Source organism: Sardina pilchardus, chromosome 16, assembly GCF_963854185.1.
Source record: "Sardina pilchardus chromosome 16, fSarPil1.1, whole genome shotgun sequence".
In the NCBI taxonomy this organism is placed as follows: domain Eukaryota; kingdom Metazoa; phylum Chordata; class Actinopteri; order Clupeiformes; family Clupeidae; genus Sardina; species Sardina pilchardus.
In genome coordinates this window covers 17110117-17211454 of record NC_085009.1, presented here as the reverse complement: position 1 = coordinate 17211454, position 101338 = coordinate 17110117, and the positions used below count along the sequence as shown (strand labels likewise).

The 101338-nt window shown below is 39.7% G+C and overlaps 5 protein-coding genes and 1 long non-coding RNA gene across 8 annotated transcripts in view; 2 read left to right on the top strand and 4 right to left on the bottom strand.

The window, feature by feature from the left end:
- Window positions 1-3644: 3644 nt before the first annotated feature.
- LOC134060137 (low affinity immunoglobulin gamma Fc region receptor II-like) lies at window positions 3645-53080 on the bottom strand. The gene is made up of 11 exons (XM_062516749.1): window positions 52950-53080; window positions 52322-52357; window positions 51896-52159; window positions 50720-50983; window positions 5750-6016; window positions 5174-5290; window positions 5014-5044; window positions 4585-4652; window positions 4401-4451; window positions 4281-4322; window positions 3645-4086 (listed from the first exon to the last, which is right to left on the bottom strand). The coding sequence occupies exons 1-11, from the start codon at window positions 52969-52971 to the stop codon at window positions 4043-4045; spliced, it is 1206 nt and encodes a 401-aa protein (XP_062372733.1). The 5' UTR covers window positions 52972-53080; the 3' UTR covers window positions 3645-4042.
- LOC134060407 (ATP-dependent DNA helicase PIF1-like) lies at window positions 25182-34386 on the top strand. Of its 3 annotated transcripts, none has more exons than XR_009935182.1 (6): window positions 25182-25320; window positions 32498-32993; window positions 33177-33270; window positions 33506-33588; window positions 33814-33981; window positions 34088-34386. XR_009935182.1 is itself a non-coding variant. In XM_062517108.1 (6 exons), exon 1 carries the CDS (start codon window positions 30151-30153, stop codon window positions 32338-32340), a length of 2190 nt encoding a protein of 729 aa, XP_062373092.1. In that variant the 5' UTR covers window positions 30054-30150; the 3' UTR covers window positions 32341-32721; window positions 32898-32993; window positions 33177-33270; window positions 33506-33588; window positions 33814-33981; window positions 34088-34386. The 3 variants fall into 3 exon arrangements, 2 of the variants coding, with proteins under 2 accessions (XP_062373092.1, XP_062373091.1); XM_062517108.1 differs by lacking the exon at window positions 25182-25320 and having other exon boundaries at window positions 30054-32721; window positions 32898-32993; XM_062517107.1 differs by lacking the exon at window positions 25182-25320 and having other exon boundaries at window positions 30054-32993.
- A 6934-nt stretch (window positions 53081-60014) lies between the features above and the next one.
- Window positions 60015-64932, bottom strand: LOC134060136 (uncharacterized). Its single transcript, XM_062516748.1, has 8 exons — window positions 64907-64932; window positions 64474-64731; window positions 62959-63069; window positions 62843-62873; window positions 61227-61294; window positions 61012-61062; window positions 60892-60933; window positions 60015-60687 (listed from the first exon to the last, which is right to left on the bottom strand). Exons 1-8 carry the CDS (start codon window positions 64917-64919, stop codon window positions 60644-60646), a joined length of 618 nt encoding a protein of 205 aa, XP_062372732.1. The 5' UTR covers window positions 64920-64932; the 3' UTR covers window positions 60015-60643.
- A 10692-nt stretch (window positions 64933-75624) lies between these two features.
- LOC134059556 (sialoadhesin-like) lies at window positions 75625-86076 on the bottom strand. The gene is made up of 7 exons (XM_062515998.1): window positions 86073-86076; window positions 85652-85918; window positions 85074-85340; window positions 84502-84618; window positions 76735-77037; window positions 75961-76266; window positions 75625-75716 (listed from the first exon to the last, which is right to left on the bottom strand). Exons 1-7 carry the CDS (start codon window positions 86074-86076, stop codon window positions 75625-75627), a joined length of 1356 nt encoding a protein of 451 aa, XP_062371982.1.
- Window positions 86077-86881: 805 nt separating this feature from the next.
- LOC134060230 (uncharacterized) lies at window positions 86882-88182 on the top strand. The gene is made up of 3 exons (XR_009935146.1): window positions 86882-87228; window positions 87744-87901; window positions 88046-88182. It is a non-coding gene; the product is annotated as an uncharacterized LOC134060230 (long non-coding RNA).
- Window positions 88183-99503: 11321 nt separating this feature from the next.
- Window positions 99504-101338, bottom strand: part of LOC134060134 (uncharacterized) — a 5907-nt gene continuing 4072 nt past the window's right edge. The window contains exons 5-10 of the mRNA XM_062516747.1: window positions 101300-101338; window positions 101174-101204; window positions 100799-100866; window positions 100584-100634; window positions 100464-100505; window positions 99504-100267 (exon numbers count right to left, since the gene is read on the bottom strand). The exon at window positions 101300-101338 is cut by the window's right edge and continues 72 nt beyond it. Coding sequence (XP_062372731.1) covers window positions 100224-100267; window positions 100464-100505; window positions 100584-100634; window positions 100799-100866; window positions 101174-101204; window positions 101300-101338 — 275 coding nt within the window. The 3' untranslated portion in view covers window positions 99504-100223. The remainder of the gene's footprint in view (window positions 100268-100463; window positions 100506-100583; window positions 100635-100798; window positions 100867-101173; window positions 101205-101299) is intronic.

Below are 101338 nucleotides of genomic sequence, written 5' to 3'. Positions count from 1 at the left end.
TTCGTACTCTCAGGTGAATAATGTCCATTTGGTTTAACTTGCTCTGCAGAGGGAAGATAAGCGAGTGTGTTGAAGCGTGAGGCGAAGTGAAAGGCCACCCACCCACTCACCCAGCCGTCTCAGAGGAAGTGAGGTTGCGGACAGCGTTTGCTCATTGGCTGCATATAGCTCTTTGCAGCTTCATTTCCAGGCAGCTGATGGCCAGAGAGCCGCAATGGCCTCAGTGCGTATGCATGCATGTGGCGTGTGTATGTGCATGTGTGTGTGGAGGGTTGTCTTCAGTTAGTGTGAAATGAGAGGTGTGAGATCTCATGTGGGCTTTTTTAATGATGGCAGAGGGTATACTCTCACGTAAACAAACCCAGACATGCATAGAGAGAGAGGTGCAGATACACATACTCGCATACACACAGATGCACAATTCACCACTAAAACACAACACAAGACACACCACAAGTAGCAAGTACTACATACTGTACCACGCTTCACACGAAATGTTGAGTCCTGCCATTTGTGTGTGTGTGTGTGTGTGTTTGCGCGCACGTTGTGAGTGTGTGTATGCACGCAGGGCCGGTCTGGAGCAGGGCCCAGAAAATAATAATAATAATAATAGTAATAATAATAGGCTAAAAATGCTTTCTGCTGATTCTGCATTTGCTGCATTCTATGCTTTTTTTTCACTTAGCGACGCAAAGAGGCCCTGTAGGCCTACTATCTTTTAGATCATTTACATATCAGCCAATAGTTTTCCGATTGGCTGATAATGATATGTAGTAGGCCTGCTGTTAGCCTGTGTCAAAACATGAGATCAAGAGATTCTGTTCTTGGGAGGCTAAAAGAATATAAACGGAAGATAGAAAATGTAAAAAAGGTATGTCTTGGCCTAGCATTCAGACAACAGACAAGTTTGAGGAAACTGAGGGTTAAAGTTTTAAGGCAGGACAATGAGGATGTTAATAGTAGCCCCATGTGGCATTATTGCTTGCAATTGTATGATTGATGCAAATTATTTTAATTAATTGTTCTGAATTGGTTGTTTCTGCTGGTAGCATACACAGCTGTTCACACACACAGCTACACAGTTGTGTGTGCGCACATGCATAGGCCCTACTCTATATGGGTGTTGGCGGTTGTCATGGTCTCGGTGAATCGTGTTTGTGTGTGTGGGTGAGAGTTGATGCGTGATGTTGCTCCCCGCCACAGAATAGGGTTCTACCTGCACTGTGTGTGTGTGTGTGTGTGTGTGTGTGTGTGTGTGTGTGTGTGTGTGTGTGTGTGTGTGTGAGTGAGCATACACATGTAAGTGTCTGGAAGTGTCTGGAAATGAAAGGTTTAAATGGGTTGCCGTATGATCTGACGTGTTGAATGCCATGCCACAGTTGCCACAGAAACAACAGGTTTACTCACTGATACACGTCATTTCTCGTCCAGTGCAAGCAGCCTAAGAGGAACCAAAAGAAAAGTTGATGGCCAACAAGCTTCTAATTGTGCTTTTTATAATAGGGCTGTCATCATTTCGCCTTACTCACCCACTGGGAGTGACCCGTAGTTTCAAGAAAAGCAGAACAGACATAATTTATTTCTTATCTGATGTGTTTCTTGCAAAAAAATGAGAAGGGAAGTGGATCAGTCAACATAACAGATGATCTATTGATAATTTTTTTCAGTGTAGGAATTCCCCTTTCTGGCAGCATATCAGGGTACCCATCCAGTATTTCAGGGGTGCCCAATTTGTCTAAAACTGACAAGGTCATGCTTCTTTCCAGGGATGGGCAGTATTTATGATACATTTTAAATACATCAACGTATTTTGAATCAAACTACTTTATGGGTGTGTATTTTTGTCGTTTAAAAAAAAATATTTTTTTATTTTTTGTGATTTGATGACATCACACAAGTGCAAAACAATGAATATTGCCTCTGACAGGTACTGACTATTCTAAAACGGATAGTTCCGGTCCTTGATTGTGATTGGCTGAATTGCGTTCGATGCCGTTGTAAATATCACAATAAACTCACACCTTGACCGCATTTCGTTCTATAGTAATGCGCTACCACAAAAGTTAGAGTGGCTGCGTCTTGTTGTTGCATGGCAACCATTCATATGGGGGGAATATATTTCTTGGCGGAAGAAAGATTATCTATGAATACATCCTTACATTGTCGTTGCTGTGCCGTAGTTTCATAAATCTTGCTAGATCGACGTAGTAACCGTTTTAGAAAATCAATAAGCCACTCGAGTCCATGGTTTATAGCCTACTGTATAATCGACGCTTCGCGTCGTGCCTAACAACGCCCCTTAGCTGTTCGATTATACAGTATAACCCACGGCCTCTCGGGGCTTATTGCTTAAGTAATGTGGCTAGAGTTGTTGTGATGATCCAGTGCGAGATGAATGACGAGTAGGTTGCCCACTCTTACACCAACCCCAAGTTTCCCAAGAGATCTTCATCAGTTCATCAGTTTCTTCTTCCAATTTCAATCATCCAATCGGAACACATTGAACCCGTTATGTGGTTGCCTAGCAACATTGCTCAAAAAGTTGCCCCATGTATCATTTAAAGCAATATGATGAAATCATACCCTGCTGAAAAAAACATCCTGAGCAGCTTAAATCTTGTCCTTCTCCTCATCTCATATTTGTTTCCACAGCCCTCCCTGCTCCCCTAACATTAGACCCCCAGAGTTCTGTGTTCCCTGGAGAGAACGTCACCTTGGGGTTCCCAGTGGAGTTGGCATGGCATGCCTACAGCTAAGCTAACAGCAGAACCACAGAGTCCTGTGTCTACTGGGATGATGGTCACTAGGGTGGCCAGACGTCCGGCTTTAGGCCGGAACGTCCGGTTTTTCAATGCCCTGCCTTGCATCAAGCCGGACGCGTATTTGTCCTACTTTTTGAGACGTTAGAGTTCTATAGGGCACCAATGACATCCCTCTAATCTGATTGTTGCCCTCTTTATCAGATGTTGACTGAATATTTTTAAGGCTCTGAGTCCAGTCCATTTTTAATGTGTGTGGCAGTGGCTGGGGGCGTGGCCGGGGGAGTGGTCCTCACCAAAGATTCTAGAACAGAGAATGAATTTAATCAAGCCAGTACCTTTCCGGAAATGTTGCTGCTGCAGCTGAGAAACATTTTAGCAACACCTCAGCAACATTTCCGGAAAGGTACTGACTCGATTAAATTCATTCTGGACTCTCAATCCGACCACATAAAGACCTGGGGATACTTCGTTTTGGCTTTAGGGACCCTCTACTCACTACCACGTAAGTGTAATGTTGTTTGGAACAGTAGAAGAGGTATAAAAATAGCGTTTTGTAGCGGCGAAAGGACGTGCCCCGTTCACTTCCAGGCTAACGAGTTTTGGCTAAAAACGGTAAAATCAAACTTTCTCAATGACATGATTTGATGTCAACTCAACGTATGTACTCCCAATCATCCGTAAATTGATCTAAAGTGCATTTTACTCCGGACAATCCCTTTAAGGTTGTTGTTTCCCAATAACATGTATTGGTGAATACAGAATAATGCATTTGACAAGAGAAGGATTTAAAATAGCTGTAAGCAGCAGATAGGGATAAGAGGGATAAGAATGAAAAATTGGAAACAAAATGTATTACATTGATTTCATTGTGCAGGCCACATTAGCATAACAGAACAGGGTTTAATATAAGTAATAATATCATAAAGGGGCTTGCACCATCTTTAGTTCTCCCCAAAGGCTTTCCTCCTTGTCCAAACGTCTCACTCTCTCTTCTCTGTAAGCGGAGGGTACTATAATTCTCACTAAATGAAGAAATGAGTCAGCATTAGACTTGCACATGATGATGGCTAGATTCACTGTAGTGCAAGTGGGGTGGAGGGCCAGGAAGTCACTGTGAGATCACCTACACCCTCTACTGGTGAAGACACGGTATCAACAGAGAAGTTTTAAACACAGGACGTGTGCACACAGATCACTTTCACCACAGGCAGCATTACAGTGTAGGTAACAGGGCTTCATGGTTGTAAAGGTTGTGAGTTCAATCCCATGCTGATGCTGCTTCACTTCACAAGCTGATATGGATTACATGGTGACGAAAGGTTTCCTAGACACAAAGCACAGATACAGAAGTGCAACTGTTGTATGATAGATATGTTAAGTTATCGTCACATATACACACACGTTTATAAATTAAGAGTACATCTTTCATATATCTAAATGTGATTTAAGTGGTCGATTTAAGATTAATATACCACATGCTATCAATAGCTTTGTCCATCTTGAGTGATAGATACATACCCATTTTGCTGAGCGACAGTTTGTCATACACTGTATCCAGCACTGTCAATAAATAAACCTCAGTGAGAACTGGCATTGTTATAAATGATAAAGTAATCTGGTTGTCCCATGAAACCTCACCTGGTCTGCTCTGGTCTGTGAGTGGAATTGTTTCATAAACAGGAAGCCCTCCTAATAGACAGAGCATTATTATTAGTCATTAAAGTCACTCTTTCTATGCAGTTTTCAATAAATGGTATTTCATTACATACAGTAGGATTTAAACAATAACACTTGATATGCACGAGTGGGAGGCCTTGCTCACCTCCATCAGACTGATGCTGGTGCTCATCAGCATGTCTCTCAGCCAGACCAGTAGGGGGCGATAGAGATCTAAATGGCACATCAACATGCACATCACAGCAACATGTCACCGTACTGAACTGTAAATTAAACCTGAATAATTGTGATTTTCTCTATTTTTCTCTTGAGGTCAAAGTCAAGAATATATTGGTTGGAACAACACAGCCAAGCAACTAAATGTCCTAATCACATTTAACTCTGTCAGCTGCTGTCAGTGATGCCATGGCAACACCTGATAACACTTGGGTATCATACAGTAGCTGTATCACTACATTAAAATATAGCATCAGCATAATACTGTATGCCATATTGAACACTAAATGTATGTGTCATACATTATAAAGGAGTGATAGAACTTATAGAATTGATAGAACTTATAGAATGTACTTACGGCCCTGCACTGGAGGAGATGGAAATGGGACCTGCAGGCACACAATCAAGTTAAGAAAAACAACTCCTCTAAATAGCAAAATAAAATATTAAATAAATATAAATATAAAACAATACAAAATAAAAATAATATTAATTCATATTCAAAGGGATCAGTTCACCTTTCTGTCTTCTGTAGTAATATGAAATAACTTTTAAAATGATGACAGTGAGGACCACTCCTCCGACCACACCCCCAGCCACTGCAACACCCGTTATAAAAGGACTGGACTCAGAACCTGAAAACGAATCGGTATATCTAAACCTTAGGAGTATACTATTAAGTTACACATACTGAGGAGTTCTTTCTGTGCGCTGGCTCCACAAACCCTGAACTAGCGATGAAGTAGTTTGAGGTAATTTGTACTATGATAATGGTTACGATCCTGACTGTCGCTGCAACTTACTGTAGCTCGCTAACTAACCCACTTATTTTGCTTCATAGTATACCGTCCTTGTATCACACAATTAGTTTTGAGACATACATATTTCTAGACATACAATAATATACATTTAACATATACAAAGGAGGGGCACTGTGGCACAACAGAATACAACACCATACCATGCACGCACCCAAGTGCCCACCCCATCTCTCTCTCTCTTTCTCCCACTCGCTTCCTGTCAATCTTCACTGTCCTATCCAAATAAAGGCAAAAAACAAGACATACAACATATGTACTTGGAGAAAAACTCACCCTTCTTGCCAACAGAAACTGCATTACTGAGCTGTGTTGATGTGGGTCTCTCTCCTCTCACTCCCTGACACCAGTATGTCCCCTCATCAGACTCAGTAGCTCTGGTGATGGTGAAGTTGTTCCCCTCAATCTCAAGATTATTTTTTCTGTCCTTGTACCACTTATATGTCCAGTTACTGTGTGATTCTATCACACACTTCAGAGTGACCGTCGTCCCAGTGGACACAGGACTCTGTGGCTCCGCTGTTAGCTTAGCTTCAGGTAGAGCTGCAGAAACAAACATGGACACCTAGAGGAGTTACATTTGAGGTGCATGGCGTGGCTATGACATTTAGTCCAACGATCAGGATGCATGACCTGTTCTACTTCATTGAATTACTGAAGGGTCTATTCATGTTTTTTTCTGGTTTAATTAGAGGGGATGCATCCCCTCTATTGAAATCCGGTCGCTTCTTATTATTAGAGGGGATGCATCCCCTCTATTGAAATCCGGTCGCTTCTTATTATTACAGTGCATGGAAATGCACTGTATTGATATTCCTTCGTTTTTTCTTTTTATTACAGTGCATGAAAATGCACTGTACTGTTCTTCCAAGGCTTCTTCTTCTTATTATTATTCCGCTGATCAAATTCATTTTTTCTATTCAGCTTGAACCGTTTAACTTAGAAACTTCATTCAAACGTCGCAACGTAGGTCTTAAATAGGGGAAGGCTGCTAAGTATTTTTCAACTTTGTAACTTTTATACTTTTTAAACTATAAATTAAAAACTATTACAAATTTCCCCATAGACTTAACATTGGCCTCTATGACATCACAATCGGATCATTAAGCAATTAGAATCTTATGCCAGGTGGCCAGCCCCACCTGCAGCAGCCCTCTCTCTCTCAGGCTTTAAGCATACAATCTCTCTGTGAAGACTACATATCCTGTTAACTGTTTCCTCTTTCCACAACTGTTTCAAAATAAAAGTCCTCACTGCAATAATACACTATTAAATCATTTAACCATTGAAACTACTCAACTATTTAACTGTTCAACCATTCCAACTGTCAGTTATCATCAACTATGCCTCCAGTCAACTACATGAGACCTCCATGCACCTAGCAACCAACATAGCAACCATCAAAATTAAGCGTTTATGACCGTTTCCATAGCAACCAACATGATTTTACTACAGTAACTTCTTTATTCCTGATAGTGGCAGCCATGGATACCCCATCAACAAATGTTTCAAAATAAAAGTCCTCAGTACCAAGTTAGCTAGTTAGCATGGTTAGCATAGTTAACATTGTTAGCATAGTTAGCATTTTTAACATAACTGCTAAAAATGATTAGCTAAGTTAGCTAATCAACCTGGTTAGCATTGTTAGCATAGTTAACATTGTTAGCATTGTTAACATTGTTAGCATTGTTAGCATTTTTAGCATAACTGCTAAAAATGATTAGCTAAGTTAGCTAATCAACGTGGTTAGCATTGTTAGCGTAGTTAGCATTGTTAGCATAGTTAACATTTTTAGCATTACTGCTAGAAATCATTAGCCAAGTAAAACAATCAACCTGGTTATCATTGTTAGCATAGTTAACATTTTAGAATACCTTTTAGAAATCATTAGTTAAGTTAGAACAGGAATGTTTAAGCTTTAAAATGTCTACCTAAACACTATCAACTCTCTTTAAACTATGCAACCACCATGTTTACCCTAGCTATACCTTAGTAGCCATATCTACATTATCTATCTATATTTTTTTTTGCATTTTCATGCACTGGTAATTCCTTGGAATTGCATTTCTAGTTATTATTTTTATTTTTATTATTCTTCCAGGCCCTAATTTGACTTGAACCACTTATCGTAGGAACTTGGTTCAAACTTGGTCACGTAGCTCTTGCATCAAATTTTCAGTCTATTACTTTTCATATTTCTACGACTTTTACTTTTTGAGATATTAAATAAAAACTAAACTTAATTTTGCCATAGACTTAACATTGGCTTTGTGACATCATAATTAGCTTTCAAAGAAATAGAATGGAATCAACTTTGCCAGTGTTCTCTCACTGACTTCAGCAACTTCAATGGACCTTCTTCTCTGTGTGTCTCTCCATTGAACTGGATAGCTCACTTGTCATCCCCACTTTCTTTCACTTCTTTTTCTTCACTTCCTCTGACTTTCTCTATCACTCTCTCTATTTCTCCCAATTTCAATAACTTTTCAAAACTATATTTAAAATAACACTTTTTATAGCAAAGCAACCACTATAATTACTTAGTAACAACCTAGCAACCACTTCCATAATGACACCCTGGCAACCACCTTAGCAACCAATGTGATTTCCCTAGCAACCAACATGATTTCCCTAGCAACCAACCTAGTAACCACTTTTTATAGAATAGTAACCATTTTAATTAGCCTAGCAACACCTTAGTAATCACTTTCAGTACCCTAGCATAATCCTTGCAATGACTTTCCATGCACTGGTATTTCCTTCAGGAAATGCTTTTCTAGTTATTATAGTGCATGAAAATGCACTATATTGTTCTTCCTAGGTTTCTTATTATTACAGTGCATGAAAATGCACTGTACTGTTCTTCCTAGGCTTCTTATTACAGTGCATGAAAATGCACTGTACTGTTCTTCCTAGGCTTCTTCTTCTTCTTCTTATTATTCCGCTTACCAAATTCATTTTTTCTATTCAGCTTGAACCGTTTAACCTAGAAACTTCATTCAAACGTTGTAACGTAGGTCTTCAATAGGGGCATGCTGCTAAGTATTTTTCAACTTTGTAACTTTTATACTTTTTAAACTATAAATTAAAAACTATTAAAAATTTCCCCATAGACTTAACATTGGCCTCTATGACATCACAGTCGGGTCGTTAAGCAATTAGAATCTTATGCCAGGTGGCCAGCCCCACCTGCAGCAGCCCTCTCTCTCTCAGGCTTTAAGCATACAACTCTCTGTGAAGACTACATATCCTGTTAACCTGTTTCGTCTTTCCACAACTGTTTCAAAATAAAAGTCCTCACTGCAATAATACACTATTAAATCATTTAACCATTGAAACTACAACTATTTAACTGTTCAACCATTCCAACTGTCAGTTATCATCAACTATGCCTCCAGTCAACTACATGAGACCTCCATGTACCTGGCAACCAACATAGCAACCATCAAAATTAAGCGTTTATGACCGTTTCCATAGCAACCAACATGATTTTACTACAGTAACTTCTTTATTCCTGATAGTGGCAGCCATGGATACCCTATCAACAAATGTTTCAAAATAAAAGTCCTCAGTAGCAAGTTAGCTAGTTAGCATGGTTAGCATAGTTACCATCGTTAGCAATTTTAGCATAGCTGCTAGAAATGATCAGCTAAGTTAGCTAATTAACCTAGTTAGCATTGCTAACATAGTTAGCATTGTTAGCATAGTTAGCATTTTTAGCATAACTGCTAGAAATTATTAGCTAAGTTAGCTAATCAACCTGGTTGGCATTGTTAGCATAGTTGACATTGTTAACGTAGTTAGCATTTTTAACATAACTGCTAGAAATGATTAGCTAAGTTAGCTAATCAACCTGGTTAGCATAGTTAGCATTGTTAGCATAGTTAGCATTTTTAGCATAACTGATAGAAATCATTAGCTAGGTTAGCTAATCAACCTGGTTAACATTGCTAGCATAGTTAGCATTGTTAGCATAGTTAACATTTTTAACATTTTTGTTAGAAATCATTAGTTAAGTTAGCTGATCAACCTGGTTAGCATTGTTAACATAGTTAGCATTGTTAACATTTTTACCATAACTGTTAGAAATCATTAGCTTAGTAAACCAATCAACCTGGTTATCATTGTTAACATTTTAACATACCTTTTAGAAATCATTAGTTAAGTTACAACTGGAATGTTTAACCTTTAAACTGTCTACCTTCACACATTAACTCTCTTTAAACTATGCAACCACCATGTTTACCCTAGCTACACCTTAGTAACCATATCTACATTATCTATCTATATATTTTTGCATTTTCATGCACTGGTAATTCCTTGGAATTGCATTTCTAGTTATTATTATTCCGCTTACCAAATTCATTTTTTCTATTCAGCTTGAACCGTTTAACCTAGAAACTTCATTCAAACGTTGTAACGTAGGTCTTCAATAGGGGCATGCTGCTAAGTATTTTTCAACTTTGTAACTTTTATACTTTTTAAACTATAAATTAAAAACTATTAAAAATTTCCCCATAGACTTAACATTGGCCTCTATGACATCACAGTCGGGTCGTTAAGCAATTAGAATCTTATGCCAGGTGGCCAGCCCCACCTGCAGCAGCTCTCTCTCTCTCTCAGGCTTTAAGCATACAACTCTCTGTGAAGACTACATATCCTGTTAACCTGTTTCGTCTTTCCACAACCGTTTCAAAATAAAAGTCCTCACTGCAATAATACACTATTAAATCATTTAACCATTGAAACTACTCAACTATTTAACTGTTCAACCATTCCAACTGTCAGTTATCATCAACTATGCCTCCAGTCAACTACATGAGACCTCCATGTACCTGGCAACCAACATAGCAACCATTAAAATTAAGCGTTTATGACCGTTTCCATAGCAACCAACATGATTTTACTACAGTAACTTCTTTATTCCTGATAGTGGCAGCCATGGATACCCTATCAACAAATGTTTCAAAATAAAAGTCCTCAGTAGCAAGTTAACTAGTTAGCATGGTTAGCATAGTTAGCATCGTTAGCATTTTTAGCATAGCTGCTAGAAATGATTAGCTAAGTTAGCTAATCAACCTAGTTAGCATTGCTAACATAGTTAGCATTGTTAGCATAGTTAGCATTTTTAGCATAACTGCTAGAAATGATTAGCTAAGTTAGCTAATCAACCTGGTTGGCATTGTTAGCATAGTTGACATTGTTAACGTAGTTAGCATTTTTAACATAACTGCTAGAAATGATTAGCTAAGTTAGCTAATCAACCTGGTTAGCATAGTTAGCATTGTTAGCATAGTTAGCATTTTTAGCATTACTGATAGAAATCATTAGCTAGGTTAGCTAATCAACCTGGTTAACATTGGTAGCATAGTTAGCATTGTTAGCATAGTTAACATTTTTAACATTTTTGTTAGAAATCATTAGTTAAGTTAGCTGATCAACCTGGTTAGCATTGTTAACATAGTTAGCATTGTTAACATTTTTACCATAACTGTTAGAAATCATTAGCTTAGTAAACCAATCAACCTGGTTATCATTGTTAACATTTTAACATACCTTTTAGAAATCATTAGTTAAGTTACAACTGGAATGTTTAACCTTTAAACTGTCTACCTTCACACATTAACTCTCTTTAAACTATGCAACCACCATGTTTACCCTAGCTACACCTTAGTAACCATATCTACATTATCTATCTATATATTTTTGCATTTTCATGCACTGGTAATTCCTTGGAATTGCATTTCTAGTTCCACTTCTTCTTCTAACGCTCGCAATTCAGCTTGAACCGTTTAACGTAGAAACTTGATTAAAACTTTGCTACGTAGGTCTTACTAAGGAGACCTGTGCAATTTATTTTTCAACTTTGTAACTTTTATACTTTTTAAACTGTAAATTAAAAACTATTAAACATTTCCCCATAGACTTAACATTGCTCATTATGACATCACGGCAGCAATTAGAATGTTACGCCAGGTGGCCAGTCCAGGTGCAGCAGCTCTCTCTCTCTCTCTCAGGCTTTAAACTGGATCTCTTGAGACTACATTTTCTGTTCCCCCGTATCAACGGTATCAACATAAGTCTTCCTAATTCCATCCAACTTTCTATCCATTCATCTTCTTCAAACCATTCACTCATCCACCCATTCTAAACAGTCTGCCTATCAACATCAATTAGACGATCTACATTCAACTTTGAAACAATCTACTCTGTCTCAGGCCTGGCTCTCTTAAGACTAGCCAGTTAAATTGATTACACCTGTATCTGTATCCACTACTCTCTCAGTAGAGAGCTGTGTCTCTCCATTCTACAAGAATATAAGGCACATTCCATCCAACTTTCTATCCATTCATCTTCTTCAGACCATTCACTCATCCACCCATTAAACTGTTTATCAACATCCATTAAACTCTCTGTCTATCAACATTAATTAGACGATCTACATTCAACTTTTAAACAATCTACTCTGTCTCAGAGCCACCTGGGCACCAACTGTCAGTTTCTCTGGCTTTAAGCATACAGTCTCTCAGAAGACTACATATCCTGTTAACTGTTTCCTCTGTCCACAACTGTTTCAAAATAAAAGTCCTCACTGCAATAATACACTATTAAATCATTTAACCATTGAAACTACTCAACTATTGAACTGTTCAACCATTCCAACTGTCAGTTATCATCCACTATGCCTCCAGTCAACTACATGAAACCTCCATGTACCTAGCAACCAATATAGCAACCATTAAAATTAAGTGTTTATGACCGTTTCCATAGCAACCAACATGATTATACTGCAGTAACTTCTTGTTTCTTGATAGTGGCCACCATGGATACCCTAGCAACAAATGTTTCAAAATAAAAGTCCTCACTAGCAAGTTAGCTAGTTAGCATGGTTAGCATAGTTAGCATTTTTAGCATAACTGCTAGAAATCATCGGTTAAGTTAGCTAATCAACCTGGTTATCATTGTTAGTAAAGTTATCATTGCTAGCATAATTAGCATTTTTAGCGTAACTGCTAGAAATCATTACCTAAGTTAGCTAATCAACATTTTAACATGAATAGAAATCATTAGTTAAGTTAGAGCTGGAATGTTTCATCTTTAAACTGTCTACCTTCACACTCAACTCTCTGTAAACTATGCAACCACCATGTTTACCCTAGCTACACCTTAGCAACCATATCTACATTATCTATCTATTTTTGCATTTTCAGGCACTGGTAATTCCTTGGAATTGCATTTCTAGTTATTATTATTCTTTTTACCTTTTTGTGCGCGCTATTCAGCCCGAACCGCTTAACGTACAAACTTGGTTGAAACACCGTTCTGTAGATCTTCCAAATATCTACTAGACAATCTATTTGACATTTTTGAGAAGTTTATACTTTTTGAGATATTTGTAATTAAAAGTGTATTTTTCCTCCATAGACTTTAATGGAGAATGTGATGTCATAATGAGCCAGAACTCTCAGTTCCCAGTCTAGTTAGAACACTGCCCTGTGAATCCAACTGTCACTTTTAATCAAAGATTCTAGAACAGAGTTCCACTTTAGAATGTTTGGCTTTAAGCATCTCTCTCTCTCCCTGAACTACACATCCTATTGAAGTGTTTCCTGTGTGTCAAAATAAAAGTCTACCCAACAGATTGCATCCCCTCGTGTAATTCCTCGGGAATTGCATTTCTAGTTAGAGTGCATGAAAATGCACTCTACTGTTATCCGATTTATTATAGTGCATGAAAATGCACTATACTGTTATTCCAAGTTTTCTTATTCTTATTACAGTGCATGAAAATGCACTGTACTGTTATTCCAAGTCTTCTTCCGCAACTTCTTCTTATTATTCTTCTTCTAACGCACGCAATTCAGCTTGAACCGTTTAACGTAAAAACTTCATTCAAACTTTGTTGCGTAGGTCTTGCTTATGCCATGTGTGCTTTGTATTTTTCAACTTTGTAACTTTTATACTTTTTAAACTATTAGTTAAAAACTATCACCATTTCCCCCATAGACTTAACATTGCTCATTATGACATCACGGCAGCAATTAGAATGTTACCCCAGCTGGTCAGCCACCTGGGCACCAACTGTCAGTTTCTCTCAGGCTCCTCTCTGAAGACTACATATTCTGTTCCCCTGTATCCTCTGCGCACAACAGTATCAAAATAAGTCCTCCTAATTCCATCCAACTTTATATCCATTCATCTTCTTCAAACCATTCACTCATCCACCCATTCTAAACAGTCTGCCTATCAACAACATCAATTAGACGCTCTACATTGAACTTTTAAACAATCTACTCTGTCTCAGGCTGGCTCTCTTAAGACTAGCCAGTTAAATTGATTACACCTGTATCTGTATCCACTACTCTCAGTAGAGAGCTGTGTCTCTCCATTCTACAAGAATATAAGGCACATTCCATTCAACATTCTATCCATTCATCTTCTTCAGACCATTCACTCATCCACCCATTAAACTGTCTATCAACATCTATTAAACAATCTGTCTATCAACATCCATTAAACTCTCTGTCTATCAACATTAATTAGACTATCTACATTCAACTTTTAAATTATTTACTCTGTCTCAGGCTTTAAGAGTAGCCTACTCTGGCTCTCTTAAGACTAGCCAGTTAAATTGATTACACCTGTGTCAACTACTCTCAGAGAGCTGTATCAGTGTCTCTCTTAACAAGAATATAAGGCACATTCCATCCAACCTTCTATCCATTCATCTTCTTCAGACCATTCACTCATCCACCCATTAAACTGTCAATCAATATCTATTAAACAATCTGCCTATCAACATCCATTAAACATTCTGTCTATCAACATTAATTAGACTATCTACATACTATCTACATACAACAAGTATTTACTGTGGGTCCCTCTCAAGCAGCGTTTATATGTCCTCCCTCGCTCCTCGATCCTCAATGATCTACATAAAGAAAGATAGAAGAAGGGCTAGACTATCCCATTGTTGCCGCTCCATCATTCTTTATGTAGATCAGTGAGGAGCGAGAGAGGACGCGTAAACGCTATGAGAGGCACCTTCTGTCTCAGGCTTTAAGCATACAATCTCATTAAGACTACAGATCCTGTTTCACTACTTCCTCTGTCCACAACTGTTTCAAAATAAAGGTCCTCACTGCAATAATACACTATTAAATCATTTAACCATTGAAACTACTCAACTATTGAACTGTTCAACCATTCCAACTGTCAGTTATCATCCACTATGCCTCCAGTCAACTACATGAAACCTCCATGTACCTAGCAACCAACATAGCAACCATTAAAATGAAGTGTTTATGACTGTTTCCATAGCAACCAACATCATTTTACTGCAGTAACTTCTTGTTTCCTGATAGTGGCCACCATGGATACCCTAGCAACAAATGTTTCAAAATAAAAGTCCTCACTAGCAAGTTAGCTAGTTAGCATGGTTAGCATAGTTAGCATTGTTAGCATTTTTAGCATAACTGCAAAAAATCATCAAATAAGTTAGCTAATCAACCTGGTTAGCATTGTTAGCAAATGTAGCATTGTTAGCATAGTTAGCATTTTTAGCATTGCTGCTAGAAATCATCGGTTAAGTTAGTTAATCAACCTGGTTAGCATTGTTAATAAAGTTAGCATTGCTAGCATAATTAACATTTTTAGCGTAACTGCTAGAAATCATTAGTTAAGTTAGAACTGGAATGTTTCATCTTTAAACTATCTACCTTCACACTATCAACTCTCTGTAAACTATGCAACCACCACGTTTACCCTAGCTACACCTTAGTAACCATATCTACATTATCTATCTATTTTTGCATTTTCATGCACTGGTAATTCCTTGGAATTGCATTTCTAGTTCTTATTTTTATTTTTCCTCTAACGTTTTTGTGCGTTCAATTCAGCTTCAACCGTTTAACGTAGAAACTTCATTCAAACTGTGCTGCGTAGGTCTTACTTAGGTGACTTCAGCTTTGTATTTTTCAACTTTGAAAACTTAATCGTTGAATTTATATTAATTTTTTAAACCATTTTTTCTCCCATAGACTTAACATTGGATTATGACATCATAATAGGGCAATTAGAATCTTATGCCAGGTGGCCAGCCCCACCTGCAGCAGCTCTCTCTCTCTCTCAGGCTTTAAGCATACAATCTCTCTGAAGACTACACATATCCTGTTAAACTGTTTCCTCTGTCCACAACTGTTTCAAAATAAAAGTCCTCACTGCAATAATACACTATTAAATCATTTAACCATTGAAACTACTCAACTATTGAACTGTTCAACCATTCCAACTGTCAGTTATCATCAACTATGCCTCCAGTCAACTACATGAAACCTCCATGTACCTAGCAACCAACATAGCAACCATTAAAATTAAGCGTTTATGACCGTTTCCATAGCAACCAACATGATTTTACTACAGTAACTTCTTTATTCCTGATAGTGGCCACCATAGATACCCCATCAACAAATGTTTCAAAATAAAAGTCCTCACTAGCAAGTTAGCTAGTTAGCATGGTTAGCATTGTTAGCATAGTTAGCATTTTTAGCATAACTGCTAGAAATGGTTAGCTAAGATAGCTAATCAACCTGGTTAGCATTGTTAGCATAGTTAGCATTGTTAGCATAGTTAGCATTTTTAGCATAACTGTTAGAAATGATTAGCTAAGTTAGCGAATCAGCCTGGTTAGCATTGTTAGCATTTTTAACATAACTGCTAGAAATCATTAGTTCAGTTAGAACTGTAATGTTTAAGCTTTAAACTGTCTACCTTCACACTATCAGCTTTCTTTAAACTATGCAACCACCATGTTTACCCTAGCTACACCTTAGTAACTATATCTACATTATCTACTGTATCTATACATTTTTGCATTTTCATGCACTCGTAATTTCCCTGGAATTACATTCTCTAGTTACAGTGCATGGAAATGCACTGTATTGATATTCCTTCGTTTTTTCTTTTTATTACAGTGCATGGAAATGCACTGTATTGATATTCCTTCGTTTTTTCTTTTTATTATTACAGTGCATGGAAATGCACTGTATTGTTATTCCTAGGCTTTTTCTTTTTATTATTACAGTGCATGGAAATGCACTGTATTGTTATTCCTAGGCTTTTTACAGTGCATGAAAATGCACTGTACTGTTCTTCCTCGGTCTTCTTCTTCTTATTATTCTTCTTCTAACGCACGCAATTCAGCTTCAACCGCTTAACGTAGAAACTCCATTAAAATTTTGACGCGTAGGTCTTACTTACGCGATGTGGGCTTTGTATTTTTCAACTTTGTAACTTTTATACTTTTTAAACTATTAGTTAAAAACTATTACAATTTCCCCCATAGACTTAACATGGCTCATTATGACATCACGGCAGCAATTAGAATGTTACCCCAGCTGGTCAGCCACCTGGGCACCAACTGTCAGTTTCTCTCAGGCTTTACAATCTCTCTGAAGACTACATATTCTGTTCCCCTGTATCCTCTGCGCACAACAGTATCAAAATAAGTCCTCCTAATTCCATTCAACTTTATATCCATTCATCTTCTTCAAACCATTCACTCATCCACCCATTCTAAACAGTCTGCCTATCAACATCAATTAGACGCTCTACATTCAACTTTTAAACAATCTACTCTGTCTCAGGCTGGCTCTCTTAAGACTAGCCAGTTAAATTGATTACACCTGTATCTGTATCCACTACTCTCAGTAGAGAGCTGTGTCTCTCCATTCTACAAGAATATAAGGCACATTCCATCCAACATTCTATCCATTCATCTTCTTCAGACCATTCACTCATCCACCCATTAAACTGTCTATCAACATATATTAAACAATCTGTCTATCAACATCCATTAAACTCGCTGTGTCTCTCCATTCTACAAGAATATAAGGCACATTCCATCCAACATTCTATCCATTCATCTTCTTCAGACCATTCACTCATCCACCCATTAAACTGTCTATCAACATATATTAAACAATCTGTCTATCAACATCCATTAAACTCTCTGTCTATCAACATTAATTAGACTATCTACATTCAACTTTTAAATTATTTACTCTGTCTCAGGCTTTAAGAGTAGCCTACTCTGGCTCTCTTAAGACTAGCCAGTTAAATTGATTACACCTGTGTCAACTACTCTCAGAGAGCTGCATCAGTGTCTCTCTTAACAAGAATATAAGGCACATTCCATCCAACCTTCTATCCATTCATCTTCTTCAGACCATTCACTCATCCACCCATTAAACTGTCAATCAATATCTATTAAACAATCTGCCTATCAACATCCATTAAACATTCTGTCTATCAACATTAATTAGACTATCTACATACAACTTTTAAAGTATTTACTGTGGGTCCCTCTCAAGCAGCGTTTATATGTCCTCCCTCGCTCCTCGATCCTCAATGATCTACATAAAGAAAGATAGAAGAAGGGCTAGACTATCCCATTGTTGCCGCTCCATCATTCTTTATGTAGATCAGTGAGGAGCGAGAGAGGACGCGTAAACGCTATATGAGAGGCACCTTCTGTCTCAGGCTTTAAGCATACAATCTCATTAAGACTACAGATCCTGTTTCACTACGTCCTCTGTCCACAACTGTTTCAAAATAAAGGTCCTCACTGCAATAATACACTATTAAATCATTTAACCATTGAAACTACTCAACTATTGAACTGTTCAACCATTCCAACTGTCAGTTATCATCCACTATGCCTCCAGTCAACTACATGAAACCTCCATGTACCTAGCAACCAACAGAGCAACCATTAAAATTAAGTGTTTATGACCGTTTCCATAGCAACCAACATGATTATACTGCAGTAACTTCTTGTTTCCTGATAGTGGCCACCATGGATACCCTAGCAACAAATGTTTCAAAATAAAAGTCCTCACTAGCAAGTTAGCTAGTTAGCATGGTTAGCATAGTTAGCATTTTTAGCATAACTGCAAAAAATCATCAACTAAGTTAGCTAATCAACCTGGCTAGCTTTGTTAGCAAATTTAGCATTGTTAGCATAGTTAGCATTTTAGCATTACTGCTAGAAATCATCGGTTAAGTTAGCTAATCAACCTGGTTAGCATTGTTAGTAAAGTTAGCATTGCTAGCATAATAAGCATTTTTAACGTAACTGCTAGAAATCATTAGCTAAGTTAGCTAATCAACATTTTAACATGAATAGAAATCATTAGTTAAGTTAGAACTGGAACGTTTCATCTTTAAAATGTCTACCTTCACACTATCAACTCTCTGTAAACTATGCAACCACCATGTTTACTCTAGCTACACCTTAGTAACCATATCTACATTATCTATCTATTTTTGCATTTTCATGCACTGGTAATTCCTTGGAATTGCATTTCTAGTTATTTTTATTTTTCTTCTAACGTTTTTGTGCGCGCAATTCAGCTTCAACCGTTTAACGTAGAAACTTCGTTCAAACTGCGCTGCGTAGGTCTTACTTAGGTGACTTCAGCTTTGTATTTTTCAACTTTGTAACTTTTATACTTTTTGAACTATTAAATAAAAACTATTAAAATTTCCCCCATAGACTTAACATTGTGATTATGACATCATAATAGGGCAATTAGAATCTTATGCCAGGTGGCCGGCCACCTGCTGCTCTCTCTGTCTCAGGCTTTAAGCATACAATCTCATTAAGACTACAGATCCTGTTTCACTAGGCCTACTTCCTCTGTCCACAACTGTTTTAAAATAAAAGTCCTCACTGCAATAATGCACTATTAAATCCTTTAACCATTGAAACTACTCAACTATTTAACTGTTCAACCATTCCAACTGTCAGTTATCATCAACTATGCCTCCAGTCAACTACATGAAACCTCCATGTACCTAGCAACCAACATAGCAACCATTAAAATTAAGCTTTTATGACAGTTTCCATAGCAGCCAACATGATTATACTACAGTAACTTCTTTATTTCTGATAGTGGCCATCATGGATACCCTAGCAACAAATGTTTCAAAATAAAAGTCCTCACTAGCAAGTTAGCTAGTTAGCATGGTTAGCATAGTTAGCATAATTAGCATTTTTAACATAACTGCTAGAAATCATTAGCTAAGTTAGCTAATCAACCTGGTTAGCATTGTTAGCATAGTTAGCATTGTTAGCATAATTAGCATTTTTAGCATAACTGCTAGAAATCATCAACTAAGTTAGCTAATCAACCTCTTTAGCATAGTTAGCAAGGTAAGCATTGTTAGCATAGTTAGCTAATCTGGTAATCAGGTTAGCTAATTCAATTTTAAACTGTTTATCTTCGCACTATCAACTTTCAAAAACTATGAAACCACCATGTCTACCCTAGCAACACCTTAGTAACCATATCTACATAATTTATCTGTACATTTTTGCATTTTCATGCACTCGTAATTTCCTTGGAATTACATTCTCTAGTTATTACAGTGCATGAAAATGCACTGTACTGTTATTCCAAAACTTCTTATTATTACAGTGCATGAAAATGCACTGTACTGTTCTTCCTATTCTTCTTATTACAGTGCATGAAAATGCACTGTACTGTTCTTCCTAGGCTTCTTATTCTTCTTCTTCTAACGCTCGCAATTCAGCTTCAACCGTTTAACGTAGAAACTTCATTCAAACTTTGTTGCGTAGGTCTTGCTTATGCCATATGTGCTTTGTATTTTTCAACTTTGTAACTTTTATACTTTTTAAACTATTAGTTAAAAACTATCACCATTTCCCCCATAGACTTAACATTGCTCATTATGACATCACGGCAGCAATTAGAATGTTACCCCAGCTGGTCAGCCACCTGGGCACCAACTGTCAGTTTCTCTCAGGCTCCTCTCTGAAGACTACATATTCTGTTCCCCTGTATCCTCTGCGCACAACAGTATCAAAATAAGTCCTCCTAATTCCATCCAACTTTATATCCATTCATCTTCTTCAAACCATTCACTCATCCACCCATTCTAAACAGTCTGCCTATCAACAACATCAATTAGACGCTCTACATTGAACTTTTAAACAATCTACTCTGTCTCAGGCTGGCTCTCTTAAGACTAGCCAGTTAAATTGATTACACCTGTATCTGTATCCACTACTCTCAGTAGAGAGCTGTGTCTCTCCATTCTACAAGAATATAAGGCACATTCCATCCAACATTCCATTCATCTTCTTCAGACCATTCACTCATCCACCCATTAAACTGTCTATCAACATCTATTAAACAATCTGTCTATCAACATCCATTAAACTCTCTGTCTATCAACATTAATTAGACTATCTACATTCAACTTTTAAATTATTTACTCTGTCTCAGGCTTTAAGATACTCTGGCTCTCTTAAGACTAGCCAGTTAAATTGATTACACCTGTGTCAACTACTCTCAGAGAGCTGTATCAGTGTCTCTCTTAACAAGAATATAAGGCACATTCCATCCAACCTTCTATCCATTCATCTTCTTCAGACCATTCACTCATCCACCCATTAAACTGTCAATCAATATCTATTAAACAATCTGCCTATCAACATCCATTAAACATTCTATCTATCAACATTAATTAGACTATCTACATACAACTTTTAAAGTACTGTATTTACTGTGGGTCCCTCTCAAGCAGCGTTTATATGTCCTCCCTCGCTCCTCGATCCTCAATGATCTACATAAAGAAAGATAGAAGAAGGGCTAGACTATCCCATTGTTGCCGCTCCATCATTCTTTATGTAGATCAGTGAGGAGCGAGAGAGGACGCGTAAACGCTATGAGAAGCACCTTCTGTCTCAGGCTTTAAGCATACAATCTCATTAAGACTACAGATCCTGTTTCACTACTTCCTCTGTCCACAACTGTTTCAAAATAAAGGTCCTCACTGCAATAATACACTATTAAATCATTTAACCATTGAAACTACTCAACTATTGAACTGTTCAACCATTCCAACTGTCAGTTATCATCCACTATGCCTCCAGTCAACTACATGAAACCTCCATGTACCTAGCAACCAACATAGCAACCATTAAAACGTGTTTATGACCGTTTCCATAGCAACCAACATGATTATACTGCAGTAACTTCTTGTTTCCTGATAGTGGCCACCATGGATACCCTAGCAACAAATGTTTCAAAATAAAAGTCCTCACTAGCAAGTTAGCTAGTTATCATGGTTAGCATAGTTAGCATTGTTAGCATAGTTAGCATTTTTAGCATAACTGCAAAAAATCATCAACTAAGTTAGATAATCAACCTGGTTAGCATTGTTAGCAAATTTAGCATTGTTAACATAGTTAGCATTTTTAACATTACTGCTAGAAATCATCGGTTAAGTTAGCTAATCAACCTGGTTAGCATTGTTAGCATTGCTAGCATAGTAAGCATTTTTAGCGTAACTGCTAGAAATCATTAGCTAAGTTAGCTAATCAACATTTTAACATGAATAGAAATCATTAGTTAAGTTAGAACTGGAACGTTTCATCTTTAAACTGTCTACCTTCACACTATCAACTCTCTGTAAACTATGCAACCACCATGTTTACCCTAGCTACACCTTAGTAACCATATCTACATTATCTATCTATTTTTGCATTTTCATGCACTGGTAATTCCTTGGAATTGCATTTCTAGTTCTTTTTATTATTTTTATTATTATTATTCTTCCAGGCCCTAATTTGACTCTAACCGCTTATCGTAGGAACTTGGTTCAAACTTTGTCACGTAGCTCTTGCATCAAATTTTCAGTCTATTACTTTTCATATTTCTATGACTTTTACTTTTTGAGATATTAAATAAAAACTAAACTTTATTTTGCCATAGACTTTACATTGGCTTTGTGACATCATAATTAGCTTTTAAAGAAATAGAATGGAATCAACTTTGCCAGTGTTCTCTCACTGACTTCAGCAACTTCAATGGAACTTCTTCTCTGTGTGTCTCTCCATTGAACTGGATAGCTCACTTGTCATCCGCACTTTCTTTCACTTCTTTTTCTTCACTTCCTCTCACTTTCTCTATCACTCTCTCTATTTCTCCCAATTTCAATAACTTTTCAAAACTATATTTAAAATAACACTTTTTATAGCAAAGCAACCACTATAATTACTTAGTAATAACCTAGCAACCACTTCCATAATGACACCCTGGCAACCACCTTAGCAACCAATGTGATTTCCCTAGCAACCAATGTGATTTCCCTAGCAACCAACCTAGTAGCCACTTTATATAGAATAGTAACCACTTTATTTAGCCTAGCAACACCTTAGTAATCACTTTAAGTACCCTAGCATAATCCTTGCAATGACTTTCCATGCACTGGTATTTCCTTCAGGAAATGCTTTTCTAGTTTTTATTATTATTATTCTTCCAGGCCCTAATTTGCCTCGAACCGCTTATCGTAGGAACTTGGTTCAAACTTTGTCACATAGCTCTTGCATCAAATTTTCAGTCTATTACTTTTCATATTTCTACGACTTTTACTTTTTGAGATATTGAATAAAAACTAAACTTAATTTTGCCATAGACTTAACATTGGCTTTGTGACATCATAATTAGCTTTTAAAGAAATAGAATGGAATCCACTTTGCCGGTGTTCTCTCACTGACTTCAGCAACTTCAATGGAACTTCTTCTCTGTGTGTCTCTCCATTGAACTGTAGCCTATAGCTCACTTGTCATCCCCACTTTCTTTCACTTCTTTTTCTTCACTTCCTCTCACTTTCTCTATCGCTCTCTCTACTAGGCCTACTCCAAATTCCAATAATCTTTTAAACTATATTTAAATGAAACTTCAATGGAATTTCTTCTCTGTGTGTCTCTCCATTGAACTGGATAGCTCACTTGTCATCCCCAATTTCTTTCACTTCTTTTTCTTCTCTTCCTCTCACTTTCTCTATCGCTCTCTCTACTAGGCCTACTCCAAATTCCAATAATCTTTTAAACTATATTTAAATGAAACTTCAATGGAATTTCTTCTCTGTGTGTCTCTCCATTGAACTGGATAGCTCACTTGTCATCCCCTTTCTTTCACTTCTTTTTCTTCACTTCCTCTCACTTTCGCTATCTCTCTCTCTTTTAATTTCAATAATCTTTTAAACTATATTATATTTATATTAACACTACTAGCAACCACTATAATTGCCCTATTAAACTAGGCTATATCTGGTAACAATGTTGCGACTACGCCACAGCTGTTCAGGTGTGCGTGCGTTTTGGGTACACCACACTCATACTCACACGCCTCGCCGATTTTCTTCACTCAGAGCTCTACGTGACACTCTCACCTCCAGCTCGCACTTAAGGTAAGTTTCGCCATTGAATGTTAGCGTTCATAATACAGTTCCGTAAAATTGTTTTCTTAAATTTCATAAAATGTTCCTTATATACGTTTAGAAATTGTCTGTAGCTGGGTGTTAGCGATCTTATTTTAAAGTAACATGAGCTAGTAGTTTTACTAGCTAGCTTTGGACTTCCTGAGCTAGCAGCAGAAAAATTTCTAGCGTCGTCTCTGACTTAATTTGTCTTAAAATGACTAGCAGGTACGGTTTCGCTGACTAGCTTGTAAGTACATTACCTGGATACCAATGATTGTAACGTTAACAATTTACTTGCTCGGGAAGTGAATTCTCAGCTTCGTGGTTAGCGTTAGCGTGATGGGTAGCAGCTAGGCTGATATCTTCATGAAATGTAGGCTTGTCCTAGCTGACGTTAACGTTCCGACTTCAATGTGCAATGTCAACAATTTACATGATCGGGAAGTGGATTCTCAGCTTCGTTTTTACCATCAAGTCATGATTAGCGTACCTGCTCTATCTTCATGAAAGGTAGGCTTGTCCTAGCTACAGCTGGGTGTTCAACCATGCTACAGTAAAAGCTTACGTTAACGTTTCGACCTCACTGTGCAGTCGAGTAATGCCTCACTAGCCACACGGGCAATGAATACCTTGGATATGTTACAAGACTAACGTTACAGATGATCTGTTCACTTGTTGGCGTTAATTGAATTAGGCCAGTTATTATATTAGATTATACTGCCACGTATTTCATTCGTTTCATCTACAACAAATAGGCTACTTTTAAAAATGGTTTTAACTAATACTTATTCTTCACGAGAATAGGATTTATTGCTGGCACTACAGCTCAGTGTTCCTAATAAACGGGAAGTTTCACACTGACGGGCAAAGTGTCAAGTTCATACACTTAACATTATTTGCATTGCTGGGTACATGTAGCAGTGCTTGTTTGTAACTCTTTCTTTTATCTTGTCTTATCTTTTATCTTTTTCCAGACCAGTTGGTGCAGATTTGATTCGCCAGGTAAGACATCTAAAGGCTTTATGAGTTGTCTGTCTGACTCTGAAAGACAGGTCCAAAGGTTTTATGAGTTGTCTGTCTGACTCTGAAAGACAGGTCCAAAGGTTTTATGAGTTGTCTGTCTGACTCTGAAAGACAGGTCCAAAGGTTTTATGAGTTGTCTGTCTGACTCTGAAAGACAGGTCTAAAGGTTTTATGAGTTGTCTGTCTGACTCTGAAAGACAGGTCTAAAAGGTTCTGTTATTGAGCTACACCCCGCTGAGAAAGGGAACTTTTCTGAACAACAAAGTTTTATGAGTTGTCTGTCTGACTCTGAAAGACAGGTCTAAAAGTTTCTTTCTGAAGTGTCTATGAGTTGTCTTTCTGAAGTGCCTGAAGAATCTTTTTGAATTATTTGAGTTGACCCTCTGAGTAACAGCTTTTACATCATGGGACGCAAGGGGAAGCGCTCTGAGGCTCAGAAAAGACGCTGGCAGAAGTTGGACCTGTCCGAAGTAGGAACACAAGGTCAGCCATCATTTGCCCAGAATGAGTGGAGTGAGACACAAATGCAGGTAAATGATCTATCTTCTGCAACTGTCATAGAAATGGAACGTAGCCAAAATGGCATTAGCTGTCTGAGAGCATCGCATAGTCAAAATGATGCAAGGTATGGTATAAACAGCAACAAACAGTGTACTTGTAACTCTCTGGCATTTCTTGCTGCCCTTCATGATCAAATTGTGCTGAACAGTAATGATCTTGACTACATCTTGCAAAAAGGTAACTTGATGTATAGTAATACACAGGAAAGATTGAGCAGTGGAGGCAGGATTGCACCAGCTCATTTGGCATTAGATGAGTTACCAGATAGTGTTGATATCCATGGGCAGATGTATCATGTTGAGAAGTTCCCGTCACGGTATGGTTATCTGAGACAAGAGGGTCCTGACGGTGGAGATATGGTAAAACTCTCTGAAAGGTTACACTGTTTGTCAAGTGATGTAAATCTTGCATTGTTAACTGTAGGCAGCCTAACAATTGCTTTGTTTAAAGACAATGCAGAAAGATATGGATTTTTCGATCCACATTCTCGTACGGCTAATGGCGTCCCAACCGAGCATGGTACTGCTGTGATGATAACCTTTACCAGTTTGAGCAATATGATTGATCGACTGCTTGTTTTCTGGTCTCTGCTTGAATCAGCTGATGGGTGGGTTTATGAGCTTATGCCAGTGTCATTCACATCTAAAAGCCATAACGAACAGCCAAACTCCCTTGTTGACAGTGTGCAGCCAGTTCAGACAGGAGTGTCTCTAGCACCAGCTGCTTTGTGTAGCCCAATGATCTCACAATCTAAATGTACCATAGGTCATGTAAATGCTCAAAAGAAAGAAAAGCAAAGAGTATATCAGCGAATGTATTACAAAAGCAAAAGGGACAAAAAATTGGACTATGAGAGAAAGAAGTATGCAAACTGTAGTCAATACAAAGTCTATAAGCAAACACAAGTAAGAGATCGTTACAGAAAAGATCCTAAATTTAAATCTAGTCAAAAATCCTATGTCACCAGCCATTATTCCAATGATGCAGCATTTCAATTGAAGCAAAAAGAATACATAAAGAAACGATATTCCAGTGATGCCGCATTTCAATTGAAGCATAAACAATACATAAAGAAGCGCTATTCCAGTGATGCCGCATTTCAATTGAAGCAAAAACAATACATGAACAAACGTTATTCCAGTGATGCCGCATTTCAATTGAAGCGAAAACAATACATAAAGAAACGTTATTCCAGTGATGCCGCATTTCAATTGAAGCAAAAACAATACATAAAGTACCGTTATTACCATGATGCAGCATTCAGATTAAAGCACAAGCAGTATTTAAACTATTGTTACTCGAATAATGCAGAATTTAAATCTAAGCGAAAGCAATACATGAACCAGCGTTATTGCCATGATGCGGAATTTCGGTCCATGAAGAAGTCAGCTATGAGATCTCGTTATGCATCCAACCCCTTGTACAGTAAAAAAACAAGACAAGCTTTTAATGAGAAATATCGAAATGACCCATGTTTCAGACACTATCGGTTTCTACAGAAAACTAAGCTTCATAAAATGCGGTGTGCTTTGCGAATACAGCACAAGTATCGTCATGCCAGGTTCCTACAATCATTGTCAGAGATTGAACAACTGCCAACACCTCCTGAAGATACCCTTTTGCAGGAAGCCATTGAATCCTTTCGAATGGCGATACAGAATGGGCCTACTTATGTCTGCACAGTCTGTCACAGAGCTTTGTTTTTCAAGCAAGTAAAAAAGTGCAATCGCGAAAGGTATAAAAAGAACCTTGCCATGGTAGGCCGATGTTTAACTGGTACATATGTACACACATGCGGGGATGCATGTGATGTGCTTGGACAATGTTGTGCCCCTGAAGAGACAACAGAGTGGATTTGTCATAGCTGTCATGAAAATGTAATGATTGGAAAAATGCCGCCCATTGCTGTGACTAACATGCTAGAACTTTCGCCAATTCCCCCAGAGCTCAGTGATCTGAATATACTTGAAAGGCACATTATAGCACGATGCATACCGTTTGCAAAGATAATCAGTCTTCCCAAAGGCCAGCAGAAATTAATACATGGTGGAGTTGTATGTGTACCTTCAGAGGTTGAAGCAACGGTCAATGCTTTGCCTAGGCCCAGCAGTCAGTCTCAGCTTTTGAAAGTAAAGTTGAAAAGAAGAATAAACTATACAGGCCACTACCAGTTCCAAACTGTTGATATGAACAACGTACGAAGAGCTTTATCAAAACTTAAAGAGATTCATCCAGAGTATAGGGACATAACTATAATGGATGATGTTGCAGCTATTGAGGATGAAATTGACAGCTTGGGAAATGAGAGTGACGTCAATGATGACCTCAGTGCTGATATTGAACAAGCGGTTGACCTAATGGAGACTGATATGTGGGATGAGTGTGAATTGTCTGAAACTGTAGAAGGACATTCACAGACAAATGTTTCTCACAGTGAGACAAACCATGAGGCAAACCAGGCACAGGATTCCGTTGACTCTGAACAGGAAACTAGACCGCAAAGTGGTGGATGTTCAATAGATTCTTGCTTACAGCCATGTGATATTGCGCAGGAAATGTTAACTTTTGGCGAGGGTGTATTCACTGTGGCTCCAGCTGAAGGAAACAAACCAGTAAGTTTCTTCAAAGTTCCCAAATTAGAGGCCATGGCTTTTCCTGTGCAGCTCCCTACGGGAACAAACACTTTTGACGAACAGAGGCTCAGGAAATTATCGCCAAGCAGATATTTCAATGCACGTCTCTTCTCTGTTGACAATCGTTTTGCTCTTGATTCTACTTACATTTTCTTTGCACAGTTTGTCACAGAAATGTATTTAGCAAGGTCTAGTATGTCCATTCAATTGCGTAAAGGGAAGCCTCTGACTAGAGATGGTCGTAGAATCACGGCGAGAATGCTACAGGACAAACGAGAAGTAGAGAAACTGATAAACAACAAAGATGCCACACGATTCATGCAACCTTTGCGAGGAACCCCTGCCTATTGGGAAAAAACCCTTAGAGACCTATTTGCAATGCTTCGGCAGCTGGGCACTCCAACTTTTTTCTGCACATTTAGTGCTGCAGAAATGAGATGGCCAGAGGTCATACAAGCAATAAAGACACAACAAGGCGAGCACGTTGACTTCTCTGAATTGGACTGGGCTTCAAAATGTGAGATTTTGCGTAGTAACCCCGTCACCACCATGCGCATGTTTGACAAGCGCGTCGATGCACTGCTAAGACACTTAATCCTGTCACCAGCACAGCCCATTGGTGAGGTAATAGACTACTTCTATCGAGTGGAGTATCAAGCTAGAGGTTCGCCACATATACATATGTTGGTTTGGTGTAAGAATGCACCTGTATTTGAGGAGGACCCAGATGAGAAAGTGTGCGAGTTTGTGGATAAGTACATAACATGCCAGCTACCAGACCCAAACACAGATCCTGAGCTATTCAAGATTGTTAATGAGGTGCAAACCCACAGTAAAGGCCACTCTAAGTCCTGTAAGAAGGGGGGTAAGCACTGTCGATTCGGATTTCCTAAACAGCCTGTAGAGGAAACCTTTATAACGCGACCAATGCCAGCAGAGGTTGTGGATGAGTCTGAAGATGAATCAGATGATGATCGTTCCTGCATGAGTCCTGAAGAGGCCAAAAACAAATTGAAGCCTTTATGGGAATTGCTCAATAATCCAACAGCATCATTTGAAAGCATCCCCCAGCTACTTGAGCAATGCAAATTAAGCTATGAGGAATATCTCGACTGTGTCAGTTTCTTAACCACATCCAGTGTCTTGGTTATGAAACGGCAACCAAAGGACTGCTGGATAAATGGCTATAATGAACATTTGTTAAGGGCCTGGAATGCAAACATGGACATTCAGTTCATCTTGAATCCTTATTCCTGTATAATGTACATCTTGTCATATATTTCCAAAGCCGAACACGAGATGAGTGACTATCTGAAAAGCGTTGTGAAGGACACTTCTCAATCCAGTACGTCAGATTGTGAGGAAATGAAACAAATCATGCAGGCCTATTCCAAAAATAGAGAGGTCAGTGTTCAAGAGGCAGTTGCTAGAGTTTGTAGCTTGAAACTGAGGTCTTGTTCACGAAATGTGATCTTCATACCCACTGACGATAACGCTTTGAAGATGAGCCTCCCTTTACGGTACTTGAATGACCGTATTCCTGACTCAGAGAATGTTTGGATGTCTGGAATGGCAGACAAATACAAAAACAGACCTGATACACCTGACTTTGAGACAATGCCCATGGCAGAGTTTGCTTCCACCTACAGAATGGTGTATGGGAGACAGAAAGAAAGCAGCAAAGTTTTACCACTTCAAAATGAAATGGGCTTCATTCAGAAGCGAACTAAGGGAAAGCCTGCCGTTATCAGGTATGCCAGGTTCTCAGAGAAAACGGCTCCAGAGAAATTCTATGGCACATTACTCAAACTTTACCTCCCTTATCGTTCAGATTCACAATTGAAACCCACAGGCTACCCAACCTATGAGTCATTTTATTCATCTGGTTCTGTACAGCTTCCTGGAAGAGACCATCTTCAGAGAGTGTTTTCTGTTGTCAAAGAGAACAGGTCGCAGTTTGAAAAGAATAATGATGCTATAGAGAAAGCTATTGAGAGCTTGGAAGAAAATGGTCCAATGGAAGATGCTTGGACAACACTAGCGCCTGAGACGGAGCTTCTTAGGCTGGAGTGCAATTTGGAGCGTGAGGAAATAAGTCCAGATCAAATCAATGAACAAGATGATGTCCCAGATTTTTGTCGGAGTCCCACAAGGGGAGGAAGTACTATGCCAATGTTTGAGGCTCCTAAAATAGACCCCAATGTTGTGCGACAAATGTATCAGAATTTAAATCAAAAGCAGGCTTCAGTGTTCTACGCGGTGCGCAAGTGGTGCTTAAGACGTGTGTGGGGACAGAGTGCTGATCAGTTTTTTTACTTTGTCACTGGTGGAGCTGGCACAGGCAAGTCACACCTCATCAAATGCATCTACGCAGAGGCATCAAAGATACTTCGGAAGTTACCCCGTATTACAGAGGAAAGAGACATGTCTATGCCCACTGTGCTTCTCACAGCATTTACTGGCACAGCAGCCTTTAATATAGCAGGCAAGACACTGCACTCTGTACTGAAACTGCCAAGAAGCCTTAAACCACCTTACCAGTGTTTTGGGAACCGTCTGGATGAAGTGAGGGCAACCTTGTCCAATGCTGAGATTTTGATTATTGACGAAGTGTCCATGATATCCAAACAACTTTTTGCCTATGTCAATTGGAGGTTGCAAGAAATCAAAGGCAGTAAGAAACCTTTTGGGGGCCTCTCTCTGCTAGTCCTAGGCGATTACTACCAATTACCACCACCGGGTAAAGCCAAACCTCTCTGTGTGTTTGAGAGTCACGTTTTGGATTTCTGGAAGGACCAGTTCCAAGTAGTTACACTGACAGAAATTATGCGCCAAAAAGATGATCTACCATTTGCTGAGCTGCTGAACAGGGTCAGAGTGAAACGCAAAGGAGAGGCATTATCTGATGCGGACAAAGCTCTACTTGCCCAAGCCTTAACTCAAGCTCAGGACTGTCCTAAAGACATCCTACATGTTTTTGCCACAAATAAAGAGGTAAACCAGCACAATGCTGACACCATATCTGCTCTGTACTCTGAACTGGTCAATGTAGATGCTCATGACTATAAAAAAGATCTTCAAACTGGTCGGATGGAAAGGCAGAGTGCACCTTTTGAAGGTTGTAAAGGTGATCTACCAGATAGATTACAACTTGCTGAAGGTGCTCGTGTGATGCTAATCCGAAACATTGATGTAGAAGATGGACTGGTGAATGGCTCTTTTGGAAAGATCGCTAAAATTGTCTATGATGGCCAAGCTGGCAAAACATTTGTAAAGCTACTCGGTATTGAGCTAGACAATCCCAGTGCAGGGCAGAGACATCGCAACCAGCCTCCAGGAGTGTCGGATAACTTGACATATATTGACAGAATCGAGGAACCTCTGAGTAAAAAAGGAGTGGTTCGCCACATGTTCCCGATGACACTTTGTTATGGGGTTACCATACATAAATGCCAAGGGATGTCAACAGTGTCTATAGTGGTTTCATTGAAGCGGATTTTTGAACCAGGCATGGCATATGTTGGTCTCAGTAGAACTACCTCACTGCGTGGACTGCACATACTTGATTTTGATGAAGGCAAAATATATGCTGATCCTGAAGTAGCAACTGCGTTGGAAAGTATGCCAAAAGCACAAGTGGAAAATTCTATGCCCCTCCTTCACCATCTCAACTCACTTGGTTCATCATCACGGCTAACACTGATTCACCACAACACAGAGGGACTGTCAGCCCATATGGAAGATATCAAGAAACATCATGAAATGTGTCTTGCAGATATTTTGTGTTTCACTGAAACACACCTATTTGGCAACTTTGTCCCAGACACTCTGCAGCTGGAGAATTATCACATGTATAACCGCAACAGGCATGTTTCATACTCTACGCTTTCTCATCTAGCCCAGAAGAATGGTGGGGGAGTTGCTGTGTTTCTTAAAAACCATGTTCAGGCTCATCAAGTGCCATACATTCAGGGTGTTACTGACCTCGAATTCCTGGTAGTGAAGGTTGTGGCTCCAGTTCATGTTCTGATTGCAGTGATTTACAGATCACCTGATTACAACATAAATCTATTTTTGACCAATCTCCGTCACCTGTTGGAGTCTTTACAGGTCATTGCAGACGGCCCAGTTATTGTTTGTGGGGATTTTAATGAGGACCTATTGGCCACAGGAAGGAAACCAATCTTTGAGCTGTTTCAGTCAAGAGCTTTCACAAATCTCATTACTACTTCTACCACAGAGAAGAATACGCTGTTGGATAATATTTTCATCTCTGATCATCGGCACTGTGCCCATTCAGGCGTTCTACAGACGTATTATAGTTATCACGATCCAGTGTTTTGTATTTTAACTTAATTTACATATGATTTTACAATAGTATATGATGTGACTGTTTAATCTATCAATTGATGGCAAAGATGTAGAATCGTATGGCCTTGAAATACTAACATAATGTGAACAAAATAACTGTTTGGACAGAATGTCAAAAACACTTATGCTTTGTATTCCCCAGATATCAATTAACGTTATCCAAACCAACACAGGGATTAGTCACCCTGGAGCAACTATGGGAGTGCCTTTAATGCTTAACTGAGTTTAATTAGGTGTTATGGTTTGTACAAGTTTTGCATGCTGACAAAGTTCCTTAGACTACACTGCCACTGAAACTTGGGAGGTATCGTTTCTTTGGAAATTAATAAACGACCTTTAGAAGAAAAATGGGTTCATAAGAATTTGGTAAGTATTTTCAAGTTCAAGTAGTCTATTGTTTATTGTCACTAGTATTATAGCGAAGGAAAATACATTAATAGTAGTAATTACCATGGTGTGTGAATTATATCTGATATAAGAATCTGTCTGTCTAGCTATCTATTCATCTATTTGTTCTATATGTTCATCTGTTTATCTCCAAGAGCAATTTGATGGATACTCCTGGCACCAAATTTCAACAAGGACTCCCTGAAACACATGACTATTTTAACATGGGATGATGCTGAAACCCCCGAAGAGTAAGCCTGGTCTTAAAGTATTAATAGTAGGAAAATTGCTTAAGATGCCTTATGTTGACTTCAACAATTTCCCCATGACCTTTTAAGTGAAAATAGTAATTGATATTAGTATCTGTGTCTCTCCCTAACTGTCTGTCTGTCTGTCTTGTCTATCTGTCTATTTCTCCATGTTATCTGAAACAGCAATGAGATTACCACTCCTGGCACCAAAATTCAACAAGGACTCCCTGAAACACATGACTATTTTAACATGGGATGATGCTGAGACCCCCAAAGAGTAAGCCTGGTCTTAAAGTACTAATATTAGGAAAATTGCTTAAGATGCCTTATGTTGACTTCAACAATTTCCCCATGACCTTTTAAGTGAATATAGTAATTGTTATTAGTATCTGTGTCTCTCCCTAACTGTCTGTCTGTCTGTCTTGTCTATCTGTCTATTTCTCCATCTTTCTCCGTCTTTACCTGTTCAGTTAGACGTCACTAAAGTGTCTTAATGTTTTCTGCTGCTTTAGTGTGGTGAAATGAACACTTCAAAATAGCCTCCTAGAAGGCCTTGTCTACTGAGGACCTAAAGTCTTCTTTCTTGGGAGTCTTGGTAAGTTAACATCTACATGCGCTCCCTAGTGCAATAGATACCACTTTAACAAAACATGGACCCTTCGTGCATAGAAAGGAAAACTTTAATTCAGATCAACAATGCTGACAAGCATGGTTGTCTTTTATAAAATGGTTTATCTGATCCTAAACAAGGAGCTAGTATACTCCTTGAGCACATTGTTGGTAATGAAAAGTGGTGTTTATGTTCATTCTGTTGCCATAGAGGAAGCGGCAATGGACATCACAAGCACCGTTATGTGGATTTACAATAACTGCAGACATGAGAATCCCATAGACTGTTGATGTGGGGACTGTGATCGACGCCATGAAACTTTGCCAATGTCATCTCGTCCATCATGCTCTACTTACGGATGCTCTTCATCAACTACAGGTCCGTTTTTTAACACCATAGTTTTTAATCATGAAACCAAGAGACCTGAACATCAGTTCCTCCCTGTGCAGTTGGGACTCTAACACTAAGCACTGATGCCTTTCAGGAATGTGTGTTAACCCCTCTTGGTACCAGGACAACAGCCTAGGTCAAACCAAGGACCTAATGGTGGACTACAGGAGACTGGAGCAAGAGGAGCACACACCCGTCTACCCCTCTCACTACAAAGGACTTTACTCTACTGTAACTGACCCTTGGCAGATGGGTTGGGCCCTTGAGTCGTGGATCTGTCTGAGGTTTCTTCCTATATGAATCTCCAATTCTAGGGAGTTTTTCCTTGCCCCTGTTGCTCATGGGCTCTCTTTGAAGGTTTAACACGCTGCCATGAGACATGTGTAATATTTTGGCGCTCTATAAATAAAATTGAATTGAATTGAATTGAATTGAACTTCTTCTCTGTGTGTCTCTCCATTGAACTGGATAGCTCACTTGTCATTCCCACTTTCTTTCACTTATTTTTCTTCACTTCCTCTCACTTTCTCTATCACTCTCTCTATTTCTCCCAATTTCAATAACTTTTTAAAACTACATTTAAATAACACTTTTTATAGCAAAGCAACCACTATAATTACTTAGTAACAACCTAGTAACCACTTCCACCGTCCTAGCATAATCTTAGCAATGACTTTCCATGCACTGGTATTTCCTTCAGGAAATGCTTTTCTAGTTATTATTATTCTTCCAGGCCCTAATTTGACTTGAACCGCTTATCGTAGGAACTTCGTTCAAGCTTTGATACGTAACTCTTGCATCAAATTTTCAGTCTATTACTTTTCATATTTCTACGACTTTTACTTTTTGAGATATTAAATAAAACTAAACTTAATTTTGCCATTGGCTTTGTGACATCATAATTGGCTTTTAAAGAAATAGAATGGAATCTACTTTGCCGGTATTCTCTCACTGACTTCAGCAACTTCAATGGAACTTCTCTGTGTGTCTCTCCATTGAACTGGATAGCTCACTTGTCATCCCCACTTTCTTTCACTTCTTTTTTTCTTCACTTCCTCTCACTTTCTCTATCTCTCTCTCTCTCTAGCCTATAATTACAGTGCATGAAAATGCACTGTACTGTTCTTCCTAGTCTTCTTCAACTTCTTATTATTACAGTGCATGAAAATGCACTGTACTGTTCTTCCTAGTCTTCAACTTCTTCTTATTATTCTTCTAACGCACGCAATTCAGCTTCAACCGCTTCACGTAGAAACTCCATTCAAACTATGTCGCGTAGGTCTTACTTACGCGATGTGGGCAAAGTATTTTTCAACTTTGTAACTTTTATACTTTTTAAACTATTAGTTAAAAACTATTACAATTTCCCCCATAGACTTAACATTGCTCATTATGACATCACGGCAGCAATTAGAATCTTACTCCAGCTGGTCAGCCACCTGGGCACCAACTGTCAGTTTCTCTCAGGCAATCTCTCTGAAGACTACATATTCTGTTCCCCTGTATCCTCTGTGCACAACAGTATCAAAATAAGTCCTCCTAATTCCATCCAACTTTATATCCATTCATCTTCTTCAAACCATTCACTCATCCACCCATTCTAAACAGTCTGCCTATCAACATCAATTAGACGTTCTACATTCAACTTTTAAACAATCTACTCTGTCTCAGGCTGGCTCTCTTAAGACTAGCCAGTTAAATTGATTACACCTGTATCTGTATCCACTACTCTCAGTAGAGAGCTGTGTCTCTCCATTCTACAAGAATATAAGGCACATTCCATTCAACATTCTATCCATTCATCTTCTTCAGACCATTCACTCATCCACCCATTAAACTGTCTATCAACATCTATTAAACAATCTGTCTATCAACATCCATTAAACTCTCTGTCTATCAACATTAATTAGACTATCTACATTCAACTTTTTAATTATTTACTCTGTCTCAGGCTTTAAGAGTACACTCTGGCTCTCTTAAGACTAGCCAGTTAAATTGATTACACCTGTGTCAACTACTCTCAGAGAGCTGTATCAGTGTCTCTCTTAACAAGAATATAAGGCACATTCCATCCAACCTTCTATCCATTCATCTTCTTCAGACCATTCACTCATCCACCATTAAACTGTCAATCAATATCTATTAAACAATCTGCCTATCAACATCCACTAAACATTCTGTCTATCAACATTAATTAGACTATCTACATACAACTTTTAAAGTATTTACTGTGGGTCCCTCTCAAGCAGCGTTTATATGTCCTCCCTCGCTCCTCGATCCTCAATGATCTACATAAAGAAAGATAGAAGAAGGGCTAGACTATCCCATTGTTGCCGCTCCATCATTCTTTATGTAGATCAGTGAGGAGCGAGAGAGGACGCGTAAACGCTATATGAGAGGCACCTTCTGTCTCAGGCTTTAAGCATACAATCTCATTAAGACTACAGATCCTGTTAACTGTTTCCTCTGTCCACAACTGTTTCAAAATAAAAGTCCTCACTGCAATAATACACTATTAAATCATTTGACCATTGAAACTACTCAACTATTTAACTGTTCAACCATTCCAACTGTCAGTTATCATCAACTATGCCTCCAGTCAACTACATGAAACCTCCATGTACCTAGCAACCAACGTAGCAACCATTAAAATTAAGTGTTTATGACCGTTTCCATAGCAACCAACATGATTATACTGCAGTAACTTCTTGTTTCCTGATAGTGGCCACCATGGATACCCTAGCAACAAATGTTTCAAAATAAAAGTCCTCACTAGCAAGTTAGCTAGTTAGCATAGTTAGCATTGTTAGCATAGTTAGCATTTATAGCATAACTGCAAAAAATCATCAACTAAGTTAGCTAATCAACCTGGTTAGCATTGTTAGCAAATCTAGCATTGTTAGCATAGTTAGCATTTTTAGCATTACTGCTAGAAATCATCGGTTAAGTTAGCTAATCAACCTGGTTAGCATTGTTAGTAAAGTTAGCATTGCTAACATAATTAGCATTTTTAGCACAACTGCTCGAAATCATTAGCTAAGTTAGCTAATCAACATTTTAACATGAAAAGAAATCATTAGTTAAGTTAGAACTGGAACGTTTCATCTTTAAACTGTCTACCTTCACACCATCAACTCTCTGTAAACTATGCAACCACCATGTTTACCCTAGCTACACCTTAGTAACCATATCAACATTATCAACTGTCAGTTATCATCAACTATGCCTCCAGTCAACTACATGAAACCTCCATGTACCTAGCAACCAACGTAGCAACCATTAAAATTAAGTGTTTATGACCGTTTCCATAGCAACCAACATGATTATACTGCAGTAACTTCTTGTTTCCTGATAGTGGCCACCATGGATACCCTAGCAACAAATGTTTCAAAATAAAAGTCCTCACTAGCAAGTTAGTTAGTTAGCATGGTTAGCATAGTTAGCATTTTTAACATAGCTGCAAAAAACATCAACTAAGTTAGCTAATCAACCTGGTTAGCATTGTTAGCAAATTTAATATTGTTAGCATAGTTAGCATGTTTAGCATTACTGCTAGAAATCATCGGTTAAGTTAGCTAATCAACCTGGTTAGCATTGTTAGTGAAGTTAGCATTGTTAGCATAATTAGCATTTTTAGCATAACTGCTAGAAATCATTAGCTAAGTTAGCTATTCAACATTTTAACATGAATAGAAATCATTAGTTAAGTTAGTAGTGGAATGTTTCATCTTTAAACTGTCTACCTTCACACTATCAACTCTCTGTAAACTATGCAACCACCATGTTTACCCTAGCTACACCTTAAGGCTGGCTTACATTGCACGATTTTGGTCTGTTTTAACAGTCGGCGACTAAATTTCCACAATCGGGCGGAAATCTTGGGAGTTGTACTGAAATCGCAGCGCGCTCCCGTCATCTAAATCGTTTAGTGTAAGGTGCCAATCTTAGCTGTTTTAAGTCCGTCGGAGTCAGTCTTTTTCTAGTTTTGCCGTTACGACAATATCAAACATGTTTGATATTATCGGAAGTCTTTTCAGTCGTGGCTCATGCAAATAGTGACGTGAACATTAAAAACCAATAGTAACCTTGCGCGAACATGAAACAGGAAGGGGCAAAATAGGCGACAGCTGTAGCCTTTATGATTATTTGTTATTTCATTTCTTATAATTTATTAGTCGGCTGTTCTACGTGACAGAACAACTCTATATCTGTTAGTGATGTCACACATCAAACAATGCTGCAGAAACGCGAAAAAATTACTTTGATATGAGTAGGCTATCATGTGATTTCCTGTGAATGATGACGTGTAGCCTATTGCACGATGGAAATAATTTGAAGGAATCTAGCAGCAGTCTTGTAAATAGTGACCCACAGTCTTTGCAAAATCCTAATCTGAGACTGGCCTGTGACTAAAAACTCAATGAATTGTCTCTAGATGTGAGAGGGTCTGAGACTGTAGTTTTTCAAAAATCTTTTCCAAATCTTTGCAAAGTCTGGCAATGTAAGGTAGGCTTTAGTAACCATATCTAAATTACATTATCTATCTATTTTTGCATTTTCATGCACTGGTAATTCCTTGGAATTGCATTTCTAGTTACAGTGCATGGAAATGCACTGTATTGATATTCCTTCGTTTTTTCTTTTTATTATTATTATTATTCTTCCAGGCCCTAATTTGACTTGAACCACTTATCGTAGGAACTTGGTTCAAACTTTGTCACGTAGCTCTTGCATCAAAGTTTTGGCCTATTACTTTTCATATTTCTACAACTTTTACTTTTTGAGATATTAGATAAAAACTAAACTTAATTTTGCCATAGACTTAGTTTTTTCTTTTTATTACAGTGCATGGAAATGCACTGTATTGTTATTCCTAGGCTTTTTCTTTTTATTATTTTTATTATTATTATTCTTCCAGGCCCTAATTTGACTTGAACCGCTTATCGTAGGAACTTGGTTCAAACTTTGTCTCATAGCTCTTGCATCAAATTTTCAGTCTATTACTTTTCATATTTCTAAGACTTTTACTTTTTGAGATATTGAATAAAAACTAAACTTAATTTTGCCATAGACTTAACATTGGCTTTGTGACATCATAATTAGCTTTTAAAGAAATAGAATGGAATCCACTTTGCCGGTGTTCTCTCACTGACTTCAGCAACTTCAATGAAACTTTTTCTCTGTGTGTCCTTCCATTGAACTGGATAGCTCACTTGTCATCCCCACTTTCTTTCACTTCTTTTTCTTCACTTCCTCTCACTTTCTCTATCACTCTCTCTATTTCTCCAATTTCAATAACTTTTTAAAACTATATTTAAAATAACACTTTTTATAGCAAAGCAACCACTATAATTACTTAGTAACAACCTAGCATCCACTTCCATAATTACACCCTGGCAACCGCCTTAGCAACCCATTTGATTTCCCTAGCAACCAATGTGATTTACCAAGCAACCAACCTAGTAACCACTTTTTATAGAATAATAACCACTTTAATTAGCCTAGCAACACCTAAGTAATCACTTTAAGTAGCCTACCCTAGCATAATCCTTGCAATGACTTTCCATGCACTGGTATTTCCTTCAGGAAATGCTTTTCTAGTTACAGTGCATGGAAATGCACTGTATTGTTATTCCTAGGCTTTTTCTTTTTATTATTAGTGTGCTTGCTGCAAGCAAAGCACACTATTGTTATCCGTGCGTTTCATATTATTTATCTTAAGTCCAACTTTTGTCTCCCTATCTTGTCCTAGGGATTTGGAGCTAGAGACGCCGTTCCACCTCTCACGCGTGCGTCCTGATGCGAGGATGGTGGCTTGTATACAGCTTTTTGATACGCCTTGTCGTTCTCCCGTTATTCCAGTTTTTCCGGTCGATTTTTTCCCATAGGAATGAATGGAAAAGTGATTTTTGAGCGCTGATGCCCACACATTTTTCCACCTGTAGCCCAAACCGTAAGACATAAGGTCATGAAATTTGGTACGCTGATAGAGGAGACTACCTTGATTGACACCACCAGGTTTCATGCTCGCCACTCTCACGCTCTAGCGCCACCAACTGGTCAAAGTTGGAAAACACGTTCATGCCCGTAACTTTTGATCCGTATGGCCGATTTTGATAACACTTATACCATTGGAATCCTCTGACTCAGCTGATTCCAACGCACTATATGACGTCATTTTCCGCCATGATGGATTTTCCTCCATTTTGAATTTTGTCCAAAGTCAAAGTAAAGCGACTCTGGCCGCATAGTTTATCCGATCGTCATGAAACTTGGCACGCGTGATCTACAGACCAAGGCGGATCAACTGCCTTGATTTCGCCTACATACGTCCAAGCGTTCGCCTGTGACAACCAATTAAATTCAGCGAGCGAAGCCGCCAAACAGGAAATGTGCCTATCTTGGAAATGCTGTGACGTATGAAAGCCATATTTGGTGGGATGACTTGAGACCCCATCCAAAGCACCCTCAATAAATTTGGTGTTATTTGGTCTGTCTATGGCTCTATAATTAGCAAAAACGTGTGTGTTGGTGAATGTATACTATTATTCGGAATAGCTCATCTTAAATTGCTTAGGTCATGCAAAAATGACATTTCAGAGTGATTTAAGATACAATGTTGATATTTTTTTTAAAAAATCAAATCAAGGCCATTCTTGTAAAACATATTGATGCAATTATCACAGCACTATGGAGTTACACCATATATTTTCATACTCTCATTATGGCATGACTGAAGACTTATACTGTCCAATGTTTCATTGGATGACAGAGATTATCCGCAACAGTACAATGTGGGTATTGTTCTAGGGTGGTCCGCAACGGGGTGTCTCATCCCGAGACTAGTTATATCTGAGCAATGCCATGGCCCCGAAGGGCAAGTACGGACTTACGCGCTGTTGGTTAATGTGTGTGTTCATTTGGTATATATACTAGACGATCACACGATGTTTCATACTGACGGTGTGTTTTGGATGATTTGTATTGACCTGAGCATTCTGGGTAAATCAATCCCAAAGCTGGCGAAATACCGGAAGTAGAGCTCTGTGCCAAGCAATGGTCTCTGTTTGCCAGCCAATCAGCAACTCGCGTTATCGACAGTTCTGTCGACAGTTTATCGACAGTTTTCTGCTTCAGGCCAATCAGCAGTTTGGATTGTCGACAGTTTTCTGGGCCAATCAGCAGCTCGGATTATCTACAGTTTTTTGAACTACGGCAGCAACGAGAGTGTTTTCACTGAGTGAGTAAAACTAAAATTAAGAAAATATTTCGAATGTATTTGCGCAACATTGTCACCCCAGAGCACTTTTACAATGTACTAACATGGAATTTGTCTATGTAGGCCTATTACATAGACCTATTACGGTTTTGGTATTTGAAGATAGATAATTCGTTAGCTATTTATGCTAATTCGCGAATAACTAGCATTATCGAACGTCGACACGTCAGGCGTCCTGTTTACACATGTAAACTATATTTACCTTTCGAATTTCTACTCCAAACTGTAGTAATTACATCTACACACTCTAGGGAAGCTAGCCAAATAGTCTGATCAAAGATAAAATGCATTTTGAGAGCTCGCCAGCATGTAATGTAATGTAATGTAATGTAAGGCATTGCATTGGAAATGAATGGGGTTGTACATGATGCTACAGTGTAAACATGTGACGATCACTGAACACACACAACATATAATTATGAAAAGACCATACAGTTAGTATCTTTAGACCCTTAAGATTATAATATCACCACGTGAAATCAAAAGATAAAGTTGAAGTTTATGTTTTATGCATTAACAATAAGCCTGTTTTTTAATTGCTGTAAATGCATTAACCCTGGGGGTCATCATTTACCTGTTGTGTCACGTTCAGTGTTGGTCAAGTTACTTGGAAAAGGTAATTAGTTACTGATTACTGATTACTTGTCCAAGAAAGTAATCCTGTTACTTTACTGATTACTTTTCCCCAAAAGTAATTAGTTACTTTACAATTACTTTACTTAGTTACTTTTCAAAAACACACTAAGGCTGCACAACCTGAATATGCTATAAAGCAATACACCTTTCAGCCTAATTTTCTTCTTTTTGCATATTCCATCATATAAAATAGAATCAAATGCAGTGTTGTGCATAAACGAGTTCTGTGAACTATGAACTGCATGCAACACATTTGTAAATAAAGAACGTGAATTCGTTCAGATTATGTGAGAGCGTCACTGCTGAGTTTCAATTAAACGTTGCGCAGTTAACCTGCATGTCACGCTCCAATCTTTCATCGATGCTGCGGATGTAGCCTAACAGAATACATGCTGCATTGTTGCAACAATATTCGGAACGGGTGCGCTGTCGTTGGTAAAATAAAAACAGTAAGGACTGTGACAGCGGCTGCATTCTGCGCCACCCCTCACTCAAACATACATAGATTCTATAGCCTATAACTAACCGAAGAGTCGGACCTCCGTCTGGCAAACCTCATAGGCTACCGCAGGGGTTATGTCTGAAAGCGACTACAGAGAACGCAGATGATACAGGCTCTATTATTTACGGACATTCATTGTCTCGCAAAGACTCCGACCGTAGCCTACAAACTTAATTATGTCCACCGAAAACAAGTTCGAACGTCAACGACCCCAATTTCGAATTTGAAAAGACATTTGAGTTGAAGCATCAGTCCAGAGTGAAAGCATAAGTCATCGAATGAAATGAAAGTAGAAAGAACAATAAAAGTGAAGTAAAGATAAGCAAAAGAAGTCCAAGTCCCGAACTATGGGAAAAGTTTAGGAAAACCCCAACTCACGTAGGCTATTAAATGCAGCATGGTCATGCTCTCTCCCGCACTCTGTTGTCTCGTCTGTTGTTTACATCTCTCGCAATGCGTTGGACATTATAGGCCTACTGATTGTCACCAGACAGTCTCACAAAGCAATTAAAATCGCAGTTTAGTAACGCAGTAACGCAGCCTAAAGTAATGGTAATCCAATTACTGATTTTGCCATTGTAATCCCTTACTTTACTCGTTACTTGAAAAAAGTAATTGGATTACAGTAACGCGTTACTTCTAACGCGTTACTGCCCATCACTGGTCACGTTATGTTAATTTGTTATGTTATTCACTATGTTTCAATAGTGAATGTGTAGTACTAGGATATCATTAGTCTTATGTGTGTTATTCCTGGTAATATTGCAATTATATGTAGTTTAACCTGTAATGCTCACTCAATGTAGTGCACGTTTAATACTGTGCTGTGTCATTTCACTGTGCTAGCTCCAGGCGTTGCAGCAGAGGGACGACCACTGGCACCAGCGGCGGCAGCGGGCTCAGCAGCGGCGGCGGAAGCGGTGGCAGTGCCAGCGTCAGCGACAGCGCCGGGCCCAGCAGCAGCGGCGGTGGATCGTCCTCCGGCAGCAGCTACTGTGGTGCCTACAGGCCAGGTGCCGACAGCAGCAGCAAGGGTGGCCGCGACACTGGCAGCAGCACCGGCTGTGGCAGCACCGGTGCCTGTTCTGCCAGCGCCGTTACGGCTACTGGCGCCATTACCGCCTGCCCCCTCAGCTGCTGTCCTGGCCGTACCACCAACAGCTGCTGCAGCTGCAACAGGACCTTTTCGTGCTACACAGCCTCTCCTCCTGGACCTCTCAATGCCCCAGCAGACTGTGAGGGTGCTCCCCATCCCCCCCCCCCCCAACGCTCCCTCGGACAACGCCAGCCCCACACGTCCTCCCTCTGCCGCTGGCCGCCGCACATCACGCCGGCCCTCAGGTGCCTGCACTGCAGCTGCTGGACAGGACAGCAAGGACAACAAGCAGTGCAGGCAGCACCTCCTGCTCAGCCTGTCTCTTCATACAAAACTGAATAGGCGAGGAGGAAGAGGGCTGAGCAGAGGGCAGCGGCACAGCCGGGGACAGTCACCGCTGCCCGGGCCGGCGTGCCACAAGTGCAGAAAATGCGGCCTGCCTATGCTGTTGTTGATGGATGTGCTGTGAAAAAAAACACAGAATTGTATGCCATGTCTGTTCCTCCCTGACAGGTCGTTGTTCTAAACCAGGTTATTGGTGTTCTTCACCTGTGCTTTGACACCTTACACACCTACACCTTACACTGCCTATGCTGTCACCTGTGCTTTGACACCTTACATCGCCTATGCTGTCACCTGTGCATTGACACCTTACACTGCCTATGCTGTCACCTGTGCTTTGACACCTTACACTGCCTATGCTGTCACCTGTGCATTGACACTTACACTGCCTATGCTGTCACCTGTGCATTGACACCTTACACTGCCTATGTGCTGTTGTTGTTCTGCACCTGTGCTTTGACACCTTACACTGCCTATGCTGTCACCTGTGCATTGACACTTACACTGCCTATGCTGTCACCTGTGCATTGACACCTTACACTGCCTATGTTGTTGTTGATGCATGTCCTGTAAAAAAAAAAACAGAATTGTATGCCATGTCTGTTCCTCCCTGACAGGTCGCTGTTCTAAACCAGGTTATCGGTGTTCTTCACCTGTGCTTTGACACCTTACACTGCCTATGCTGTCACCTGTGCTTTGACACCTTACACTGCCTATGCTGTCACCTGTGCTTTGACACCTTACATTGCCTATGCTGTCACCTGTGCATTGACACCTTACACTGCCTATGCTGTCACCTGTGCATTGACACCTTACACTGCCTATGCTGTCACCTGTGCATTGACACCTTACATTGCCTATGTTGTGATTGATGTGCTATGTAAAAAAAATAATAGTAATAATTCTATGTGATGTGTGTTCCCCCTGATGTGCTGTTCTTATTCTGCACCTGTGCTTTGACACCTTACACCCGTTCTTATTGATGTGTGTGCTGTGTAAAACTGGCCATGCACCCTTCCAGGGGCCAGTAGCAGATCCAGTACCAGTAGCAGATCCAGCCGAGCCAGTGGCTGGGACCAGTTATTTCCAGGCCCAAGCTGTTGTTTGACCCCTTTTTACTGAGGATTCTATTTCATGGATCTTTATTATGCATTAATTCAGTCATATGACTTCATATTTCTAATAAATTGTGTTGTTATATACTGTTATCATTGTTGTCGTGTCCTATGAAACAAATAAGATCCTATATCAATTTTAAAGCAATAAACAGTGTTTATATAGCTAATAATAATAATAATAATAATAATAATAAGTGTTTATATAGCTAATCATAATAATAATGATAATATTTATTGTATAATTTAGTGGCATTAACACAGGAAATAAAAAGACATACTGTAAATGAAAAATATATGTATTGCATTAACTATAGGTTCAACACAACATATTTAATCATTGTAATAATTAGAACATGTATAAGGTTTCCATATACATACACGCCGATTTTACAGTAGGCTTCCATCGGGATTCGAACCTGCGTCTAGCATGCAATTCAGCATGCTAACCACACGTCTTAGGTCGCGTTTTTGTGTTAAGTGCGCATGCGTGCACATAGCGCGGGAAAAGAGAAGAATGCTTGGGGTGCTTTATCCTGAGACTGGTTAGATCATAGCAAAGTCATGGCCCTGAGGGGCAAGTATGGACTTCTGCTCTGTTAGAAGACATGTGTGTTCATTTGGTATATATACTAGACAATCACACAATGTTTCATACTGACGGTGTGTTTTGGATGATTTGTATTGACCTGAGCATTCTGGGTAAATCAATCCCAAAGCCGGCGAAATACCGGAAGTAGAGCGGTCGCCCTGTCTGCGGTGTGCGTGAGGCAAGGAGGATTTTAATTAGAATGTAATCGCAGTTAGTAGTTTGTGGACAAGAGGCAGATGTAACGGACTGACGTTTCTGTTTGAAAGAGTTGTTAGTGTGTGTGTGTGTGTGTGTGTGTGTGTGTGTGTGTGTGTGTGTGTGTGTGTGTGTGTGTGTGTGTGTGTGTGTGTGTGTGTGTATGTGTGTGTGTCTTTGTTGCCGGTGTACAGTATTTCTGAATATGAATGCTGTCTGGACAGGAAATGGCATAGCTTTTATCACATGCAACCAATCCAAAATCGATTTCATATTCAGAAATGTTAACCAGTAACAGCCTGGTTGCTTTGACATATCAAAACCAAATTTTATCCTATTACATCATTTGAACAGGTGAGTCGTCCTGTTTATTTTACCATCCATTTGAGGCTATAACACATTGCAACTTATTCAACAGTGAGTAAACTGTGGATGTTCCCGCATAACAGGATAGCTATACTCCTAACATTACTCGTATTTGTTCTAGAAACATGCCTAGTTCCTTAGGCTCCCTCCTTCCTTCAGTGGTTACGTGTTTCATGCTAGCTACACGTGAACAACTCATACTTAATTCAACACAAGGTCTACAGACCTTAGAGGTGTACATTTCATTTTCATACATCAAAGCATTCGCCCATGGCAGCCAATCAAATTCGATGGCGAAGCCTCCAAACAGGAAGTGAGGTCAAATCTCGGAAACGCTTTGAGGTGTCAAGACCATATTTGGTGGGATGATTTTGGACACAATCCAAAGTAGCCTTAGTAAATTTGGTGTAATTTGGCCACTAGGGGGCGTCGCAATTAGCAAAAATGCATTTTGGCTCATATCTCTTTACGTCTTTGGGATGACATCTACATTTTTACATTGGAGGTGCTCTGGGACATACCACTGATAAACCTAGGCAACCCGTCACGTCAGTGTAAGAATTCGGCAAATCGAGGGTAACGCCGCCAAACTCGAAGCAGCTTTGCGTCTTGGTCAAACTTTGGCGCTTTGACCTGAGGGCGAGCTGTCGCTTATCCTGCCGGGGCGCTCTCGTGGCGCGTCGGAGCAAGCACACTTCGCACTTTCCCACCGGGAAATGCATTCTAGTTTTTATTATTATTATTCTTCCAGGCCCTAATTTGACTTGAACCTCTTATCGTAGGAACTTGGTTCAAACTTTGACACGTAGCTTTTGCATCAAATTTTCAGTCTATTACTTTTCATATTTCTATGACTTTTACTTTTTGAGATATTAAATAAAAACTAAACTTAATTTTGCCATAGACTTAACATTGGCTTTGTGACATCATAATTGGCTTTTAAAGAAATAGAATGGAATCAACTTTGTCAGTGTTCTCTCACTGACTTCAGCAACTTCAATGGAACTTCTCTGTGTCTTTCCATTGAACTGGATAGCTCACTTGTCTTTACCACTTTCTTTTGCTTCCTTTTCTTCACTTCCTCTCACTTTCTCTATCACTCTCTCTATTTCTCCCAATTTCAATAACTTTTTAAAACTATATTTAAAATAACACCTTTTATAGCAAAGCAACCACTATAATTACTTAGTAACAACCTAGCAACCACTTCCATAATGACACCCTGGCAACCACCTTAGCAACCAACGTGATTTCCCTAGCAACCAATGTGATTTCCCTAGCAACCAACCTAGTAACCACTTTTTATAGAATAGTAACCACTTTAATTAGCCTAGCAACACCTTAGTAATCACTTTCAGTACCCTAGCATAATCCTTGCAATGACTTTCCATGCACTGGTATTTCCTTCAGGAAATGCTTTTCTAGTTATTATTATTATTCTTCCAGGCCCTAATTTGACTTGAACCACTTATCGTAGGAACTTGGTTCAAACTTTGTCACGTAGCTCTTGCATCAAAGTTTTGGCCTATTACTTTTCATATTTCTACAACTTTTACTTTTTGAGATATTAGATAAAAACTAAACTTAATTTTGCCATAGACTTAACATGGCTTTGTGACATCATAATTAGCTTTTAAAGAAATAGAATGGAATCAACTTTGCCAGTGTTCTCTCACTGACTTCAGCAACTTCAATGGAACTTCTTCTCTGTGTGTCTCTCCATTGAACTGGATAGCTCACTTGTCATCCCCACTTTCTTTCACTTCTTTTTCTTCACTTCCTCTCACTTTCTCTATCACTCTATTTCTCCCAATTTCAATAACTTTATAAAACTATTTAAAATAACACTTTTTAGAGCAAAGCAACCACTATAATTACTTAGTAACAACCTAGCAACCACTTCCATAATTACACCCTGGCAACCACCTTAGCAACCGACGTGGTTTCCCTAGCAACCAACATGGTTTCCCTAGCAACCAACCTAGTAACCACTCTTTATATAATCATAACCACTTTATTTAGCCTAGCAACACTATATTAATCACTTTAATTACCCTAGCATAATCCTAGCAATGACTTTCCATGCACTGGTATTTCCTTCAGGAAATGCTTTTCTAGTTATTATTATTATTCTTCCAGGCCCTAATTTGACTTGAACCGCTTATCGTAGGAACTTCGTTCAAGCTTTGATACTTAGCTCTTGCATCAAATTTTCATTCTATTATTTTTCATATTTCTACGACGTTTACTTTTTGAGATATTAAATAAAAACTAAGCTTTTTCTAACATTGGCTTTGTGACATCATAATTGGCTTATAAAGAAATAGAATGGAATCAATAGAATGGAATCAACTTTGCCAGTGTTCTCTCACTGACTTCAGCAACTTCAATGGAAATTCTTCTCTCTGTTTCTCTCCATTGAACTGGATAGCTCACTTGTCATCCTCACTTTCTTTCACTTCTTTTACTTCACTTCCGCTTACTTTCTCTATCACTCTCTCTATTTCTCCCAATTTCAATAACTTTTTAAAACTATATCTAAAATAACACTTTTTATAGCAAAGCAACCACTATAATTATTTAGTAAGAACCTAGCACCCACTTCCATAATTACACCCTGGCAACCGCCTTAGCAACCCACTTGATTTCCCTAGCAACCAACGTGATTTCCCTAGCAACCAACCTAGTAACCACTTTTTATAGAATAGTAACCACTTTATTTAGCCTAGCAACACCTTAGTTATCACTTTAGGTACCCTAGCATAATCCTTGCAATGACTTTCCATGCACTGGTATTTCCTTCAGGAAATGCTTTTCTAGTTAGAGGGGATGCATCCCCTCTATTGAAATCCGGTCGCTTCTTATTATTATAATAATTATTATTATTCTTTTTACCTTTTTGTGCGCGCTATTCAGCCCGAACCGCTTAACGTACAAACTTGGTTGAAACACCGTTCTGTAGATCTTCCAAATATCTACTAGACAATCTATTTGACATTTTTGAGAAGTTTATACTTTTTGAGATATTTGTAATTAAAAGTGTATTTTTCCCCCATAGACTTTAATGGAGAATGTGATGTCATAATGGGCCAGAACTCTCAGTTCCCAGTCTAGTTAGAACACTGCCCTGTGAATCCAACTGTCACTTTTAATCAAAGATTCTAGAACAGAGTTCCACTTTAGAATGTTTGGCTTTAAGCATCTCTCTCTCTCCCTGAACTACACATCCTATTGAAGTGTTTCCTGTGTGTCGAAAAAAAATGTCTACCCAACAGATTGCATCCCCTCGTGTAATTCCTCGGGAATTGCATTTCTAGTTATTATTATTATTCTTTTTACCTTTTTTGTGCGCGCTATTCAGCCCGAACCGCTTAACGTACAAACTTGGTTGAAACACCGTTCTGTAGATCTTCCAAATATCTACTAGACAATCTATTTGACATTTTTTAGAAGTTTATACTTTTTGAGATATTTGTAATTAAAAGTGTATTTTTCCCCCATAGACTTTAATGGAGAATGTGATGTCATAATGAGCCAGAACTCTCAGTTCCCAGTCTAGTTAGAACACTGCCCTGTGAATCCAACTGTCACTTTTAATCAAAGATTCTAGAACAGAGTTCCACTTTAGAATGTTTGGCTTTAACCTGTTGAGGGGTACGGTCACAAATATGTGATTAGAATGTTCGGTGAACAGAGAGTTCCGCATTATGATGAGACAATTACCCTCCGAGATTTTCCCCACAGACTGTATACAGAACACTGAAACTATAGATCGTTTGCATTGAATTCTAGAAGGAACTTGGAAAATAATTCACTCCTCAACAGGTTAAGCATCTCTCTCTCTCTCCCTGAACTACACATCCTATTGAAGTGTTTCCTGTGTGTCAAAATAAAAGTCTACCCAACAGATTGCATCCCCTCGTGTAATTCCTCGGGAATTGCATTTCTAGTTTCCTTTAAAAGGGTGGGTTTTAAACATTCTAACACAAGATTCCATTCCGCAACAATTCAAGGTTCTAAAATTCTATGTACAATTCAATGAACCCAGATATTCTTTAGAATGTTAATTTCCCAACATTCCTAACACACCGGTGTGACGGTACACTCTTAGGTGCTGTGTCCACCAAACGCGCTTTTTACAGCCAGAGCGCCCACAACCTCCTCCTCTCGGCGCTTCGATAAGTGTTTATTGTTGCTAAGTTACCAAAACCAGAGACGGTTTATAACGAGAAGTGCCATTGACGAGCCCGGCGCTGTTCTAAAAGTTGAACAGATTTCAACTTTGAGCGCTCTGAGCGCTGCGACAAAAAAGGTCGGCGCCGACCGGTTTTTTCCGCCGAGGGCGCTCAGTGCTGTGAGCGCTGAGCTACATAGACTTTACATTGAAAATTGTCGCCGTCGGCGCAAAAAACGCGTTTGGTGGACACAGCACCTTAAGGGTTGAGTCGTTGTGGCTCTACAGTCACCTCAGCTCTGGGCGGGGCTGAGAACACACACCATGGAGGGAAGGAAGGAAGGAAGGAAACTGATTTCATCACCTTGACATGTGTATCTGGAACTGATTGGTAGATTAGTGAATCTTTCACATGATGAACACACTCACCCATCACCTGGATATTGACTTCATTACTTCTTTCTGATGCTGTGGGTCTGTCTGTCCTCTCGCCCTGACACCAGTACTTGGTCTCATTAGACGCAGCTCTTACAGTGAAAGTGTTTTGGATTGACTCATATACCGGCCCAGAGTCTGACCCTTCATGCCACTTAAATGTCCAACCACCACAGGACCCTATTTCACACTTCAGAGTGATGTTCTCTCCAGGGAACACAGGACTCTGGGGGTCTAATGTTAGGATAGCAGGGAGGGCTGTGGAAACAAATATGAGATGAGGAGGAGGACGAGATTTAGGTTGTTGTTTCACTTTAACATGTACAGTACAGTAAGCAGCAGTGGATACAGGATAATGGATTTGACATGGAAAATAACTGTATGTAATTTGCAGATTTTGAGAAGTCTTGAACACACCCATACAGCACTCTAGCCTGGCTCTGCCTTCCTACGTACGTACTTCCGCTCAGTTTTCATTTCTCGTCACTACGTAGTCTGGGTCTGCAGTATATTCACATATTTTTCTCAAGACAAAAATGTTCAGGTTCAATCAGCGAACAGAAGGAGTAGCTGAGAACGATGACGTTGAGGTCGTGCGTGAGCATGTCACGTCATTACCAAATGTTTGCGATTGGTTATGGCAGATTTGAGTGGCTCTGGGCAGATCCAATAGTTTAAAACATCAACAGAGTATCCGCAATCAAGGAAGTTAACGCTTGGCAATGGAAAGTGGCCAGACTCTCTACACAGTACATTATGAATGTACGAGAGTATGGTAGGACCTGGCTAACAGCACTCTTCCATTGGCTTGCATTGTTAAAGGTGTATACAGTGAATTTGTATGATGCTGCATTTCTTTATGTTTATACTTAAAGTGCTTAGCAGACACGTTTGTCCAAATCAAAGTACATTAGATTTTAGTTCACTGCCACAAGATGGTTTTACAACATGGTTTAAAAAGAGCCAGGGTGTTGCCAGCTGATTTGATGCTAACTTCATTGGCCATCTGGACAACACAGATCACAGGGCTTTTTGACATTATGTTTCATCACAATCTCTTGCCATTGCTAGGTCATGTGTGGATGTTTTACACAATTAAAAAAAACCTACATGTAGCACCTTTAAAAAAGACCTTTTGAGCAACACATGGATCTTTCAGGGAAAACATACCTTTGAAAACGATAGTAATGTTAGGACTGTCATTGCTTTGTAAATCCTCCCTTCTTCCAAAGCAACGGTAGAGACCACTCTCATCAGGGAGTGTGACGGTGATGGTTCTGTTCGTAGAAACCTGAAGACTGCTACCATTCCTCACCCAGTGATACTCCCAGTCCCAGCCCTCATCCTGTGAGATTTCACACTTCAGAGTGACTCTGTCTCCACTGTAGAAGGGCTGCTGAGGAGACTCTACGATGATCACAGCCCAAGGTGTGTCTATACAGCCCAGGTTAAGCATACTCAACATTAATGATTCCGGCAAGATGTCAGACAGAGGGGGACATGTGAGTGAATCAATGAAGGAAACAAAAATGATTTTTTTTTTAGCATATTTTGTACTGTAGTGGAAAAAGACTAACACAAAAGAGGATTTTTTACCTGCTGTGATACAATAACAACACAGGGAGCCCAATACTGAAACAAAACAAAAGAATGTCAATGTTTGAAATGTTCATTCATTGGTTTATCTATAAATTATGTACTCATCAACGACATCATCATCAGATAATCTCTACTTAAGACACTGACATGCTGATCTGTGTATCAGTCTCACTTTCTGTTTTATGATGTTTTCATATTTGAAGGATGATTTCTCATTTGTTCAAATATGTTGTTATACTTTAGCATGAGGACTCACACGGTCACCGGAATTTCAGTTCCTTGTTCTCACACTAACCATTTTCAGTTATTTTATTACACTATTTGTGTGTGTGTGTGTGTGTGTGTGTGTGTGCGTGTGTGTGTGTGTGTGTGTGTGTGTGTGTGTGTGTGTGAGTGTGTGAGTGTGTGTGCATTAAACTCACACAAGACTTCTAAAAAAGTGTATTTTTTATATTGCCACACAAACATGACTCCAAATACAGCATGTTATCAGTTGAGGGCACCTTGCAAAGATGTTTGCCGACTGAGGATCTATTTCTCTCCCTGAAACATTCAGTCAAGTAGGCAACCTGAAACTCCCTCATTCAGAAACACACATAAACACGGACTTAGAGGAAATACTCACCGAGTGCTAACGTCAACTCCATGATGTAATGCCCATGATCTATCCAAGTGTTCTTTTCTAATATGCTGTTTTCTAGTTAAAATCATGAGAGGAAGTAAACGTATCTGGCTGCATCTGAGAGTTGTCTTCAGCTCTGTCTATCCCAAAACTCATCTCTGTTCTCAGCAAATGTGTGACGTGAGGTGTGCGCTTGCCTCAGAGAGGCAAGTTTGAGGTTGACAAGTTTCTTCCAGTGTTTTATCAAAGTAGCAAAGAATTGATTTATCTTTTTTTATGACTATGACTAGCAAATACTTTTTATTTTTAAAATGCATCCAAAAGTTTACAATGCAGTGTTCGTCTTAATGGTGTTTAAAGAACCCCTTTTTTGCATAGTCAAGTTTGCTTATTGTAGGCTACATCATCAGATCGTCTATCTTCCTCAATAAAATACAAAAAATGCCCCCCCCCCCCCCCATCCCACACACACACACACACACACGCACACATGCACACACACACACAGTTCTTGAGTGACTGTTTTTAGACTAAACATTTCAAACATCTTTTGTGACACGCATTCTCTCGAACTTAGAGGAAATACTCACTGAGTGCTAGTGTCCACTCCATGATGTAATGCATGATGTATCCAAGTGTTCTTTTGTAATATGCTGTTTTCTAGTTCAAATCATTAGAGGAACTAAACTTATCTGGGGTGCATCTGAGAGTTGTTGCTTCTCTTTAGTTCTGTCTATCCCAAAACTCATCTCTGTTCTCAGCAAATGTGTGATATGAGGTGTGCGCTGTGGTAAACATCAAACTGGTACAGTAGGTGTGACAAGTTTGACAAGTTCCGTTCGGTGTTTCTCAAAGTTGCAACTTATTGATTCATCCTTTTTATGACTAGCAAATACTTTTTTAAAAATTTTTTTTTTTTAAAATACCTCCAAAAGTTTACAATGCAGAATAACTACAGAGTAACTTTATCAGCAAGAACCCTTTTCCCTTTTTTAGATATTTGCACAGTCAAGTTAAATGTACTCTACATCAGTGTTTCCCAACCTTGTTTCCTTGAAGGCCCCCTTGCCTGTGTCTAAGACAAGCCAGGGCCCCCTACCCGAACTCCTACCCGCATCCACACACAAGACATTGTTTTATTCAAGGATCGGGATCGGGATCGGGAATTACCCATGCCTAGCCTAGCTTGACCTGAAGGGTGCTTCCATCAGGTCAGAGGTCATGCATTTAAATGTGGAACAGATATATGTTTTAAAGTGGAACTATGCAGGATTGGCGATTTCATCTCTGGTTTCGGTTTCGTTGTTCGTTTTCGCTCGTTTTATGCTTGCATTTTCTCTGCAGAGTTTCCCCGACAGCTTTAGTGTGTATATTTATACATGTATAGGCTATATTTAAATATATAAATTGCAAGCGTGGTTCTTCGTCTCAGACTTCCAGATGTAAACAAAGAGCGATCGTCTCCTGCAGAAAGTTGCATAGGGTCTCTTTAATTTGGATTATACAGAGTTTTGATTATCCAATTGGGTGTGTTAGTGGGATTTTATACATGCAATGTGTGCAAGTATAATTTTGGCAACCTCACAACCTCAGCCCAGGCAACATTGTGCAGACCCCCTGCAATCTCTGGCAAGCCCTAATGGGGTTTGTGGACCTCAGGTTGGGAACCACTGCTCTACATTATCAGATCATCTGTCTTTCTCAATAAAACACAACAAATGCCACACACACACACAGACACACACAGACACACACACACACACACACACACACTATGTTCATGTCTATATGTATGTACCCATGTATTTGACTTTAACTGCAATATCTCAGCCCTTGGGATGTGGGATGGGTGTCCCACAGGGAAACATTCTGGGGCCTTTCCTTTTTCTTTTATATACTCATGATCTCCCAGCTGTGTGTAAATTAGTGGTGGGCCGTTATCGGCGTTAACGTGCTGCGTTAAATTGCAACTCTTATCGGCCAATAAAAAAAATATTGGCGTTAATCTATAATAACTATAAGCAAATAAGTGCGCCTGAAAAAAGTCTAGGTCGCACTGGTGCACCTGACGCTGCTCGGCTGCTTTCCTTCATAAACTGTCATTGTAGACTATGCATGCAACTTCACCAAACAGTATAGAAGTAACCCCCCTCACCTTGGCCTGCTTTTTGTTGCTCTCCCTCTCCCTCTCTCTCCCGTGCACGCTCAATGGACACCCGCCCCTCGACATGCACATTTAATCCAAATAAAACGTTCACATCATGAAAGCAATGATGCATATAGAAGACGGCTAAATTAATAGTAATTCCAGTTAGCATCATTGCTGCAGAAAGTTGATTAAAACTACATTCAAGTCACTCTTGCACGAGTTGACTGAAAATCTCAATACCAATGTTTTCCAACTCCAAAACTCGAAAGGAGAAAAAGTATTAGCCCACATTGAAATTTACAGTAAACACACGTGGGGAAACTGAACAGTCCACCAGTAAACTATGATAAACTAGCCAATGCTACGTTGTTTACATTCTGAGGCTTCAAGCAGACAGCTGAATTAAAGAGGCGGAGTTGTAATATGAATAGTAGTAGGCTACAATCTGCATAAAGTGTGCTGTCATGAATATCAGAAATTTCAGTATGTAGAATAGGCCTATATAAATAATTTTGTAAAGAATATATTCTTTTATTGTGTTTCAAGCTTTTTCTAGGCTTTTTGTTGTTAAAAAAATCATTATATGAAAGGGCCGCGATAAAAAGCTGACCTTCTAGTGTTAAAGGTATACTATGCAACGTTTTTCAGTTAATCAATTCGTTCCATACTGTTATATATGATTAAATGAGTCATTACCGGTAGAACGGTGTTTTTTTTGGCCGCTCTAGTGGTCTGTAGCAGTAGAACCACACTTGCAACTTCAGGAAACACCGGGCACACACCCATGCTCTTCTCCAGGAAGTGTCATGTAAAGTCTCATGAAAAGGCACGGCAGACTGACCGATTGAGGAGTTTTGTCAAATATACACGCTAAAGCTGTAGGGGAGGCTACCGCCGTTCATTCCGACATACCAGCACTCCGACATTGACGTCCAATTGTCGTAGTGGAGGCATGTCTCTTTATGGGAAAAAGTCCCACCAGTCCGACATTTTTTTTTTTCATGGTCGCAGTGGCGGTATTTAACTTTTTTTTCAAACAACGTGCCATTCCGACATGAGGTCATTAATAGGCTATTAATGTCATAACTATATCCAATTGTGTAAAATAATAAAGATTCACATTTAAAATGTCATTGTGAAGACTTCTTGATATGGTTATGTGTCTGTTGCGTGCACGACTCGGGGAAGTGAAAACAGTTCTATAGACATGGCAAGTTTTCTTCTCATTATTCGCGGACTAAGTGGGGCTAAATTAAGTTATTATTTTGCTGTCACTTCGTCTGTTTTATGACCTAGAAGGTTGTATTTGGTATCTGTGGATAGCTCTAGCTCTCATCTTTTATCTGACATGCAAGCCGTATCTTTTTAACCACGGTTTCACGAGTAGCCTAAATCAAACGAAAGTAGCGGTAGCCGAAGCTATATGATTCTTATTTGTTTGTCACTTCGTCTGTTTCTATAACACAAAAGGATCAATGTGTTTGGTATCAATGGAAAGCTCTGTTTCTCCTCTTTCATTTGATATGCGTGTTATGTCTGTGCGATGCCTGGTCCCGGAGTAATTCAAGCGAGAGCAGTGGCTGCATGGGTGAACACAGAGCAATATAGACTGTAAATATGATACTTTCATTTAAAATCATGATTTTATTTTTATTTTCATACTTGATCGTACAGACATGTCCAGTCTCGTTGGAAAGCCCCGGTTCTGAGCTCTTTCATGCAATATAGGTCTCATCTCGCTGTGACTAATAATCGTGGAGCAATGTAACAGAGAAGAATGGGTGTGTTTTTTGACGCACTTTGCGTCCGTCGTCGGGCTCATAGGGTCCGTTAAATTGACGTGGAAAAAAATAGGATTTGTAAACTGTCGGAATGGGGGTACTAAAATGTGTCGGATTGGCAGCATGTCGGAATAACACCATGTCTGAATAGCGGCATGTCGGACGAAAGGGATGTCGGACTGGCAGGATGTCGGACTGCCGACATGTAACCGTAGGGGAAGCTCTGCAGGGAAATATGCAAGCATAAAACGAGCGAAAATGAAAAGCGAAACCGGCGATGAAATCGCCAATCCTGCATAGTATACCTTTAAAGGCGATGCAATGAAAAATGTGGGTGCACCTAAATTTTGTGCTGTTGCACCTAAAATTAATCTAGATTAATCTAGATTAATTTCAAGATTACAGTGAGATTAATCTAGATTAAGATAATTAATCTATGCCCACCTCTAGTGTATATACTCCTAATGCCTAATGTATGCAGATGACACTGGCTCCTTCTATCTGACTCTAACTCTGATTCCATAAACTCCAAACTGTCAGCTGATCTTCAACTTTTACAAAAGTGGTTGAATGACAAACCATTAATGTTAAAAACAACAAAAAAAATAATGGACGTATTTCCACTCACCCAGAAAGCATCTACCCATCACCAGTCCTGTAACATTTTCAAATCAAACTCTTGTCATCACTAAATCATCAATACATCTTGGAGTGCTATACTTGCCTCACACCTAACATATACAGTGAACATGCTTCCAAGCTTACTAAAAAGGTAAATAAGAAACGATATGTGTACAACAAGATCAGACCATACCTATCCTCTACTGTCTCCAAGCGATTGTGTTCAACCATCTCATACTGTCTACCAATATGGTCTCTCACCACAAAGGAAGTTACTGAACCTATCGCACAGTTAAGTGAACTGAGCTTTGAAGATCCACAGGGTTACATGCTGCCACTCAGACATGCCACCACTACGACATGCTTCCATTTAGACATGCCTCTATTTCAACATGCTGCTATTTAGACATGCTGCCAATCCGACACATTTTAGTACCCCCATTCCGACAGTTTACAAATCCTATTTTTTTCCAAGTCAATTTAACGGACCCTATGAGCCCGACGGATGCAAAGTGCGTCAAAAAACACACCCATTCTTCTCTGTTACATTGCTCCGTGATTATTAGTCACAGCGAAATGAGACCTATATTGCATGAAAGAGCAGAACCGGGGCTTTCCAACGAGACTAGACACGTGTCTGTACGATCAAGTATAAAGTATAAAATAAAATCATGAATTTAAATCAAAGTATATCATATTTACAGTCTATATTGCTCTGCGTTCACGCACACAGCCACTGCTCTCGCTTGGATTACTCCGGGACCAGGCATCGCACAGACATGACAAGCATATCAAATGAAAGAGGAGAAACAGAGCTTTCCGTTGATACCAAACACATCGATCCTTTTGTGTTATAAAAACAGACGAAGTGACAAACAAATAAGAATGTCATATAGCTTCGGCTCGCTACTTTCGTTTGATTTACTCGTGAAACGCCTGGTCAAAAATATATGACTTGCATGTCAGATAAAAGAGGAGAGCTAGAGCTATCCACAGATACCAAATACAACCTTCTAGGCCATAAAAAAGACGAAGTGACAGCAAAATAATAACTGTAACATTAAGAGCCTATTAATTACCTCATGTCGGAATGGCACGTTGTTTGAAAAAAAAGTGAAATACCGCCACTGCGACCATGAAAAAAAAAAATGTCGGAGTGGTGGGACTTTTTCCCATAAGGAGACATGCCTCCACTACGACAATTGGACGTCAATGTCGGAGTGCTGGTATGTCGGAATGAACGGCGGATACCGATCCACAGCAATCTTCCCAAATGAGCACACCACTGCACTGCGCTCACTCAATCGCATGCTCTGTCCTTTCAAATTTGTATTTTCAACTCCAACACAACTCTAACACTCATCTGTCTTTCACCAACATGTAACATGCCTCAGTCTGCAATGGCATTCCTCAATGCATCAGAGAATTACAATCCATCACACAATTAAAACAACTATAATCTGATACTCCTCAATACATACATACACTTGCAAACACTGACTTTTTTTTTTAATATCACTGATGTCTGTGTTTGCCTTGTGTTGTATGTAAATGTGATGTGTGATGTGCCCTGTCTCTGGTACTTGTTATATGTGCTGCAGAGTCAGGCAGGCCCAGGCAGGCTTCTGCTCACTCTGAGGTCAACCTCGACCTGTTTCAGTTTTGTCTATTTATAACCCCAGTTAACATTAACCCTGGAGGTCCTGCTGTTTTTCTGTTTTAAAAAGTGAGGTGAGGTGCATTGTGACATTTATATTGATTGGTTATTTCATCTTGTGAGACATGCACACTCATGTGGGAGTTTGTCAGAGGTGTTAAAGGGATAATCCGGAGTGAAATGCACTTTAGATAAATTTTTCTGACTATTGGGAGTACATACGTTGAGTTGACACCAAAATCATGTCATTCGGATGTATTTTGAGAATGTTCGAGGACTGGAACTGGAACTTTCTCAAAATACATCCGAATGACATGATTTTGGTGTCAACTCAACGTATGTACTCCCAATAGTCCGAAAAATTGATCTAAAGTGCATTTCACTCCGGATTATCCCTTTAAGGGCCGTTCACACCAAGAACGATAACGATAACGATAACTATAACGATAACGATAAAAGCGTCTACACTGGCCAACGATAAGAAAAGTCTCTCCTCATGTTAATGAATGTGATGGCTAGAATATTATGGGTTCTGATTGGCTGTTAACTTTTTCTCGTTCTCAAAATCGCTCTGAAAGTGATCAACAACGATATCGTTCTTCATGTCGTTATCGTTATAGTTTATGTGTGAACGTTGCCATTCATATTAACGAGAGCGATATTTGTTTATAGTTATCGTTATCATTATCGTTATCGTTCTTGGTGTGAACAGCCCTTTATACTGGGATTCAGAAACATGTATGTTTAAAAATGGTGTATTAAAAAAAAAAAAAAAAAGTGACTACAGTGGATCCATTTACAAATGTAAGCATATATGAAAAGTTGAAACAAAATGTATTTACATTGATATCATTGTGCGGGCTTTTTCAGGCTACATTAGCATAACAGAACAGGGTTTAATATTAGTAATAATATCATACAGGGGCTTGCACCATCATTAGTTCCCCCAAAGGTTTTCCTCCTTGTCCAAACATCTCACTGTCCCTTCAGAGGGGGGTACTGCAATTCTCACTAAACGAAGAAATGAGTCAGCATTAGACTGCACATGATGTTGCTGTTGTGCAAGTGGGGTGGAGGAACAGGAAGTCACTGTGAATTCACTTTCACACTCTACTGGTGAAGACACGGTATCAACAGAACAGTTTTAAACACAAGATGGCCCTTTCTCAACCTCTGTCCTCGATCCTCCAGGCTCGTTCCCACTGATATATGAAGAACACTGGATAGACTATCCCATTGTTGCCATCCCATTATTCTTTATCTAGATCAGCGGGAATGAGGACCGAGGAAGGAAGGGAGGATAGATAAAAAGACGAATGAAAGAGAGGCCCGATGTGTGCACACAAATCACTTTCACCACAGGCACCACTACATGTTTTGTTATGGGTGGTGGAAGTCTAGATAGTGTGTAGGTAACGGGGGTTCCAAAAGGAAAACTGTTGTAGTTGTAAACTACAGGTTGTGACTTCAATCCCATGCTGATGCTGCTTCACTCCACAAGCTGATATGGATTATATGGTGACGAAAGGTTTCCTAGACACAAAGCACAGAGATACAGAAGTGCAATCGTTGTATGGTGAATATGTTACGTTATCGTCATACAGTATACACACAAGTTTCTAAATTAAGAGCATACATCTCTCGTATATTAAAATGTGATTAAAGTGGTCAATTTAGAATTAGTATACCAAATGGTATCAGTCATTACTGTGTCCATCTTGAGTGATAGATACATACCCATTTTGCTGAGTGACAGTTTGTCATACACTGTATCCAGCACTGTCAACAAATAAATATCAGTGAGTACTGGCGCTGTTATAAATGATAAATTAATCTGGTTGTCTCATGAGACCTCACCTGGTCTGCTCTGGTCTGTGAGTGGAATTGTTTCGTAAACAGGAAGCCCTCCTACAGGACAGAGCATTATAATTGGTCATTAAAGTCACTCATATCATGAGGTTTTCAATACATTTCATTTCATAGGATTTTAATGATAACAAATAGCCTATGTGTCAGTTGAGATAGTGATAGAGCTGCAGGTTGAACATGCACGAGTGGAAGGTCTTGCTCACCTCCATCAGACTGGTGCTGGTGCTCATCAGCATGTCTCTCAGCCAGGCCAGTAGAGGGCGATAGAGATCTAAATGGCACATCAACATGCACATCACAGTAAAAAGTGGTGAGCCACTAGCCTGGCTAACGCCTACCACTTCTCAAATGAGACATAGGGTGCTTCTCAAAGTCAAGGATTGCTCCTTCCAAGCCACTTTTTCAAGGACGTTACGTCATCAAATCTCGTCAAGCACTGTTCCAAAGTCAAGGATGCTTTCAAATTCTAGCAAGTACTGAGTCCTTCGTTCTGAGAATTTCGGAGAATTTTGGAGGATGCATCGATGGATCCTCGGAGTGAAGAAATAACCCACAATCCTTTGCGTATGAACAATTAGAAATTTTCTGACGGTGCGGTTTAAAAAAAAAAAGAGAGAGAGGGAGATGGAAAGTAGATGCAAAGAAGCAGTGCGTGTTAATGTAGGCTAAATATGATTTATCAAGTGTTTTGTTAATGCCATCGTATATTTGCTCAAGCATTTATCAAGTTATTGTGCATATTCATCATAAATGCATATGTCAATGTGCATGAACAAGTTGTGATAGACTTGTTATTAATTTATCTCAGAATTTCGCCCAATACGAACTTTGTAGAAGTTTAACATTACCGTTGCTGTTGCCAATTACCGGTATAACTTTCCATTGACACTGACATAATTATAAACTACGGATTGTGATATGTGAAGACCAAGTCGAATGTGGAAATACTGTAGGCTACTCCAAAAAGTTTATTTAGAGCAAAGTGCAGCTGCAGTTGGAACTCCTGTAAAAGCAGCACAATTTCCACGGTTTTAATTAAGCGCGCAGCCGGAACCGTGCACAATTGACGTGCACTTCCACACTCGCTAGGCTGTTCCATTGCATGTGATCTTGACGGCTGGAGGGGGTACTGGGAAGGTGTGTAGCCTTGTCTCTCTAGCACTCGACTTGAAAGAAAGCATTCTATCAAGGACGAGCTCTTGACTTTGAGAAATACCCGTGGTCTGGCAACCAGACGCTCATTTTCTCGTATTTGAAAAAATGCCCAGATCCGTTCATTGGGCGCCACGGATGTCTATCAAATGCGCATAGCTCACCCAACTCGTTCGTATGCAACGCTAAGGGCTGCCATTGACATCAGTGTAAATCCTTTGGCGTCGAATGTAGACGCAACGGAAGGCAACGAAACTTCTCGGATGTTCTGTGATTGGTTCGCCAACATCAGGCGAACATTTGGGCGTTAGTTTCCAGACTGGCTTAGCAGCGGGATTGAAATCACCGCGCAAGGCAGTATGGGAAAACCCAGGCTAGTGAGCCACGGCACTGAGCTGTAAATTAAATACTTCTGATGTTCTCTTTCTCTTCAAGTCCAAGTCAACAATATATTTGTCGGAACAACAAAGCTTAGCAAATAAATGTCCTAATCACATTTAGCTCTGTCAGCAGCACATTTAGCTCAGTCATGATAACACCTGTTTTGGGCTGGGTCTTAATTGTATCTCTCAAATAAAATACAGTATCAGCAAAATAGGCCATATTGTTCAAATTATTGATTTCATAACCACAGCATAAACCATTAAATGTATGGGGGGTTACTTACAACCCAGAACTGGAGGAGTTGGACACAGGACCTGCAGGCAATAAATCAAGAATCAAATCCTCTTAATGACAAAAGTAAATTGAGATACACTCATATTTAAAAGGTCTATACTTTACCTCTCTGCTTTCTGCAGCAACGTGGTACAACTTTTACAACCATGATTGTCAGGACCACTCCCCCAGCCACTGCCATTATAAATGCCATTATAAATGAACTGGACCCAGAACCTGAAAATGAATCAGTCAAGACCGTAGGTGTATCCTAATAAGCAAGTTACACATACTGAGGCTTTCTTTGTGTGTGCTGGTATCCTGGCTATACCCAGACTAAGCTCAATCTTTTAGTCTGGGGAGTCTGCGCTGTATTCCTACTGCACAAGAGACGTTATCAATGGGCATAGTTCAAATGACTCTGTACGCTTGGATAATGTTTCAACCAATCAAACCAATGATTAGGGTGTGCCTGGTGGATAAGCCAGTTTGTGATTGGTTCCAGCAAATGTGGAAAGGAAGCAGGAGAGATAAATGTGCAAGTTTCCAGCTTGAGCTGCAGGGCGAAATCCAATCACCGACGGATTGGGCTGGGTTTACACCACAGGCCCTGAATGAGGTAGTTTGAGGTCATTTGTGCTATGATAGCTGTTAATGACGTAACCCTCCTGACTGTTAATGATGTAACCCTCCTGACGCTGCAACATAACTCACCAACCCACTTCTTGCTTCGTGGTCTACTCCTCTTGCACAGAACGTAAGTCACACAATTAGTTTTGAGACCTTTGACATTATGATTGTTCCTAGAAAGTGATTCAATTACTGATCTACCACCACTGCAGTATGTCATAGCAGAAGAGGAAGTGGATACACTGATACAATAATGTCTGAAGTGCAGTTAGTTTTGGGCAAACAGCACATGTGTTCACATAATGCGTGAATAAATATACAGTATTTCTACCTTTAAAGCAACACTAAAGCACTTTTCCTCTGTCGCTCGCACACTATTTGGTCCAGCAAATAGCGATGTCCACAGACAAGGTAGAGTATATTGCATGATTTTATGAAAGTATGATGTATTGCGACATCGAAGCAAGTCAAATTTGTAGTTTCTTATATTTCATCGGACTACAGAAACACTACCCGATCTGGTAAAGTTACATAGTGCAATTATAGCCGATGGAGGGCCATGAAGTGAAAGCAGAAGTGCCGTTCACCCTGTTACGAGTTGATGAACCGCTGAAAGGATTTTGGAAACATTATTTTAAGGTATGAAAAACTCTTTAGTGTTGCTTTTAAAAAAAAACTCACCCTTCTAATATAAACAAGTTACTGAGCTATGATGATGTGGCTCTCTCTCTTCTCACCCCCTGACACCAGTATCCTCTCATCAGAGTCAGTAGCTCTGGTGATGGTGGAGTTGTTCCCCTCAACCATAAGACTGTTTTCGGTGTCATTGTACCACTTACATTATGTCCAGTTACTGTGTAACTTCATCACACACCTCAGAGCGACTCCAGAATGGACATAGAAATATGCCCCTTTTTCCTTTCTTTTCTCTTAGTCTTAGCTTAAGCATTTGAGCTTAACAGCCTTGCAGTATAGAGGAAAAGAAAATTAGATATTTCATATGAAGCTTACCACTCGTGGAAATAGTCATGTTAGGACTGTTGTAACTTCGAAGTTGCCTTCTCATACCAAAACATGTATAGTGACCACTCTCCTCAGGAAGTAAGATGGTGATGGTTGTGTTGATGTGATTATAGATGCTGGTATTATTCCTCTCCCAGTGATACACCCAGCCTTCACTCGTGATGTCACACCTCAGAGTGACTTTGTCTCCACGGTAGAAGGAGGGCCGTTGAGGACTCTGGATGGTGATTGTAGCATGAGGTATTTCTGGACATACAGTAATTAGCATTAATCACATTTTTATAAGCCAAATAACATTGTTTCTATTTGTTTACTAATTACAGAAAAGGATCTGTGACATACAATAAGGTAAAGAAAGAATTGATTAGTTCAGCCAATTAGGTTTGACATGCTTCATGGCTGATGAAAAAATATTACTCACCCATTGGAAGCATTTTGTATGATTCACTTTCAAGCCCAAACCAAGGACTCAGCGATGCTGTACATTTATAAAGACTGCCGTAGAATGTGTAGTCCCTCTGGTAGATTGAAATTACGCTCTTCCCGGTGTCTTCCAGTAGAGAACCATCTTTGTACCACCGGTACCACCACTGACCATAGTTTGGTTCTCCCCGTATGTCACATCGAAGGCTGATATGCTCTCCATAGAAAACTGGCCACAAGTTTGGCTCCATAACCACTACAGCCTTGAGACTTTCTGAAGAAGAGGCATATCCATGAGCAACATAGGAACACAAACGGCCTGATGTGAGATTATCAAAATGTTATTTTACCTGCTGTGTACCAAGAACAACACAGGGAGCCCAACACTGAAACCAAAACAGACATTAGATGGCATTACATTATCATCATTGTCATGTTTAATCTGCGTTCTGTCTCATTCTCGTTCACGTCTTGTCTTCTTGCTGATAAACCTGGCTTTATGTCTCACTTGATTGAAAACAGATGGGTTCAACGCGGCGACAGTGCATATTCTGTACCTATACAGTATATTTTTGCTTCAAAGAGCGACAACTCCCATGGTTGCAGCAAGTCCACTTCCATGTTCTCACACTCTGTCTACTTTGATGCTCTTTACTTCCTCACAAAGTGTGTGTGTGTGTGTGTGTGTGTGTGTGTGTGTGTGTGTGTGTGTGTGTGTGTGTGTGTGTGTGAGGGATAACGATATTGTGTGGCGGAACAACACTTGGGAGCACTTAGACTCGGCACTTCAAAGTGAAACTGAAAGTGCAAGAGTGATGATATTACTGCACAGAGTAATATCAAGTGCTCCCAAGTGTTTTTTTCTGCCACACAACATAGTTATCCCTCTTAACCGCTTAGAAATGCACCACATTTCATTTTGTCTCACCATACTTGGTTGTTGACTACTCGCGTTACTGTATTTTAAGAGGGAAAACATGGAGATGTTTGGTCGTTTCTAAATTCATCTCTGTTTGGATCCTAATGAATGAACTGGGCTAGCTAAGTGCTATCAAAGTAGTGCCGCGCGCCAGAGCCAGTGAGTGCACGCATTGAAGTGTTCCTTTAAAGAGTGACAACTTCCATGGCTGCAGCAAGTCCACTTTCTTATTCTCACCCTCTGTCTACTTTGATGCGCTTCATTTCCACACAAAGTGTTAAGATAAGATACTTTATCTTCCTTTTTCCTCACTGTTACTGCACTCTGTTTCACACATTTTTTGTCCTCTAAAATGTTTCTTTCTGTGTTTAAGTACGTAAGTATGTGTGTCTGTGTGTGTGTGTGTGTGTGTGTGTGTGTGTGCGTGCTTTATGTTTGACAACAAGATTTTACTATTATTGACTCCTCCAACCCTCCTTTGTATCTCTGATCTCTCAAACATTTTAATTAAAGCACACAGTTCCCGCTACATGTGTAACACACACAAAAAACACACTCCTTCTCTCTCTAAGTCTTAGTCTGGCTCTCTCTACACACAGAGACAAACACACACATTCATGCACACACACACACACACACACACAGCTCACACAAACCGCTGATAATATACTTTACGCAAACATAGAGAAAAAACTCACATGCTGCTAGAATGAGCCTCATGATGGTAATGGCCTTGATCTGTCAGAGAGTTATCTTCATGTGCGGTTTCCTAATCTTTAAGAGGAACTGAACTTGTCTTCACTCTCTTTCCACTCAGTACTCTCGCCCAATCCCATGTGTCATTTTCTGTCTTTAACAGTCGTGATGTGAGGTGACGTGTGAAGTTTGCCACACATACTGTGGGAAACTTCAAAGGGCGTTTGTGATAAAAACATACAGAAGTAAATGTGTTGTGCGAATGTTATGGCTTGCTGATACTTCAAAAATATTTCAGAGATTTCTATGATTTTTAGAACACTAGTGGTTGTTATAGTAGACCAAACCTTCATATTCCGTCACAGGCTACGTAGGCAATATGGTTTTTCAGAAACATGTGAGCATGACCTTAGCATTTCAGTAACTGAACCTAACAATTAAAGCCTGTTGGAAAATTCCTTTTGTACTTAGGATACCAGAATATATTACACATACACACATATGTGCCTACAGAGAAGTGCAGAAAGATGAGGGATAATGATGTTGTTGACAGCCGCACATTTTTATTAGCAAGACAAGCCTTGTACAGGGGAGGCCTGTGCACTCCCATTCTAAAACCAAAACTGTAGACATAACCTTGAAATACCAGAATGCACCTCTGGATCAATTTTAAGAGTAGATCATGATAACAAATGCAGCAATTACCTTCATTAAGCAATTACCTTCATTATTTCCTTTATTTAGGGTAGGTTAAGGCATACACTGAAAGGAAATACTGTTGCCATTTACCATTACCTCTATTTTTAAGGCCGTTGTTTCAACTCTTGTGACACCTCTGCTCACACTGGTTTACCTCAGTGCTATTTCGTTTCAGTGGATCTTTTTTTTATATCCCTTATATAAATGCCTTTACCCAATGAAGGCAGTGGCTGCTTTTGTATAAAATCTAGGAATAACCATTTTTAGAAAATCTAATTAATAGTAATAACCATACAGCTACTACATTCATTCATTAATGTATTATTGTTGCTTCAGGAGGACAGCTCCATGGTTGCAGTGAGTTCAGTTCCTCATTCACAATGTCTATTTCTGTCAGATACCTTATTCCCATAGAGTGTTGAGACCCTTTATGTTCATGACAAGAACGAAAAATTGTCAATTGAAATTTCAATTATTGATTTTTCAGACTACTCTGTAAATTGATGACTGTTGCGTGTTTATTTTTTTCCATTGGATACGCTTGGGATTTTCTCCTCAGAAGTTTGAAAGTCAAACAATGACTCAATACTTTTTGGGCTTGGAAAAAGTATTGGGTCATGAACGCTGAACGCATGAATGCTGGGTTTACCGTTGTCACCCGATGTCTGCTTGGATTAAAGGAATAGTTCGGTATTTTACACTTAAAGCCCGTTCTCTGTATTGCCTATGCAAACGAGTGGTTGACACCGAAATCTCGAAGATTGATCCTGTTGCTGCAATTTGCCTGCTTTAGAATGTTCTCTGTATGGCTTCATACCCCATATCTGTTCACAGTAAGGGACTTCCTTCAGTTAGTCTTTTTAGTTTGCCGCTTTGTTTCCTAACCCAACAAAGATACTTACTACATTTTCTTCAAGAATCATTTACTGTCTACTGGTTAACTATAATGTTATTTTCATAGTTTTGCTTTTAGAATCGTGGGATAGGGAAGTGAAACACTCCGGACAAATTATAACTCTCCCTGCAGCGATGTTGAAAGTATTTTCTTTGATGGGGTGTGGACAATATTACAGTAGCAGGTGTCCAGGGGTTTCTCTATCTTGGGAAGTTCTGGCTGCCCAACAATACATTGTAAATACACAGACTCAAATGATTATGTCTCCTCTCTGCCTAGTACACTGTAAAAAAGTTTGGGCTGTCCAATTTATCTAGCCATATTACGTTACAATTACATGAAACCGTCTAGGTCTGAATGAAACACATCCTCAAAGTCATAGTAATCCGCTTTTTTAAAAACTGAATTAAGTAAGGTAGGCATATTTTAGGGGAAAGGGAAAAAGGTTTTGTCACATTTACAGTACTAAACCACAAAACATTAAATTAAACAAACTCTTCTTTCAAACACAATGTTATTACGTTGAACTGACGTATTTTGTTACATCATGTTACATCAATGTGAAGCACCTATGTCAGGTATTCCCAACCATTTTTGGCAGGTGACCCCAATCATTCACGTGTAACGAGAGAGAGCGCAACTCATCTTTGCTGTAACATCCAGGTGTGCGGTACTTTGATTTTCCCCAAATGTCCTTGCACGTCTGGTTGTTTAGCTACTTTGTTTTGAACACTGATCAAGCATAATTCCTTCAATCAAACATCTAATGTGGGTTGTCCAATGAAGCATCTGTGACTCGTCATCTTAATATTTTTTAATTTAGTTATGTATAATTTAATTGTGTGTAATAAACTAGTAAATTGTAAGATATCTCAGCCGACCCCATTTAGATTTCAGGCAACCCCACATGGGGTCCCTTCCCTAATATAAGGTTGGGAAACGATGACATAAGTACTGAACCAGTAAGGCAAATGAACACATGGGGTGCCTTGGTGTCACCATTTTATTGTGTTCCCATGAGCCTTTGCAAGAACACTGAGATGATCATGCAGCTAACAGTGTTGCCAAACATTTTGACATGAGTTTCTTAGAGACCAGTATAGAATTTGGAACAGAGAATATGTACCTGAAATAAGATACCTGAGAATAAGATAACTGGAAATATCTTATTTTCTCATAAATATCTTATTTTCTCATGCCGGGACCCAGTAAGCCTATGTCATTCTCTATTCCTGTTTTGACAAGAAATAGAAGACAAGTACATCGAGACTACAGGGTAAACCAGTCAAATCTCCTATCCGTACCACTACAGCCTCAGATTTCCCCAGTGGATCATAGCTCCCCAATCCTTACAGCAAAACTAGCGCTCCTAAATATCAGATCTCTTTCAAACAAATCATTCTTAATTAATGATCTTATTTGCACACACAAACTTGATTTTTTACTTTTAACTGAGACATGGTTAGACCAAGCAAACAGTGCTGCTACCCTCATCGAATCAGCTCCCCCAAATTTCAGTTTTTTGAGTGCTACCAGAGCAAATAAAAGAGGAGGGGGGATAGCGACAATTTTCAAGGCATCCTTTCAGTGCAATCAGTCATCATTTGGTGAATTTACTTCATTTGAATATCTATGTGCAAGCATTAAGTCTTCTCCTCAGATTTTACTACTGACTATTTACAGGCCTCCAAGACATTCAGCTAAAGTCTTTCTTGAAGAGCTAGGTGAACTGCTATCAGTCATTTGCATAGAGTTTGACTGTCTTATCATATCAGGGGATCTAAACCTGCATGTGGATAATCCTGAAAACAATTATGCCAAGGAATTCATTGCACTAATCGATACTTTCTCTCTAACACAGCATATACAGGAGCCAACACACTCTCAAGGCCATACACTCGACCTCGTTATCACAAAGGGTCTCAATGTTTCTACAGCTGTTAAAGACCTGGCGTTATCCGATCATTTCTGCGTGTTTTTTGATGTGTCTATGTCTCCACACAGTCAGAACAGATCTATGTTGGTGAAAAGGAGAGTCATAAATGAACAGACAAGTGTTCTTTTTGAGCAAGCACTCTCACAGGTGTCAAGTAATCTGTCAGACTCCGTAGAAGACTTACTGGATCACTTTAATGCAAAAATGGCAAGTATTATGGATGACATTGCTCCATTAAAATTCAAGAAAGTTAAGGAGAAACAGAAAGCACCATGGAAGCAGATTCCTGCGGTTAAACTCCTAAAAAGAGAGTGTAGGAAGACTGAAAGAAAATGGCGTAAATGCAAACTTCAGATCCACTATGAAATCCATAAAGAGATGCTCCGCACATATAACTCCGAAATATGCAAAGCAAGACAATCATTCTTTTCTAACATCATCAGTAGAAGTTCAAATAACACTCGTGTTTTATTTTCCACTGTAGAGAAGTTAACTAATCCTCCCTCACAATTAGCACCCGAACTTCTCTCAACTAATAAATGCAATGAGTTTTCATCTTTTTTTAAAGGTAAGATTGACAAAATCAGACTCAATATATCTGCTAAATTACTCATTCAACACCTGGAACTTCCAGCTACAAATAGAGGGAAACTTAACTTGATGTCAGAGTTCAATTTGATAGACTACGAAACACTTGAAAAAACAGTACAGATTCTCAGCTCCTCCACGTGTGTCTTAGACACCCTGCCTACAAATTTCTTCAAAACTGTTTTTCACCTTATAGCCGCAGATGTCCTTCACATTGTAAATGCATCACTGCTGTCTGGCACTTTTCCTAAGTCCCTGAAAACAGCTGTTGTAAAGCCACTGCTCAAGAAGAATAACCTAGATGCCTCCAAGCTAAACAATTACAGGCCCATATCAAATCTACCTTTTATTGGCAAAATTATTGAAAAAGTAGTCTTTAATCAACTAACAACCTTCTTAACGTCAAATGGGTATTTTGATTACTTTCAGTCTGGTTTTCGGGCAAATCACAGCACTGAAACAGCTCTCATTAAGGTTTTCAATGACATACGTCTCAACACAGATTCTGGTAAAACATCAGTCCTAGTGCTATTGGACCTTAGTGCAGCATTTGACACTGTTGACCACAATATTTTACTACACAGACTAGAACACTGGGTTGGACTTACAGGCATAGTTACCAACTGGCTCAAATCATATCTACAACAGAGGAGCTTCTTTGTTGCCATCGGCAACTGTACCTCAACACCAACGTCCTTGACCTGTGGTGTTCCCCAGGGGTCGATCTTGGGGCCACTATTATTCAACCTCTATATGCTCCCACTTGGACAAATCATCCAAAATAATTTGATTTCATATCATAGCTATGCAGATGACACACAAATCTACTTAGCTCTGTCTCCTAACGACTATGGTCCCCTTGATTCTCTGTGTCAGTGTATAGAACAAATCAACACTTGGATGTCTCAAAATTTTCTTCAGCTGAACAAAGAAAAAACTGAAGTCATTGTATTTGGTAAAAAGGAGGAAAGACTTAAGGTTGCCACTCTCCTTGACACAAAAGGATTGAAAGCAAAGGATACTGTTAAAAATCTTGGTGTATTAATCGACAGTGATCTAAATGTCAACAGCCACATGAAAATGATAACTAAATCAGCTTTTTACCACCTCAAAAATATTGCCAAACTGAGAGGGCTAATGTCAAAACATGATTTAGAAAAACTCATTCATGCATTTATCTCTAGCAGGGTTGATTACTGCAATGGACTGTTCACAGGCCTTCCTAAAAAGACTATCAAACAGCTTCAGGTGATTCAAAATGCAGCAGCTAGGGTTCTCACAAAAACAAAAAGAACTGAGCACATTACTCCAATTCTCAAATCTCTGCACTGGCTTCCAGTAAGTCACAGAATTGACTTTAAAGCACTACTGCTTGTTTATAAATCAGTAAATGGAGCAGGACCTAAATACCTATCAGACATGTTTCAGCAGTACACACCTTCTCGTCCTCTCAGGTCTCAGGAGAAAAACCTGTTAGTAAAACCCGCTGTTAGAACTAAACATGGTGAAGCAGCTTTTAGCTGCTATGCAGCTCAGCTTTGGAACCAACTTCCAGATGACATTAAAAAGGCCCCAACTGCAGCCAGTTTTAAATCTAGACTTAAGACAAAATTGTTCTCAGATGCTTTCTGCTAAATGTCTTAATTATTTCACCTTGAGTCTTTTATGCTTTCTTTATAAATCTTTATTTTTAAATGATGTTATGCTTTCCTTATAAGTTTTTATTTTGTTTTGGAAATTGAAACCTGATGTGTGTGATCCCTCAACATGCCGGAGAATTGCACTCATGGTGAGTAGTACTGGTTTGTTCCTTTTAAGTACTACGTTCTGCCCCTGGTTGGGCAAAGGGAGATTCAGATGAGTAGGGCCCCCGTTTGGGGATAGTTTTTGTTGGGTGGTAGTCAGCGTCAGGGACGGCTGAGCTATCGGCCCTGGACATTAAGGTCTCCCCAGTAAGAAAGGAAATATTGTGTGCGCACACAGATGGGCCTACGTCAACGAATCTCCAAAGAGTGGCAACAGCTCTGGGTGTTTGAGAAGGATCACTATCACTGGTTTGCTAAATTAGACTCTGGCAAAGTCTATCTGTTGAAAACAGACCTGTCTTCTTTTTATTCCACCTTATGTCTTTTATGTTAATTTTTATTCTTTATTGCTTTCTTTTTATTTTTTTTTTATTTTATCATTATTACTATTATTATTATTATGATTCCTCTTTGCTCATCTATGCTTTTATCTGCTATTACTGTTTGGTTTTTGTTTATGTAAAGCACATTGAATGACCTCTGTGTATGAAATGCGCTATATAAATAAACTTGACTTGACTTGACTTGACTTGATAGTGCTGACAGTGGAGTTGCTCCTCCACAATTGTTCATGTATTACAGATGAATATATGAGGTACTGTATTTAAACTTTAGTTCAGCTTGCTCAATAGTGAAAAAACTATTATCTCTAAACTGCCCGTCTTCGATAGGACGAATGCAAATCATCACTGTAATAAATAAATGCAGATCTTAGATCCTTTAAGCAATATTTGTACTAATGAAAAGACACATTCAACACCTATCACATGGCTTTCATAATTCAGGAAACATCACTAACTGACATGAGGATGCAATCGCACAAGCAAGCAAATTTTAAGTACTGTAAGAATGCTGTAGGCCTATAACATGACTGTGCCTCCCTTATTGTGATTTTCCAGCATGTGAATTCAAACTGAATTGAGGTTATGATGATGATAATGGTGATGATGACAGTGGTTTAGATGATGATGATGATGATGATGATAAGAATAATTATGGTGGTGGTGATGATGATGATGATGATGATGATGACGACGATGATGGAGAAAAAAGAGAGATGTAAAGATATAAAGTACGGGGGGGGGGGGGGGGGGCGCATTCTCAAAGCCTATCTGGAATTAAGGAGTAGTCATTGTGCCATATTAAATTTGCCTCAATATTGTTTTTGAGCATACTTTTGAAAATGCCCTTGAATGGCAGCGTAAAATACATGAATATATATTTGAACATTTATACATACCTTTCTCATTGCAGTCATTGACAATCATTTTCTCATATACATCTTCACTAACTTCGAAGAGACAGACAGACAGAGATAGAGTGAATTGATTATACACATTCTTCATTGTTGGCATTAACCCTCAGAACTCCTGACACGTCCTTGGGAAATGATTAACACTGACTTTAACATATTTACAGTATACTCATCATCCAGAGGTTCCACTAGATTCTATTGAAAGTGGAGGGTTCAGGGATAATGCTTAGCTCAGTGGATTTCAGATCCATGATTTACAAGTTACAACCAATGTTATTGTCATTTTAAAAATAAGTATTTTTTTGCCGCAACCAGACTGTGCAAATGTTTTATAGCGGGCAAAAAAATCACAAAACTTAGTTTTGTCATTACTTTTTTGACCAACCAGGAAGTAAACTGAAATGACCATAGGTATAGACCTCTGAAGTTTGCCTACAAATAGGATCCAAAGCTGCCATCTTTGCCCACATACATGTAAGGAGTTCCGTGTGTTAATTGAAGCTAACTGCCTATGTCAAGTTGAATTGTAAGTTAGCTCTGGGGTAGCAAGTGTGCCATCTTCACCTACGGAAGATCACATTATCCACTTGAAGGCAGATGACAAAACTTTGTACCGCAAAATGTCTGCATTTCCAATTTCTTCGTCCCCGTGAGAGTTTAACAGGTGCGAAAATTCAAAATCCCCATGTTATTTTCCCATAGAAAAAATCTCAAGATACCGGATCTCCTTATTTGGGCAAAGATGGTGGCTCTTTTTGTAGACGAACTTCAGAGGTCTATTGGTATGGATGTAATTTCCTGTCTGTCTGAAATGGGTATTAACTAGATCAGCAACTGCGCCATCAATCCATAGACCATAATCCATCCATTGACTTGCATTATAGAAAGTAGTGTGAAAATAAAGTAGACACTACTAATAAGGTCATTAAAACATAGAAATGCAAAAACCTACAAAAAATGGCGTTCCAAGGGTTAATGTCAGTCACACTGGAATCGTAGCCTACTCACCCTTCTGCAGAGGCACATAGAGAGATTGGTCCCCTTCACTCTCCCCAGGCTTGCCTTGGGCTTGGCCAACATTCTGATAGATGGTTTGCTGTGGTTGGGCACTAGAGGGAGACAGGGTGTGTTAAGGTAACATTTCATTCCGTAAGTACAGTGACCTGCATATCATAATTGAAATGTGCTTTAGAAACAAAAACAAACTTACGGAGCTGATTGGTTAAGACGCAAAACTGAAAGGAGACATGTGAATATACTTTAGTCTACTGTTGACTTGAGTGTCGGTTGTCCTCATCGACACATTATGATGGTACACGTTGTTAGTAACCCTGCTAAGAAGTCACTCTACTTTTTAGGGTCACAAATTGTCATCAATGTAATTTTATTATGTTTTACATTTGGGTTGTTTTTATTGCAATAAACAGTGGATGAAAAGAAAAGCGGCCCCTGTCTCAAAGCTACAGTATTCCAACTGCTACTGTTACTACCTAAAACAGCAGCAACACAACAGTGGGAGAATGAACTTATTCACAATCCCTAGTTTACACTTCAGTTTTTACAGCATTGCCTAGCTACTCAATGTAAAAGTACACACTTGCACAGGTACACAATAACTTATCTGAAGTCTATTTGTAGTGCTAAGCCTCAGACTGATTCTTGTTCAGTTTTCTCCTTTCGGGTATGTCTGTGCGTTTTACCAATTGCCAGGTCTGCTTGTATTTTGAACAGAATTGTTTTCCCATAACAGGAGATTTCACTTTTGAACAAAGTGTCTAATGTAACAAATTGTGTATAGTGTTTAGCAGTAAGTGTGATGAATTGCAAAAAAGGTTTAGCTATTTTGTGTGTGTGTGTGTGTGTGTGTGTGTGTGTGTGTGTGTGTGTGTGTGTGTGTGTGTGTGTGTGTGTGTGTGTTTGTGTTTACAAACCATTGTGTCCCTTGTAAGAGCAAACACCAACTATTATGCCGACAAGAACTCCGCCAGCTGCAGGAATCACCACAAGGTACCACTCTGTCTCAAATACATACAAGCCCACATACTTGATGAGCACAGATCAATTCAATATACTTTATACTGATATTGACTTTGGCAATGTTTGATGAAAGAGCTTACATTGTTGTCTGTCATCAGTATATATTATGACACTTCAGGACTGTGACATTTTGATATTGAACTAGAAGCAATGCAACCCTCTTCACTATGACAGATCATTTTAGCCACATATCAGTGCTGTCTGATTAAAAACAAGGCTCACCGTTAGATGAAATCCTGTTGATAACATCAGGCTCCACAGATTTATTTGAAGTCTTGCTCTCACACTTGATGTCTGCAGTCACCAGCTTATGATTCCTGCCCACACTTGCTTTACATGCACATGTGACACTACCCTCTGCTGGTGATAGAGAGAAGTGCTGTTTGGCACCATTCCCTGTGCAATGCCCACTCCATGAAAGCTGCACATCTGGTGAACCGCTGGCATCGCAGAGCAATCTGACCGTGCAGGTGTTGTTCAATGGGTGAAGAGTCACATTCTTTTGGATGTTTACCGTCAGAATGGAATCTGAAGACACATTAGTCATCCTTTAGGAAACAATATTAGGTAACCGGCACCCAAGACGACCAATAATGGAATGAGTACAGTAGCTCTCAGAGTAATTTACTTCAGGGTACTGAGTGTATATGTGTATTTGGCACAATGATGTTAATAATGTTTCATAGCAGACATATCACTGCATCTACAATAACTTTGCAACTGTTACATGTGTTTTTTTAATTATCAGGGCTGTTAAACTCTCACAGTGACAAATAAGTCTGAAATAGACGCTTTGCCTACACACTTTGCAACACGGGAGCTAACCAAAGCTAACTTATCATTACCATTGAGCGTCTCTCTCACCTCTCTCTTTCTCTCTCTCTGTATGTGTGTGCGTTTATGGGTCTTTGCATCTCATTCATAGTACAGTATACTGCTCACATATACACAAAAAAAACACACATTGACAGGGAGAAAGGGGGAGAATCTGCTTACCATAAACTTCTAGTTGAATATTCTTTGTTGTCAACTGTTCACCTTTGTTGTTTGTGCAAACAAATGTAAATAGTCCTGTATCTGCTTTTGTTAGTTTGCGCACGGTTAAACTTAAATGGCTGGAGTTCATTTCTGATCTTCCACTGAATTGGGTTTTATAATCCCGTTTCAGAGACACAATTTTCATATCTTTAAAATTCCATTCAGCCATTTGAACCTCGCTCCTCTGATATCCAGATGGCAGCACCACTGATCCTCCAACCACAGCACTCATGTAAGTCACATCATCCCCTGCACACACACCTGAAACACAACAGAGAACACATGCAGCCTCACTTTCAATGCAGAATACACTGATGACAGTCACACTGGAACTTTGGGGAGCAACCTGGACACATCATCAGTGATGCTCCTGGGGTCATAGGGTGATTTGGGTCTTGCATCAGACACCCTCACCCAGGCATCCCAGAGGGGGGCGATCAGGCCCCAACTTATGTCTAGGTAGCGCCTTGTGTCTCCCCTCCTTAAACAGAGCCACCGTAAAGCCTTTTCAGCATCAGCTTCCAGGACTTTGTTGATGGCTCTGTGCCTGTCTGCAAATCTCTAAGAGTTGCTGCACTTTCCTTCAGAAATGATTAATTTGAAGAAATATACACATTTTAATTGTATCTCTTGTGATCGGGATAGCCGTGCAGTGATGGAAAAGTAGAACTATGCTGGATATGATACAAGATGAGAGTTCACCCTCTTTTATTCAGCACGGAAGGAAAATAAATAAAAACAAAAGAAAAAAATCAATAATTAACTCAAAACTAAATATTTTGAGGGGTGAGAATCAGAGGGACATAAGTGACATTCTTAGTGAAACTGAAATGAAAGCTCTTGATCAGCGCTTTCTACTGTTGAAAGTACAAAGTTATTTTAAAGTAATTTCAGAGTTATTTGCTCATTGAGCTCAATGCAAATCAAACAGGCTAATAGGCTAACTGGAAAAAAACACCATGCCAATCGGTGAAGGGTATGTGATGAAGTGGGGCTATTTCAATTCCAAAGGCCAAGGGAACTTTATAAGGATGCATAATATCCTGGATCCATGAAAAAGCTGGCCTTTAAAAATAAAAACATGTGAAAAAAAATCCTCCTGTTCCTGGGAATTTAACATAGAGGTAAAATGCCCCCTAGCATTTAAGGAGAACATTTATTTATTTACGACACATTCTTCAATGACAAAGAAAATTGGTGTCCTTAGCGATTTGATTTTTACTCATGTTTTTAATTAAGGCATTAAGATTGTCAAATAATGATTTTATATTCCTATTTTAGGCAACTTTAGCATGGTATCAAATACATGTGCTCCCCACTACGGTTTTAATTGGGCTTGTGAAATTGCAATTGAGTTTATTTTTTTTGTAAATCAAAGTTGAATATATACTACTGTATTTTAACATCACAACACAGTGCAATACTTAATTCATCCATTCTATGTCCTCTTTAAACACATCGTGTTTTTGAATGCCCATGCACCACTGTTCAGATTCATCAAATATTGCGAGTTTGACTGGTCGAGTTTACAGTTTAGATGTGAGTAATTTACCTCAAAGTGTTGTGTCTTACCTGATGTATAGAGTTTTGACACAATGAGCCCGATTTTGCCAAAAGCAACTCAGCTATCAGAAAGAATAATGCAAATAACTGAACATAAATCTGAAACCTGAAACCTTTTTGATCTGACCTGTCCATATGTGTTTAGATTGTTGATGGACTCAGCACATTCACCCAAAAAAGGAAGTCTTTGCTACAGTACTCTCTCCTCTTAGTTGTGTAGAAGCATGTCAAAAAACAACAAATGAACTAAACTAAACTGAACTAAAACCTTTAAAAAAGAGAGGTAGTGTTTTCCGATGACCTTACCTTGTAGAAGAAGGAGGATCAGAAATCCGGTGCTGGATAGAATCAGAAAATAACGGTGGTGGAAAGACATTCTGCTGTTCTGACAGACACAAACAAAAGTGCAGCGTTTCCCTCCACCCCCTTAACTGACAACTTGCTCGCGTCACTAAAGCCTACCTTACATTGACAGAGTTTGACAAGGTTTGGGGAAGATTCTTGAAAGATTGTAGTCTTTTGAGTAAAGCTTGAATGAGGGGCATTAGTTAAAAGACTACAATCTTTCAAGAATCTTTCCCAAGTCTGGTCAAAGTCTGTCAGTGTAAGATGGGCTTAAGATACTGAGTGAGAATTACAAAAGAAAGAAACCGAGGGAGAAGACTGAGGGTGGGTGCAGGAAGATTAGAGAGAAAAATGGAAGCATCTGCAATAAGCTCATTCCATCATTGTTTCCGTCCAATCACCAGTCTGCATCAGTATGTAATGACATGACTTTGCACCTGCCTGCTCCTTTCAGGTGCCTATTTTTTATGTTCCCTCCCTCCTCCTTAACCACCACCAGGTTGGCCTTGTCCAGCCGTCTCGGGATAGGCTCCTCGTTCCAGCAGGGTCTGCAAGAGCCTGCACCGTCAGTGACTTAAACCGAGGACGAGGGCCTATGCCAAAGACTCATTGCTGATAGATAGAAAGAGAGAGAGAGAGGGAAAGAGAGAGACAGAGACAGGGGGAATGAGAGTAACTTCCTCAGCTTGAGACTGGGGTACTGATAGGTCTCACTGTGTGTGAATGTGGTGAACATAGACCAACAGCTAGACCCCAGTGGTAGGAGCTGCTAAAAGAACATGCTGATACATTGTGTGCGTGTGTGTTTGCTTGTGCATGTGTGTGTCTTGTCTCTCTCTGTGTGTGAGTATGCTAGTATGTGTGGCTAAGTTGACTGAGTTTAAATGTCAATGTGGTGGGGTGGGTTTCAGTGGATCATGTTTCTCATCTCATCAGCCTTGCTACAACTGTGAATAATAAGAACATTACAGTCAATATATAAACCTGCATGCTATTCAACAAAAACAACACATGTTTTTTGTTTTGTTTGTTTTGTTTTACACACCCTCCTTGTGCATAGTGTTCTACAGTACATCTTCATAGTGAGAACTGAGAATTGGGAGGGCTTTCGTACTCTCAGGTGAATAATGTCCATTTGGTTTAACCTGCTCTGCAGAGGGAAGATAAGCGAGTGTGTTGAAGCGTGAGGCGAAGTGAAAGGCCACCAAGCTGTCTCAGAGGAAGTGAGGTTGCGGACAGCGTTTGCTCATTGGCTGCATATAGCTCTTTGCCACCTCATTTCCAGGCAGCTGATGGCCAGAGCCGCAATGGCCTCAGTGCGTATGCATGCATGTGGCGTGTGTGCGTGCACGTGTGTGGAGGGTTGTCTGCTTCAGTTAGTGTGAAATGAGACGTGTGAGATCTCATGTGGGCTTTTTTTAATGATGGCAGAGTGCGTGCTCTCTCAAAAACAAACCCAGACATGCATAGAGGGAAATGCAGATTTACATACACACAGATACACAATTCACCACTAAAACACAACACAACACAAGATTCAACACAAGTAGTAAGTAGCCTACATAAAAAATGAGGAACTATACAAGAGGACAGGCAGCTTGCATATGTCTCTTGAGATCAAAAAGCGCAGACTAAGGCTGGGATTATACTTGCCGTTAGACCAAGCGTAAGCGTATGCGCCCGTGTGTGACCTGCTGTGTCCTGTGTACAGACTCGCTGCAGCATTATGCACCTTACTGGAGGTCTTCACCAGGGGGAGACTAGTAGCCTAATATTAGATGTGGATATGGCCATGTGCCATTGTTTACTCTCATGATTGCCCCCAGCTTTGATGTCGATAATGCATCTTGCAGTCACTTTGTTTTGGCAATGATCGCCCCCTACTTTCTTGTCAGTATTGCATCTCGCGGACGCGTCGTGTTCGCTTGCGACGACGTGCACGACCGACGCACCAAACGACCGCAAAATACGCGAGGCAGCCATGATGCGTACACGAACGCGTTGTCTACAGCAAGTCTAAACGTGCCTTAAAGCCCTATTCAGACAGGACTAGTTTTACAGGGGGATGTAGAGTAATGCAGGTTTATCACATGACCTCTGTAATGTAAATAGGCGAGTTTGTGATGGCGCAGCATTGAGCAGCGCTGCGCAGCACAAGATACACGTGGTTAAAAATCTGTCCACGATGGTCTAGATGGGTGTGTTTACGACTCTGCAGTCGCTATCACATGGCCTTAACTTATTGAGAGAGCAAGGCGGCTGCTGTGCAGTAGCGCAGTATCTCTCCAGGTACAGCGGAGCCTAGACCCTGCCTTCATGACGTCAGGACTTTGCCCTAATTGGCGATAACATCCCTGACGTACTGTATGTGCCGTTTAGATGCCTCTTCATATCCACAAGGGCCTGTGCCTCATGTTTCGTCACGTGGTCATGTCTAGACTATATGGGAAGTAGAGAGTGTACAACTTCATAGCAGCGTTTGTATCCCCGCCCCTGCTGCCACCGGCAGATCTCGATGCTGCAAGAGGTCAGTTGGGGTTGAACTTGAACGCGCCTAATGTCCAATTCGGACGGGACTATAATTCTCTGTAATTTTATTTTACATGGGAGGAGTAACTACTTTTACGTTCTGCGGTCACATCTTCGTCGCCGTGCACGTGATACCTTACGTCAGTTGCGTACAGCATTTTCAGATTTCAAAGACTACACAAGTTGGTTAAACTAGCAAACGTTAGCTTTATGTTATGCCATAAGTAGTCTGACATTGCTTACAACATCAAGCTAATAGGCAAACTAGCTAACGTCTTATTAGAAGCTGCACAGCATGTTATGTTTTCATTCAGATTATGGTGTACAACTTAGGGAATTGGGTGGAATTGTTTTTAAATCAGGATGTGACGAAATATTACAGACATCTTTATAGAGGGTCGTGTTCGCACGGGATTAATATTACCTACGGTAATTTCCCCGGACCGTTTTACTGAAGGTAAAAGTGGCTGTAAATTTCACGGACATACTCCATTATGTTTACTGACATGGCACGTCCGGACGGGACTAAATTCCCTAGTAATTATTACTTTACCTCATGTCACCCCCTAAAACTAATCCCGTCTGAATAGGGCTTATAGATGGCTTTGCCACGTATTGAGGATGCCCAATGAAAGACCACCCAAAGTTGCCTTGAGATGGACACCAATCGGCAAAAGAAAAAGGGGCAGACCAAAGAACACCTGGCGAAGGACAGTGATGACGGAGTTGAAGGGGATGGGTCTTTCCTGGGACGAAGCACAGGCCAAAGCTCGAGACCAGGGGGTCAGGATTTGACTGATTAGCTTCGCCGATTAGCAAGGCACTTCCTCGTCGCCATTTTCCCGAAATACATCATGTCCGGTGCCGTTTTCCCATAGTTTTCCTCATGCTGATTGGTGGCTGTTCCACCTTCAGCTCATGCACGAGCTTAGTGTCGGCACGAGCTCTCCTTCTGTACCTTACGTCAATCAGTAACCTGGCACTTAATTGGCTAAGTAAAACGGCACCGGAAACAAGCCCCTTGAAACGCCATGTTTAAGCCTGAAAAAATCGTTCAATTTTGGCAATTTTCACTAGCCTAGCATTCCCATTGAAATGAATGGGGGCGGGACTTGTTCACTTTCTCCAGTTCTTATAATACCTCCATGCTCGAGACAGGTTTCAGTGGCAGTGTATGAATGCAGTCTTATGTCCCAATCGGGACGAAGAGGATAAAGTAAGTAAGCAAGTACATAGGCCTACTACATACCGGGCTACTACATACAACACCCAAAATGTTGAGTCCTGCAATTTGCTTGTGTGTGTGTGTACCTGTGTATGTATGTATGAGCAGGGCCCAGAAAATATTGAGACCCTTTACCTTCCTTTTTCATAACACACACACACACACACACACTCTCTCTCTCACATCACACTACTGAGGGACTTGGTAAACCAAAACCTCTATATGTTAGAGATTTTCACATATTCTGGCTTCATGGGCAATGCATCGGTAAGGCTGGGATTATACTTGCCGTTAGACCAAACGTAAGCGTATGCGACCGTGTGCGACCTGCTGTGTCCTGTGTACAGACTCGCTGCAGCATTACGCACCTTACTGGAGGTCTTCACCAGGGGGAGACTATTAGCGTAATATCAGATGTGGATGTGGCCATGTGCCATTGTTTACTCTCATGATTGCCCCCAGCTTTGATGTCGATGATGCATCTTGCAGTCACTTTCTTTTGGTAATGATCGCCCCCTACTTTCTTGTCAGTATTGCATCTCGCGGACGCGTCGTGTTTGCTTGCGACGACGTGCACGACCCACGCACCAAATGACCGCAAAATACGCGAGGCAGCCATGATGCGTACACGAACGCGTTGTCTACAGCAAGTCTAAACGTGCCTTAAGTGTCAATTCCCTAGAAGCCTGTGAGCTTTTGTTTTCATAACTGACATAATGACATTCAGACCACTATACTTAATGTTTATTTTTCACGAGAGTCAGTGACATTATTACTGAATATTACTACATATTTTCATATCCTGCATCCTGCATGCATTTTATATCCTGCATATGAACATATGATAGGTACTTTATTTACACTTTAGTTCAGCTTGCTGATGAGTGCCCTCTAGTGGGGGGGGGGAAGTTATCTCTAAACTGTCCATCTAGTTCGACAGGATACATGAAAATCATCACTGTAACAAAGAAATTCAGATCCTTGATCCATTAAGCAGTAACTAAAAACACTTAATCAGCACCTACTTTTCTGATTAAGTATCACAATGCATCACTCTAACATAACTGAAATAAAAACAATATGCAATCTAGTATAGGAAGTACTAAGAATGCAGTATAACATGACCATGCCTTTAGTGTATTTTTCCAGCATGTGAATTCAAACTGAATTGAGGTTATGGTGATGATGGCAGTGGTTTAGGTGGTGGTGGTGATGATGATGATGATGATAAAAAGGACGATGATGATTATAGTGAAGATGATGATGATGGAGAAAAAAGGAGAATAATAAAAGAAGATATAAGGTACAACCTTTTACATTCGATTGGTTTTGTAAATTTGAATATACTTTCTCTGTGTAATTCCTATTTATGACAGTGGGAAAACGTCTTCAAGATGCCATTCTAGAAGCCTGTTTACTTGGTGACTTAATATACAAAGTGTTTTAAACTTGCCTCAATATTTTTTTTATCCAGCATGCATTTGAAAATAGTCCTTCAAAAAGCAACAAATGGCAAAAAATATGTATTTGGACATATGCATACCTTCTCCATCGTTGTCGCTCACAGTAATTGTCTCATATACATCTTCACTAACTTTGAACAACAGAGACATACAGACAGAGAGAGAGAGAGAGAGGAAGAGAGAGAGAGAGAGAGAGAGAGAGAGAGAGGGAATTGATTATACACATTCTTCCTTGTTATCATTAATGTCAGTCACACTGAAGTCGTAACCTACTCACCCCTATGCAGAGGCACATAGAGATTGGTCCCCTTCACTCCCCCCAGGCTGGCTTTGGACTCGGTGTACATTCTGATAGATCATTTGCTGTGGCTGGGCTCTAGAGGGGGACAATGTGCATTAATGCAATGTTTTCAGCAAAATATGCCATATCAAACTTATACAATTGATAGAACTGAACTGATATAATGTACTTACGGCCCTGCACTGGAGGAGATAGACATGGGACCTGCAGGCACACAATCAAGTTAAGAAACATTCCTCCTCTAAATTGAAAAATAAAATAAAAATGATATTAAGTCATATTTAAAGGGATCAGTTCACCTTTCTGTCTTCTGTAGTAATATGATAGAACTTTTAAAATGATGACAGTGAGGACCACTCCTCCGACCACACCCCCAGCCACTGCCACACCCATTATAAAAGGACTGGACTCAGAACCTGAAAACAAATCAGTTAAGACGTTAGGAGTATACTATTATGCAAGTTACACATACTGAGGAGTTATTTCTGTGCGCTGGCTCCACAAGCGCTGAACTAGCGATGAAGTAGTTTAAGGTAATTTGTACTGTGTGAAAACGGTTAAGATCCTGACTGTCGCTGCAACTTAGCTCACTAACTAACCCACTTATTTTGCTTCATAGTATACCATTCTTGTAAAAAAGGTCACACAATTAGTTTGTTTTGAGACATATTATTTATTGACCCTTAACACATACAAAGAGGGGGCAGTGTGGCACAACAGGCTACAACACCATACCATGCACGCACCCAAGTGCCCACCCCATCTCTCTCTCTCTTTCTCCCACTCACTTCCTGTCAATCTTCACTGTCCTATCCAAATAAAGGCAAGAAAGAAAACATACAAACATATTTCTGCCTGGGGAAAAACTCACCCTTCTTGCCAACAGAAACTGCATTACTGAGCTGTGTTGATGTGGGTCTCTCTCCTCTCACTCCCTGACACCAGTATGTCCCCTCATCAGAGTCAGTAGTTCTGGTGATGGTGAAGTTGTCCCCCTCAATCTCAAGATGATTTTTTCTGTCCTTGTACCACTTGTATGTCCAGTTACTGGGTGATTCTATCACACACTTCAGAGTGACCGTCGTCCCAGTGGACACAGGACTGTGTGGCTCTGCTGTTAGCTTAGCTTCAGGTAGAGCTGTATAGAAACAAACATGGACACGTAGAGGAGTTACATTTGAGGTGCATTGCGTGGCTATGACATTTAGTCCAACGATGGCAGACAACACTACATTTCTGGCAGGTCGGGTCATTCCATGGTAACCCCACCAGATCCTTGCGTGTTTTCCTCTTCAAACTGTGTACCCCTAGTTCATAATGCATGACCTGTTCTAATTCTTTGAATTACTGAAGGGTCTATTTATTCTTGACATGTACTGTATCTGGAACTGATTAGTAGAATAGTGATGGAAAAAAGAATCATATCTTTCACATGATGAAAACACTCACCCATCACCTGGATATTGACTTCATTACTTCTTTCTGATGCTGTGGGTCTGTCTGTCCTCTCGCCCTGACACCAGTACTTGGTCTCATTAGACTCCGCAGCTCTTACGGTGAAGGTGTTTCCAATCGACTCATATACCGGCCCAGAGTCTGACCCTTCATGCCACTTAAATGTCCAACCACCATAGGACCCTATTTCACACTTCAGACTGACGTGCTCTCCAGGGAACACAGGACTCTGGGGGTCTAATGTTAGGATAGCAGGGAGGGCTGTGGAAACAAATATGAGATGAGGAGGAGGACGAGGTTTAAGATTGTTGTTTCACTTTAACATGTAAGCAGCAGTGGATAAAGGGTAATGGATTTGACATGGATGGAAAATAGCTGTATGTAATTTGCAGATTTTGAGAAATCTTGAACACACGCATACAACACTCTAGCCTGGCTCTGCCTTCCTACGTACTTCCGCTCAGTTTTCATTTCTCGTCACTACGTAGTCTGGGTCTGCAGTATAATTCACATATTTTTCTCAAGACAAAAATGTTCAGGTTCAATCAGTGAACAGAGGGAGTAGCTGAGAACAATACGTCGAGGTCGTGCGCTAGTTTGAGCATGTCACGTCATGACCAAATGTATGCGATTGGTTATGGCAGATTTGAGTGGCTCTGGGCAGATCCAATAGTTTAAAACATCAACAGAGTGGCTGTGTTCGAAACTGCGTGCTAAATACTAGTCACATACTGATAATGACGTGAAGTAGCAAATAGTATGCAGTGTTTGGAAAATGTAATATTACCGGGGGCCTGTACTACGAAGGGAGCTCAAACTACCCAGATGTAACCCAGGGTTACTTTGCTAAACCGGGGTTGACAAAACCTGGTTATCTTCATTGGTGTTAATCGGTACTACGACGCTGAGTAAGAAGTTGATTTGTTGAACTGGGGTTAACCTCATCGGAGTTGGTGCACGTTCACATAAAATGGGCGGGTTGCAGCGCAAATCATCACTTTTAATGATGACGCGATCACGTTATTTTACGGATAAGCAATGCGCAATGATTATAAAAAGTGCGAGGAATTAAAACCCACTTTACTATACATTAAATAGCCTCCATCGGCAGCAAACAAAGCAAGACAAGGCTGTTGGCAACGTAGGCTATTGCAGATCGGATATATCCCAGATAGCAAGGTGACATTGATATGATGTTGATTTTCCATCTAAATCATCATTTTGGTTGAGATTGAAATCTCAATGGTAAATCGACATTGAAACAGCATTACAATCCTGACAAAAACCCGACAGTGCAAGAGCATTGATAACAGATGCATTGAAACAACATTGGTTTATAGTTCATATTGTCATAATCGATAGAGCATCGATATAGCGTTCACGAAAAGACATTGAAAAGTCGTGGATTTATGATTGACTGGGAAATCTTAACGTGGTGATTGAAAAGTGGTGGGTTTATAGATGACCGCGCGACGACATTTAAACTGTTTGCGGGTCGGGAGAACATTAGGAGCAACAGTTCAGTCAGACCAACGGTGTTCAACTCTCTCTCAAGTTCGTCGCTCCTAATGGTAAGCAAGCAGCATTTATTTATTCTAACATTAATGTTTCATTGTGAAATTGTACTAGGCTACATCAAATGTTCACAGTTTATCTGCATCGTACTGTACAGTAACGTTACGACTTACTACAAACAGACTCATGCTTGTTTAACTAAATATTAGGCTAGCTAGCCTACTTTGTTACGACAGATCATCATAATGTTATTAACATTACTCGGCAGTCTAGTTTTTAATTAGGCCTAGCAGCTACTTAAGTTCTCTGTAAGTTATTATTCGTATGATTTACATAAAATATTTGCTACGTTACGGTCAAAATGTTAGGCTGAAGATGAACGTTAACGTGTTTGCTAACTATTCAACTCCGTGAGTCTAACTTAAAAAACGGAGTTATGCTAACACCATCTTCTATATAAATATTCTATGATTATTCTTAAGGTTCACTTGTAAGTAGCCATCAGTTTTAATTGAACACATATCTCTAACACTGTCTCTTTTCCCCTTCTATTTCTGCCTTCTCACTGCAGCTGGATGGTGGAGGATGACTAGCTGCAACCGGGAGGTTTATGGATGAATGGATGGCAGTGAAGCACAGCACACGTGGATTTCTAAGTGAAGAGTGGATAAATAAATTGCACTTGCCTTTCAAACTGAAGAAGTTGTCCATGGCCTACCTACGTTTTCAGTAAGTTGTATTCGTATGATTTACATAAAATATTTACTATCGCTGTCAAAATGTTTCACTTAAGGGTATAGCCATCAGTTTCAGTTTAACACATTTCTCTAACACTTGTCACTTTTTTCTTCTATTTCTGCCGTCTCACTGCAGCTGGATGGTGGACGATGACTGCAACCGGGAAGTGTATGGAGGGATGCTATACGGAATGGATGGCAGTGAAGCACAACACATGTGGATTTCTGAATTAAGAGTGGATGAATAAATGCACTTGCTTTTCAAACTGAAAAGAAGTTGTCCATGGTTATTTGTGCAAGCTTGTGTAGCCTAAACCAGACATAGCCTACAGCCTAGCTTCTGGCTAGCCTAATTTATCCTGGCTGTAGATAAAGCAGGATATGAATTTACCAATATTTTGCCTGCTTAATACTGGTTTACTGTGGTTTAATATCAATTGAAATACCATTGAAATCACGTTGATCTTTAGTAGGGCTGTAGCCTAATTTCAACGTTGTTTCAATATTAATTTTCATTGAAACAGCATTGAAATTCCATTGATTTGTAGTAACACTTTCGACGTTGGTTCAATGATAATAGAGGGTGCAAAATGTTGTAGAATCAACGTTGCAGTGCCATGTTGATTCAATGATTCTAGTGTTGACGAGGTAATGTTGATTTAACGTAGATTCAATGACTAATTGCTATCTGGGATGAAAGTAAAGTTTTATTTCATGTTCCTTAAATAGCCTATGTGTTACGCAGGATTAATAGCTTGCGGAATGTCTGAAATGTGTTGAAATAAATACATTTTGAGTTCATAAGAGTCCTACAGATGCAACACAATTCATGCCATGTATATGAATAAATATTGATAGGATAATTGAATGTTTAGCCCCATTGACTGATTTAGTGTATGCCTATCCTGTGAACATTTTAGATGCAACGGCAGTGCCGCTGGCAGCAGGTGAAAATGAAACTCAAAAACGTTCAGAAGGTTTATAGGCCTAGTTATAGCTTGCATTAATATGTCTTAATTATGAAAATGTTATATTGCCAATGCTTATAGCCTCCACTTTGCCTCGATCAGCTGACAAATGCAACGAATTCCCTCGGCTGAGAATGTATAGGCTATCTTTCATAGAGAATATATACGGAGAAAGATTCTGGCGGTCTTTAAAAACCCTCGCCTTGTGAAGAGAGGCGCTTACAATTTGCGCTCCAATAATGTATCTTCCAAGTAGCCTACGTCGACATTGTGGGGTGTGGTTAACCGCAAACCTCGGGTTAACCAAGATCATAACCTGCTCGGAGCAGGTTTGAGATGCAGCGTAAATTGCCATGGCAGCATACCTCGGTTAAAACCTATCCACCTTTCGTAGTACGGATTAACCGGGAAGTTACGCCACACGTGATCAACTTACTCTCGAAGTTACCCAGCTAAGCCAGTAACCCCGCTTCGTAGTACAGGCCCCAGTACACAAAAGTTTCCCGGATGTTATACTGATGGGATACTGCATCCCATAATGCATAGCGATTGTTTCCAGCTTCAGAAAATTTCAGTAACAATGGCGGACAGCGAAGGGACAAGTATGGCAAAAACCGGAGATGAAGAGCACAAATGTGAGTATTAGCTGGGTGTTTTGTTATGGAATGTTTCGTGGCCTCTGTTATTGTGGAAGTTTTATTACTGTAGAGCTGTATTTGTGTATGTGCAAGTGAATAAATAGCCCAACTTAACCAAAGCTAACGTAAACTAACTGGCGCTCAATGGAAATGAATGGTAGAAACCTGTTAGCTTGCCAAGTCGCTAAGTAGCATGACGATTTTCTAGCCTCTAGGTAACGTCGTCATTCACATTAACGAGAGCAATGTTTATTTATAGCCTAGTTATCGTTATGGTTATCGTTCTTGGTGTGAACGGCCCTTATCTCCTAAGTGTTCTGTCAGTTATAACTGAGAACTCCATTCGTACTTTTAAAAAATACGTTTAATTTACAAAAGTGTAATGTGAAAATCTTTGATAGCTAAGTTGCTTTGGTATCTACTGAGAAATGAGCACCTGGTTCAAAACAGTTCCCAGTTTAAGCCTACTGCTCTTTGATAAGTGATATCATAGCCGGATTTGGGTATAACCAGAGAATGTCTAGGGCTCTGGTATAGCCTAACGATGCAAAATAAAATGGTAATGGCAGAAAATAATTTTCTCCTTACTAATATTTGATTTTAAATGAGTGTTTATAAGAAAGTGTCTAAGATGGTAAAAGATGTAACCTCTATCTCTAGGACTGGCACAACGTCATGCACAGTGGTCTTGGGAACATCGAAGGCTTCTGCAACAACCCTGTAGGAGGTGGCACTGGATAACCAATACTGAATGATGACAACCTCCAGTCTCTCCCCCAGCCTCCATCACAGTCCACTTCAAGTGTGTCCACAAGGGCATTGACAGAAGTCGTTCTTCAGATCCACATCTCCAAAGAGGAGACGGACTATAGATAGAATACTGTTGCCATTCAGTTAGCAATATTGTCCACTGGGGTCATTCTGAGAGAATGTGCACTTGTTGTTTTTCTTGATGTTAAAGTTCAGACATTTTAATCATTAAATTGAAAGTATTTTGTTTAATGTTTAGTGTCATTTGTAAGGTAACTGTCATACAGTGGTCATTATGGGATTATCAATTGTCAGTGTAGCACAGTTACATTTACTTAATTTCACATTTCACTTAGTTGCAAACCCAAGTCTTGCCAATAATGACACCTTTTTGATCCATTAACCATGGTTGCATACGCCTTCATAAGAAAAGACAACTGTGGGCTACAATATTGTTAGTTTCTCTAGGCATATTGGTCTAATCACTCTGAATTCCTGCTGAAGAACGAGATTAAAGACCATCAGTATTGCAGACCTTCTTCCCCTTGCTTGTTTGTTGGCTCTGCAGAGAGGTAGCCTAAGACATATCAAAACGGTAGGACACACAGAAGTGCTACTCTCTCCACTGATCAACACTAGAGAAATGTTTTATGAACATTGTTGGCACTCTGATGGCAGCACAACAATAATTTTATAACACTGCACTTACCTGATTTCACAGCTTGTGCATCCTCTTAGCCTAACTCTTATAACTTTTGTATCAATTCATTGTATTCTTTTCTATTATTTAAATTCCATTATATCCGAAATTGAGTCTGGATTAATAAGCTTAGGTGATTTCATTTATCCATAAACATATATGAAACATCACACAGAGATTCTTCATGGGTAGGCTATGCTTTCTCCAGATGTCCAGACTCCAGTGTAGCCCAAAAGCTGGCTGATTTGATAAGTAAACAGAACAATCCTCCTGCCATGTCAAGTCAAGTTTATTTATAGCCCATTTCATGCAACGTGCTTTACATAAACAAAAGCAAACTTGTGATGTTCTGAATTTCCAAGAACGCTAGAATTGAAATGCAATGATTAATGCATTTCAGCTTAACTCGTTTCCCACTGCAGTCTTATACAAATGAATGAGGACTAGTTCGACTAATTGCCAATATCAGACGTTTTTCTTGCAAGTAGGTGGCGGTGCGTGCTGTAGGCTGTAGATGCATCACTGTATAAAAAGCCTATATCTGGACACAACTAGACTGGAGGAACATGCTAGGCTACTCCACATTTAGATTCGCTTCGTTTAGCAACGAACACAAATAGCCTGAGCTTGTGTCACTAACGGGATAAACGTGAAGAACTCCCCAAAATATCAGACGTAATTGCGCTCACTTTAAATTGATTAAATTTAGACAGTTTCTCCAAGTCTACCTCTAAATAGGCTACTCAGAACAGAACACAGCCTAACTATAACATGGTATTGATTAAAATCTACGTTGAGCTCTCTATTGCGTTAAAATGTCCAACGTCACCGTAAGCTTGCTCACTTGATTTTACTAATCCATCAGCTGTTTTCCACAGGTGCATCAGATACGCTAGCGATGGTAAAGGTCACAGACTAGTCGACCAATTTATGCTGACAAAGTTGGTAGGCTAAACGCTTTGTTGCGGTGCTGACTAAACTTATGAATAGAGTTCTGACAGTTATAGGCCTACAGAACACTAAGGAGAGGGTCGTTCACACCAAGAACGATAACTAATAATTAAGCGAACACTGGTAAATGTTAATAACGACGTTAACAAGAGCTAGACAAGCTTCATGCTTAGCGACTTAGCTTTCTAATATCATTCATTTCCATTGAGCGCCAGCTAGTTCATGTTAACTTTGGATAAGCTGGGCTATTTCACTTGCACATGAACACAAGTAGCCTGCTACTAAAACTTCCACAATAACAGAAGCCACGAAACGTTCCATACCAAAACACCCAAACAATAATCACATTTGTATTCTTCGCCTCCGGTTTGCCATAGGCTTGTCCTTTCGCTGTCTGCCAGCGTTGTTGAATTTTTCTGAAACTGGAAATAATCGCTATGCATTATGGGATGCAGTATCTGAGTAGTGAGCATCATTGGTACACTGAGGATTTTGCCACCATTAGTACAACATCCTGGGAACTTTTGCATACTGGTAAAATCTAATTTTTCACACACTGCATACTGCTCGCTAGGTTCACGTCAGTATCAGTATGCGACTAGTACTTACCACCCATTTCAAACAGTGATTTAGTATGCTGTGCTGCTGGTGACGTACTGCGTACTGGGGTGGGGGGCGTAGTGTGCAGTACACAGTGTATACTTGACCAGTATGCAGTATGTAGTACTTAGCACAAAATTTCGAACACAGCAAGTATCTGCAATCAAGGAAGTTAACGCTTGGCAATGGAAAGTGGCCAGACTTTATTATGAATGTACAAGAGTAGGACCTAGCTAACAACACTCTTCCATTGGCTTGCATTGTTAAAGGTGTAGCCTATACAGTGAATTTGTATGATACTGCATTTCTTTATGTTTATAATTAAAGTGCTTAGTCAGACACTTTTGTCCAAATCAAAGTACATTAGATTTTAGTTCACTGCCACAAGATGGTTTTACAACATGGTTTAAAAAAAGCCAGGGTGTCGCCAGCTGATTTGATGCTAACTTCATATCTGGACAACAGATCACAGGGCTTTTTGACATAATGTTTCATCATATTCTGTTGCCATTTCTAGGTCATGTGTGGACGTTTTACACAATTAAAAAAAACTACATGTAGCACCTTTAAAAGAAGACCTTTTGAGCAACACATGGATCTTTCAGGGAAAACATACCTCTGAAAACGATAGTAATGTTAGGACTGTCACTGCTTTGCAAATCCTCCATTCTTCCAAAGCAACGGTAGAGACCACTCTCATCAGGGAGTGAGATGGTGATGGTTCTGTTCGTAGAAACCTGAAGACTGCGACCATTCCTCACCCAGTGATACTCCCAGTTCCAGCCCTCATCCTGTGAGATTTCACACTTCAGAGTGACTCTGTCTCCACTGTAGAAAGGCTGCTCAGGAGACTCTACGATGATCACAGCCCAAGGTGTGTCTACACAGCCCAGGTTAAGCATACTCAACATTAATCATTCTGGCAAGATGTCAGACAGAGTGGGACATATGAGTGAATCAATGAAGAAAACAAAAATGATTTTTTCCCCGCATATTTTGTAGTGGAAAAAGACTAACACAAAAAAGAGAATATTTTACCTGCTGTTATACAATAACAACACAGGGAGACCAATACTGAAACAAAACAAAAGAATGTCAATGTTTGAAATTTTCATTCATTGGTTTATCTATAAATGATGTACTCATCAACGACATCATCATCAGATATTCTCTACTTAAAGGGATAATCCGGAGTGAAATGCACTTTAGATCAATTTTTCGGACTATTGGGAGTACATACGTTGAGTTGACACCAAAATCATGTCATTCGGATGTATTTTGAGAAAGTTCGAGTTCACCGTTTTCAGCCAAAACTCGTTAGCCTGGAAGTGACCGGGGCAGGTCCTTTCGCCACTACAAAACGCTATTTTTATACCTCTTCTACTGTTCCAAACAACACTACACTTACGTGGTAGTGAGTAGAGGGTCCCTAAAGCCAAACCGAAGTATCCCCACGTCTTTATGTGGTCGGATAGAGAGTCCAGAATGAATTTAATCGAGTCAGTACCTTCCGGAAATGCCGCTGCGGCAGCTGCGCAACGCTTCAACAACACTTTACTAACATTTCCGGAAAGGTACTGACTCGATTAAATTCATTCTGGACTCTCTATCCGACCACATAAAGACGTGGGGATACTTCGGTTTGGCTTTAGGGACCCTCTACTCACTACCACGTAAGTGTAGTGTTGTTTGGAACAGTAGAAGAGGTATAAAAATAGCGTTTTGTAGTGGCGAAAGGACCTGCCCCGGTCACTTCCAGGCTAACGAGTTTTGGCTAAAAACGGTGAACTCGAACTTTCTCAAAATACATCCGAATGACATGATTTTGGTGTCAACTCAACGTATGTACTCCCAATAGTCCGAAAAATTGATCTAAAGTGCATTTCACTCCGGATTATCCCTTTAAGACACTGACATGCTGATCTGTGTATCAGTCCCACTTTCTGTTTTATGATGTTTTCATATTTGAAGGATGATATCTCATTTGTTCAAATATATTGTTATACTTTAGCATGATGACTCACACGGTCACCGGAATTTCAGTTCCTTGTTCTCACACTGACCATTTTCAGTTATTTTATTACACTGTTTGTGTGTGTGTGTGTGTGTGTGTGTGCATTAAACTCACACGAGACTTCTAAAAAGGTCTGTGTATTTTTTATATTGCCACACAAACAGTCTCAAACAGTCACAAAAGAGTCCAAATACAGCATGTTATCAGTTGCGGGCACCTTGCAAAGATGTTTGCCGACTGAGGATCTATTTCTCTCCCTGAAACATTCAGTCAAGTAGGCAACCTGAAACTCCCTCATTCAGACACACACATAAACATGAACTTAGAGGAAATACTCACCGAGTGCTAACGTCAACTCCATGATGTAATGCCCATGATCTATCCATTGTATTGATTTATCTTTTTTTATGACTATGACTAGCAAATACTTTTTATTTTTACATTTTTTTTATTTTTAAAATACTTTACTTTTCAAAAGTTTACAATGTGTTCGTCTTAATGGTGTTTAAAGAACAATAGAGAGTAACTTTATCAACAAGAACCCCTTTTTTTGCATAGTCAAGTTTGCTTATATTGTACATCATCAGATCGTCTATCTTCCTCAATATCTTCCCCCACGCATGCACACACACAGTTCTTGAGTGACTGTTTTTAGACTAAACATTTCAAATATCTTTTTGTGACACGCATTCTCTCGAACTTAGAGGAAATACTCACCGAGTGCTGGTGTCAACTCCATGATGTAATGCATGATGTACTGTATCCAAGTGTTCTTCTGTAATATGCTGTTTTCTAGTTCAAATCATTAGAGGAACTCAACTTATCTGACGTGCATCTGAGAGTTGTTGCTTCTCTTTAGTTCTGTCTATCCCAAACTCATCTCTGTTCTCAGCAAATGTGTGACGAGAGATGTGCGCTGTGGTAAACATCAAACAGGTACAGTAAGTGTGACAAGTTTGACAAGGTGCGTTCGGTGTTTCTCAAAGTTGCAACTTATTGATTTATCCTTTTTATGACTAGCAAATACTTACCTCCAAAAGTTTACAATGCAGAATAACTACAGAGTAACTTTATCAGCAAGAACCCTTTTCCCTTTTTAAGATATTTGCACAGTCAAGTTATATGTACTCTACATCAGTGTTTCCCAACCTTATTTCCTTGAAGGCCCCCTTGCCTGTGTCTAAGACAAGCCAGGGCCCCCTACCCGAACTCCTACCCGCATCCACACACAAGACATTGTTTTATTCAAGGATCGGGATCGGGAATTACCAATGCCTAGCCTAGCTTGACCTGAAGGGTGCTTACATACTGTAAGGTCAGAGGTCATGCATTTAAATGTGGAACAAAAATATGTTTTAATTTGGATTATACAGAGTTTTGATTATCCATTTGGGTGTGTTAGTGGGATTTTATACATGCAATGTGTGCAAATATAATTTTGGCAACCTCACAACCTCAGCCCAGGCAACATTGTGCAGACCCCCTGCAATCTCTGGCGAGCCCTAATGGGGTATGTGGACCCCAGGTTGGGAACCACTGCTCTACATTATCAGATCATCTGTCTTTCTCAATAAAACACAACAAATGCCACACACACACACAGACACACACAGACACACACACACACACACACACACACACACACACTATGTTCATGTCTATATGTATGTACCCATGTATTTGACTTTAACTGCAATATCTCAGCCCTTGGGATGTGGGATGGGTGTCCCACAGGGAAGCATTCTGGGGCCTTTCCTTTTTCTTTTATATACTCATGATCTCACAGCTGTGTGTAAATTAGTGGTGGGCCGTTATCGGCGTTAACGTGCTGCGTTAAATTGCAACTCTTATCGGGCAATAAAAAAAATATCGGCGTTAATCTATTCTCAAAATTGGGCTCGGAGCTGTCGCAAGCTATGACCATTTTCACCTTGATATTTTAACGCGAACGGCAAATAAGTGCGCCTGAAAAAAGTCTAGGTCGCACTGGTGCACCTGACGCTGCTCGGCTGCTTTCTTTCATAAGCTGTCATTGTAGACTATGCATGCAACTTCACCAAACAGTATAGAAGTAACCCCCCTCTCCTTGGCCTGCTTTTTGTTGCTCTCCCTCTCCCTCTCTCTCCCGTGCGCGCTCAATGGACACCCGCCCCTCGACATGCACATTTAATCCAAATAAAACGTTCACATCATGAAAGCAATGATGCATATAGAAGACGTTAGCTAAATTAATAGTAATTCCGGTTAGCATCATTGCTGCAGAAAGTTGATTAAAACTACATTCAAGTCACTCTTGCACGAGTTCACTGAAAATCTGAATACCAATGTTTTCCAACTCCAAAACTCGAAAGGAGAAAAGTATTAGCCCACATTGAAATTTACAGTAAACACACGTGGGGAAACTGAACAGTCCACCAGTAAACTATGATAAACTAGCCAATGCTACGTTGTTTACATTCTGAGGCTTCAAGCAGACAGCTGAATTAAAGAGGCGGAGTTGTAATATGAATAGTAGTAGGCTACAATCTGCATTTAGTGTGCTGTCATGAATATCAGAAATGTCAGTATGTAGAATAGGCCTATATAAATAATTTTGTAAAGAATATATTCTTTTATTGTGTTTCAAGCTTTTTCTAGGCTTTTCGTTGTTAAAAAAATCATTATATGAAAGGACCGCGATAAAAAGCTGACCTTTTAGCGTTAAAGGTATACTATGCAATGTTTTTCAGTTAATCAATTCGTTCCATACTGTTATATGATTAAATGAGTCATTACCGGTCGAACAGTGTTTTTTTCGGCCGTCCTAGTGGTCTGTAGCGGTAGAACCACACTTGCAACTTCAGGAGACCCCGGGCACGCACCCATGCTCTACTCCAGGAAGTGTCATGTAAAGTCTCGGCAGACTGACCGATTGAGGAGTTTTGTCAAATATACACGCTAAAGCTGTAGGGGAAGCTCTGCAGAGAAATATGCAAGCATAAAACGAGCGAAAATGAAAAGTGAAAGCGAAACCGGCGATGAAATCGCCAATCCTGCATAGTATACCTTTAAAGGCGATGCAATGAAAAATGTGGGTGCACCTAAATGTTGTGCTATTGCACCTAAAATTAATCTAGATTAAGAAAATTAATCTATGCCCACCTCTAGTGTAAATACTCCTAATGCCTAATGTATGCAGATGACACTGGCTCCTTCTATCTGACTATGTGTCGGGCCTTCACCTCAGCGCGTAAATTGCGCGCTAGGTGGCCACGAACGAACTCATTTTGTACATGAACATAATTTGTGACAAAATACAGTGAGTAGCCTATTCATCTTTCATTTGTGTTTTTTTCATTTGTTATATTATTGCATGTTTGACGTAGTTTGTAAACAGGCATTCTGCCCGTTTATCTTAAGTCAACCGAGGCCTTCGGTTGCTCATATCCGCCCGTAACCTATGTACGTCGTGCAGTGTGTAGATTATAATAAGAGGCAAATTGTTACACATTTAATTTTAAAAGTATAGCCTATAATTGGATGAACAAAGTGTATGGACTTGCTAAATCCAGGTAACCAGATAATTAGGCTATGTGCCACGTCAAGTGACAAGCCTACATTTAAAAGCAACTTATTTAGGCTATCGTAGACTACTGTATTCGCCCACAATAGGCTATCCTCTTAACTATTTCGAAAAGAATGAAAGAAGGCCGTAAACTAAATATTTGGACTGAGAGAGTAGCCTACATTAGCTTTCAGACACTCAAGGTGAGGAAGTGCTCCATGCTGCATTATTGAGACGGGCTTCGTTTCGGGAAACATTCTTAAAACACAATGTGAAAGACCTCCGATGCGCACCGATAGCTATAGTTATGGGGCCGTAACTCAGGAGGATATAATTGAGCTAAGTAATCAACAACATCTGTACTTTGCAGCGTTTTTCTTTCGGGAGGGGGTCCAACATTGGGGGTGTCCCGACCCCCCCGACCCCCGTGGTTCCTACGCGCCTGCTGTCACCACAAAGGAAGTTACTGAACCTATCGCACAGTTATGTTACTGAGCTTTGAAGATCCACAGCAGTCTTCCCAAATGAGCACACCACTGCACTGCGCTCACTCAATCGCATGCTCTGTACTTTCAAAATTGTATTTTCAACTCCAACACAACTCTAACACTCATCTGTCTTTCACCAACATGTAACATGCCTCAGTCTGCAATGGCATTCCTCAATGCATCAGAGAATTACAATCCATCACACAATTAAAACAACTATAAACTGATACTCCTCAATACATACACTTGCAAACACTGACTTTTTTTTAATATCACTGATGTCTGTGTTTGCCTTGTGTTATATGTAAATGTGATGTGTGATGTGCCCTATCTCTGGTACTTGTTATATGTGCTGCAGAGTCAGGCAGGTCCAGGCAGGCTTCTGCTCACTCTGAGGTCAACCTCGACCTGTTTCAGTTTTGTCTATTTATAACCCCAGTTAACATTAACCCTGGAGGTCCTGCTGTTTTTCTGTTTTAAAAAGTGAGGTGAGGTGCATTGTGACATTTACATTGATTGGTTATTTCATCTTGTGAGACATGCACACTCATGTGGGAGTTTGTCAGAGGTGTTAAGGGCCGTTCACACCAAGAACGAGAACGATAACTCTAACGATAACGATAACGATAACGATAAAAGCGTCCACACTGGCCAACGATAAGAAAAGTCTCTCCTCATGTTAATGAATGTGATGGCTAGAATATTATGGGTTCTGATTGGCTGTTAACTTTTTATCGTTCTCAAAATCGCTCTGAAAGTGATCAACAACGATATCGTTCTTCATGTCGTTATCGTTATAGTTTATGTGTGAACGTTGTCATTCATATTAACGAGAGCGATATTTGTTTATAGTTATCGTTATCGTTATCATTCTTGGTGTGAACAGCCCTTTATACTGGGATTCAGAAACATGTATGTTTAAAAATGGTGTATTAAAAAAAAAAAAAAACAGTGGCTACAGTGGATCCATTTACAAATGTAAGCATATATGAAAAGTTGAAAGAAAATGTATTTACATTGATTTCATTGTGCGGGCTTTTTCAGGCTACATTAGCATAACAGAACAGGGTTTAATATTAGTAATAATATCATACAGGGGCTTGCACCATCATTAGTTCCCCCAAAGGTTTTCCTCCTTGTCCAAACGTCTCACTGTCCCTTCAGAGGGGGGTACTGCAATTCTCACGAAACGAAGAAATGAGTCAGCATTAGACTGCACATGATGTTGCTGTTGTGCAAGTGGGGTGGAGGAACAGGAAGTCACTGTGAATTCACTTTCACACTCTACTGGTGAAGACACGGTATCAACAGAACAGTTTTAAACACAGATGGCCCTTTCTCAACCTCTCTCCTCGATCCTCCAGGCTCGTTCCCACTGACATATAAAGAACACTGGATAGACTATCCCATTGTTGCCACCCCATTATTCTTTATCTAGATCAGAGGGAACGAGGACCGAGGAAGGAAGGGAGGATAGATAAAAAGACGAATGAAAGAGAGGCCCGATCTGTGCACACAAATCACTTTCACCACAGGCACCACTACATGTTTTGTTATGGGTGGTGGAAGTCTTTATAGTGTGTAGGTAACGGGGGTCCAAAAGGAAAACTGTTGTGGTTGTAAACTAAAGGTTGTGAGTTCAATCCCATGCTGATGCTGCTTCACTCCACAAGCTGATATGGATTATATGGTGACGAAAGGTTTCCTAGACACAAAGCACAGATACAGAATCGTTGTATGGTGAATATGTTACATTATTGTCATACAGTATACACACAAGTTTCTAAATTAAGAGCATACATCTCTCGTATATTAAAATGTGATTAAAGTGGTCAATTTAGGATTAGTATACCAAATGGTATCAGTCATAACTGTGTCCATCTTGAGTGATAGATACATACCCATTTTGCTGAGTGACAGTTTGTCATACACTGTTTCCAGCACTGTCAACAAATAAACATCAGTGAGTACTGGCACTGTTATAAATGATAAATTAATCTGGTTGTCTCATGAGACCTCACCTGGTCTGCTCTGGTGTTTGAGTGGAATTGTTTCGTAAACAGGAAGCCGTCCTACAGGACAGAGCATTATAATTAGTCATTAAAGTCACTCATATTATGAGGTATTCAATACATTTAATTTCATATGATTTTAATGATAACAAATAGCCTATGTGTCAGTTGAAATAGTGATAGTGCTGCAGGTTGAACATGCACGAGTGGGAGGCCTTGCTCACCTCCATCAGACTGGTGCAGGTGCTCTTCAGCATGTCTCTCAGCCAGGCCAGTAGAGGGCGATAGAGATCTAAATGGCACATCAACATGCACACCATAGTAACAAGTGGTGAGTCACGGCACTGAGCTGTAAATTAAATACTTCTGATTTTCTCTTTCTCTTCAAGTCAAAGTCAACAATATATTTGTCGGAACAACAAAGCTTAGCAAATAAATGTCCTAATCACATTTAGCTCTGTCAGCAGCTGTCAGTGATGCCATGATAACACCTGTATCTCTCAAATAAAATACAGCATCAGCGAAATAGGCCATTTTGTTCAAATTATTGATTTCATAACCACAGCATAAACCATTAAATGTATGGGAGGGTTACTTACAACCCAGAACTGGAGGAGTTGGACACAGGACCTGCAGGCAATAAATCAAGAATCAAGACACAAAAAATCCTCTTAATGACAAAAGTAAATTGAGATACACTCATATTTAAAAGGTCTATACTTTACCTCTCTGCTTTCTGCAGCAACGTGGTACAACTTTTACAA

Excerpts from the sequence above, each read along its gene's own strand:
- LOC134060407 (XM_062517108.1), top strand. The coding sequence starts at position 30,151 with ATGCCAATGTTTGAGGCTCCTAAAATAGACCCCAATGTTGTGCGACAA.
- LOC134060137 (XM_062516749.1), bottom strand. The coding sequence starts at position 52,971 with ATGGAGTTGACGTTAGCACTCG. Across the intron at positions 52,160-52,321 it reads TTGTTATTGTATCACAGCAG|ACACACCTTGGGCTGTGATC; the intron begins GTAAAAAATCCT and ends TGGGCTGTATAG. Across the intron at positions 4,087-4,280 it reads ACTGTCGCTCAGCAAAATGG|GAAACCTTTCGTCACCATGT; the intron begins GTATGTATCTAT and ends CTTTGTGTCTAG.
- LOC134060136 (XM_062516748.1), bottom strand. Across the intron at positions 60,934-61,011 it reads CACAGACCAGAGCAGACCAG|TGCTGGATACAGTGTATGAC; the intron begins GTGAGGTCTCAT and ends ATTTGTTGACAG. Across the intron at positions 60,688-60,891 it reads ACTGTCACTCAGCAAAATGG|GAAACCTTTCGTCACCATAT; the intron begins GTATGTATCTAT and ends CTTTGTGTCTAG.
- LOC134059556 (XM_062515998.1), bottom strand. Across the intron at positions 76,267-76,734 it reads TATTCAACTAGAAGTTTATG|ATTCCATTCTGACGGTAAAC; the intron begins GTAAGCAGATTC and ends ATGTGTCTTCAG. Across the intron at positions 75,717-75,960 it reads CAACAGGATTTCATCTAACG|AGTGGTACCTTGTGGTGATT; the intron begins GTGAGCCTTGTT and ends TATTTGAGACAG.